Here is a 142676-nt window from a genome sequence, read left to right as displayed (position 1 = left end):
TAGCATGTATCGGCTAATACTCCGATACCACTCTATATTAAGATATCAAAACAAGCAAAATATATTAAACAAGAAGCCTAATATACCTTAATATGATAAGATCTTAATATAAAGGGCGGATCTAGCATATCAATCAAGCATACGAGATATAAAGTAGCTAAATCAAGTAAGATCGGCTAAAACTCCGATACTTTCTCTATTAATGATCATGAAACAGGATAGATATCACAATTATAGATAGAACTTAATAGATCGAACTCAACCGATACGTCATTAAGAATAACGATAACTGTAAGATCTAAGCAAGATAATGAAAACCTATGAGAGATGGTAGATACACGATATAATCTATATTAATAACGAGACATAACTCTATCGACTACTTTCTAACAGTAAAACCAGCCGATCACAAGTTATATAGCGCAACTAATACATATTATGAGGTATATATGATAACTCGACGAATTACATAAACAAGATTAGAGTGTCATAAAGATGGAAACACTAATCCCGAAAACGCAAGCCGTCATGACAAGTTTACCTCTAGTTGAAGATCGGAATCGATGCAGCTCAACCCGAAAGCAAGAAGTCGTCAAAATAGAACGAAAGTAAAAAAGGCTGGCGATGTGCCGAAAGTGTTATTGAACTATGGTTGTAAATTATATGGGTTCAGGTTATATTTATACCCGAGATACATGATATGTCCTTGCCGGACAAGACTTTTATCTCTAACAAACTCTAAGATACACATAAGTCTTTACGGTAGACTTTTGCCCAAACATATCTCTAAGGAAACTACTCAAAATATCCTAATTAATAGATACAATTGCTTCTCTGAGGCTTATCTCCATCGTGGCAATCCTTGTGTAGCACGTTGATCGATCCCAGAAGCAGTTTCACAACTGTCTTCAGCAAAATCGGCTGTATCGGTTGAATCAGTCGTATCGGCTATCCTCTGTCCGATTTGCTTCAGCCGATACAAAATCCAGCCGATGCCTTCACAGCCGATGCATACTCTGTTCTTCAAATCTAACTCTTTGCCAAATCCACTTTGATCCTAATACCGAACCTGGTTCATATCTTACCAAATTTGGTTGTTAACACATGCCCCCCAAGTCCGCTATATTGGTAATGTTGCGGATTTGCTCAATCTCCTTTTCAGAGTATAACTAGGCTCTCTTTTAAATAGTAACCACCGCTTTGCACTTTTCATGGCGTCAGCTTCCGTTTTAACCGCTCTAGCCAAAACTTTCCCCAATCTCTTCCTCGAGCTCTCCGGCGACATTTTTGAGCTTTCTGGCCATCTCGCAAGCGATTCCTTGCTGCACCAACCTCCGTCACCGACAATGTCGACCTCCACCGACCCCTCGAGCGCACCAACCGCCAACTACGTTGAGGTAAGTACCATCGGCTAAATCCCCTCTTTTTCGCACAAGATTGGTCATCCCTTCACTCAATCTTTGATTTTCTTCCTCTGTAGCATCTTTCTCATCAAATTGCAGTTCCCAGCATAACCGATGAGCATCAGTTTTTCCTTGGCCCAATCGGCAATCTAGACCCCCACTGAGTTCATCAATGGCGAAACCAATCGGATCCCCTTTAGATTTTCTAACCCCAACTTAAGCCTCTGGAAGAACACCTTCAAATCCTGGCCATCAGCCGAAAAAAGTTGGCCAACCTGGTATATGAGAGTATTGGCTAACAAACTAACCCACTGGGAAGAAATTGGCAGATATGGCTAAGGATGAACCTATGATGACAGCTGCAACTTACTTTTGGTCCACCGCTATGAATACTTTCCTTTTCTCCCAAGGACCAATGACCCCCGCCCTCCTGGATGTTACAATAATAACTGGTTTGGATATTACCTCATCGGCTAACCCAGTCAGCTTGAATACAGCACCCACCTTTGAGTTCAAGACCAGGAGCATATGTGGCTGGTCAGGCTTTGTTGCGGAGAACATGGGCACTAGGCTAGTAAGCCCAAGGGAACATGCAGCTTTCCTCCTGATGTGGCTAGAAAAATTTATGTTTTGTGGCCCAAGCTATGGTCCTACTGTCAACTGGCAACACATAGCCGAAAATCTGGTGGAGAAGAAACAATTCCCTCTTGGAAAGTATCTCTTAGGCTATTTGTATCAGACTCTGAGTACTGCAGTAACCAAAATAGCCTTTGGACTATCAATCGGCACAGGAGGTCCCTGGTGGCTGCTTCAGATCTGGCTGAACTTGCACACTAGGAAGGTTGTTTATCGGCCATCCCTACCGGATGCAAAATTCCCAAGGTTTGAGCCGACCATTGATGATGATGGAGAAGAAATCACCACACGCCGATGTATGTGTCCTTTGGAGAAGCAGCATCCACCAACACCGCATCCAAGCTGTCGGTTGAACCTTTCAGAGAATGGTTCAATAATTTCTATGATGGATTTCCAAAGAAGCATTTTTTACGAATGGGAGATCCTATAAAATGAAGAGCGGTTCGTAAACAAATCAGTGTCTTGTCTGAATCGAGAATAGCAATTCCACTTCTGGAACCACAGATATAGACATTGAAATGGTGAGCATCTACCCGACGCCCACCGAGATGTGCATTCGTACAAAGTAATTTAGTATAGACCATAGAAAGGATTGTCATTTCCGGTTTTGCATATGAAGGATTTGGCACCTTTGAACTGCTGAGTGATTTTCGGTTTGATGAGATCAATTCCGAAAAATATGATAAATCCAGAGAAGTGTTTTCAACAGCCATCAGCCCTTGCATACTTCCTGTCGGCATCTATCAAGGCAAGAATATCCATATATCTTATGAGTTCTACCATCCGACAAGTGCTGCCAGGCAACTAGGCATGGACCAACTACCGATCCGTTTGTTTTTTGCCGACAAGATCCAAAGCAGGGGAGAAATATCATCGGCACTTATGATGGATCGGCTACTGAACATTCTAGGACCACCCTTAGGCAGTATCAACAATATTAAGCTGAGGATGTTGAGGAGTGCAGCTTTTGACCGATGGTGGATAGAGTGGAAGAAACATTTGTTCCATCAATCGGCTTCAATGTATTTGCTAGATCTATTCCCTGAAGCTTTCCCTCAAGTAAGAGTTTTTTCTCTTTGTCAATTCTGTCAATTTTAAGCCGATTGATCAATCTTAATCTTTAAATTTTTCTTTTTGCAGACAATAGAATCGTCCCCTTCCCATCACAGCGAAAGTTGCGTAGAAATCCAATATGCTCCAGGACTCCTTCCCAACGGTGGTGGTCCAGCTCCCCCAGTCATCGGCTATCATGCCCCCAAGACCTCAACGCTGCTGCACGGTCTGCCTTGTGTGCCGATAGCCCCTAACGTTGGCAAGAAGAAAAGAACAAAATCGGCTGCTGCTCCATCGGCTGCAAGAAAGAAACCTAAGAAGCAAAAGACTGCTGCCGATGACCTACCAACCATAGATCCGGATGTAGAAGAATTCCTGGAGAATGAAGAAGTAGCAGAAGCTGCCGATGACATACCAACCATAGATCCGGATGTAGAAGAATTCCTGGCGAATGAAGAAGTAGCAGAAGCCATGGATGATGCTGCTAACATCATTAGTGAAACAAGGGAGCAAACACATCCAGCCGATCCTCCTGCTCCTCAAAGAACTCCATCACCTCCAGTACGTCCCACTTACAAACCAAGGGTATGTATTTGCTCTCTTCCATCTGTTGCTTTAATATTTAATGCCAATTCCTAATCTTGTTCTTTGCAGAAAATGAAGTTGGCTTCTAAAAAACCACAAGCACCGACTCCACCGGTTAAATCTCTAAGTCCCATCAAATTTTCTTATCAACTTTTAACTAACTGATGCTAACTTAAATTGGTTCTTCTCAGGCTCGTCATTCTCCAACTCCTGTTCTCGAATCAAGTGAGCACACTCAATCGGCTGCAGGAAAACATCACATAGAGGAAGAAGAAGAAATAGTAGCACCAGCCCCAGCTATCCTCGTGAGTTCCTGTTTTCAATTTGTAAATCATATCGGCTGCCATGTGACTCTAACTGATCAGATATGCTCATACCCTTTTTCAGGTCTTAGCCGATATGTTCTCCTTTGGCATCAGGCAGTTCATGGACGAAGAAGAAGAAACCACAAGCAAAGCCTTGGTACCTCTAGCCGATGATGTAAAAGCAACCCTGTTGGACATTTCAAAACGGCTGGAAGGCTCTTTGGAAACTCTGGTAACCAGCTGTGGATCCATTAGAGATAGATTTCATGAAGTCCATGATAAAACTCCAGACGAGTTAGCCGATGCCATTACCCCAGCGGCATACCTTGAGCAACATTGGCTCAAACTCGAGAAAGCCAAATAGAGGATTGCCGATCATCGTGAGAGAAGGGACCTTTAGGCGACCATCCAAGTTAGCAGGGATTCTATCAACAAATAGAAAGCCAAACTTGATGAATTAGAGGCCGGTCCGAGTTCTACTCAAACTAACATCAATCGGCTGAATGCCCGGAGGATAGAGCTCTTGGCTGAGTTAGAGCAATGTAGTGCATAGATTGCTCTTGAAGAACAAAAAGCTTGCCGACTTGTCAAAAGCCATTGAAGATCAAAAGTCAAAATTAAAAGCATCTGTCAAGCACTTGACCGACCTGTCCAAATCTCTGAAGGTGATCTCAAGCACTGATGCAACCGATGCCCAAATAATAGATGAAGTAGATCAGATTAGGCAAAAGGCAATATCGGCTATCAAAAATATGTGTCTGGACGAGCTAAATCTTGTAACTTCAATTTTAAATTTGCAAACTTTTGGGATGTAATGCATTCCAAGTTTAGAACTTTTGCCTTTTGTTTTTGTTTTTGAAATCCATGTTTCATATATATATGCCTCCCTAATTTTGCAATGTTGAAGACATTGATAAAATTATAATTTAGACTAAGGGCGATATATCAAATATCGGCCATCATACATCGGCAAAGCACAGCCGATTATGACAAGAAAAAACCACTAAGGGCGATATAATCTATATCGGCCATCTGAAGGCGATGTCACCACATCGGCTAACATGTATCGGCAAACATCATCCGATCATGATTTAATCCATACACTTGGGTAATATTTCTCCAAGTACTTGCCATTAAGCGCTCGTCCATAAACTTCGCTATCAAGTCCTTGCAACATATAAGCCCCTTTGGATACAACTTTGTAGATCTGAAACAGTCCTTCTCAATTCGGTGACCACTTGCCGAATTTATTGTCATGAGTCCCTATTGGCAAGATCAATTTCCAAACCAACTCCCCTTCTGAAAAAGACTTGGGCACCACTTTTTTATTATAATGGCGGGCAATTCGTTCCTTATCCTTGGTCACCTTTACAAGAGCTCTTAATCTGGACTGAACTAGATCTTCTGTTTCATCTACCATAAGATTATAATACTCATCGGCTGTCAACTCATCCTGTAAATCTATTCTTCCTGAGCTAATTGTAGTTTCCCATGGCATAACTGCTTCATGTCCATAAACAAGCTTATAAGGAGGAACTTGAATCGATCCATGGCAAGCCATCCGATAAGACCATAATGCTTCAGCTAATCTTGTATGCCATTGCCAAGGAAAATCAGAAATCTTTCTCTTAATCAGTTTGATCAAACTTTTATTAGATGCCTTGGCTTGCCCATTAGCTTGCGCATAATATGGCGAAGAATTCAACAACTTGATACCCATACTATCGGCAAACTGAACAAATTCATATGATACAAAAATCGATCCCTGGTCGGTTGTGATAGTCTGAGGAATACCAAATCGGTAGATAATATGTTCCTTGACAAACTGTATAGCATCCCATGAATCAACTTTATTCAACGGAATCGCCTCTACCCACTTGGTGAAATAATCGGTTGCCACCAATATGAACTTATGTCCTTTGCTTGAAAGTGGATTGATTTGACCGATCATATCCATACCCCATCCTCCGAATGGCCATGGCTTGATGATAGGATTCATAGCCGATGCTGGCGCTCTCTGAATTGCTCCAAACTTCTGACAATCTTCACACCCTTTGTAATATCGGAAGCAATCCTCTAACATTGTTGGCCAAAAATACCCTGCACGCCGAAGCAACCACTTCATCTTATGAGCCGATTGATAAGTACCACATATACCTTCATGCACTTCTCCCATCACAACTTTAGCTTGATCGACACTTAAACATTTAAGCAACACCCCATAAATCGTCCGACAATATAGCTCATCATCCAACAAGGTATATTTTAAAGCCTTATAGCGCAATTTTTGTGAAGCCTATTGAGACGGATTCTACAAATACTGATACACATCATACCTCCATTCATCGGCTGCAATCATAGCGACCTCTACGTCAATATCCTTCGCCATCGGCTTGTATCCTGATGCCCCCTGAGCCAAATCATTAGCTTCAACATTCTGCTCCCGAGAGACATGACTCAAGGTTACCAGCCGAAAACTGTCCATTAATTCTCGGCACTTCTCGTTGTAGACCATCAACACATTATTCTTGCATTCATATTCTCCTGCCAATTGACTGATCACCAACAAGGAATCCCCCATGATTTCAACAGCATCGGCTTCGACCTCCTTTAGCAACTGCAACCCCTTGAGAACTGGTTCATACTCAACATGATTGTTAGATGCATAGGGTTTGATAGTATAAGCAAACTCAAAACTTGCCCCCCAAGGAGAAATTATAACTAAACCGATACCACAACCATGAGTGCAAACCGATCCATCGAATAAAGTCCAAGGTACAATATCAACCGAGCCGATTCAATCATCACGATGCTCCATAATAAAATCGGCTATAGCCTGTCTCTTCACTGCCTTAGGTGATTCGTACTGAAGATCAAACTCCGTCAAAGCATATATCAACTTCACAACTCTTCCTTTCAAAACCAGAGCCGACAACTTGTATTTGATAGCATCGGCTTTGCATACTATAGTGCATTCGTTGGATAATAAATATTGCCTTAACTTTGTGCAAGAGAAGTATAAACACAAGCATAACTTCTCCACCGGAGAATACCTTGTTTCTGCATCCAAGAGCCTGCGACTTAAATAGAAAATAGCCCTTCCCTCGCCTTCAAGCTCCTGAATCAAAACTGAGCCGATTGACTTCTCATCGGCTGATAAATACAACCTGAAAGGCACTCCCTTCTGTGGAGGAATTAAAACTGGAGGGGAACTAAGATATTCCTTAATATTGTCTAAAGCCTTCTATTGCTTTGCCTCCCAAGTGAATTCTTGATCGGCTTTCAATCTTAGCAAAGGTGTAAAAGTTCCCAATCTCCCAGATAAATTAGAAATAAACATTCTAACAAAATTTACCTTGCCGATCAACGACTGTAGCTGCTTCTTGTCCTCTGGGGTTTAATCTTCTTGATTGCATTAATGCTCCTCTGAGTTACTTCAATTCCCCTCTCATGAACAAGAAAACCCAAAAATTGCCCAGCCGATACGCCAAAAGCACACTTCGTGGGATTCACGAGTGGACTTACCTCCCCTCATTGTGATTGCCTTGACATTTTCAATGGAGGAGTCGGGCTGCCCCGGAATCCTCCCAGATTCATTTGCAGGTACTAATGAAGCCAATTGAGCTAGCTGGGTTTCTATCATTTTATTGAAGCTCAGCTGGTTTTGAAAAGCAGAAGCAAAGCCATCTAGCTTAACATTAAAGTTCTCTAGGACCTTGTCATTCGCAGCTAGCTTTTTGCTTAAAGCATCAGTGGTTTTAGCTTGCGCAAAGGTGAGATCCTTCAAGGAGGGCTGGTTAGAAAAGTTACCGTTATTGTTACCTCCTTGATAGTATGGGCGTGGCTGGTTCCACCCCTGACCTCCTTGTGGACAATACCCGTTGTTGTTGTTGCCCATGTACATCGCCTCACGGGTTTCCGGGCAGTCATTCTCAGAATGACCCGTGCCGCCGCAGACCTCACACGAGACATGTGAGTCCAAGGACTTGACGGTGCCTTGTGGCCGTTTGTCGTGGTTGTCCAATCACTTCATGAGGATGATGAACCCTGAGGTCCTCTTAGCACTCAAGGCTGTTGTTGGCCCGATATTTTGGTGAGTTGATGTTAACTACGATTTGGGAGAAACGTTGACGACCCGACTACAACCGTACTAGACGTTGTTGTGTTGTGCCTTAGCGATCGTTACACATTTCCGTGGGTTGTTGATCTTATCAGTGCAGATCAACCTTATTCCTACAAGCAAATCGAAGGAATAAGCAAGAACAAGATAAAAGCAATCTGAATTGTAGATAGGAATTGAATACAAATGATAGGTTGGGGTTCCATAACGAGAAAACCGGCGATCTAACTGATCACGGGATTACCCGGCAAAGTAGCAAAGCTAAACTTTCATCTAAACAAAACCCAAGAAACCCTAAAGGGGTACCTAGCTACTTATAGGGGTGGGAGAATGACCAAGAGGGTCCTAGGGTCGTGCTCCACCTGGTTGGGGCGCAGCCCACATGGGCCCCACTTGGGCCAGGGTCCCAAACGAAGTTACAAGTCCAAAGGCCCATGACAGGTGACGTAGCACCTTGTTTCTTCATCTGCGGATGACTTGGATGGAATTTGGCGATGAGGCTGGATCCATTGGAAAAAGGACTCCGAGAGCTTTCCATCAAGTACTCATGGGCCGAAAATGAAGGTCGTATGCAGATTCGGCGGCCCTTTGAAATCAGCAGTATAGCAGGTGGCCGAATCAGATTCCAACACTTGGAGGACTTGATCTTGATAAGATATTGTTAATCCATGATGTGAGCTATGGTTGCATCGATAGTAGCCACGGTCACATCATCCTCCTCGTCTTCACGGAAAACCGTCCTTGGTTTTTCCATATGGTGCTCATCGCGTGGTCCATTTAAAACACCCTGTTTGATCCAATGAAAAGTAGACAAACTCGAGATAATATGATTAGCAATAGCATGTATCTCTAGCTTGCATATGTTATCCACATCGACAGGAGGTTCTAAATCTGAACAGATGTAAACTCTATGCACCAAATATATTCCTCTATCATCAGATTCGCCAAATATATGAAAAATAGCACTAGTTGGACATGGCAAATCAGACTTGGCAAATAATTTCTCCTTCAAATTATTGAGCTCACAAAAATCATCAAACTAAACATAGCCCAAAGTGTTTAAAGAAGATGTCAATTCTCGTTCCTCTATTTCATTAGCAATGTGAACAACATGCTTAAAATCAGCACACAAAGAAACACTAGAAACAACATGTTCATTCACTAGTTGTGGCATGGATATAAGTGAAGCATTATTACACAACTCTTCTTTATCACAATGAACAGCAAGTAAATCAACTTGTGATAAAGGCATCTCAGCAATTGGTTCCACTAATGGCTGCTCTACTGTAGCATGAACAGTGGACATGTGTAGCTCACCTTGAGTATACTCACCTTCATTTATTTCGGCACCATTTAATTTACCTTGAAAACTATCTTCATATATCGCGGGTGCTTCATGCTTCTCCTCTTTCTTCTCAGTGACATCATTCTCCTCCTTTTGTTGAATGTTCTGAACTCCCTGTAAAACGTTAGCAACAGGAGACACAAAAGATTGCTCCTTGCATGTTTGCATATCATCATTGCACAAGGATATAGGAGATTCAAAAACAGGAGATAAATCACATTGTTCATACTTCCTCGCATTTGATTTGATCTGACTCTCAATGCTACAAGCAAGCATGAATAGGTGTCCAATATGATTATATTTCACATTAGCAAGCAAAACCTGAATTTTAGAATTAAGCCCCTTGAAAAATCTGCGCATTGTGTTTTCATTGCACTCTTTTATATCATTGTAGATGATACAAACTTTAAATTCATGAATGTACTCCCTAACAGTTCTATTACTTTGTTTCAGATGTTCAAATTTCTCACGAAGAGTACATTTGTAATAAGAACTCACAAAGCGCTTTCTCATCATGTTTTTGCATTCATCCCAAGTTTCGGGTTTGTTACTAACATAAGTCCACCAAAATAATGTAGAAGAGGTAAACTTATTACTAGCAGCCTTGATCATATGAGCATCAGAAAAATCATATTTGTCAGATTTATTATCTACTGCTAGCTCCCAATCAATATATGCGACAGAATCATACTTACCATCATAGAATGGTAACTTAGATTCAACTCGCGCAAAATTATAGTCATGTACCTCATATGCATCACGTGGAGAAGTTGTCATATCTTTTCGACGGTGAAGAAGTCGATGTTCTCGTATTCCCTTGCGCAATCCTGCCATTGTTAGTAGCAAACAAGATACACACACAAGAATATGCACGCTCCTATCAACTACTAGGTAGTGGCAACTCAAATATCACACACTCAAGCTTTTAACCAAGCTCTTACAAGTTCTTACCAAAACAAACGGAATGGTGACGTACACCGACTCAACCAAGCACCCCAATGGAGGTTGGATGTATTGATGCCTTGGCAAACACTTCCTGTACGGCTGCAATCAAATCTGTGGAGCTCTGGGTAGGCTTAAGTATGTAGCAAAGGAATAGCAAATGCTCAAATCAGAGAATGCAAAGTTGAATAATCATTCAAAGTCAGTACCGTGCTGGTCCTAGGCTAGAACGTACTAGAGACGCGAGCCTAGACACAAATGATACCACAAGATAGCACAACTAAAGCACAACTCTGATATATCAAAGCAACCTCAATGATAACAACTGATTTTCTCACCTTTTATGTTCCTTCTTTCCTTCTCTTTCTTTTTTTTTCTTTCTTTCCTTTCTTTTTTTTCGGTGCGGCTTTTTTTTCACTTTTTGTATGCACCTTTCTGCCTTTTTTTCTGTTTTTTTAACAAAAACACGGACTCAAGGACCTCAATGTAAGATCACAAGGACTCAACTGTAAATATAAAAATTACAGGGACTCAACTGTAAAAGTACAAACCCAAAATTAGAACTATAAAAAATAAAATGCTCTCGTCCCATAGGTTCCGTTTTTGCAAACGGATCTCCAATATGATACTCCAAAAAATTTTCACCAAGCTCTCTAGCAACTCACGGTATAGATTGAACCGAGAGGAGAGGGAGGGAGTCGGACTCAGCGTGGTGGTGGACGGCAGCGGAAGGATACTGCGAGAGAAGAGGGAGGGAGTCGGACTCAGCGTGGTGGTGGGCGGCAGCGGAAGGACACTGGACGTGTCCGGATTTGCTGAGATAAAAAAAAAGGAAACTGATCCAATCTACTATTTTCTTTCCAAGCACAACAAATACCAATCTAATCTAATCTCCTCCTTTCATCTTTCTCAGGCATCTTCTTTATGCGCAACAGCACGGACATGACCTCGGCCTTCTTTATGCGCAACAGCACGGACATGACCACGGCACAGGGCATAACCACATGGCACATGACAGAAACCTAGGTGCAACTCCAAAATTGACCAACAAAAACTTCTGAAAACTAGAAAAACGAAACCCCGACAACACGACGATTCCGTTTTCCTAGGTCCCGACGACAACAAGGACACGGCGGCGGTGGCGGCGACAGTGGTACTAAACGTGACCAGAACTCGAAACTCTAAACGGACTAAACGCTAAGACCAGCAGACGATACAACGTCAACAAAGCAAAAACTAAAATGAACAATGCAATGGCACAAATATGGCTAGGTAAATGATGCGAATTTTTTTGTATAGCTATTTTCTGGTTATATGAAGATAAAAACTCAGGGAGCAACGAAACCTCTCCGTGGGTTGTTGATCTTGTCGGTGCAGATCAACCTTATTCCTGCAAGCAAATCGAAGGAACAAGCAATAACAAGATAAAAGCAATCTGAATTGCAGATAGGAATTGAATACAAATGATAGGTTGGGGTTCCGTAACGAGAAAACCAACAAACTAACCGATCACGGGATTACCCAGCAAGTAGCAAATCTAAACTTTCATCTAAACAAAACCCAAGAAACCCTGAAGGGGTACCTAGCTACTTCTAGGGTTGGGAGAACGACCAAGAGGGTCCTAGGGTCATGCTCCACCTGGTTGGGGCACACCCCACAAGGGCCCCACTTGGGCCGGGGTCCCAAACGAAGTTACAAGCCCAAAGGCCCATGACAGGTGACGCAGCACCATGTTTCTTCATCTGCGGATGACTTGGATGGAATTTGGCGATGAGGCTAGATCCGGTGGAAAGAGGACTCCAGAGCTTTCCATCAAGTACTCACGGAACGAACACGAAGGTCGTATGCAGATTCGGTGGCTCTTTGAAGTCAGCAGTGTAGTAGGTGGCCGAATCAGATTCCAGCACTTGGAGGACTTGATCTTGATAAGATATTGTTCATCCATGATGTGAGCTATGGTTGCATCCATAGTAGCCATGGTCACATCAAGGTCCAGCTTGGCAGCAAGCATTTCCGTCTCCTTGATGGTATGCATGCCTCGCTAACAGGTTTGGAGTCGTTCCTCGCTCCAACCCATATTGGAGACCATCTTCTCTATTAGATCAACGGCTCCCCGAACCGTCTTAGAGAAGAAAGCTCCTCCAGCTGCCGCGTCCAGGTGGTCACGGGATATGAGAGTGAGCCCATTATAAAAGTTCTGCAGGATCAGCCAGTTGTCCATCCCATGATGAGGACAGGCGACCACGTATTCCTGAAGTCGTTCCCATGCTTCAAGAATGGACTCATCCCTTGTCTGCTGGAAGCTAGAAATTCTCCCCCGAAGAGCGTTAGTTTTGCCCATCGGGAAGAACTTTGAGAGGAATGCCAAGGACCATTTGTCCCAGGTGTTGATCGTAGCACGGTTGGCATAAAACCACTGCTTCGCTTTCCCGAGGAGGGAAAACTTGAACAGCCGCAGCCTGACGGCGTCTGGACTGACACCCTTTATGGTGTACGTGCTGCAAATCTCCAGGAACTGCTGTAGATGAGCATTGGCATCCTCGTTAGGCTTGCCACAGAACGGGCTAGCCTGTGCCATCGTGATGAGGCTGGACCTCAGATCGAAATCCACGTCTCCCATGTTGATCTGCGGCCCAAGGCCACATTGTCAGTAGAGGGCGAATTCACGGAGAGTCTTGTCAGCCATAGTCTTGAAAGTCGGTGGCACTGGTATGGCTGGTTTCTTTCTCGGGAGAGTTTTCTACGGAGCGGCGACTCGTGGTTTGACGCTCCAGAAGAAAGCTTCTGGATTTTCCTTAAAGTTTTCCGGCAAGTTGAAACCAGTCATGCACTACCCTGTTTACACAACAAAAGTGAAAACAACCAAGGTTAGCCTACAAAGGGCAGTGATTATACAGAGGTAAATATAAAGTATTAGTTTTAGTAATCTCTATTATGAATCTTCCCCAGCAACGGCGCCAGAAATGCTTGTTGGTATTTTTTAACGATATTACTAGAAATATTATTCCCAGCAATGGTGCAGAAATACTCCTGGTATATTCTGGTTACAGAGTTCATCCGCAAGCGCATGGATATATCATTGTAGCATTTCACCCAAGAGTATTCCAAGGGTATCGTATTTATTTAATCCCGTGGAAAGATCATGGTACAGAGAACCTGACTAATAATTTATATGTTACTTGTAATAATAATAATCTAAGCAGGGGTTAAGATAATTCAAGGGTAGAGTGACACACAAGCAGGAAGCTACTCATTCTCATACTAAAATATCTAAGCTAAGTGGAAAGAAAAGAGAAAGAGAATCTATTCTTATACTTCTAGTATACATAGTACATACATCCCAGTTATCTGATATACTAGCTAATACCCTCTATCCGATGCCCTCCTGGTACTTCGAGAAGCCACCCCTGACTACCGAGTTCCTTACGACAGCCCGTATGACCATACAACCGGGGCTAAATACGGAGGAGTACCCTCCACAGGAAATTAACTTAGGACTATATACACGCGCGGAAGAATACCCGTACTGAGCTGTCACCATCAGCGGCCCACCTCTCATCTGCAGCAAATAACCCTAAATAATGATATCCCGTAATCTAGACACCACGCCTAAACTACCAAATACTACTCTAATATCATCGTTATGACATAGAGTAATTGCATGTGCAAACATTATACCCGCACCAAAGCATCCCCCAGATAAGCTAGCAGTATAATCAGTATAACATGAACATAATGTAAAGTTGTCATTCATATACTCGGAAAGTATTTCAATACCCTTAATGTATAAAGAAGAATATTCTAATAATAGTACAAAGCTTACAAAAGAGAAGAGAAGGGCTACTAGAGCCATACCCGAACTCTTCCGAAGGCTTCCGGACTCCGATTTCTACTCTATTCCTATTTCACTAGCTAGATAACACTAAACTAAACTTGAGAGAATATGAGAGAGCTTTGCTTAAGGTGTGTATTGAAATGGAGAGAGTGAGGGGTTTATATAGCCTCCCAATGACGGTTGTGATGGTTGGAATGGTCGGAAATACCCTCCAACCGTCATTGGGAGACAATCTAAACCGTCCAGAAGAAGCCCTGTATCAATGGCGACGAGGGGGGTTCGGCCGAACCAGGGGCCGGCCCAACCAGCCCATAATTTGGCTGGTGGCCTCCTGGACTTCTCTACTCCATAGACTTCTGAATTTTAGCCCAATTAGTCATGTCATTTCTGAGTTCTTGGCCTATTCATTGATAAGTCTGATTCTCGACATCGTCCGATTGATCAATCGTCTGATTGGATGTCGATTCTCCTTCATTTAATGATTATTCTCTGCAAAAGGTTAGTGAACCAAAGACTAGTAAAATATTATTATTCTAATATAAATAGCATTGCAAGCATAACTAGTTCTCCTCTATTTTGGTAATATTGACGGTCAAAACTGATCGCTAACGACCGTCAACAGTCTTGTCCCTTAAATAGGGGTTGGTCTTATCCTCTACAGGCCCTCCTCGACATCCAATTCAGGATAGAGAACAATAAAAACCCAAAACATGCCTTCCTAAGCAAACCCGAGACCCGACGAAACAGACTCGGACTCTACATGGCCGGTCTGACCGGCCCTCAGGCTACGGTCTGACCGGCCCATACACAGCGGTCAGACCAGCCCTCTAGAGGAAACCGGCAGATTTTCTAAATCTTGACGTTTTTTTCTATCTTAATCATAAGTGTCAAATTTAGGTGTAAACAACTACCTTGACCGATGGCGGACAAATTATCTATGGCCATTCTGTACATACGTGAAGGTAGATAACAGGATGCCTTTGCATGAATACTGTATGTCCATCGATGGAATCTGGGATTAATTATCTCATGAATTTCATGAGGTATGTTTGCATGTTCATCGATGGAATCTCAGCACACTTAATTATCTAGATTTTGTCTTAAAATGCCCTCTCTTTTTTCTTGTTCTGTGTAGAGGGCATTAGAGCACGGCTCGTGAACAAGGACATGGCTCCATGGGTAAATTACTTTGCTGGTTGTACATTTGTTTTTCTATTAACTAGCAAAACAACGTTCTCCCATGTTTACTAAAAATATTTTCTTGCAGTGGGATCCTCCTGCAGTCGAGTATACATATCAGCAGACACTGAAATGGTCGATTTTTACTTCGCTCACCTGGATAAATTTGAGCATGAATTGAAGCACTTGCAGGGCCCATTTGAATCGCATAATACAAAAATAAAGGAATAGGAAAACACAGGATTATAATAGAAATTTAAGTACAAAACAAAGAATGGCAAAATACAGAGAAAAAATATAGGGATGACCATTTGATTGGACCGCAAGAAAACACAGGAATCAGATGAGAATATAGTCATAGGAAAATTTTCAAGAGATTGAAGTTCTTGTTAAATTTTCTTCAAAATCTCTATAGGATTGTACATTCTATAGTAATTTCAAAGGATAATATATGATTCAATTTTTTGTTTCAAAGGCCTGTACATGAAATTTTTCTATAGGATTGAAATTCTCTAAAACTTTTTATGTTTTTCCTCCAAATCAAAGGGGTAGCATACCCAACAACTTACCAATAATTTATCCCTAAAATTTAATTTTTGGTTTCTTAAACTGAAATAGAAAGTGAAAAAACTCCCCCCTCCAAAAGAAGGCCTAAATTCAATTCCCAAAATCTAAAAGTGTGTGCTTCTGTTAAAATTTTTAATTCTGCTTGTACTCCAGTACAAGCAGCAACAGCAGCTATTTAAGCAGCAAAAGTACGACCACCCTCATTTATCAAGTTTGTAAAATACCCACTTCCATCCATTTTTCCTGTTCATGCCAAATAAATGATTGAATGAAAGACAGACTTGAAACCATTATATTTGCTTGCAGCACATAAACAACAAGCTTCTCTACACAACCGAGGCAGTGTACAGCAATGAAATTTAGTTCATATATGTCTCATTTCTTCAAAATGGATGCAATGTATCTAGATTAACACTGGACAAAGTAAATAACTGCTACATATATATATCGGAGGAATTACTCCCTCCGTTTCACAATCTAATAGTCTAGATTCATTAACATCAATATGAACGTAGAAAATGCTAGAATGACTTACATTGTAAAACGAAGGAAGTAGCACTAATAGGAGCGACCGCTCGGTGGCGCGCTCCGCCGCACCACACCGCGCCGACTCGGCGACGTTGAACAGCATCTCGGAGGCCTGGATGGGCGTGGCGGGGATCTTGGGCGTGGGGATGCGCTCCACACCGTGGGACCTGTTGGCGACGCACCAGTCCTGGATGACGTGGCGGATGGCATGGTTGGGGACAAGGTCCTCGAGCCAGAGCGGCGCGTGGGTGACGGGGCACACCGCGCGCCCCGTGTCCAGCCACGCCTCGATCCCCTCCCTGTCGTACGTGATCCCCATCGTTGCCATCACCAGGTCGCGCATCAGGTCCAGCGAGATCGGGCACCGGAAGTGTGCCGGGATCACCAGCTCCGCCATCGCGCCACCCCTCTTCTGCAGCAGCGACGCCTGCGCCTTCACCATCACCGCCTTCCGCGACCTTCACGCCAGCAGCAACATCCCAAACTCTCGATCGATCACCCGAGACCGAGTCGCCGGCGCCGCTGCGGAGGAAGAGGCCGCCGCAGCCACAGCCGCTGCCGCCGCCGTTGAGGAAGATGTCACTGCCATCGCTGCCGCCGCAGCCACCGTGGAAGAGCCCATCGCTGATGGCGCTGCCGCGGAGGAACGAGGTCGCGAGGAGGAAGAGGATGCGAACATTTTCGCCGTGCGCGCGCGAGAGGGAAAGATGACTGAGATTGGGAATAAAATTCGCTCCCCAGAAGTAAGGTACGATATATCCGGAGTTGGAAACCAGATCTATTGAAAGATAGGATAGAGAATCTGTTGGAGACGATTTTTAACCAAAATTTCTTAAATCTGAGGATAGGGAATCAAGAAAGGAAGCTGTTGGGCATGCTTTTAGTATGGCTATTTTTGCTTCTTGCTCTTTCATCATGACAGTAACCATGGGTAAATTTGAGCATCAATTGAAGCACCTGTTATTTTTGCTTCGTGCTTCGTCATGACAGTTACCATGTACAGTATATGTAATATGACTGCATGTATAAATTATGTATTGCAATGTCCATAAAAAATAAAAATAAATAGTTCACGCACATGTACAAAATGAGTGATCAGATCATGTCTAGTGGAAAATTCATAGCTTGTCCCAACTCCCAAGTTTTTAGTGGTTATGATCCCATATTTCAAAACCACGAAAGTTATAATGGCATGGATCCAATTAACCCTTCAAAAAAGTGAAATCTTTTCCCCAGCCAAGGAAAGAATACATCACACAACCAAGTAACCAACCAACCAACCATGGAGGAATCACAAGAACATTTACCCGAGTTCCTCCGAACAAACACAAAGATATAAAGGAGGTCCCACCATTTCAGGTACCCGGACCTTGTTTAGATCAAAAAAAAAATTTGGCCAAAAACATCGCATCAAATATTTAGACACATACATGAGGCATTAAATGTAGGAAAAAATAATTGCACAGTTTGCATGTAAATTGAGAAACGAATCTTTAAGCCTAATTACGCTATAGTAAACATTTGCTAATGACACATTAATTAGGCTTAATAAATTTGTCTCGCAATTTACAGGCGGAATCTGTAATTTGTTTTGTTATTAGTCTATGTTTAATACTTTAAATATGTGTCCGTATACTTCAAAATTTACACCCAAAAAACTAAACACACCTCTAGTGCAGATATCTCGGTAAAACATTGCACAAAAGAAAAAGGTAGAAACAACTCGCTCGAGTAGTACGGCATTAAACGACATTAGGATTAGTGCACCATTGCCTTATGATCAAAAAAAAGGATTAGCCACATAACCACCTGGATTAATTTTTTTCATGTTATTACTGCTTGCAAGAAGAACATTAGGAACACGACGAGCAGGGAAAAGCAGAGCACAAGAAAGCAGAGGAGGTGGATGGGAGTGAGAAATGAGTGCAACTTACCATTTTCGATTATTTGTAAAAAAAATACTATTAAAAAATTACTTTTAAGCTCTAAAAATTCCACAAAACTTTCAGAGAGTATTTTAGAATAAGGAGAATTTAATAACAATATGTCTGACCATAATTTATTTAGGACATTTTATTTCCCATTTTTACTTCACGTGTTGAATGATTTGCTTACTAATATAAATTCTAGAGATAAATTATTAAATAATTTATAAATCCATAAAAATAGTCATAGTCAGGTTGTGACACCTCCATCCACCCGTCACAAGTAAAGTGGTTGTGCCATTACATCCTACTTTACTAGGAATATTAATCAATGTCGCAACTAGCCGGCAGATTATTGACAGATCTGTACTTCTAATGGTTGTGCCATCACATCCTACTTACTCCCTCCGACCAAAAAAGCCCATTCCTAGCATCCCAACGAGAGATTCCTAGCATCCCAACAAGAGATTAGTAAAGAGTAAAAATAACCAAAATGCTCCTCATTATTAGAAAATGTAGTAATGTTGATAGGTAGGTAAAAGGTATTTAAGAGATAAAACTTCTCATTTTATGTGCTAAGGTTAGATAAGATGATAGAAGTTGGTTTTTCGTAGGACAAAATTTAAACTCACAGAAGTTGAGTTTTTTTTTAACGGAGGGAGTGCTGTTTGATTAAGCTGGCATGGCCACCTTTCAAATGCATGGCCCCGATCCAGATGAGATTTTGATTGAACTGAAGCTCATGTTAACGGATGCATATACTATGGTTACTCCCTGCCGTACGATCCAAACAATAACAAAAAGAAAATTACCATTTGGATTTGGTCTTGCTGGCATGGCCACCTTTCGAGCAGAACATTAATTTTGACAATTTGAACATTTGCAAAAACTATTTTTATAAATAAACCGCTGCTAAAACTTATTTCAAATCTGACCCTTTTGCTCAACGCCAAATCGTGTGGCGCTGAACTTAGACACCTCAGCGCCAAATAGCATGGCGCTGAATGTACGTTGGCACGCTGACTTAGTCTACCATCCGCCGTGGCACGGCATTCAGCGCCAGCTGACGTGACGCTGAGGTGTCTAAGTTCAGTGCCACATGATTTGGCGTTGAGTAAAAAGGTCATTTTTAAAATAAGTTTTGGCAGCGGTTCATTTGTAAAAATAGTTTTTGCACAGGGTTAAATTGTCAAAATTGGTGTGGTAGAAATGAGATAGCTCTAGGCTATAGCTACTTCATACACCATACTACTCCCTCCGTCCAAAAAATATCGATTCCTGGATTCCCTTGGTAAGTTTAGAACTGAAGTGAAACCAAAATAACCTCATTAACTACGTTCATCCGTCAATATTGTCGCTATCTATATCCATTAATTAATACTACTAGTACAGCACGTACAGGGAACATCTACGAGAGAAAAGAAAAAGGCAAGATAAATTAAATTTTTGCACTGCCGAAAGAAGAACATCTCAGCAATCTGAAAAAACACATACAGGAGACATCTATGACAAAAAAAAAAGAAAAAATAAATTGAATTTTTGCACTGCCGAAAGAAGAGACATCTCAGCAATCTGAAAAAAAAAAAAGAATTGCTCTGAATTCAGATGCAAGAACTAATTTTTACACTTGCCAAAGAAAAGATAGCATCCCTCCAATCAGGAAAAAAATTAATGATTTTAATTCACCTGCATGAACTTGCAAGTACCAAGAACATAGAAGAACCAAGAATAAAGAAAAAAAAGAAATCTGCATAAGATCTCCATGAAAACAGCATGCCACTGCCTTTGTCGCCGCTGCATCCATCCGACGCCACCGTCACCTTCATTGGATCTGCCTCCCTGCAAGCCTCTGCCTCAACCACCACATCCCAGCCGCCACATCAGACGCAGAAAATCGCGGCTAGAGGAGAGTGAGGGGTGGAGCAGGACTGCGGAAGGGAAGGGGAGAGGGGTGGAAGGGGTAGGAGGATCGGTGAGGTTCCGCATCTAGACGCCGCCATGAGAGAACGAGAGAGATGCGAGAGGCTTGGGAAGAGATGAGGTTGGCACGTGTGAACGCGAGAGATCGTTGCCCTCCGTATCCACTACTACTACACTCCGTATTCACTAGTATGGCCCACAAACGATTGGATGGAGTTAACATTTCTCGTTTTTTTGTGCTAGAATCGGTTTTTTGTGGGACAAACCCCTCCCTCCAGAATTCGATTTATTGTGGGACGGAGGGAGTATACATCTAGCATCATATCGTCCTAGCTAGCTCAGCACCCGGAGCTCAAGCAGTTGGCCCTTCAACTATGTCCCGCTTCCTGCCATACATGCATTTTGGTCCTAGTAATCAACTACAGGCCGCTAGCCATGGTATGTATTGTTCGTTCTGTACCTGTTTGGATCTGCATCATGCATGCCGGCAATTATATTCAAGTGTGAAATGTGAAATGATGATCTGCATTGCATTGGTCAGTGATGCAGCCGAGAGAAATCGCCCGGCTGCTGCTGGGCTTTTGGAGCGAATGGGCAACCCAGATCCTTGTAGTCCTCAGCCTCATCCAGCAGTTCTTCCCGCTCTTCTTCTCCGGCATCCGGCGGCGCCAAGGCAGAAACAAACGGAGGGCTGTCCTCTGGCTGGCGTACAAGTTCGCCAACATCACCGCGACGTACGCCCTCGGCAGGCTCTCCCTCAGCGCCGCGCAGCGCAGCCACCGGCTCGTCCCCTTCTGGGCTCCCTTCTTGCTGCTGCATCTCGCTGGTCCGGACAACATCACTGCCTACTCGCTCGAGGACAGCAAGATCGCAGGGCGCCATGCCCTGACTCTCTTTGTGCAGGGCCTAGGTGCTGTGTTTGTCCTCGTCAAGCATGTCGGTAGCAGCAGGACCTTGCTGTTGCCGGGTGCCATCATGGTCACCACCGTGGCCGTGTTCAAGATGTTTGAGAAGACTTGGGCTCTCTGGATCGCCAACTTTAAGGTCATCCTGTCGTCGGTGGAACGAGAAGACGGTGAGGAGGAACCGCGGCAATTGTACCGGGTTTACCTTGAGGAAGACGAACTACCTCGGGGGGGATTCAAGGGGAAGGAAGTCGACGAGGAGGAATTCCTCATGCGGCGTGCCCACGCCGTGTTCCTCGTCTGCAAGTCTGCCATGGTTGACTCTTCAATGTATGATCCAGATAGATACTTTCTCAGAATACTTGCGTACCTTAGGGAGAACAGGGTGGATTTGTGGACGCTGATGGAGATGGAGCTCTCCCTCATGTATGACATTCTCTACACCAAGGCAGCCGTCATCCACACCTGGACCGGCTACTGCATCCGCATCGTCTCATCGCTCACCGTGGCTGCCTCCTTCCTGCTGTTCCAATTATATGGTAAGGAGGGGCAAAGTAGCAGAGCTGACATTACCATCACCTATGTTTTACTGAGTTCTTCCTTGCTCATGGAGATGGCATCACTTTTGAGCGCGCTCTGGTCCACCTGGACGTTCTCCTTCCTATGTGCAACGCGGTGGACCAGCCTTCGACATGCAGCCTTGTGCTCTAAGAAGTGGCACTGCCTTCGCAATATGGTCCTCTCCTTTCGCCGGCTTGCCTGTAGCACAGGGATTTGGAGTTACTTGAGCTTGTCAAGGAGGTGGTCAGGTACCCTGGGGCAATACAACATGTTGGATGCCTGCACTGCCAGGCCTCCTCTACTTGGCAAACTGGTAGTGAGGCTAGTCTTCAGCAGACTGTCCAAGAAGCTAGGCTTCAGCAGATTGGCAGAGATGTTGGGCTTCGGAAGACTGGCAGAAGAATTGAGCTACAACGTGGTGACAGCTGACATTCCAAAGGGACTCAAGGACATGGTAATTGAGTATATAAAATTCATGATCAAGGACAGGACCGTGAATACACTAGGAATTTTTAGGGAGCAATGGGGAAAGGTGGCAATAAAGCGTTGGTTGGAGGATAAACAAGTTGATGACGAGTACAAGGAATACCTCGAGAAGAGGCTTGGTGCTGAGCTCCACGAGGGTATTATCGTCTGGCACATCGCCACTGACATCTTTATTGCTCAGCGCAAGGCCGACGATCAAGATGCTGTGAAGGAAGCTGTCAAAGCATTATCAAACTACATGATGTTCCTCCTTGTCAAACAACCAGACATGCTACCTGGCCTTGCTCAAAACAAGATGTACCAATGGACCAAAGAAAGTCTGGCCAAAGAGTGGGAGGAAGCTGGTGTACCCGCATATGTTTCTGGGCTCCATCCAAGTCAGAAACTTGCCAACATGCTACATGACAAGGAGGTCACACAAGATCTGATATCTAACCGTTTATTTTTCGCCACCCAGCTAGCAAAACGACTGCTTGAAAGAGATGACACGATGAAGCTGGTCTATGGGATCTGGGTAGATTTTCTTATATATGCGTCCAACCGATGCAGCAGGGAGTCCCATGCCAAGAGGCTCAACAACGATGGTGAGTTTACAACCATCGTATGGCTTACAGCAGAGCACCTTTACCAACTTCAAATCTATGATGCACAGGAAAAGCATCATTAATTCTATCACTCGTTTCATCTGCAGTGACAACATATGTGAATATTTACATCGATCATGTTTGTTATTTTTTATATTTTCCAATTCAACTAACCTACATGCTAGGTTAACTTCTATACTTTTCTGTGTTTTAATTGTACTTTTGATCAATTTCTTTACCATTTAACCATCTCTTTATCTGTAGAAGACAATAGTATTATCTATTATTGAAAATTGGCCCATATGTGGGGCCACCGGCTCACCACCTAGCCGTCCATATGATTCTTTGTTGTCCGCTGATTAATCACTTTCAAACGTCTAAGGTAAAGCAATTCATAACTCAAGCAGCCAAGCCAGCACAGTAGAATCTAAATGCACATGGTTATATGCTAATGAAATTCGTTATAAAAAAGATAGTGTCCAGAGAGTAGTTGAATTCTGCATTATGTATTCCTTGAGCTTTTCTATAGTACATGATACTTCATGGTACATAATATCGTCACATTAGACCACAAACAAAATAAGGAAGCACAATCACTAAACAGATCAAGGGCTAAAAATATAAGATACCATTTAAATAAGGGAATGTATCCTACACACACAAGCCTTCACGTATACACACCATGCACACCAACTAAAAAATATCACTAAAAATTCTTGGAAAATATGAATATGTACTTTTAATAGTATCACATCTACGTGTAAAGTCTGATCTTCAAATTCATCCTACATAAAGAGCAACAAAAAAGATAAAATTCTGACAGACTTATAGTCTTAAAACTGTCAAAAATAAGTTTTTTATTGTTACTGCTAAAATATAATGAATTTGAGGTTAAGATTTTACACGTAGGTGTAATACTATTGAAAGTATATGAACATTTTTTTCTAGATGTTTCGGTGAAATTTGTTCGTTGGTGTGTACGGAGTGTGCACACGAAGCTTGTGTGCACATAATATGTTCCCTTTAAATGAATGGTCAGATTTAATTTGGTAGCTCAAACAGATTAAAGTATGAACTGTTACCTTAGAATGACTCAATGATGAGAAGTCCTATACACTCAGCAAGCATCCTCTTGCTAAATAACACCTGGAGTACTAAGAATATGATCTACACAGGGTATTAGCACTAACACAATGGGGATTCAAAATCCGAACATAATTTGTTTAACTATCAATATAAAATAAAACAAATCAGACAGGCATGGCATAGAGCGCATTTGAGATCTAGAGCCTCATGATTCTTGTTACACACCTTGATGGAGTGAAATGATAAATGTTTGCAAGAGATGTTCTTGTTGCTTGCATCCTCTTCTCATTTCTAGCTCCCCTTGTTCTTCACCTTCAACCAAACCTGTAGCTAATCTGATTAGCTGCTGTCAGCTAGGAAGAAGAAACAAAAGCAGAAGAGAGGGTGGGTAGAGCAGAAATTCCTGCTGCTGCATGCCGATCGATAGTGCTGTGCTGCTACCTTCTATACTCTGTTAATCACTAAGTTCTCTGTTAATTCGATTATGATAACATCTTGGAGTAACTTGTATTCTGAACAATTTATTTAAACTCCCTTCTGGACTATGTACATTGAAAAAGTCTACAAGTCATAAAACTAGTTTAGTATTGAACATAAAACGTTTCTACCTTTCTCTATTTATTTTTCTGCAAGTCCATGAATGTACAGGAAACTGACTAACGAACTAGCATTGCTAGAAATTGGACCCAAGACAAATGAAATAGCAGTTCAGTAGTTGATGAGGATAGCAAGTTTACTCCACATATGAAGATCAAGTATGACGCAGAGTTTGCTAGTTGCCTGGAAAAACAAGGGTATATGTCATTTACTCATTTTTGTATCAGATAATTCACTATTGGTTTCTAAGACAACAGAATACTTGAACAGAATCAAGTATACCTGAAGGGTATTTGTCTGGGATAGCATTTATATACAAATTTTCATAATCTTGGTTCTGGGAGATCCATGTTGGTTTATCAATCTCATTGGCTTCAGGCTTTTCACAGCTAAGAGCACTTTTTAGAAGTTATACAAATATTTCAATTCATCCTGCTGTTTCTAACGCTGCACCCTATAAACATTGAAGGGCAAGTATGTCGATGAAGGACACAAGACTCTTTTTTCTTGAATAAGCAAGAGAATTGCGTTTCATTTCATTAAGAAGAGAAAAAAGGAGGAACTGGGAGGGGAGCCTCTCCCCTCACCAAGACTCCACAGGACTAGGCCTTTACAAACTCAAGAACCTGAAACTGATCTCATCCCGACGGAGCTAGCGACTTATCTTAGACCTTCAAAGCGAAGGACACAATACTTCAAACTCAAAGCGAGGTTTGATTTCCCAACAGTAAATGTGCATTTCAGTAACAAATCATACTGCTGTAAGGATCCGTAAGAAAATATTTAGATGTTAAAATAAAAAAAGAGAATCTTGTTCGCATCATAATTCATACCTGATCTACTGTATGAACTGCAAACTGCCATCCACTTTGACCATACTTCTTCTATATCACTCTCTTGATAGTGGAGCAGAAAATCATCGTCATGGATTGTGGTTGGTGTCCCACAAATACTAACTTCAAGTCAACCACATAATTACAACAAACAGTTGCATCTCGGATCGTGTCACTGTGTGACGGATATGAAACTGCTAGCTGCTGGAAGGACATATCTGACATCACAGTTTAATGGGCCTATTGCAATGGATAAGAAGAAGCAAACCTGCAATCAAGATATTAACTAATCACTTATGTGTCATGAATCGAGTAAATAATTTTCATGTGCAGAGTGACTCCTTTAAAAGATCAGATCGTTTGAGAATTGAAACAGCTGGGCACTAACCAACAAAAAACAGTTGCACTTTAAAAACAAACGAATTGATCACTAAATCATATAAATACCAAGTGATAATAATAAACTTATGAGAACTGGTAAGGAAGTGCATATGGGATCATACAAAAGAACACCTAAGGTAGCAGAACTGTGTAAAGTTCCATTTGCAATTAAAAGAAGATGGCATCTCCCCTATGGTTTCAAAAGGCAAACATTTTATAGTCAGACTGTCAGAGCCTTCAGTGCAAACAAATACTACCTACATTCTTTTTGCTTGTCATTTTGGATATCACCAGTCTCCAATGCACATGTTTCATCACTAATGTTGGCTCGGCTTCAAAACCGTACGTGGAGCTTCCGCCTCATACGGCTCCTCTAGGGATGGGGGTAGGCCCAGCCCAGGCTTGCCTCCTCCTTCCCGCCCACACCTTCATTCTTTTCCTCCTCTGATCTTAGAAAGCATACTAAACTTCACTCCAATCTTTCTCCATTAGCTCGAACTATATTTTTATAAAAGCAATTAAAAATATAACTATATGGAAGTGCTTTCTATAAGAAATCTAACTATATTAACTAATCATTTAAGGTTTTGATGTTTGACTACATGCATTCTAGGATAACATCTGAGAACGGAGGTGGTAACTATGTAAATCGTCTAGATGAGTACAAAAACTGAGGCCAGGGATTCAAAATGATCATTTGAAATTAAAAAAAAAAAAAACAACAGCGTTTAACTGAACAAAGGAAAAAAACATCATAAGAAACTATTACTATTTGATACTACCAAAGAACTAAGAGAGAACACAAATAGAGGAATAATATCTTTACGATAAGTTCGACATGAATTTTACCAGACTTTTTCATTGCAATGAACAGAGATGAAAAATCATGCATCACTGTGTAAAGATAAGGAAAATATCATCCATCCTGAATGCTTATCACCGACAATTCTTTCCTCAACTTCTCTGCCATCTCATAATCCTCAGCCTTCTCATAGGCACAGACAAAGGCACAGTACACCTCACTGCCAACCTTGAATCCCATACCAGCCATCTCCGCCTGGAGTCTCATTGCCACCTCCACCTCCCCTTGCTCACAAAGTTCCCTTATCAATACCTCGTAACATTCCCGACTTGGCACAAACTCTTCCTTCCTCATCTCTTCCTTCAAAACACCTAATGCCTCCTTCACTCTCTTCTTCTGACACAGTACATTCACCACCTCCTCTACAACCTCTGCCGCCATCTGGAACCCCCTCCTGCTCATGTCTGCACGCACAAGCATTGCCGCATCGATATCCCCCACCCTACAATGCCCTCTAACCAACCATTCAAATGTCGTAACGCTTGGGTCGATCCCACCCATCTCCATATCCTTAAACATCTCCTCTGCCATACCTACCTCCCCCACACCACAGTACCCACTGATCATCGTGTTGTACGCGGGAACATCCGGTTGGATTCCTCCCTCAACCATCTCATCCCACAGCCCTCGTGCCTTCTCCACCTCCTTGCTATCACAATACGCGGCCATCCGGATATTGTAGGTGCACACATTGTGTACGCAGGAATATCTGTCCATTTCCTGGAGCACAACCTTGAAAACATCGCACTTCCCTTCACGGTAGAAAGCGAGGAGGAGGGAGTTGAAGGTATGAACGGTCGGCAGTAGCTGGCTGTTGATCCTTGAACTCGGGCGCGTGTAGATTTCGCGGTACATGTCGAGGGCCGCGGCGGCGGAGGGGAGGGAGCGGAGGAGGGCGGCGGAGGTGGAGGGGAGGGGGTGGGCGCCGGCAGCGAGGATGCGGCGGGCGACGGAGGCCGCGGCGAGGGCGTCGCGGCGGGAGCGGAGGTAGGCGAGGAGGAGAAGGTCAAAGACGAAGGGCGCGGAGGCGAACCGGCGGTAGGTGGCGGCCAGGGCGGCGAAGATTTGAGAATGCGGGTAGTGGCGGGCGGCGGAGGAGAGGAGGGAGATGGCGGCGCGGCGGAGGCGGGAAGCGGCGGCGACATGGGCGGCGGAGACGGAGAGGAGGAGCGGGGGCGGAGAGCCAGAGGGGAGGAGGCGGCGGGTGGCGAAGAGGTGGAAGCTGAGGGCCACGTGGGGGCGGCGGCGGAGCAGGAGGGGGACCGCCGCGACGGCGGAGGCCGGGAGGGGATCGGGCACGGCGAGGGAGGAGAGGTGGGACCACTTGGACCTGGAGCGGTGGGAGGTGAGCGCGGAGGCGGCGGCGGCGGCGTACGGGTGGTCGGCGTCGATGAAGTATGCGGAGGAGGGGTCGGCGGTGGGATCTCCGCCCATGGTGGCGACGGCTCGGACGGGACGGAACGGGACTCCTTTCGAAATTATCGGCTCCGTTTGGTTCCAACTGAGAAAACGGGGACGATATGCCACTCTCCAATATAATACACTGGATAAAATGTCACTCAATATAATACCCTGGAGATAGGCCTCGCCAGGGGAACGGCGAAGGCGGCCGGTGGCGACGACGGGGAAGGAAGATAGGCCTCACCAGAGGGACGGGACGGTGGCGATGGTCGGCGGGGACGTCGGGGGGAGGAGGATAGGGCGAAAGAAGAGGCGACTGCAGTGGAGCTCAGACCGTCATCCCCGTCACCACCTAGGCGGTGATGCTCGCCGCGCCATCCTCCTCCCTTCACGTTGCCTCCTCCTCCTCCTCCTCTTCTTCCCCCGCGTCGCTTCCTCCCTCCCCCCGTTGTCACCACCGGTCACCTCCACCGCCGCCCCGTCCTCCCCTCCCCGTCGTCGCCGCCGGCCGCTGCCCGGCGAGGCCTCCGGCGCCGCCCGGCTAGCCCTCCCCTCTCCCTCTCTCTCCAGGGCATTTTGGGCACAAAAATCTCTAAAGTGGCATTTCATCCAATAGGTAATGTATTGAGTAGCATTTTATCTGGTGCATTGTATTGTGTTGCATTTTATCTGAACCCACTTTAGAGAGTGGCATATCGTCTGTTTTCTCGATTCCAACTAGTACTATCAGATTGGGGCACTTGAATTCCAAACAGAATTGAAACCAAATTTTTGTGTCTAGTTGATATAGGCCTTGTTTAGTTCCAAAAAAATTTACCCAAAAACATCACATCAAATCTTTGAACACATGCATAGAGCATTATGTCAGGGTTATGGATACCACATACCTAATAGTAGTTGACTAAATCTCGGGAGGACCCACCACATACCATGTCTTATACGGAAACAACCTTCGGATATGGAGAGAATTCCGGATAAGGAAAGACAACCAGAGTTCTACATGGAAACGACAAAGACTACTCGGATTGTATCCATATCGGTTTCCCTAGTTCTACTTGGACAAGGGGACACCTATAGGTATAAATACAAGGCCCCTTAGGAGGAGAGGGGACACACACCATAGACGAACAACAGAAGCCACAACATACAAACCAACATGCGCCAAGACAAGACGCCGGATATCGACATCAGAGATATGCCTGGAGGACCCTATCCAGTACCTATGGAGGCCGGCTGTAGCGATCTAGCGCTGTCTCTGATCTCATCGGGCATGGATTCGAGGAGGAAGACTACACTGTTGTCGACTAAGAGTCAGCACTTCAGACCGCCATGTCGATAACGGTTAGATAGACTACCCCAAATATTATACTAGTGTGATTATGGTGACTAATAACAACGACCGGCTTCGGCTAACAGGATGTAGGGCTATTACCTGTCAGATAAGGGGCCCGAACCTATATAAAAATCCTCGTCTCCATCTCTTTTACTACAATCTCGCGTATATCCTAGTAACAACGATCCCCATGCTATGCAAATACCGGAATCGCGACATCAAACATCGACACATTAAATATAGATTGACGGAGCGCGAGGCTCCTCACCGGGAGACCGCGCAGGCCCCCCTTTGCCGGTTCGGCCGGGGGCTCGGGGTGAAATCCCAAACTCTCTCTCTGTATGTGGAAAGATAGCGACCTATCGAACGAGCAAGAGACACAGGCGATGTATACAGGTTCGGGCCGCAGGGAAGCGTAATACCCTACTCCTGTGTTTTGGTGGATTTGTGTATGAGCCAGCTACAAAGTATGAAGCAGCCCCCCCAAAAGAAAGTCCCAAAGTCTCCAATCTCCAAAGTCCCCCTCCCTCCGTCTGGGATCAGGATCCAGTCCCCTCTCTAAGTGGGCAAGGTCCTCCTTTTATATCTCAAGGGGATACCACATGCACCCCTCTCTTTCCAAACTGGACTTTTCCTCTCTTCATAAATGGACGGAGATTGGTATGGTTGCTGTCCGTTGCTGACGCGACCAGTGTCAGACCGGTCACAGATCGGTCATTCTTGTCCTCCATGCGTCAGTTTAGCAATCTGCATGTTCGCCCTTCTTCATGTACATCTTGCCTGTAATGGTTAGGATGAAGCCTGGCATATATCTGACCGGGGCTATCGTGCCATCTCTAAGAGACAACACGCTAGCTCCGGCTAGAGACGAGTGCCTAGAGGCTCTCGTCTTGACGGGACGGGGCGAGGCGTGCGTCAGACCGCCAGTCGCCACCTAAACCGTGATCTGACCGTTCTGTGACTGGTCACAGACCGGATAAAGGAACGCGCTGCACTGCGCTGCATGCAGCGTGACACGCTTGACCAGACCGCAATAAATGCGGTTAGGTGAGCCCTGCCGCGTTCACCTAACCTATACATGTGACGCAAAAACCCACAAGGGGTCAGGGCGCCTCGGCCCTCGGGGCCGGGACAGGAGTCACCCGACCCCCCTCGGGGAAATCAGGAGGAGGGCGGACACCTCACCCTCGGGCCCGACGTCCCCGAGGGTGCCAGGCCACGTGGGCGATTGTGTCTGCCTCAAGCCTCTGGTCACGATACTCCCGGTCCCATATCACCGACATAGATAAAAAAAAATCTAATTGCATAGTTTGTATGGAAATCGCGAGATGAATCTTGTGAGCCTAATTAGTCCATGATTAGCCATAAGTGCTATAGTAACCCACAAGTGCTAATGATGAATTAATTAGGCTTAATAAATTTGTTTCGCGGTTTTCCAGGCGAGTAAGAAAATTAGTTTTTTCATTCATGTCCGAAAACCCCTTCCGACATCCGGTCAAACGTCCGACGTGACACCCAAAACTTTTCTTTTCACGAACTAAACACGCCCATAGAAAAATGAATCAAATCACTGGGAAATTCATGTTCGGTGAATAAAAATGATATTGATTTGATGCCACCTATTATCTTCGTCTCAAAATAATGCACTTACTCCATCTTTCCCAAATATAAGAGTTTATGGCTGCATTGACGCATAGATAGCGTTAATTTAGGAAAAAAAAATCTCGGTTTGTAACATGGGTAGGGAGTCAAATTCACAAAATATCATAAATCTTCTTTTAGCTTGTACCACAACTCAACGTTATTTTCTTTGATTTTTACCATAGCCTCAAGTTTGGCCTTCATGGAGTTAACGAGGTCAAAAATGTCCTCCCCATATGAGCAGTCGCTTGATTTCATTATCTTTATCTTTGTCACAACCATAGCTCGTCTCGGTGATTTCCCCTCTTCCCGTGAAATCCCAAATCTTGGAACTCTCCCCTGAAAGCGGTAATGAAATCACACTAGGGTTGTCTTTAGTTCAGCTCAAAGTTTGGATTTTGGTTGAAATTGGAGATGATGTGACTGAAAAGTTGTGTGTGTATGACAGGTTGATGTGATGGAAAAAGTTGAAAGTTTGGATCCAAACTTTGGATCTAAACATAGCCTAGCACGTGTATCGTCAATCGGTCGATAACCACATCATCTGGTGACCTAACCTCCTCTGTCGACGTCAACTCTCGCTCCACCACCGCTTCCAGGTCGACATTCAACCGTGAGGACTATCAAGAAACTAAGGCCCCGTTTGGTAGGGCTCCAAACTTCAACTCCTAGCTCCACACTCCTACTCCAGTAGGAGCTAGCTTCTGTTAGAGTTAGAGTTAGAGACTCATCAAAAGTGTTTGGCTACATTTTCAGCTCTAAATCTGAAAAAAAATGGAAAAAAAAATGAAAAAAAAAGTCCCAGCCGTCGGCCGCCTAGTCGCAGGCGCGCCGCCTGCCGGCGACAGCGCGCGCCACCCCCCGCCGGCCACACGTTGTCGCCGACGCCCTCCACCGGCCGCGCGCTGGCCACGCGCCACCCGTCGACCGCCGCGCGCCGTCATTGAGCTTCGCCCTCCGCCGGACGCCGCCACCGACGCCTCCGGCCGTGCGCCTCCCGACGGCCGCGCGTGCCATCCCCCGACGGCGGCCGTGCGCACCACCCCCGGCGGCCACGTGTCGTCGTCGATGCCGACGCCCTCCACCGCCACGCGCCGCCCATCGACCGTCACACGCTTCGCTCTCTGCCTGTCGTCGCCGCCGTCGACGCCGCTGCCGACACCCGTCGCTGCCGCCCACGCCGATGCCGACGCTGCCGCTGCTGTTATCGGGAGGCCGAAAGGGGAGGGGAGAGAATGGGAGGAGAGGAGGTGGGTAGGGGTAGTTCAGTGGCATTTCCCTGTAAATATATGAAAAAATTAAAGGGTAGTGGGTCTTTTGGGGTGGAGTGGAGCTGTGGAGCAGCAAAAACCCAACTCCATCCCTGTAGTACAAATTTGTGGAGCAGCTCTGCCAACTCTGCTCCCAAAAACAGAGGATCTGGACTGTTTGGCACAGCTCCTGCTCTAGGTAAGTTGGAGTTGGGAGCTAGAGCTGTGCCAAACGGGGCCTAATAGCCCACAAAGGCTCATCCCAATTACTTGGTCCATCACTAAATATGGAAGGCGTATGCGGCTATGCCTATAAATAGAGGGGAGGAGACTCACTATTATATACTTGAGCAAATGGATGGATGAAAGAGAGAGTGCCCTACCCCGACATCTCGTGTCTCTATTTACCATGTAGATGGTGCAATCCCTCTTAGGCTACTCTATATCAAGAGGAAATATGTTAATGACATGATGTTCTAATAGAGACTGAGGTAGAGGAACTCTTGAAACGCTTTGAATCTTGTTGAATTTAATCGCAAAAATGAATTCGCCTTCTGTTCTTGTTTTGTTTTAGTCGTTCCCAACGAACACCATCACCACCCAACTCAGAGTCGCCGCCAAAAGCCAACTGGGGTATTGCCAGCAACAACTGCTACTCAAGAATGATCATTGCGTCGGCTGCCTTAACAAGCGATCGCCGAATGAGTAATGCCTGCGACCGCATGCTCGCGGCGGTCATACCCTCGCCCACGGCGCAACCACATGCTGGCCATAAAGGACGGGATGTTTGCGTCCTTGGTTACGCCTCACCCTGCCCTTGCCCACACCTCGCCGGCGCCACGGCCATGAATGCCACATAGGCCATGCGTCGCTGCACATGCATGTCGCCTGCACCGACTCAACACCGGACCCTAAGCCATGCGTTGGTCCCTGCAAGCCATGCCGCTCGTTGAGGCTATGGTGGCCATGCTCTGCACTGTGCCATCTTTTGCGATGGCCCTTCCACGCCACATCGGCAACATCAATGGAAGGGTGAAAGTGCATCTAGGCCCCTAATGATTTTGATAATTGATTACAATGCGATTAGAGAGGACTAACATTTTAATTCAAGCAAATGTGAAGGTTGTTATGTCCTCGACGTGTTGTAATACAATGCATATCCCATGAATGCGACATAGCGATGCAATGCGGCAATGATCAAATGGTATATTGTATCTTTTACCTTGCATTGTGTCGTAGGAAAGCCGTACTATTAAGGGGGATGATGCATAGACATATAAGGAGTGATGTATGTGCTCAAAATCTATTTTTCTTAGAAGCATTTCTCTTATTGGAGTATTCTGGAAATTTTCGGAAGTTCCAAAAATATTTTCGAAAGTTTCGAAAATTCTCATAACCGAGTTTGAACCTTCTGGAAATTTTCGGAAGTTCCGAAAATACACAGAACCGTGTTTGAACCTTCTGGAAATTTTCGGAAGTTCCGAAAATGGGCGTTGACTTCGAGTCTTCTCAGATCTGGAATTTTCGGAAGTTCCAAAAATGATTTTCGGAAGTTCTGAAAATCACTTTTATTGCACTCCAACAGGCAGATTTGTGTTGTGGGTATAAATACCCACCTCCCCTCACTTGTGAGGGCTGCTGGTTCCATTTGCAATCATTTGTGCCCTTGGCTTGCTCTCTCTCTTGTTCATTTGAGCCTTGCTTTCTCGATTCATCTCCCCACCGGTGTTTGATTCGGATTTGGTGTGTGTGAGAGTATGGATTCGAGTTTGTGTGGGTGCTTCTTGTGGTCTTCGTGAAGATTTGTGAGCACTTGCATCATTTTCTGGAGTTATTTGCATCATCTTTTACTCTTGGAGGTTGAGGACTTCTAGACGGCTAGGTGTCGCTCCCGAGCCACCGATCTACTTATGGTTGGCCGGGAGAAGTTTGTGAAGGCCGGATCTCGCCTCCGCAAGGAAGGGATACCTCTTAGTGGAAGGAGGAGTGCTTAGTACAACCTCTTCAGGAAAGGGTTAGCTAAGACCCGGCTCTTAGTGAGCTCCTCAACGGAGAGTAGAATCCCCTCAAGGATTTGAACTCCGGGAACAAGTTTGCAAGCTTCATCTTAGTATATCTCTTCATCCCTCTCCTCTAGCTTCACTTGCTTGTGCCGCTATTGGTCTAGCTGCTGTTTGCGCTTTGGATTCCCTGTGGTAGACTTCTAGATCTAGAGTTTTCTTTGCATTTTTGGAAGTTCCGAAAATTCCCTGCCTAGTTTCGAAATTACTGCTTCTGCCTTACTTAAGTTTTTAAATTAGCCTATTCACCCCCCTCTAGGCCTAATTGACCCTTTCAAAGGGAAATATTGTCTTCAAGGGAAAAGGATAATTCCAAATAACACTTACCATTCTCAAATCTGAAACATGAAATCAAAGTTGTCATCACCATCAAAAAGTGACAATGTTCCCAATTATAGAAATTGCTTGCTCCTACAGAAGAATTAAATCTTCTCGGCCACCTCATAGAACTTGTTAAAAGTCAAATGCTATCAGATAGTCAATTCTTGGCCTATTGCTCTTCATTTTGTTCACTCCATGTCTAACATTTTTTTGTGCAATTTACATTATTTAGCAGTCCCTACGCCGACATGTAAACAGAAAGAGAAAATGAACTTTCAGCAGCACAAAATAGATCTTATTTTTGTCTTGCATATGAGAGTTTTATATAGGTATTGTTTAAGCTGCCGCACACATTGGATAGTGGCCAGGGAGTGGAAAATGTCCAAATCTAGAACATGCAAACCGAACCCCAAAATTTAAATGTATGCTAAAAATACCAACTGAGATCCCCTACAGTACTGCACACTGACACACAATGGCGGAGGACGGAAAAAAAACTAGGTATGGCTAAATGGACTGGCTCGAGAGTAGAAACTAGAAACCCAACAAAAATAAGGAAAAAACAATCTTAAATTGTCAATTACACGATATCGTACGACATAATATTATGTCAATGAGACTATATTAAGCATGGCAACAACCATTGATCGCAATACATTATCCATTTGCAAACAAGCATAAATAAAAGAGTATGCATTGAAGAATACTTCAAGTAATGAAGTGTTGAGTACTGAAATTTGCAATGTTTTGAAATTTTCAAAATTATGCACCTCTTTGTGATGCCAAGACCTTTCCCTTCCCCTTTCTATCTATTTTCCTCAAAGTTAGTTGCCCCCTGCTGAAGTGCTGATGAGTGCTGCTCTGCACACTTGCTCCCTGCTTGGTTGCTTGCTGCACGGCATGCCCAGTCGCAGACGGTCTGCCCACGCCGCCGCGGTGTCGGTGTCGTCCCCAGCGGCAGCCAACACCTGTGCGCCTCCTGTTGCCGTCAACCGTCGACCGCCCGCTGCTGCCTATCGTTGGCCCGTTGCTCGCCTGGCACATGCCTTCGTCAGCGCGGGCGCGGCTGCCACCGAATGCCTGCTTCCCCGCGCCAACGTCACGGGCACGATGCATGCCGACAACCGCTCGATCGATGCAGCGGCTGTGGATTTTTTTCTCAAATGCATTGGCTAGGGTTGCTACTCTCACATATTTACAAAAAAAAAAGCCCGATGGGCTTAATGCGTACGAAAGCACTGAGTGGCCCATCTGCCCAACAGCAACGACAAAGCCGCGCTATGCCTGCAGCTTGTGCTCGTGGAGTTGCGGTAAAAACGCGCGCAGGGTGTGGGGGTACCGGCAGCTGGAGCATGGTATGGCAAGCGCCAGACCTCGCCACATCGAGCGCTCCGCCACTGTGACATGTGGGCCTGAGGGGCTGTGGGCCCACACATCAATGAGCAGTACCGCACATGCAATAATGCAGATGACATGCATCCTAGATACAATGTGCATTTTAAGATCATTCCAACTGTACCTTCCTAAATATTATATTTTTTTTGACATGGAAAACATTTTCCAGTAACTTATAGACTCAGTGATATCACTGGTCACCAACTCCGCCACCTCCGAGGGAACATCATCCCAACTCAGAGTGTTTTGCAGATGATCATTACAACCCAGCGCTGCTAAGGCATGCGCCACTTTATTACAACCCCTTGGGCAGTACTTAACAGAGAAAGACCTAAAATTTGTGTTAACAAAATTCTTCATCTCGCATATTATGCCACCTAAAGCTGAAAGAGCATAGCTGTTGTCTTCCATCGCCATTTTCAGCATCAGTGAGTCTGTCTCTGCCTCCACTCTCTGCAGCCCGCATTCATTTGCTGCTTTGATCCCAGCTGCACAAGCGAGAACTTCCGCATGGAACGCATCTAGAAGAACGTGCGTTCTCCCTGCTCCTGCCTTGATTACCATTCCAAGATGATCTCTGATAATGAATCCCCATCCTCCCTTTCTGTTATTTGGATCAAAAGCACCATCCGAGTTTATCTTCATAACTCCCATATCTGGTTTACTCCATTTGCCAGGGGCTCCCAGTTTCTGCTTTTTTTCTTTTTGGTGTATCTTCAGAAACTCTTCTGTTTGCGTTGTCGCCATGAAGGCCAATTCAGCTGCTGTTCTTCTCTGCTCCCCTTCTCTAACTCTATTTCGCTCACCCCACCAGAGCCAGAGAAGGATAATCGCAATCGTTCCATTTCTAGTACATTGGGCCCAGATTCTCTCCATCACTTCTCTTCCTGACACCCGTTCTTCAAGCTCAGCTCTCAAAGATTCCATATTAATCTCCCGCAAAACATGCTTCACAAACTTACATTTGAAAAACAAATGGCATGCATCTTCATTCATACGATTGCACATAACACACCTTGTATCTATGTCCAAACCCCAATGGTTCAGATTTGTTCTCAGAGCCAAACTATTGTGGCAGAACCTCCAAAAGAAATGCTTCACTTTTCCTGGAATCTGCATCTTCCATACCTTCTTCCAGAAAAGATCAGGTTCTCTACCTCCGTTTGATGAGCCTGCATCTCCCCTTCATCGTCCTTGTCTCTCCCATTCCCGCTGCACTTTATATGCAGATTTCACAGAAAAAACACCTTTGTTATCATAATGCCATGCCAAGACATCATCCATCTTGATATGCACCGGAATTGATCGAATTATATCAATGTCCTCCTCCTAGAAAGTTTGCTTCAGCAGCTCAACATCCCATCTCCCAGTATATGGATCAATCAGTTCCTCCACCTTTGTGATGATATTACTCCCCTTCGGTATAATTGGCTTCCTTGTTTGGCCCCTTGGCAGCCATGGATCAGACCAAATATTGATGTGTGAGCCATTCCCAACTCTCCATATCATCCCATTCTTTAGAACACCCAACCCCCGACAAATACTCCTCCAAGTGTATGACATATTTGCTGTAGTTTATGACTGGGAAATGTCCCCCTGCGGGAAATATTTAGCTCTTAAGACCCGGGCGCACAAAGATTCAGGGTTTTGCAACAACCTCCAACCCTGTTTTGCTAGCATGGCCATATTGAAAACATGAATATCTCTTAAACCCAGCCCCCCACAACATTTTGGTGCCGTCAGTTTCTCCCAACTTAGCCAATGTATCTTATTTTCTCTGTCCTGGTTACTCCACCAGAACTTTGCTATCATTTTGCTTATCTGCTCACAAATTTCTTTTGTTAGGTCAAAACACCCCATGGCAAAACTAGGTATTGCTTGTACAATAGCCTTGATCAAAACTTCCTTTCCTGCTCTAGATAACATCTTCTCTTTCCAACCTTGAATCCTTTGCCAGATTTTCTCTTTAAGATAAGCAAACATCTTAGTTTTTGACATCCCAACATGGACAGGCAATCCAAGATACCTGTCATTTATTGTCTCCCTCTGTAGATTTAGCTCCCTCATAAAATCCCCCTTCTTCGCTGCAGACGTATTACGACTAAACATCACAGCTGATTTATCTTTATAAATCATCTGTCCAAAGCACTCCTCATACACCTGAAGTATACTTTGTAGCTGCTGTGCATCTCTTCAATCCACCCGACATAAGATTAGAGAATCATCGGCGAAAAGCAAATGAGACACACTCGGTGCACCCTGACAGACCCGTACTCCCTGTAAACTCCCTTCTTCTTCCGCCTTTCTTATTAGAGCTGAGAAACCTTCAGCACAGAGCAGGAAAAGATATGGGGACAGTGGATCCCGCTGCTGCAATCCCCTTTCCGGCTGGATAACTTCTATTAGCTCCCCATTCACTCGGATTCTATATGTGACAAATGTGATACACTTCATGATTAATTGTGTCCATTCCTGATTAAAACCCAATTTCAGCATCATATCCTTTAAGAAACCCCACTCCACTCTATCATAAGCCTTGCTCATGTCTAATTTCAGTGCCGCATAGCCGGTCTCCCCATTTCTTTTCTGCCTCATATAATGTGTCAATTCATATGCCACTAAGATGTTATCAGAAATTAGTCGGCCTGGGAAAAAAGCACTTTGTGACTGCGATATAACTTCAGGCAGAATCTTCTTCAATCTATTTGCTAGCACCTTAGAGACTATCTTATACAGCACATTACACACACTAATGGGCCGTAGGTCTTTAATTAATTCAAAGGTTTTAACCTTTGGGATTAAGACAATTGTTGTCTCGTTCCACTCTTGTGGTATTTGTCCTCCGTTTAGGATTTCCTGAACCTCTGAGGTGATTTTCTCCCCCATCAAGTCCCAAAAGTTCTTATAGAACACTGCCGGCATCCCATCCGGGCCTGGGGCCTTTAAATCCCCGATAGAATCTAAGGCCTCTTTTATTTCTTCACTTATGTATGCACTTGTTAGTAACTCATTCATGTCCTCTGTCACTTTCCTCTCCACCACATCCAGCAGTTGATCAGAGTTATTCCCCCTATTTGAACTAAACAAAGTCTTAAAGTACTGTGCTATCATCCCCCTCTTCTCCTCTTCATTTTCTACCCACACACCCTCATCATTCTTCAAACGCCCAATCTTGTTTCTTCTCCTTCTTTCTGAACACGCCGCATGAAAAAAGGAGGTGTTTTGATCCCCTTTTTGCAACCATTGGATATGCGCTCTCTGCCTCTAGTATAGATCAACTTGCTCTTCTAGCCTCTCCAATTTATATCTAAGCACCTCCTCCTGTACCACTCGTTCTTTGCATATATTTCCCCGTCGACATGTTTTTAACTCCTTTTTCAGCTTCTTTATTCACTTCTCTAGACCACCCAGTACATTAGTACTCCAACTAGATAGTCCTACAATAATATCTTTCATCAAATTTATCACATCTTTCCCCTGGAGGTGTGAGGCCATCTCCCAATTCTCCCCAACAACTTCTTTGCATTTCTCTTCTGATAGCCAGGCCGCTTCAAACCGGAAAACCCCCCACACCCCTTCGATTGTCCTCCTTTCTCCCCCCACAGGTTGTGATGATCACCAGCCTGTCATCTGAATGCCTCGGGTCCCCATTGACTACCCTGGTTGTTGGGAATCTCATTCGCCACTCCTGATTCGCCACAGCCCTGCCCAAACGTTCCCTGATGTATCCTTCTTCTGTATGGCTGTGATTCCGCCATGTAAACATGTCCCCTTCGAAACCAAGGTCCTGCAACCCACAATCTACCATGGTATCTTTAAATTTGTCCATGCAAGCTCGACTCTTTGGCTTCCCCCCTGTTTCTCCCTTTCAAAGAGGATTTCATTAAAATCACCTGCCAACAACCACGGCTGGACCGGGTTCACCACCAAGCTCCGAATTGTGTCCCAGGTTTTGTATCTTTGTTCAGTTTGGGCATCTCCATAGATCCTCGTGAACCTCCAGCTCGCACTCCCCCCTTCAGTTATGTCCACATCAATGTGATACTTCGACATGCTCCTAAGTGTCACATCGATCCCCCTCCTCCATAACACTGCAATTCCCCTCCCCCTTTTCCAACACAATCCTTTACCACCATGCCTGTCAGACCAAGCATCCACCTAAAACGCTGCATTCTTCTCGTATCAAGTTTTGTTTCTGACAAAAACAAGACGTCCATCCCTTCCGACTTCTGAAGATCCAGAAGTCCCCTCACTGCCGGGCGATTGCCCATCCCCCGGCAGTTCCAACCTACTAGCTTCATTGCTTCCCGCAGGACTGGTCCGCCAGTCCCGCTTCATTGAGGTTTTGGTCTCCACCGTTCTTTTCCTCCATTTCCTTCCTTCTTTTTCCCTCCCCTTCCACCTTTTCCTCCCCAGTCTCCAACTCCCTTCTCTTCCCAGTCACCACCGTTACTGATGATGATGCCTTCACTTTATTCTCCCTCGGCAATCTTTTAAAAGTTTTTTGATTGCTCCTCGCTCCTAGCTGGTCTGGCAGCACCAACCTTCCCCTGCTACCTCCTCCATCAACATTCATTGGCTGCATGGTACTATTAGCACACGTCATCTTGTCTGTCTCCTTCTCATTTGCCAGTGGTTTGTTACGAGCTGCCCTCTATCACCTAGCCCTTCCACACTACCCCTATCTTTCTCCTTTTTAGAGAGGACAAGACACTTCTTGCTCCGACAAGGGTTACAGGATCCCGACTGTTTTTTCACTGGGCTCGTTACTTCTTCCTCATCCACTCTCTTCGCATCTCCTCCGTCCTTACTCACAGATTTCTCCTTTCTCCAGGACGGGCCATCACTTCCCATGCTACTACCATCCTCCACTTTACACTGATAAAAACCTTTGCTTCCCCTCGACCCTACATTATGTCCATCCTCCCACTTCTTCTTCTCAGGTATGAACCGAAGTTTTTTACTGAACTGCTGCTCTTCCCCCTCCTTCAGCTTCACACCACACACTTTGTCAGTATGCCCAATGATCCCACAAGTATAGCAAAAATCCGGGAGAAACTCATACACCAGTGGACACCAAATTTCCTTCTTTCCCTCCCCTACACACAGAGTCACTCCTCTCATAAGAGGTTTTCGGATATCTAACCTGATTTTGATATGTAAGAACTGTCCCACCGCCGTACCATCTTCTTCAGCTTCCATTTGTATAAACTCTCCCACTTCATTTGTGATCGCCTTACCCGTGACTTTGTTCATCATACCAAAGGGCATTTTCGAGGCTGTCGGTGATATGGGACCGGGAGTATCGTGACCAGAGGCTTGAGGCAGACACAATCGCCCACGTGGCCTGGCACCCTCGGGGACGTCGGGCCCGAGGGTGAGGTGTCCGCCCTCCTCCTGATTTCCCCGAGGGGGGTCGGGTGACTCCTGTCCCGGCCCCGAGGGCCGAGGCGCCCCGACCCCTTGTGGGTTTTTGCGTCACATGTATAGGTTAGGTGAACGCGGCAGGGCTCACCTAACCGCATTTATTGCGGTCTGGTCAAGCGTGTCACGCTGCATGCAGCGCAGTGCAGCGCGTTCCTTTATCCGGTCTGTGACCAGTCACAGAACGGTCAGATCACGGTTTAGGTGGCGACTGGCGGTCTGACGCACGCCTCGCCCCGTCCCGTCAAGACGAGAGCCTCTAGGCACTCGTCTCTAGCCGGAGCTAGCGTGTTGTCTCTTAGAGATGGCACGATAGCCCCGGTCAGATATATGCCAGGCTTCATCCTAACCATTACAGGCAAGATGTACATGAAGAAGGGCGAACATGCAGATTGCTAAACTGACGCGTGGAGGACAAGAATGACCGATCTGTGACCGGTCTGACACTGGTCGCGTCAGCAACGGACAGCAACCATACCAATCTCCGTCCATTTATGAAGAGAGGAAAAGTCCAGTTTGGAAAGAGAGGGGTGCATGTGGTATCCCCTTGAGATATAAAAGGAGGACCTTGCCCACTTAGAGAGGGGACTGGATCCTGATCCCAGACGGAGGGAGGGGGACTTTTGGAGATTGGAGACTTTGGGACTTTCTTTTGGAGGGGCTGCTTCATACTTTGTAGCTGGCTCATACACAAATCCACCAAAACACAGGAGTAGGGTATTACGCTTCCGAGCGGCCCGAACCTGTATACATCGCCTGTGTCTCTTGCTCGTTCGATAGGTCGCGATCTTTCCACATACAGAGAGAGAGTTTGGGATTTCACCCCGAGCCCCCGGCCGAACCGGCAAAGGGGGGCCTGCGCGGTCTCCCGGTGAGGAGCCTCGCGCTCCGTCATCTGGCGCGCCAGGTAGGGGGCTCAGCGTGTGTTTTCTGAGCTCTCGCACTCTTCCGTGTGTGCCAAGCTTTTCCTGTTCAGCCTAATGGCCGAGCAAGCAAAGGCGCCCAACCTCTCTCCGAGTGTGAGCGGTGACGACGGGGAGCCAAACCCACGCCATCGAGCTCGTACTCCACCACCCCCTCCACACCAAAGTCCTAAGCAGGGGGAGGCGCTCGAGAGGGTCGAAAGACCCGCGGTATCACCAGTCGCGGGCGATGGAGGAGAACGGCGAGATGGCGAGCGTCGCCTCCTCGTCTACGGCGACGGCAGCACGCCCCAGGGCGCACTTCAGGCTGCTGGCGCGCTCCTACGTCACTCGCCTGTCGTCCCTGACCCGGAGTCTCCAGCTCAGCGATGGCTGGACGACGTGGCCAACTTGGTCATGACGGCACAACAGCGCCTGGGTGCTGGTGGGCGGTCCTCCACCACCAGGACCTCCGGCGCCGCTACCACCGGCTCCGTGTCGTCAAGACGGAGGGCGCGGCGAGCGGCGGCTGTTGCACGCCATTCGGCTGCCACTCCCTCGTCGGCGCCTCCGACCCGGGAGGATCAGCGTGGAGAGCCGGATGCCCGCCTCGACATCGAGCGCCGGCGTAATGATCGGCGTGCTCCCCACGCAACGGAAGGCGCCTCTTCGTCCAGAGTGTCGCCTCGACATGGACGCGAGGACCAGCCCTCCGTGCCCCCGGCTGGTGGTGTCGGCTGTAGAGCCTTTGTGGCGAGTCTTCGGAATGTCCGTTGGCCCCCAAGGTTCCGGCCCACCATCACCGAGAAGTATGATGGGAGCGTCAACCCCACCGAGTTTCTCCAGGTCTATACGACCGGGATTGAGGCCGCTGGGGGTGACGACAGGGTCATGGCGAATTTCTTTCCCATGGCCCTCAAGGGACAGGCGCGGGGTTGGCTAATGAACCTGCCACCCGCGTCGGTCCACTCCTGGGAGGATTTGTGCCAACAGTTCACCATGAACTTTCAAGGCACATATCCGCGCCCAGGCGAAGAAGCGGACTTGCACGCAGTACAGCGAGGGGATGATGAGTCACTTCGCTCGTACATTCAGCGGTTCTGCCAAGTCCGCAACACTATACCATGCATCCCTGCACACGCGGTGATCTACGCGTTCAGGGGGGGTGTGCGGCACAACCGCATGCTCGAAAAGATCGCCTCCAAAGAGCCCCAGACTACCGCGGAGCTTTTTCAGCTCGCGGACCGAGTGGCTCGTAAGGAGGAAGCGTGGACCTGGAACCCCTCCGGTTCCGGAGTGGCAGCTTCGGCCGCCCCCGGATCCGCTGCTCAGACAGGGCGGCGTGTCAGGAGGAGGAAGAAGAGGTCTGCCCATTCCGACGACGAGGGGCATGTCCTCGCCGTCGAGGGCGCTTCGCGGGCCACCCGAAAGGGGAGGCCTGCGAGCGACAAAAAGAAGGAGGCCGGCGCTCCCTGACCTCGACTACTTGGAAGAGCGAAGGCGGCGCGCGGCCCTCCGAGCCGCGCGCTACCAGCAGAGCCTGCGGCGCTACCATCAGCGCCACGTCCGGGCCCGATCACTCTGCGTCGACGACCTCGTCCTACGCCGCGTCCAAACGCGTGCTGGATTGAGCAGGCTCTCACCAATGTGGGAGGGTCCGTATCGAGTGATTGGCGTCCCCCGGCCGGGCTCCGTTCGGCTGGCCACGGGCGACGGCACAGAGCTGCCTAACCCGTGGAACATCGAACACCTTCGTCGCTTCTACCCCTAAGGGGGAACGGGTGTCAGGTTTCGGGCTCGGGCCAACCCCGCACCCCCCCCCCGGGCGTGCAGGGTTGGCCGGGGGCTTATCTTTTTTCTCTTCCGTATTTCAATAAAAGCATTTTCGATTTCCTAAAGGCTGTATCTGTGCTGTTGTTTCCTTTTGAAGAATCTTGATGACTTGAAATAGGTCACTCGTGCTCAATCCTGCCCTCGGGGGCTCGGGTCGGCTAAAATCGCCAAACGGGGCCCAGAACCGAGCCGTGCCCCGGGACGTGGTGAACTCCGGGGGGGAATCGGCAAAAACCCACAATCGGGTCACCCATAACCCTCGGTCACCACGCTCCCGGCCTGGCCAGTCTCGACATGTGGATCTCCCCAGGCACTAGCCCCGACCCGAGCCATTTGAGGACTGGGACCTGGGCACGAGCCCTTGTTCAAGCCAGGACACAGAAGGACCGCGGCACAGACCATCCTCGTCTCACACAACAAATAGAATTGACACAGAAATTCCCTCTTTATTTAATTGCAGATTAAATCAGTCTATACAAGAAGGGAGCCCGAAGGCCTCGGAAGGAGAAGGAAAAGCTATTAAGATTGGCGGGGGCCTGGGGGCTCACTCCGACGCCCCCGGGTAGCCGGCCTCGCCGTCGCTGTCGTCCGCACCGTCGTCACCGCACTCCTCGTCGGAGTTGAAGGCAAACGCGACCCGAGGGGCCGCTCATTATTGTCGGTCGGTTTTCCTTTGCTGATGCGCGCGATTTGCGACCGTTGGTTTTCTGCCCAACCATGGAGACCAATCCCACCTGCCACCAGGCCTAAGGAGTGGCGTCACGCCCGACCGCTTCCCTTGAGAAGGGCGATCGCCCTGGCATAACGCCGGGGGCTACTGTCGGTGATATGGGACCGGGAGTATCGTGACCAGAGGCTTGAGGCAGACACAATCGCCCACGTGGCCTGGCACCCTCGGGGACGTCGGGCCCGAGGGTGAGGTGTCCGCCCTCCTCCTGATTTCCCCGAGGGGGGTCGGGTGACTCCTGTCCCGGCCCCGAGGGCCGAGGCGCCCCGACCCCTTGTGGGTTTTTGCGTCACATGTATAGGTTAGGTGAACGCGGCAGGGCTCACCTAACCGCATTTATTGCGGTCTGGTCAAGCGTGTCACGCTGCATGCAGCGCAGTGCAGCGCGTTCCTTTATCCGGTCTGTGACCAGTCACAGAACGGTCAGATCACGGTTTAGGTGGCGACTGGCGGTCTGACGCACGCCTCGCCCCGTCCCGTCAAGACGAGAGCCTCTAGGCACTCGTCTCTAGCCGGAGCTAGCGTGTTGTCTCTTAGAGATGGCACGATAGCCCCGGTCAGATATATGCCAGGCTTCATCCTAACCATTACAGGCAAGATGTACATGAAGAAGGGCGAACATGCAGATTGCTAAACTGACGCGTGGAGGACAAGAATGACCGATCTGTGACCGGTCTGACACTGGTCGCGTCAGCAACGGACAGCAACCATACCAATCTCCGTCCATTTATGAAGAGAGGAAAAGTCCAGTTTGGAAAGAGAGGGGTGCATGTGGTATCCCCTTGAGATATAAAAGGAGGACCTTGCCCACTTAGAGAGGGGACTGGATCCTGATCCCAGACGGAGGGAGGGGGACTTTTGGAGATTGGAGACTTTGGGACTTTCTTTTGGAGGGGCTGCTTCATACTTTGTAGCTGGCTCATACACAAATCCACCAAAACACAGGAGTAGGGTATTACGCTTCCTAGCGGCCCGAACCTGTATACATCGCCTGTGTCTCTTGCTCGTTCGATAGGTCGCGATCTTTCCACATACAGAGAGAGAGTTTGGGATTTCACCCCGAGCCCCCGGCCGAACCGGCAAAGGGGGGCCTGCGCGGTCTCCCGGTGAGGAGCCTCGCGCTCCGTCAGAGGCTCTAATCCAGATAGGGATAAAGGCAAAAACCAGATCTTCCAACCCCTTTGTTTCATCAAAATCCACCAAAACAACCAAATCCTTCCCAAATATCCAGGGGCCCTCCTCGAGAGCACGTCTCTTACCCGATGCTTGGTGGAACGTGATCAAGAAGTGATTCTCTCCCAGATCCCTACACGAGACCCCTTTGATTGGACACCAGATCTTCCCCAACGCTTGCACTAGGCCCTCCGCATTCACCACCTTCTCAGCCAAGACTTTCCCAACCACTTATGGATCCTTTGATTTCGCCCTTCCAGATCCCGCCGTATCAACCCGGATGCCCTTCTTCTCTGCCTCCGACAGTTGCATGCGCTTCAGGGATTCCTGCACTGCCTCCATGATCAACGTGAAAAAACACCCTCCCCGGCTAGCAAGATTGGTTCGGCTCCGAAACGGAGAATATGAACATGGACACAAGCGCAGGATGGGATGTGGACTCGAGATCCAAACCGAGACGATCGATCAGATCAGGCACCCGAAGACAGAGAAAGGGAACTGATTCAACCCTACCCCCCAAACAGCCTCAGATCGCCTAGAAACCCTAGGCACCAATAAACCCCCTCGAGTCGCCTAGGAAACCCTATTGTTGATCATCTAATTGAGCTTCCTAAATATTATATTGGTGGCAAAGTTATGAACTACTTTTTGTCAAAAGCATGTCATAACATATATTTGTGAGTTGAATAAAAAGAGTATCATACATACTCCCTCTATATTTAATAATAGATGATGCCGTAAGTTTTGAACACAAGAAGCAATAATGCAGACGACATGCATCCTAGATACAATGTGCATTTTAAGATCATTCCAACTGTACCTTCCTAAATATTATATTAGTGGCAAAGTTATAAACTACTTTTTGTCAAAAGTATGTCATAACACATATTTGTGAGTTGAATAAAAAGAGTATCATACATACTCCCTCTATATTTAATAATAGATGATGCCGTTAACTTTTGAACGAAGTTTGACCATTCGTCTTATTCAAACACTTTATGTAAATGTATAAGATATAAATCATACTTAAAGTATTTTGAGTGATACAACATCTCACAACAAAATAAATTGTAACTATGCAAATTTTTAAAATAAGATGAATGATTAAATGTGTGACGAAAAGTGAATCGAACGTAAAAACAAAGTTAAGAACATAATTGCTTTTTTTAACTAAGAGTAAAAACTAATAATGCTTATGTTCCGAACTACGGTATGGTCAACCAAAATAGCCATCTCCTTTTGTAACGAACGGGAGTGGAGTAGTATAGAAAGGTGGAGTACTCGAGTATCTCCTCCCCAGGCCCCAACCCCAACACCCCCAACCCGCCCGAAAGAAAATCTCCCGTATCGTCTCCTCCGCTCCTTGCGCCATCTCGCGGCAGATCAGGGGAGGAGGCGCCGATCTCCATCTGGCGAGCAGAGCGGGGAGGGGGCGCCGTCGTCCTGCTGCATCCTGGTCAGCATCCACATCCTCTTTCCGATTCATCTCTCTCTCCCACCTACTTTTGCGTCGAATTTGCTTGCGTTAACCTTAGCTTCTCTTCTAGATCTGGGAAGAAGCTCTTCTCTTAATCTCAGAACCTTAACCTTAATACACGTAATAGTTTGTTTGTTCCCCCAAACCCCCCATGTCCCAAGTTGGATCCGCACCTGTAAGGTTCTTGTCCCATTCGTGCCTTGAGGCGTGGCCTCGACGCGGGGGCGGGTCAAGTTAGCTTTGTGGTGCTTGTGTTGTCTGGTTCTTGTAGATGTGGATGAAGCTGTTCTTGACTCACGCGTCGTTCTTGCACAGTACCTTCCTCTCTAGACTTAGTTCTTGTACCTCTTCTTGTTATATTAGCAAAACTTTGAACAGTATTTAGGTCTCCCTGTGGTAATGCGTCCCATTGGATTTGCTATAGATCCTCGATGACACAGGTAGCTGGTGATAATGATGATGTGATGAGGCCATAGTTATACCAATGTCTGGATGCTGTTGCTCTTAGAAGCATGACAGACTACTTTGCTTTTTTGTTTTAGTTATCAAATCAGCTGTTGCACACGTTAGTAAATAGTGTAGAAACCGAAGTGTGCACCCATATTCTCTGTAACCAGGAGTTATTGCAATTAGGTGCAAATTGATATTTTAATCGTCATTTGTCTGAATGATTGCCAGCCAAACTGCCTGTTTTATATCTGTATATAATGATTTTGCAGATGTTACTCGCGCTTCAAAACTCTGAGGTTTGTTAAATCTGTTGGCTAATCATGGAAGAACAGCAAGTAAAGCCCTCTGATTCACATCCACCACCTGCTACTCCGGTGGACAGCCAGGATTCAACTGCACCTCCTGTCAGAACTCCTGACCCTGTTTCTCAGGCTACTTCAAATGATTCTGCCACCCAGTTTGCCAGTACAGTCCATGTAGCCCCTTCACCTGCACCTGTTCCAAATGCTGTTCCAATACAAGATGCTGCAGGACGCGAGGCACAATCCTCCATATTTTCAACATCTGGCTTATCCTCCTGGGCAAAAAACCTGAAAATACCACAGCCTTCTTCAGGTCAAGAATCACCAACGGGGAAGAACACATTTTCTCGCCTCACGAGTGGCCTTGGGTTGCGCTTGTCTCCAAAAGGTCCTCAGCAAGATGAGAGTGCTGAAGGCAGCACAACCCCAACAACAGCACAATCTGGCGTTTTTGGCTCTTTTACTAAAGGCATCGTGGATTCCTCTAAGAATGCTGTTAAGGCAGTGCAAGTCAAGGCTCGCCACATGGTCTCACAGAATAAAAGACGATATCAGGTGCATTTTATATGCTTGTTATCTTAAGCTTGATTGAACTTTTATTTCTTCATAGTTTAGTCTCTAGCCGATTATTGTAGAATATTCATGATTAGTGCATTCATGTGTTGCGTTGTGTGGTTGATAACAAATTTTCCAGCATTCATCATGAAGATTGTTCAATTTATATTTACTAGAAAAAATGCCCGTGTGTTGTAACGGGTGAAGTCTATTTTAATCTTATTATTGTTATATGGTTTAGTTAAGATGAAATTCACTGTGGGAGTTTGCTTGGATATATATATTTTTATAAAATCATGAGCTGCAGTTAGGAGTCCGATCGTCTCAAGTTAGCATGCGAATTTTTAAACAGATTTCTTATATGATTCTTTCTGTATTACCAAAAGTGAACGATCTTAAAAACCAACTCAACTACAGGTATGTATTTCCAAAAGCAAACAAACTTAAAAACCGGCTCATACACGGATGACGTACCGAAATACCGGCAAAAACTTCTTCAATTTTTATGATAGTAGAGAAGAGATATAGATTAAAACCAAAACATAAAATTAAAACTGACTCAAACACGAATGACAAACCACAGAAACATCTTTAATTTTTATAACCAACTCAAACACGGATGACGGACTGCGGAAACATCTTCAATTTTTATAATAGTAGAGATTCCTCCTTAGGATGCTACATTGATGGCTTATTAGATCTTCTCAGAACATTGTCTTGGAAAGCCTTTATACATGTTATATGTATTCTGTCAGCATATATCCGTGTTAGCAGTTGTTACCTCGTCCTCTGCAGTATGTACATATTCAACATTCATCTTCTCATCAAAATGTGGATGGCAGTTTTGTATTTCCATAAAACTTGGTGATCGATTGATCATGTATTATTCCCAGGGTGATAGTAAAACAATGGGCCTGTGTTGCTTTGGTACAATGTCAAAGACAATAAGCATTTAGACTGCTAGAGAAGATTCAAACTTCTGTACCACAGCAATGGTCTCCAATTTGATTCCATGTATTAGCTTCCTTGAAAATTGATTATTGTTTCCATCACCTTGAGAAATTACATGACAAACAGTGAACAAGATGGTCTTATTATTTGTATACTTTTTTTGTAGACCTAATACCAGGGATAACAGTTGTTTTGATTCTCTCATTGCTGTGACAGGAAGGCGGCTTTGATTTAGATATGACATATATTACAGAGAACATCATTGCTATGGGTTTCCCTGCTGGAGATTTGAGCTCAGGGCTTTTTGGATATTTTGAGGTCAGTATAATGACAAGACACAAATTACTTATGGCACCTTTTCGTTTCTCTGTAGACAAAAACAGGGTAATACTTCTATTGCAGGGCTTCTACCGCAACCACATGGAGGAAGTCATCAGGTTCTTTGAAATGCACCACAAGGTAGCTTTGACTCACTCTTGAGTTTGTTGATGTATATGCCACCTGACAACTCATCTCAGGCCGTTGTTATAACTTTTTTTCACAGATATCTGGTTCCTTTTGCTTGTTGATGCATCTTTATGGTCTTGGATACCTTGATCATGCTGCCTTGACTTATTAGTATGTTTAAATTGACTTTTCATGGAATGAATCAGCTTCAACATCACATATAAAGGGTATTATTTTCTGTGTTAAAACCATGACTTAGTATAACTATTGAAGAAGTCTAATATTTTCTATCATTGATGATTATGCTGGTTAACTTTGTCATCGTCTATATAGATGTATTTTTTCATAAGATTATGAGCATGGGGCAATAATTTTTTGGTACTAGTACATGTTCTGCATTGGCATGAGGGTTTTATATGTGATGCACATACCGCACACATGTTATTTACATTGTTGATATGTGATTTTTTCTGTTACATTTGAAGAAATATCATTGTAGTAAAATCACTTGATTGGTGCATTATTTAGAGGTGTTATATAATCTATTTGTGTTTTTCAACCCCTTATCATATTGTGTTACAGGGAAAGTATAAGGTGTACAACCTTTGCTCGGAAAGGCTATATGATGCATCTCTTTTTGAGGGAAAGGTATGGGAAGCTTATAATTTTGTCTAGGTCCTCTGTTCTGTCATTTCCATACCATGTGATACACGTATGAACCACCAAAAATGGGAATACAACAAAGGGTACGCTTGGTTCTTTGCTAAGATGAGCTATAGCTTAGCTGAGCTATCTAGATTGTTTGCCATGTTTGACTTGGCTGCGTGTTCAGTTATTCACCTCGGCAGCAACCATTAGAGTTTGAAGAGGAGTGGGACACGATTAGGATGGAGTAATCGTTAATCTAGGTCACCTAGGCTAGGTGGCATCCAAAATCTTGTTTTATTTCTAAGTTCCAAGTGACTAGTCTAGCACTCAAGCTTATCAAGGCTAGAAAAAGACTTGCCGAAAATTTTAATGTCCGCAGTTCATCCGGTGGTATATTGAATATTCCTTCATTTGTATCAGTATTTTAAATGGTGTGTAATAATCGATTTAATTGCATATTGCACATAGTGGTCAAATTTAGTAGCCATGTTTCAGGTTGCATGCTTCCCTTTTGATGATCACAATTGCCCTCCGATACAACTTGTCATATCGTTCTGCCATAGTGCTTACTCTTGGTTGAAGGAAGATATAGAAAATGTAGTGGTTGTTCATTGCAAAGCTGGAAAGGCGAGGACAGGATTGATGATCTCCAGTCTGCTACTATACCTGAAGGTAAAATTGGTTTCACATTAAATTAAATGATAATTATGATACATTGCCCAAGAGAATCTTCATCAAATTTTCTTAATATTTGAAGCCTGTGTATTATACAATTGACAGTTCTTTCCAACTGCGGAAGAGTCCATTGAATACTACAATCAGAAAAGATGTGTAGATGGAAAAGGGCTTATTCTCCCAAGTCAGATTGTAAGTAACTCCAAAATTATTCAAATTTATTCATACAACTTAACAGTGGTTGTTCTGAATGTGTTCCAAAATTACAGAGATATGTGAAATATTTTGAGCGCATCTTAACTTACTTCAATGGTGAAAATCAGCCTCCACGCAGGTATTCATCTAGTTCTACCATGGTTTCAGTATGAGGATATGCGCTACATGTATATCTTATTAATATGCAATTTTATTTTGCAGGTGCATGCTCAGGGGATTTCGCCTTCATAGATGCCCTTATTGGATTAGACCATCAATCACTGTGTCTAATCACAATGGTATGTTTTGCTATTTGCTTGAAATTGATTTTGTTGTTAAAAAAAATCATGGTACCATAGTTTAGTTAAATGACTGTTGCTGTGGTTTGAAGTTTTTCTCATACACTGAGTAATAACTTTGTTGTTTAGGTGTTCTTTTCACAACTAAGAAGCACCCTAGAACAAAGGAGCTGATGGTATGCCTTCTGACCGTGTAACCTACCCATGTCTTTTTTTTTTTCAATAGCTTCTGCTCAGTTCTGCACGTTTTCCTTCATTTGGTTAAGTTTATGTAATACCTAATGATATCATCCAAATTTTGACAGAAGCTTTTAGGTATTAATGCTAAGTAAGGAATTATCTTTTAGAGTTGGCAGTATATCCTATTCGAGAAATAGCTTAGTTTCACTTGTCGCAGGGGTTACATTATTTATGCATCTCATGATGACAAATGAACATACTTTAGGAATCTAGTGAATGTATAACATGAAATGTGGTCTGTGGGTTTTGTGAATGTTACTGTTTGAGCATCCTATTTTGTTTTCTCTATACTTATTATTTTTGTTATTTCAATTTTTCCAGCTTTCTTTCATATATTATAGTAGTGTTCTTGCTGTTTCCTGTAAAACAAGGTTCCATAATCATATAAGACAGTCTAGCCCACTTGTTTCCTGCTACATGTGTGTTATATCCTGAATAAGCTTACATAGATCAAAGGAATAGGCAATGCATTAGCTTACACAAGGAAATTGGGGATCGAGTGAAGGGAGGAGACTGGAAACAGAGCCCAGATGGGGAGAACTAGCACTATCTCTGTTTCATTTCTACCCTCTTGTTACACAGTAGTTGGCTTTTGTACCCTCTCAACCTTACTAGAGTAAAGACCACTCCATTTACTTTCACCAGCCTGGCCCACATGACCGATTAACCCTTAGTTCTGCCACCTCACTTCATATTACCATAGCTGTAGCTATGGTATGATCTATCGAAGCTTTCTAACACTATGGATCTTTGACCATCAGTGGCCTGTTTGTTTGTTGGTTGTGATTAATCTGTGAAGGCTATTACTTTGTGAGCTCCATTGGGAACTAACTTTACTATTTATTTTCAGCCAGAAGATTTCTGGTTTAGTGCACCAAAGAAAGGGATCATGGTTTTTGCGTTGCCTGGAGAGCCTGGATTAACAGAGGTAGCTGGTGACTTCAAGATTCAGTTTCATGATCGACAGGGGGATTTCTACTGGTGAGCTCCAGTTCTTTATGATAGTATAATTTCCTTGAACGAAGTATATGTTTTTCTCGTGTTTAATGGTTTCATTTTCTTGTTACTGGAACAATGTTTTCGTTGCATATATGTATGTTTAGATCTAACTTAGATTGGATAGTATCAAAATTTTATATTGAAACTAAATAAATAATTGGCTTAATTCTAAGTTCCATTTGTTAACCTGTTTCCTTCAGCTGGTTAAATACAACAATGATGGAGAACAGGGTGACTTTGAATCCAACTGATCTTGATGATTTTGACAAGGTAATTGTCGCTTCATTTTTGAAGCTATTTTATGAATATGCTTGTCAAAACCTCTATCAAGCTATTTCCACTAGGCACGCTACAAAGCCCATCTATCTATAAAATAAGTTTGATTATAAAAAATGGACTAGGGATCCAATTGACCCCTTCAAACTTTGGTCATAAACCAAGTTATTGCCAAATCTTGATCAAATCTACCAAATTTTCATATGTTAACATTGCCAAGCATTTTAAGTTCAAATCAAACACCTGTGGCCTTGTTTTTCAAGCAATTGCAGGCAAGGCTAGTCAGAATAGTGCATACAAATAGATTTCAGTGTTGAACTGTTAGTCACATGAAAGCTGTTCTAACATCTACTGTAGAGATATGACAATTGCAACTTAAAGAGAGACGGAAAGCTGTAGGGAAGTCATGGGGCCCGAAAGGACCCTAAAATCCCTTTGGGCCAAATACATACATAAGTGCTCTTTCGCCAAAATTCTTTCTTGCAGTCTATATGATGTTTCACACATATAGAGCACATGAGGCCCTTATCAAGCCATGCGGCCTCAGCCTTGTTGAACAAATTGATATTCAATAAATATTAGTCTATTGTTGCCCATGGCAGATATGTTTCCTTGATGTACATCACAGTATGATGGTCAGTTGGTCACTATGTTTGTGTTGTCTGAGTACAATGATGCAAATATTTAACATGAATGATGAAATGTTTTGAGTTAAACAAGGATGGCAACCAGAAAGTATGCATTGAGTGCTAATGCGAATTTAAAGTTTGAGTCTATATGTTATAGAGGAAGGGTCGTATAATTTTCTCTATAATGATATTAATCCTTAGGTAGATTGTTTTTCCTGTTTGTTCGTCGATTGTAGGTTGCTATGGGATTGTGCAGTAGATCTTTCACAATTTTGACCATTAATATGTTAGGATGTTGATTGACTATATGGGATTGTGCAGTAGATATTTCAGAATTTTGATCATTAATATGGTAGGATGTTGATTGACTATATAACTATTCTGACAGATTGAACATATCATTTGTCAAGGTTCTCTTTTTGATATAACATAGATATTTGAATATGGAACTCTTTAAATCCACACGGTAATATTTGTAGTTTCGTAGCACCATGATGCATGATTGTACATCACTTTTCTGAGATGAGATCAGAATATCAGATACGTGTTCCCTGAATCCGTTCTTTATGATCGGGAGTGGCCTTATTTGGAATATGCTTCTGCTTCTACCCTTTCATTATTTGAACCATGTGTTGTCGTGCTAACAATTTTCGCTTCTAGTTGAGCTATGTCATATTAAAGTCATTTTTTTCTGTCTTTCTGAATTGCAACAATTTATTAGCAGTTGTTGAAGGGGAAAAAGAAATTCTACCAACAATGAGTTATTGTTACTGAGTTTTCGCTTTCATTCATAGTTCTTTTTTATTTATACATACTAACACTAACTGTATGTCATCCAGAGGAAATTACCATCACCTGGATTCCAGGTTGAGGTTGTCCTGGTAGACTATGATGGTTCACAACCACCAAAACCAAAACCAGCTGCCGCATCTACTGATCAGAAGTCTGAAGCTGATTCCTCGACTGGAACTGTTGCAAAAGGAAATAATGCTTCATCTGCAGAAGTGTCCAACAAGGAATCTGCAAGGAATGATAAGGATGACGTCTTCTCTGACAGTGAAGCAGAAGATGGATCATCCAAGGGCAGAAGGGAGAAGGTCTCTAGGAACGTTGAGGGTACTACTAATGCTGCAAAAGCGTCTGAAACAAGCTCTGTGCAAAAGGAGGCGTCTGCTGCTGCTTCCAGAATTGAAAAAGTATCAATAACCAGCGAACAAGGAAGTGCAAGGACACCTGATGCTGCACCTCTCAAAAGTGGAGTTAGCAGCAAGAGCAGCTCCACCACAGCACCACCACCACCCCCAGCGGCTGCTGACTCCAGCATGAGCGAGTTCAAGGCAATTGCTGCAGACGCTTCGGTCTTCTCGTTCGGAGATGAAGACGACTATGAAAGCGAATAATTCACACCCTTTTGTGGGCGCCTGGTTCGCCATTGTATAGTTTGGTGCTTTCCAGATCATGATAGGATACCACCTGGAAGCAACAGGTAGAAAAGATGAAAAGAATTGCTTTGTTCTACCGTTTTATGTTTCATTGTAGCCCTTTTTCAAGCTGTAATGTTGTACAATGGTGAACTTTGTAACTCCAAAAATGTCAGAACTTTGTTGATACTTCGCTTATTTGTTTACAGAGATTCTATACATGGATTCTTACGAAACGGATTGATTATTGCGAAAGGGTACTTGAGCTGTGTTTAGATTCTAACTTTTTTCTTCAAACTTACAACTTTTCTGTCACATCAAATGCTTGGACACATATATGGAGCATCAAATGTGGACAAAAAGAAAAACTAAATGCACAGTCCGACTGTAAATCGCGCGAGATGAATCTTTTGAGCCTAATTATGTCATGATTAGTCATAAGTGCTATAATAACACATGTGCTAATGACGAATTAATTAGACTTAAAAATTCGTAGTTTACAGTCGGAATCTGTAATTTGTTTTGTTATTGGTCTATGTTTAATATTTTAATATTTTAAATATGTGCCCGTGTACGTAAAAAAAAATTTGGCTAAATTTTTACAGCATCTAAACACGGCCTTGGTACAAGTGAGGCATTGTTTTTTTAGATGGTTTTAGATGGTAGAACTCAGGATACACGAACATGTGTGCGTCTGGAAAAAAAAAACCCCTGGCGAAACACGCGAATTGTGATCCTAGGGAATTTAAACTTATTTCTATGATTATTGTATATTTTTTTCTTAATCCTGTATATAACACTAAGATGACTTATATTTGAAATGAGGGCTATAGTAATAGTCTAAGAATAATAGCTGTCTCTACGACCCACCGGTGGATCCATCACTTGTCAATGATCCATGAGAGTGCAACTGGAAAAATGAAATTCTAATTTTGAATGATCCATGAGAGTGCAACTAGAAAAATGAAATTCTAATTTTGAGTAGATTGTATTGATGATGTACAAACTTGTTAGGTGAATGCTTTTTAGTACATGAATTTAAAATGTTTGCTTTGGTGTATGAAGTTGTCTAATGCATGCAAAACAAGACCAAAAGGGCATGTCATAGCCAATTTTACCAAATTAAACACTGATTAGGATGCGACGTAAAGACACGATGTGGGCATGAGACATGCTATCTTTGTATTGTAAACTTGATTTGTGATTGATTATTCTTTGTTTTCCCCTTTGATTCATTTCTCGGATTTTTATGTCTTCTCCGTGTAATCTTTAGGCCTTATTAAACATCTTCACTTAACAAATATATACATGTATGTAGCATTCTTTTGACAATTTTCATTTACTTAACAAAAAATTTCTCCACACCTATTCTTCTAACAATTTTCCCAGTTCCAATTGCGATTTAGTGAATTTTTTTTATTTTCTCCGCACATATTCTTCTAGCACACTTCCCCGTTTATCCCACCTCAATATTTAGGAAATGTGGGCAACCGAAGCCCCCAAAATTTCGATCTCCATTTTGTAGTGGGATATCATCGCATTGTTTTTCATTTTGGAGAAGCAGCACTTGCAAGAACCAGAGCACCCAAGAAACCAAGAAGCAGAGCCGCCGTCGCCCTCATCCGCGTCTCTTGATCGACGAGGACGATGCGTCCGCTCGGGAGGACTAGTAAGGGGAGGCAGCACATCGACAACAAGGAAAGGCGGCAGGTCACCTTCACCAAGCGGCGGGGCGGGCTGTTCAAGAAGGCGTCGGAGCTCGCCCTGCTCGCCGGCGCGAGCATCGCCGTCGTCGTCTTCTCCGAGACCAACCTTGCCTACGCCTTCGGTGACCCATCCGTCGACGCCGTCCTCCTCTCCTACGGCCCCGTCCCCGGGGAGGATGCTGAGCCCGCACCCGTCCACAGCGGCGGGTTAGGCAAGGACGTCGACCTCGAGATGCTGAGGTAGGCGGTGGGGGAGACCAGGGCGGAGGTCGCGGCGGAGAAGGCGCGGATGCGCGGCATCACGGCGAAGATCTTGCAGGCGAAGGCCGAGGGGCGGTTCTGGTGGGACGTCGACGTGGGCGAGGTCGGGGAGGCCGAGTTGCCAGAGTTCGCCAGGGCGCCAAGGAGCTCAGGGCCAAGCTCGACGGCCATGCCAACGGTCCGCCACCGCGCCAGCAGCAGTAGAGACGACGACAACGGCGGCGGCGGCAGTAGGAGACAACGGCTCGCACGGTTCTTCCAATTGCATCTCTAATCAGGTTTAGCGCTTGCATAATCATATAATTCGTGGTATTAATTTGGTGAAATGCTCCGATTTGTTTTCTCGTTTGCATCCTGTAAATTTGCAGGCATAACAATTGTGCTTCTTCTCTGCAATTTGTTCTCGTCTCGCTTTCTTTCATCATGTAAATTCAGTGCAAGATGAGTGGAAGTAACATGAATACATGATCTTGGGAGTATTTCAGAAATTTTGTCGATTCTTGTAATGTGTCTTGAAAGGAATTACTTGGGAGATTCTTGGGAGATGTTTTTCTTTGAACGAATGCACCAGAAAATGCGTTGTTTCATTGAATAGGGTAGGAAAAATTTAAAGGCTAGACAGCACCTACACACTACACAGATGATGTTGTTTTATTTCCATTCAATTTGGTACTCCTATGTAACTGTGGATCCGGAGAACGAATGCCTAGATGGTGGGATGGTTTTTGTGTGTTTGCAAACCTGCAAGCACTTTGAGTTGCCCAAATTCCTGCTCTGGTATGCATATGCAGTACATTTTGATTTGCACTTGCAATTCCTACCTGAACTTGAGGAGCAAGATTATGTGTTAATAAATCTTTGTGCAAGCATTCACTTATATTGCCAAAATTGGTACAAAATTGCACTTCTTTAAATAAGGACTACCAATTTTGTAGAACTACACTTTTCCCCCAATGGTTTGAGAGACCTTGCAAGTAGGGTCCGCCTCCAGCCAACCTCCATCGCCGATTCGCTGTGAGCTATGAGCTCGGTGATGGGAAGAGGACAGCCATGAGTAGATTGCAGATTCAAGTCAATGGATTTAAGTCATGGCAGATTGACAGTATCAATTTGCTTTTTTTTTTCTAAATCGGCTCGATTTGCTTTTTTTTTTCTAAATCGTGCTCGATTTGCTAGTGACACCAATTTGTAGTGTGTCATCTGCGGCCTAATTGCTTGATTCATCGATCTTACTGATTATTTAATTTGTTTTTTTGTTGTTCAAACTTTTGTTATGGTTAGTTAGGTCTATAACCGAGACCGAACCGAACTAACCGAAGACCGAATTGCTCGGTCTTAAGTTTTGTTGGAGACCGAGATCAGTTTTGAGATTCTAAAGATCGAATTTTTAAAAAGATCGAGAAACCGAACTGAATTTCTCGGTCTAACCAAATGCCCACCCGTACTACTACACTTAACCCGCCCACTCAAGCAGCTACGCTTAACTCACGTTACGTAGGAAAGGAAATTCAGAAATTGCTGCTGATATCCACCGTGGGGGAAAACAAAAATTCCCCGCTAAGCGCCCACCACCTGTTCGACGGAAACCCCAGCCGCGAGCCCGCGATGACGGCACGCGGGGCGCTCCGCCGCCTCATCCCTAGCCACCTCCAACCCGTCAGCCGCCGCGCCCCGCCGCCGCCGCCATCGGCGGCCGACGAGGGGCCCTTCCCGGACCCCTACGCTCTCCTTGTCCACGACCCCATCGATCTCCTTTCCTCTCTGTGGCGCCGCGCCTTCGCTCACCCGCTCCCGGCGCCCTTCCCCAACCTCTCCGGGTACGCCTCCCGCCTCGATCTCTGGCTCCTCTCTTACCAGCGAGCCTGCGCCCACGCCACGGGCTCCTTCCCGCCACGCCACGCCGTCCAGCTCCCCACCCTCCACTCCCTCCTCCGCCTCCGCGCCGCCGCCCTCCGCCGCCACCCCGCCTTCCCCTGGGGCGCCTCCACGCACCTCCTCATCCGCTCCCCGGCCGACCCCCCTTCCACCGTCACCATCTCCCGCCGCAAGCTCGAAGCCCGCCTCGCCAACGCGCCGCCCCCGTTCCAGGACCGCGTCGTCCAGGAGCTCCTCCTCCTGCTCCTCGAGCCCGTCTTCGAGCCCCGTTTCTCTCCGAAGTCCCACGCCTTCCGCCCCGGCCGCGGGCCCCACACCGCCATCCGCTCCGTCCGCTCCCACTTCGCCGCCTACCTCTGGTTCATCTCCGCGGACCTCACCGGGGTGGTCGACGCACTCTCGCCTTATACCATACTCTCCTGCGTCCAGAAGGCCGTCTCTGACCGCAAGGTCTTATCTTTGCTGAAGTCGGCGCTCAATGCCCCTGTCCGGCCTGGGTCTGTGCCACCACGGGAGAAGGAGCTTGATGGCCTAGCTAAGAAGAGGCTGAAGAGGAAGGTTCTCAGGAAAAGCAGGAAGAAGAAGGTGCTCAATGAGAACGAGCCCAAGCCTGATCCGTATTGGTTGAGGTTATTCTTCGGGTTTGCCCCAGAACAGGCGTGCCATGCACCGAATTATGGGCATTGTGGGATACTTAGCCCTTTGCTTGCCAATGTGTGCCTTAACGAACTGGATTGGTGGCTCGAGGAGAGAATTCATGAGTACTTCCGCCCGTCAAGCCATGATTCGATTTGGAAGGAGGCGGGTGATGAAGGATGCCATAATCCTGCCTGGCCTGAGTTTGTCCCATCAAGTGGGAAGGAGAAGACAAGGAAGATGGATTACCTTAGATTTGGCTCCCATGTTCTTATTGGGATCAGGGGACCAAGGGAGGACGCAGTTGAGATAAGGAGACAACTGATGGAGTTCTGCGAGAGCACGTTTGGTTTGAGGCCTGAGAATTCGATGGTAGAGATTGAGCACATCACAAGAGGGATTGAGTTCTTGGATCATGTGATCACCCGCCGGGTCATCTACCCAACCTTAAGATATACCGCTAGTGGAGGGAACATTGTGAGTGAGAAAGGTATTGGGACATTATTATCAGTAACAGCAAGCCTTCAGAGGTGCATAAGGCATTTCAGGAAGCTTGAACTTGTAAAGGGGGATCGGGATCCTGAGCCATTGCCATGTTCACCAATGCTGTACTCTGGGCAGGCGCACACTAACTCTCAGATGAACAAATTTCTTGAGACCATGGCTGATTGGTACAGATATGCAGACAACCGGAAGAAGATTGTAGGGTTCTGTGCATATGTCATTAGGAGTTCCTTGGCAAAGCTTTATGCGGCAAGGTATAGACTCAAGTCTCGAGCTAAAGTTTACAAGATTGCCTCACGTGACCTTAGCCGCCCATTGAGAGAGAGCACAAGGAATGATGCACCAGAATACTCTGATCTCTTGAGAATGGGACTAGTTGATATTATTGAGGGTGTACAATTTGCACGCATGTCATCAATTCCATCGTGTGACTACACACCTTTCCCTAGAAACTGGGTGCCTCACCACGAGCTTGTATTGCGTGAGTATATTAAACTGCAAGATCCAAAATTCTTCTGTGAACTTCATAAGACAATCAAAAGGAAGGAGATAAATTCACCGCAGGATGATGTATCAAGGATGGTGTGGTATTATAAAGTTTATGGTGTTTATGATGCTAAAAGGTCCCTACAAAAACTAAATGATTGGAAGAATACTGATGAAGCTGCCAATAAGGAGAATCAGATTCTGTTGGGCAGTGTATCAATGGTACATTAGGCTTATGTTTTGTGAAGAAAGTTTTATTGGATAAACCGTCTTAGACAGCCTTTTTTTCAATAGAGAATACTCATGGATGGTATATCAACAACACATAGCTAAAGATATCTATCGTCTAGGAGATATTCTATTGTGCAAGGGTATACTTTTAATTGTATACAATGAATAATGACCATATCTCACTGTAAATTCATCCTTTTCAATTTTGTTTTACTCTTAGAAGCATGACACACTAATTTGCTTTTTTTTTTTGTTTTAGTTGACAAATCAGGTGTTGCACGTTAGTAAATAGCGTAGAAACTGAAGTGTGCACTCATATTCTCTGTAACCAGGAGTTATTGCAATTAGGCACAAATTAATCTTTTTAATCATCATTTGTCTGAATGATTGCTGGTCAAACTGCATGTTTTATATCTGTATATAATGATTTTGCAAATTTTACTAGTGCTTCAAAGAGGTTTATTAAATCTGTTACCCGATCATGGTAGAACAGCAAGTAAAGCCCTCTGATTCACATCCACCACCTGCTACTCCGGTGGACAGCCAGGATTCAACCGCACCTCCTGTCAGAACTCCTGACCCTGTTTCTCAGGCTACTTCAAATGATTCTGCCACCCAGTTTGCCAGTACATTCCATGTAGCCCCTTCACCTGCACCTGTTCCAAATGCTGTTCCAATACAAGATGCTGCAGGGCGCGAGGCACAATCCTCCATATTTTCTACATCTGGCTTATCCTCCTGGGCAAAAAACCTGAAAATACCACAGCCTTCTTCAGGTCAAGAATCACCAACGGGGAAGAATACATTTTCTCGCCTCACGAGTGGCCTTGGGTTGCGCTTGTCTCCAAAAGCTCCTTAGCAAGATGAGAGTGCTGAAGGCAGCACAACCCCAACAACAGCACAATCTGGCGTTTTTGGCTCTTTTACTAAAGGCATCGTGGATTCCTCTAAGAATGCTGTTAAGGCAGTGCAAGTCAAGGCTCACCACATGGTCTCACAGAGTAAAAGATGATATCAGGTGCATTTTATATGGTTGTTATCTTAAGCTTGATTGAACTTTTATTTCTTCATAGTTCAGTCTCTAGCTGATTATTGCAGAATATTCATGATTAGCGCATTCATCTGTTGCGTTGTGTGGTTGATAACAAATTTTCCAGCATTCATCATGAAGATTGTTCAATTTATATTTATTTCTCCTTAGCATGCTGCACTGATGACTTATTAGATCTTCTCAGAACATTGTCTTGGAAAGCCTTTATACATGTTATATGTATTCTGTCTGCATATATCTGTGTTAGCAGTTGTTACCTCTTCCTCTGCAGTCTATACATATTCAACATTCATCTTCTCATCAAAATGTGGATGGCAGTTTTGTGTTTCCATACAACTTGGTGATTGATTGATCATGTATTATTCCTTAGGGTGATAGTAAAACAATGGGCGTGTATTGCTTTGGTACAATGTCAAAGACAATAAGCATTTAGATGCCCTTATTGGATTAGACCATCAATCATCCTGTGTAATCACAATGGTATGTTTTGCTATTTGCCTGTATGAGTAATAAAGTTATTACTCATGGTACAATAGTTTGGTTAAATGACTGTTCTGTGGTTTGAAGTTTTTCTCGTACACTGAGTAATAACTTTATTGTTTAGGCGTTCTTTTCACTACTAAGAAGCACCCTAGAACAAAGGAACTGATTGTATGCCTTCTGACTGTATAAACTATTCATGTCTTTTGTTCATTAGCTTCTTCTCTTTTCTGCACATTTTCTTTCATTTGGTTAACTTTATGTAATATCCAAAGTGTATCAATTGTCTATCAACAATGTTTGAGTAGACTATTCATACAGGTTTATGAATTGTCTACTTAAATGCCTGTTTTTGTACCTTTGGTAATATCGTCCAAATTTTGACAGAAGTTTATAAGTATTAATGCTAAGTACTGAATTATCTTTTAGAGTTGGCAGTATATCCTTCAAGAAATAGCTTAGTTTCACTTGTCACAGGTGTTATGTTATTTATGCATCTCATGACAAATGAACAAACTTTTTGAAACTAGTGAATATATATCATGAAATGTGCTCTGTGGGTTTTGTGAATGTTACTATTTCTGTATCCTGTTTTGTTTTCTCTATATTTATTATTTTTGTTATTTCAATTTTTCAAGCTTTCTTTCATATATTATGGATTTATGGTAGTGTTCTTGCTGTTTCCCGTAAAACAAGGTTCCATAATCATAAAAGACAGTCTAGCCCACTTGTGTCCTGCCACGTGTGTTATATCCTGAATAAGCTTACATAGGTCAAAGGAATAGGCATGCATTGGCTTACACGAGGAAATTGGGGATCGAGAGGAGGGAGGAGACTGTAAACAGAGCCCATTCTCTGTTTCATTTCTATCCTCTTGTTACACAATAGTTGGCTTTTGTACCCTCTCAACCTTACTAGAGTAAAGACCACTCCATTTACTTTCACCAGCCTGGCCCACATGACCGATTAACCCTTAGTTCTGCCACCTCACTTCATATTACCATAGCTGTAGCTATGGTATGATCTATCGAAGCTTTCTAACACTATGGATCTTTGACCATCAGTTGGCCTGTTTGTTTGTTGGTTGTGATTAATCTGTGAAGGCTATTACTTTGTGAGCTCCATTGGGAACTAACTTTACTATTTATTTTCAGCCAGAAGATTTCTGGTTTAGTGCACCAAAGAAAGGGATCATGGTTTTTGCGTTGCCTGGAGAGCCTGGATTAACAGAGGTAGCTGGTGACTTCAAGATTCAGTTTCATGATCGACAGGGGGATTTCTACTGGTGAGCTCCAGTTCTTTATGATAGTATTATTTCCTTGAACGAAGTATATGTTTTTCTCGTGTTTAATGGTTTCATTTTCTTGTTACTGGAACAATGTTTTCGTTGCATATATGTATGTTTAGATCTAACTTAGATTGGATAGTATCAAAATTTTATATTGAAACTAAATAAATAATTGGCTTAATTCTAAGTTCCATTTGTTAACCTGTTTCCTTCAGCTGGTTAAATACAACAATGATGGAGAACAGGGTGACTTTGAATCCAACTGATCTTGATGATTTTGACAAGGTAATTGTCGCTTCATTTTTGAAGCTATTTTATGAATATGCTTGTCAAAACCTCTATCAAGCTATTTCCACTAGGCACACTACAAAGCCCATCTATCTATAAAATAAGTTTGATTATAAAAAATGGACTAGGGATCCAATTGACCCCTTCAAACTTTGGTCATAAACCAAGTTATTGCCAAATCTTGATCAAATCTACCAAATTTTCATATGTTAACATTGCCAAGCATTTTAAGTTCAAATCAAACACCTGTGGCCTTGTTTTTCAAGCAATTGCAGGCAAGGCTAGTCAGAATAGTGCATACAAATAGATTTCAGTGTTGAACTGTTAGTCACATGAAAGCTGTTCTAACATCTACTGTAGAGATATGACAATTGCAACTTAAAGAGAGACGGAAAGCTGTAGGGAAGTCATGGGGCCCGAAAGGACCCTAAAATCCCTTTGGGCCAAATACATACATAAGTGCTCTTTCGCCAAAATTCTTTCTTGCAGTCTATATGATGTTTCACACATATAGAGCACATGAGGCCCTTATCAAGCCATGCGGCCTCAGCCTTGTTGAACAAATTGATATTCAATAAATATTAGTCTATTGTTGCCCATGGCAGATATGTTTCCTTGATGTACATCACAGTATGATGGTCAGTTGGTCACTATGTTTGTGTTGTCTGAGTACAATGATGCAAATATTTAACATGAATGATGAAATGTTTTGAGTTAAACAAGGATGGCAACCAGAAAGTATGCATTGAGTGCTAATGCGAATTTAAAGTTTGAGTCTATATGTTATAGAGGAAGGGTCGTATAATTTTCTCTATAATGATATTAATCCTTAGGTAGATTGTTTTTCCTGTTTGTTCGTCGATTGTAGGTTGCTATGGGATTGTGCAGTAGATCTTTCACAATTTTGACCATTAATATGTTAGGATGTTGATTGACTATATGGGATTGTGCAGTAGATATTTCAGAATTTTGATCATTAATATGGTAGGATGTTGATTGACTATATAACTATTCTGACAGATTGAACATATCATTTGTCAAGGTTCTCTTTTTGATATAACATAGATATTTGAATATGGAACTCTTTAAATCCACACGGTAATATTTGTAGTTTCGTAGCACCATGATGCATGATTGTACATCACTTTTCTGAGATGAGATCAGAATATCAGATACGTGTTCCCTGAATCCGTTCTTTATGATCGGGAGTGGCCTTATTTGGAATATGCTTCTGCTTCTACCCTTTCATTATTTGAACCATGTGTTGTCGTGCTAACAATTTTCGCTTCTAGTTGAGCTATGTCATATTAAAGTCATTTTTTTCTGTCTTTCTGAATTGCAACAATTTATTAGCAGTTGTTGAAGGGGAAAAAGAAATTCTACCAACAATTTTGTCACCTCTGGATGGTAAAAGTTAAGTGCCAAAAAAGGCAAGAAAATGTGCTTCATATAAGTCGCTACTGGATGTGAAAAGCTATAATGTGCTTTGAAGGAGATTGATCTATTAACCACCCTATCGCTAGATTAAACCAAAATACCCATCCAAACATGCAAAAAAGAAAAATCAAACTTTGTCTTTTCCTACGCTCAAAGAATCTAATCACTGATAACCTTGTGAAAAAAACTGTTTATTATGGAATAAACCAGCTGCAATGTGAGCGTTATACGTAGTTTAAAAAACATTAAACTCACAGGTGTAACTGTAATGGCATATAGTGACCAATCCTAGAGAAAAGACATGTGAACTTCACCCATGATCATCAACACGTAAGATTGCAATTGTTCATAGTTGGTTTTAGAGAGGTTTTCGCGAGCCCATCGTCTTCGTTGGCTTTGGCTCGGTTGGAAGGATGAAAACAAACCATGGGCTGGCATGAGCGTTCCCTGTGATGATACAGATAAAAGGTTATTTCAGGCAGCAACGACAATTGAGCTAGGTAATGGCGCAAAAATAAACTTTTGGCATGACAATTGGCTACAAAACAGCTGCCCAAAAGACATTGCACCACTGTGTTTCAAGTTGGCAAAAAGAAAGCAAAAAGGCGTCCATCAAGAGCTCCATAACAATAACTGGTTGATCTCTTTCAGGCAAATAACATCAATAGAAGAAATCCACGAACTTGTTCACCTTGGGAGCATGCTTCAGGGAGTCATGCTTACCCCGCGTCCTGATGACATCTCTTGGAACTGGAATGGATCCAAAGTTTACACAAGTAAGAGTGCTTATCTTTTCCAATATCAAGGATCTTTTGTTTCCTTAGATTTCTCTTCGCTCTGGAAGGCGCCGGCTAAGCCGAAACTTAAATTTTTTGGCTGACTAGTCCTCCACCAGAAAACTCTTACGGCTCAAAACTTGTTGAGAAGACACTGGCCGTGCAATTGGATTTGTAGTTTATGCACAAGCGCCTTTGAAGACACTAATCATCTGTTTAGTGAATGCCCCTTCTTCAAGGAAGTTTGGTCTCTAGTTACTTCCTGGCAACATTTATCTACAAACAATGTTGGCCTCTCTGTCGGAACCTCCGATTGGTGGGCCCAAATTGATTGTATGGGATCGAAGGAGCAAAAGAAGGCGATAAGAGGAGCTCTGCTTACCACTTGGTGGAATGTTTGGTTAGAAAGAAACAGGAGAATTTTCAACAACATTTCAATCTTAGAGAGAGCAGTGGCATATATAGTAAAACAAGATCTTGATCTCCGTTGCTCGGCTTTTAGGCCTCCATAGTTTCTTTTGTTTTGTGCCGTGTATTGTTGTACTATTTTCTTTTTATTTTCGGGACTGAACTGGTTTTGTACTGTTTTTTTCTTCCTTCTAATTAAATTCCGGCAGATCTCCTGCCGTCGTTCTCCTCAAAAAAAAATAGTTAGTTCATGCTGTAAACAAAAATCTATAGAAATTCTCATACGTTATCCGCGAGCCATCACACACAAGTTATCATATTACAAAATGACAGATATGCACAGTTAACATTTTACTATTGATGAATAGCCTAGCTGCTGCAATTTGTAAACCCGTTCCCCAAAAAAAAATGATTAGAACAAACAGCCGCGAACAACAAAAATAGCAAATAGACATGAATCTGACTATTTAACATAGACATACCGGAGCGAAGACTACACACGGCAATCTGGATACCAGTGGATGGCGCCCAGTGACGGAGGTCGAGGGCAAAGAAGTCGGAGATGGCAGCGATGAAGTCGTCGACGACGGGCAGCGAATCTTCGACGATGATTTGTGTGTGATGGCGGATCGTGGGCGGCGGCACAGAGGAGATCGGCGAGGTGGCGTCGATCTGAATGCTGGTGCGAGCATGGCGGGAGATCCACGACGGCGCCTGAGGGAGAGAACGGCCGACGGGATGGGGGTGCGGTGCTGTGCAGCGAGGTCGGCGTTTGACGGGATGGAGTCAAGCAGGGAGGGGAGGCGTGGAAAGCAGGAGAGGGCCATGCCCGTGCGGAGAGGAGGAATCACGGAGGGGCGGCGCGACGCGTTGGCGGCGTCTCGGTGCGAGAGAGAGAGGAGGGGACGATGGGGAGACAACGGAGAGAGATCGGAGTAGGGAGACAACGGAGAGAGGAGGGAGTGGCAACGGCAATTAGAGTTTGGCAGGGGAGGGAGATCGGCGCGACGACGAGTTGGCGGTGGGGGATCAGCCCCAACGGGAAGAGAGGAGGTGGCGCCGGCGATTAGGGTTTCACCAGGGTGGTAGGGGCGGTGCTTGTGGCGGTAGAGGAGAGAGGAGAAGGTGGCAGCGGCAGGGGAACGGGGGAGCAATCTAGGCGCCTATTGTGGGAGGTCGGGAGGGGGAGCGATTGGGGAGGAAAACGCGAGGCGGAGACGATTGTGAGTGTTGGATTTCACGCAGATATTCTGAACCGTTACACGAGGAATGAAAGAATGAGTGATGAGTGAAACTATTTGTTGAACTATAGGGTAGATATAGGGTAGAAAAATTGATTTGGTTGATAGAAAGAACCACCCAAGTACTCAATACAAATAGAAAATTGCATCAATTGTTCAGTATTTACAGCGAAACCTAAATCTACAGGAAATAGCAGCCTCGATCTGCCATGGAGAAACTTTTCCAATATATTTCCATTAAGTTAGGCAGTAGGCACTTAGGCTAGCAAAATGAATACAAGATTCCAACTAATCAATTTCTGAAATAACATGGTGTTTAGAAATGTTAATCCTAATTTTAGTGTCGTTCTACTTACCCTGAAGAGATCCTGGTCGATGTCAACGATCATCACGGCCATGTACAGGATGGGGACAAGGCTCTTGGAGGCGGTCTTCCTCCTCTCATTGGCAATGCGAACCCCAGTCCTACACCCTCCAACTCCTACACTGAGTGGGCATCACGCCGCCAGCAGCATTACATTAGTATATAATATGCATCACACCAGATTACTAAGTTTCAAATCAGAACAATTCTGTTACAGATTTTGTTAAAAAATTTAGCGCTGATTAGGAAGAGTTATTATTCATTGAATGGTGATAAATAAATATGGCCACAAAAACTCCTTGGTACTTCAATAGTGCTACAGAAATGCATCAAAAGGGATGTTTCACACCTTATCACGGATTTCCCAGTTACCCTCATATCAAGTAATCAACCATATACAGCCAGTGATCTGCAAATTTATATCAACCGTATACAGCCAATGATATACAAATTGCAAACTTGCACACATTCAGAGAACCAACCTGGAATAGCAATCTGCCTATCTTCATTGAGATTTGAGATATTGATCACGCAGGAACCGCTGTATCTGAATAGAAAGAGCCAGGTTCAGTTCCACCGACTGCAAGCAAAAGTAGCAAAAACTGATCACGACCTGCTGCATATATGGTACTAAATTCACCAAAACAGAAAGGAAAACTGCAGCACAGTAGTATTCATTAAGCATGATATCCATTCCTGTGCAGTATGAAAAAAAATTCTAGAGCTCATAACAGATGGTCAACATATAAAACCACTCACATTTGTTGTGGCTTGGATTAAGAGTGTAACCTGAAATTATAGTGTCAGGTTTCAAGAAAATTACCAGCACAACTGGTGCCCATTGCAATCTGTCAATTTCTTCACCTACAAATTTTCCTCGCTTCCCTTTCTCCTCGACACAAGCCTGATATAGAACAAATAAATTGACATACTTTTAGTAAAAGAATTGTAGCAGCCACATCGAACAGTAAACTGGGGGAGGTTAGGTTTGATTTCGCTAGACAACTCTAGATCTTACAACACATCATGAGCTTGCAAATAAGGAGAGTGGTTGCTAAAGCGACAAACCATAAGAAATATCAATGTTGCAGTGCTGATCAATTTATTTTCACTCCTTGCTGCAAATCATCTAAAAACCTAGACTACCATCATATTACCTGAAGATGAATTATTGCGAGCTGAAGAACATGGAAAATTCTGGTATGCAATCCAAAGATGTCAATCCTGACATGAAAAAGGAAAATGATCATATCACCAGAGGCTCGTCATATCACACCATCCTCAATTTTAAGTCGACCAATCTCATATTATTTGCAATTGACTGAAACCTCTGCATGAATTCATTATTTTTGTCTCTCTTTTCCTTATGGCTATCAAGCAACCATCAGAGACCCACTGCAGTCCCATTTTAAGTATTTAACATTTAAGAAAACATATGGAATAAGTTTAGTAGAGTAAAATGGAAGATTGAGACAACATCTTCTGAATAATTAATTGTGCCAAATATAAGCCCATCCTCCTACCATTCTACTAAAAAAAATTTGACTGCCAATAACCAAAATGCTAACTACTAAAAAAATCCATCCAGTATGTGAAGCTTCTAAATTTTTCCTTATGCTACCTTGCAAAACTATAGTATAGAGTTTCTGGCAAGAAAATTGGTTCCCAGGTCATCAACAAACAGGCCACTGAAGAAAGATTGTTCATAAATAAATTTCGCCCATTAATAACTGAAGCAGGACAATTATGCTATAATATTTTCCTGAAGTGTGCATTGCTGTAATTTTTGCCAATATTGCTCTAATTTCGGAGCAGTAGAATTTGTTATATGCAGTAACTGTGAATGATTCGGGAAGGAGAATATTTTATTGTCACACTGTTATACCCATGTACAAGAAGATGCTAGGTTGATTTGTATTTATTCCAAAAGGGAAGAATCACTTATTATCAACCAAACGAAGTCATAGAAAACTCCTAATCTAGTACAGTTCACTATCAACTCCATGGTGCATTCAATAGACTGAACTATCTTCTATTTTTTGAATGTGACAGAACCAAATTGGGAAAACACAATTCTACTGTGATCCGAGACAAGCTCAATGAGATACCTAGTCATGCCGTGGTTTGTCAAGGGCAAACAACCAAAGCTAAAAATTCAGCACACAAATTTCCTAAACCAAGAACCTATACCAACGTCAAGCACCAGCTTTAACTGTTGGAGCAACCAGTCCAGCTACTCTAATGACAGAAAGATTAGATAATTCTGAACAATGTGAACCCAAATGGCATGTAATTCTAAACATATATACATTAGCACAACTTGGAAAGAAAAAAATGAATCGATCATTGGCTATCTCAGGCTAGATCAAGTCCTAATAATTTGTAGTCATGGATATGAACGGGATGAAAACATTGATTTTATTTGCACAGTTTGTACTACACTTTAACCATGAGAAAAACAAACACCTTGGAGGAACTTGACAACACTTCAATTTCATCATCTTCTACCTGGCGACGGGAGGGCTTCCGGCGGGCGGGGATCGGTGGCGGCGCCGGTTGTTTGGGGGGGGTGGCGGCGCCGGAGACCTTCGGGGCGGGGAGACGATGGTTAGGGTTGGGAATCGCGAGGGTGAGGAGATGCGAGTGGCGGCGGGGCACGAGACTGACCTGCGGGGAGACGCTGGCGAGGGCGAGCCAGCGGCGCGACGGCGGCGATGGGGATCGGGCGAGCCGGCGGCGCGACGGCGGCGATGGGGATCGGGCGAGCCATCGGCGGGGATCGGTGGCAGCGAGGAATAGCTCGGCGCGGAAGGCGTCGGCGGCGACGTGAATCCTGGACGACGACGGCGATGGGGATCGGTTGAGGGCGACGGATGTGACGACGGTGATGGGGATCGGTTGAGGGCGAGCCGGCGGCGGGGATCGGTGGCGGGGAGACGACGGATGCGACAACGGCGGAGCGGCGGCAGCCGAGGGCGGCGGTGACGGCGGTGGCGCGGGGATCGGTGGCGGCGAGATGACGGATGCGACGACGGCGGAGCGGCGGCAGTCGAGGGCAGCGGCGATTGTGGTGGCGCCGCGTCCCGCGTGAGAGGGAGAGATTAGGGTGCGGCGGCGCGTGAGAGCGAGAAAGAGGGGGCGGAGAGGAGGGCGCAATCGAGGGAGGTGGGAGCGATCTGGACCGTTGAGATTTGACCAAGATGATCCTGACCGTTCTATGAGGAATGAAAGAATGAATGATGAGTGAAACCAATTGGTAGATTATAGGGTAGTTAGATATAGAGTAGATAACTAGCAGCGCCGGTGCTAATTAGGGTGAACTACTCGTGTGAGGGGTGTGGGGCACGCGCAAGAATGCTAATGGGCGATTAGTCGCGTGCACCCTCCCCGCGCGATTAGACACGTGTCGCGCGCAGAGAGGGGGGCGCAGGCGGCGGCGGGGCGCACGGTTTTTTTTTTCTGCATAGTTTCCTTTCTTTTAGTTTTTTCTGTTTTTTTCTTTTCGCGTTTTTTTTGTTATTTTGGCGCAAGGTTTTTTTTCTATCTTTTCTTTCCATATCTTTTTAGTTTTTTTCGGTTTTTTAAAACGTACGTATAAAACCTTTATATACACGTATACAAAGTTTGTATATGTGTTTTTCATATGTACATATACAAAATTTGTATATATATATTTTGAATTTTGTATATATGTACATATTTTTTTACATAAAAATATATATATACAATATATATACACACACATATATATATACTTTATATATATATATATATATATATATATATATATATATATATATATATATATATATATATATATATATATATATATATATATATATATATATATGATACCCATATGGGACTCCATGGTGCTCGGGCTCCAAGGTATAAAACACACAAATTCTCTCAAATTTTTAAAAATTTTTAAATTGTGAGTATATACCTAGGTATATTAGGTATATGAATTTGATTCATACAAATACCTAACAACAAAATAACTCAAACTCAACTTTATTTCACAATTCATTATTACATACCTAACGAATTATATGTTTAAATGTTATATACCTAGAACCAAAATCTAAAAAACTTGTTAGTAAAGAAGTTAATGTTCATATCTAAACATTTAAAAAACTTTCATACTCATTCAAATTAGGTATATTCTCAATTTGAATTTTGGAACCCATACTCTATGTAGCACCAGTTAATTTACCTATATATACACATATATACTTTATATACATACGTATGTATATAAAGTATATACATACATATATGCATGCATGCAGGAGAGACTAATCGGTCAAAACTGACCGCGCGCCATGTGGGGGGCGTGACCGATCACCAATCAGCGCCTTCCGGGCACGCGCGGCTACGTGAGTTAAGCAGTCGGCACGAAATTTTCGCCACAGTTTTCATTCCTTGTTATATATGTAGACGAAGATTTTATGCATATAAGGAATAGTCAAGCAGCAATGTACTACTAGACATAATCTTTTCGCATAAGGTAACTCGAAGATTTATTTGATGCATTTCTATTTTCCTTTTTTTTCTCAACACCAATTTTTCTCACTTTCCTTCTCCAAGGTTTAGGAAAGGAGAATAATCGGAGACCCCAAAGATTTCGGTCCTCGATTTGTAGGATATCTTACACCGTTTTCTCTTTCCTTTTTGTATTCTTCGATCCTATCAAGATTTCATATTCTCAAAATGTATATATATTCCATTGGAGAAGCAGCCCTTGCAAGAAACGAGCACGAAGCAGCAGCCATCGCCGCCGCCTCCCGCAGATTCGTGTTTCTTGGTCGACGACGGTGATGGTGCATCCGCTGGGGAGGACGAGTATGGGGCGGCAGCGCATCGAGATCCGCCGCATCGACAACAAGGAAAGGCGGCAGGTCACCTTCACCAAGCGGAGGGGCGGGCTGTTCAAGAAGGCGTCGGAGCTCGCCCTGCTCACCGGCGCGAGCGTCGCCGTCGTTGTCTTCTCCCCTGCCAAGCACGTCTACGCCTTCGGCCACCCGTCCGTCGACGCCGTTCTCCGCTCATACGCCTCCGTCCCCGGGGAGGCCGCCGCGGTCGCACCCGTCCCCGTCCACGGCGGCAGCGGCGGCGAGGACGTCGACCTCCTCGGGCTGAGGCTGGCGGCAGATGATACCGGGGCGCAGGTCGCGGCGGAGCATGCGCGGATGCGCGACGTCGCGGCGAGGATCGTGCAGGCGAAGGCCGGGAGGCGGTTCTGGTGGGAGGCCGACGTGGACGCGCTCGGGGAGGCCGAGTTGCTGGAGTTCTTCACGGCGCTCAAGAAGCTCAGGGACAACGTCGGCCGCCACGCCAACGCCCTGCTCGCCCCCCAGCCGCCGCCGCTTCCGCTGCAGCAGAAGCAGCGGCGCCGGCGGTAGGAGGGCCGCTCGCCGCCTCGCGGCGTCGCTAGCTTCTTTTAATTACATACCTTAGAGCAAATACAATAGCAGGCTATAAGCCAATTATAAACATATTTTAATAAGATAATAGAGAAGAGAGAGTAGCAGTGGGCTACAGATGTAGCCAGCTGCAGTAAGGACTTCAAGATGAGGTGTGTGTATGATAAGTGGACCAGGTATTAATAGTATAGAAAGCACCTATTGTATGAATTAACTATTAAATTGGCTATAAATAAATTTAAGCTAGTAGTGGGCTATACTATTGAACTTACTCTAATCAGGTTTAGCGCCTGCATAATCATGTACGTAATTAGTGCTACAATGGGTGAAATGCTCAACTTTTTTCTCGTTCGTCTTTCTTTCTCTCGACATTATAATTCAGTAGATAAGTGGAGGGAGACATGATGATATGCTGCTACCTCCTTGAGAGTACTAGAAATTTTGACGATTCTTGTGTGGAGTCTTGAATGGAATTACTAGTAACCAGTCTCCTTGATTTCCACATCCAATTTGATATGTAATTGTGTATCCTGAGAGCAAATTTCTAGATGTTAGGATGATTTTTTGCAGGCACTTTGATTTGCCCAAATTCCAGCTCTGGTATACACATAATTCATTTTGATATAGGTATTTTTTTTTTCGAGGACATTTTGATATAGGTATTTGAAATCCCTGACGTGAACTCGAGGAGCAAGATTTGTTCATAAGGATGTGTTATTTAGATGGTGTTGAGAGCTAGTCTATTCCCGCACGTAAAACGGAGCAACTCATCTACCCTATAGTTGAACAAAAGGTTTTATTACTCACTAGTAATGTGCCCGTACTACGCTACGGTGATATTAGTAATGACGATATAGGTATAACATGACATATGTGTGGGTGCACATGATAATCAAATTCTCACAAATTGGCACAAATTGGCATAGAAGGTTCTCCACTATAAGTTATTTTATGAGACAACCACAAATGATAAAAAAAAATACTGAACGTACATAAAAATGATATGATAATGAGGTTTATTTAATCACCGATATCTTCTTATATAGTCTTAATAATCTACTGAAATGCTCACATTTGCTGAAAAAGGGAATTACTAATCAAAAATAAATTAAAAATATATTAAAGAGCCTTTACAAACACATGGTCGGTGGGTTGTAAATATTCCATCCAGCTCAAGCATTTTAAGTGAAATATGGTTTGTGATTTTAAAAAAATGTAACATGCATCTATACTGCACAACAGACTCAAATCATAGTATACATTAAGTGTTATCTCCAAACAAGATGGTTAGCGGTCTCGGTGGCAGAGTAAGATGCAGAGCAAGGTTATAGCTCCTTCAAAAAGACTATCTATACAAAAAAGAATCACAAATTTCAGATATGCATATTCATATTGTCCACTAAATTTTTTGCTTACAACTATGATTCTTCCGTCACCATCGCAGTCACCATCGCATTGGAGCAGAAAAGAAAGTGCAGCATATGCCTAAAACCTTGTTGTACTACTTCATCAAAAGTTATTGTTGTTGACTTCGATAATCCAGAGTTCCCATCTTCTCCCCTTCTTGTATTGCATTGCATAATCTCGCATAGACCATAGTAGATATGTTCCGTCTTCTTCCATTCTTGTGCCAACTCCTAAATTTTCAACAAACCTTGCTGTAACACTTTGCTCTAGAAGTCCTTCTAAAGACTCATCTTTTTTGTCACTGGGAACCCACAACAGCTCTTTGATTGGCACACTTTTCTATTATCACTTTCTACCTGCATACTTACAACACCCAACTAATTACCACTTATCAGAACAGCTGGTAATAGCAGTGTACTGTTAGTTTATTAACCAATTATTTTTCTGCAAATGGTAGCACAGTGCTTAAAATACTGAAAATTTAGCATATTGTGTATATAGGATTAATTAGAAGCACATTAGATTTAATAGACAATACTGGAACCTGTGGCAAAAAGGAGTTAATTTGACAAACCCTTTTCTTTTCATGTGCATAAAAGATATCTGTGGAAGATAATTTGTTCTGGTTTGTCCTCTTACTTTATATCAGATTATTACTAATTTGTCTCTGCAATAATGTAGTAGCCAGATTTTAGAGATATACAGGCAGGGTGCTGAAATGGCACAAATCTCTAAATAGAGCAATCATATTGTATACACCTGATAAATTTGTCCTCAATATTCTTTACATAAATTTTATTCAGTTTCAGGGACATGTTCAAGTTCAGAGAATCATTAAGAGCTTGTTTTCAGCCGTAAATTCAGATTTCAGACACATCCAAAATGATCTGATTTTATTCTTTTACTTAAAAATTCACTTTGGAAGCATATTTTGTGCTATAAAAATCAATTAAAAGGTTGAAGGACAACGAGCGAGGACAGCTAGCAAACCTCAGCTCAGCTCAATTGACCCGACTTCATGCATCAACGGCCAAGCAATTACTCCTAAATTTGTACATGAACCTGCTTGTTCTGATGAGGAGTAGGCTCCATGAAAGCTGAACTTGATGCCCACCTATCTGAGACCTATCCAGCACATGGATGGTATCTTGATCTTCACCAGATGACCTGAAAATACAATAATACAACCAAAGCAACAAAAGATCAGGACAAATATGTATTAGGTAAAGATGGTTAGCAAAGAAACCATGAAGGATTTATTAACCAGCTGTTCAAGCACAACTTCATACAAAATTGTAATATAAAAAGCATGAACTTCCTAAATAATCTTCTTTGTACCAAGCAGTCCTGAAAGTTCCAAATTGACTGGTCTCTATCTAAGAGATGGAAGGGCAGAGCTTTTTTATGGTTTTCATCTTTTCATAAGATCAGCTAAAAAAGCTCAGTGTTGCATAGATATATAAAGATAACCTAAAGAGATACAAATAATTCTTGGTCATGAGGGCACGAGTCTACCATCATAGGCAGTAGTCCATAGAGATGATCATTTAGATAAATAATTCATTGGAATAAATAAAAATACAAAATCATAAATCAAGCCTGCTCTCCAGGGACAAATAATCTGGTAAATTTATAAGACGTAAAGAAGCATGTGCATTGCACAAACTTATTGAGCCATGCAAACCATATACTTCCTCCGTCCCAAAATGTAGCTACCTAGTACAGGATGTGACATTATCCAGTACTACGAATCTAAACAGCCTCCCAAAAATAGGAAATGCATTTCATACCAACCAAGAAAATAGTTCGCCTATAATAATGACTCAACTCATATATTCTATTTATATACAAATCAAAAAAAGAATTTAAAGAAAAAGTATATATACAACTCATATACTCTCTAAATTTCTACATCTCTTCTATGACAGGACCTGATAGGTTAGGGCAAAAATGCAACATGCTGGATAAACAAATACATGCTGGATTGAAACCATTTAAAATCAAGCAACTTGTTGATTTTTATCTTATTGCAGCAGCTACATTTTACAACTCGCGAATGGAAAACCTCAAAATCATTAGAAAAACTATTTTTATTGAGAAAATGATTACCTAAATAACCAACAGAAATCAGGAAATGGACCTAATAAAGTGGATACCCAGGCAGAATGTTTCCATTCAAATAAAAAAAGAAATATCTTGTACTTATAGAGCATAAAAAAACCCAACTATTACCGAGCAAGCACCTGAACAGCTCCCCTTCCATCAGTCCCAGCACCTCCTTTGCTCCCCTCCTAGCTTCTGTAAAAAACAATTTTGCCAATCAGAACTGATGTTAGAACAGCAAAAGAAAAAAAAAACTGAGAGAAGGTCATGGACCCATCCAAAAATAATAATAATATATGATTCGATGCTTCCAAATGGTTAGCCTTGGATCAATCATAAGGTTGAAACCGTAATGGTATGGTTGAAAGCACAACAATAGAATCAAATTATTTTACCGTAACCAAATTGTTGTGAGGCATATCCCTACGAAATCTGGAAGGGAACGCAAATTAGCTGGTGGACTAACAGAGGTAGATCAGGCTCGCTAACATCTAATAGTTTGCTCTTGCATCGTAGTCAAAATCAAATAGGCACAAGAAAAATAATGAACTGGGATGGAGAAGAATCAAACTTGCCGTAGAGCTCTAGAAACCGGACGTCAGGGCCCGGAGAGGACCGAGCGCGCTACAGAGACTGGCGGGGATAGTGGTCAGGCGGCGCGGCGGCGATTTGATGAAGTCCCGATGGAGAGCGGTCGGCGATGGGATCGGCGACCGCTTGATGCGGATGGCGACCGGCAGAGATGGCGCGAGGCGGCGAGACGGTGCTAGGGCGAGTTGGCGCGATGGGCAGAGGGGCCAGATGGGGTGGCGATGAATGCGCGAGGGCGAGCATCGGGTCGGCGGCGGTGCCGATCTGTGCGACGGCGAGGGCGAGCGTGGACTGGCGGCTGCTGGGGATAGGCGGCGACCTGGCGGAGGTGAATCGGCGATGGCGCGACGGCAGGGGAGAGATGAGGGCGTCCTGTGTCGGGGCGATGGAGAGCATGGCGAGCCGGCGCCCTTGACGATGGAGGATTGAAGGCCTCGGTGGCGGCGGCGGCGCACTTGACGACGGAGCGGGAGGGGAGAGAGAGGCGTGGATGCGGTACGGGATGCGGAGGAGGCGCGACGAATGCGGAAGAGAGGGAGATGCGGGAGAGGATGCGCGGTCGCGCCGATGCGGCGTCGATTGCGGCAGAGAGAGACGGGGGGTGCGGGAGAGGAGGAGGAGCGACACGCGCGCATCTGGGACGTACGATCTTAACTCATCAGATGATTTTACACCGTTAGATGTGTGATATGATCAATGATGAATGAGTAAAACCATTTGTTCAACTATAGGGTAGATTCATCATCATTATTCATCATTCATCATATCACACATCCAACGGCCTAAATCATATGCTGTAGAAACAACGATCTAGATCAGTCTCCCCTCCCCGCCTCCCCCTCTCTTTCTCCCATAACTCCCATCCCCCACCAACCTCGCGGCGAGATTCTCGCCCATGGCCCCTCAATCTCACAACCGCCGAAGCCCGCCGCCGGGTCATCCACCACGTCGAACTCCCGTCGCCAGGTCTCCGTCGGGTCCAGGTTGTCCGCCGCTCGCCGCCACGCCCCGCGCCGCCCCGAATTCCTGTCGCCAAGTCACCGCCACTTCCAGGTCGTCCGCTGTCCGCCGCTCATCGAAGACGTACATGATCCCCTCTGCCAGCACACCTGCACATAAGATCTGTGGATGCTGCCACAGCCCAGAGGTAAGCCACAGTCCTATGCACTGGAGGTTCTTGTCAAAATGCCTAGCCCAAGCATTAAGTCATAGATGGAATTCTGGTGCACCTATTTCTCCGTTGAATCATGTTGCATTAAACTTTCTACATTTGCATCAGTTCTCGATATATGTTTTGTTTTATTCAGAGAACATACAACGGTGGCATGCCTCATTTTCTAATTCATTTAACATTTTTTTCAGGAAGATCATGATCCTTTGAGTTTATTGGCCCTACTAGGCTCATGGTTGAGTTTATTAGTCCTACTAGGCTCATGGGCAGTACAAGTAAATCGTGTTATGTTCGTTCAGTTGTTCGGATCATTGGTAACTGTTCGGAAACTCATCAAGATTCAGCTTTGTACATTATGCTTATAATTCCAGTGGTTTGGTACGATTTAATTAACCTTCTGCTCATCATTGCAATTGGATAATTCATATATTAGCTAGCTCACATAATTGCATGTCTAAATTGTATGGTGTAAACTACCTTGAACTGCTCTGGGTTAGGGAATATTAATGTATGAATTTACATGCAGTGCAAGTAAGCATCTAATCCTATTACTATTGCCACTGATTATTTCGAGACAGCAACTTGCTCTCCAATTATCAAATAATCTGGTTCAGATGATACTCCTACTGTCCATGCAAGAAATCTAGGGTTAAGGACCAACTTGTCTTCCTAATGAACAAGGGCATCAGGAGATGATCACTGAGATACCTGTCCTATACAGGAGAGGCATAATAAGGTGTGACATTATCCAGTTGTCTTCTTTCAGGTATGTGCAACCTTCTATACTTTCATTTCCTTTGATCCACAAGGATTATCACCGTTTGTCCTTAGTAATGGTTTGTTAATTTCTGTAACATTTCAAATTAGCTGTTAAAAGAATACAGTTCTGAATTGATGAATCATGTTTTAAAGTGCCTTGTGAGTTATGACATTTTCAATGAATTCCTTTTTAGACATTCCCTGCGTGCTAATACAGGTTGAAGATTAATTTGTTGGAGTAGGTATGTGTAGAGCACAACGGCAATGAACTGCCATCCAAGGCAATGAACTTTGTAGTTTCTCTTTCACTCTCCAAATGCTATGATCTATATTACACTACAAGAATCTATTTAATCTATGATGAAAAAAATTCGTCATGTATCACTGAAAATTCGTCATAGGAATTTGTCCGTGACGATTATACTTATCGTCATCTATTGAGCGTCACAGATTAAATCTGCTGACGTTTTCTCCGAAATCGTCACAGATCAGCACAATCTATGACGTTTTTTAACCGTCATAAAACGCTTATGGGCTCGTGTAGTCTAGCCCAAGCCCAACCTCTGTGACGAAATTAAACGTCATGGATGGTTGCCATATGGAGGCCAACATGGCAGTTGACGTGGTTGTTTCGACACGTCTGCGATGATGTGTCACTGATGACGTGGCAGCTGACATGGTTTGTTTTGACACCTGTGCGATGACATGTCACTGATGACGTGGCTGCTGACATCAGCAATTTTTTTATACGGCCCATTATTTTTTTGACGGCCCATTAATTTTTAAACAACCCATTAAATTTTTAACTGGCCCATTTTAAAATAGGCCCATTTCAGAACTAGGCCCATTTCAAAACTAGCCTATTTTGTCAACCAACTATCAGATTAAAGCCCACTAAACATGCCCATTAAATTTGAGCCCACCAAATTCAATCCAATTTCTCATACCATCTCAGATTCAAACCAACACAACTCGACAAACATCCAATACAACACAAAATTTACAACACAGTTAACAGCCAAATCCAGTCACATTCCAAATACAATCACAGTAACCAAAATTTCACCAGATGTCGCATGACCAAGATCTTCCAAGTGAGCTTAGCAGCACTGCATATGCACAAGATAAAACATCAATAACTACCATATCATCCTAGTTTCTTCTACTGTTCAAGCAGTATAATAGATGAATAAAAAATATTCATGCAGTTACTGATGTCACGGACATGCTGCAATGTCAGGATCGGGAGGAGCTGTCTCCCTCTGCATGTTATCTCCACCTGCGCATCGCACATTTCTAAAATTTTCAGTTCATCTCAGTTTAGCATTTTGTAACAAAGAAACTAAGCATGCTCAGAGATCAGGCAAAACGATATATATATACTTTCTTTTGAAAGATGAATTGGATGGTTTCTGAATTCTGATGAGATTAACAAACAAACCTTCAATTTGATTACAAGTCAAGAATTATGTTACTGTGAGGTGAGGTGAGGTGAGGAATGCAAAAAATGCAAATTGCTTCTGGTGGAGAGTTAGACAGTGATAGATGTGAAGGACTTTCTCCTTTTCGGCAACAACAAACAACATATATTGCAGATCTTCAGAGCAGTACACTGCTGCTGTGGCTGTGTCTAAATGCCACCTATAAAGTTATACTAGAACTTTAGGTGCGCTTCGCGGCGCCCTACCGTTTGTTATTGGTAAATAGTATCACAAGTCAAAACATGTACTTATATTGGTAAGTGTTGAGTTCGTAAGAACCTTCATTCTAGCACAAGCTGTTACATAACTTGAATTCCGATGTAACATGATGATCTGAAATTGACCCTAAATACTGCAAGATAAAAAATCACCTAATAAGTTTAGAAACCACAACAATTTATCATACCCAAAAGAGCAATAAAAGTTATAATAATGTATTAAAAAATGGTTTAATCATTCATCCTCTTCTAAAAGAGGCTAATTCAGTTCCATTACAGGGCATGAATCACAAGTTGTAATGTGAAGTACTATGTTTGCAATCACTTAAGAAAATAAATATTCTTCAATCGCACAAGAGGGACTCTTAGAATTTGTATGCACCAGGTTTCTGATTTTCGTTGCTTGCAAAATTAAGTTGCTTGCAATCCTGGAAGCTGAGTAGACACTTACTGGTGTGTGTGCACGCGCGTTCAATGTGACATGGAGATTATTACAGACAGCACACTGTGGATATACACTGTGGATATGGTAAATCCCTTTTTACCCCTTTTCACTATGGAAATAATGGTTTTCACGCATGAGGGAGAGGCACCCTCAAATTTCCTTACTAAAGTAACATTTACAGGTGTAAAAAACAACCCTACTTCCTGTCCTGCTACCAAATAAATAGCCCAGTTCTTTCGTGAACTCTGAAAAGACACTGAAATGCTTTTGTACTTGCACGGTGGAAAAATTGGTAAACAAAAAGAACTGCCAGCCCTGGTTTCTTCCTGTTATCCCTTAATTTAAAACGAAAAGACTGACATCATGCTCACAAATTTCCAAAGATTGGGTATAAACTGAGACATCTTAAACTGCAATGCAACTGCCTAGCATAGTATAACATGAGAAAGCACAGCCACAAGTTTGCTAGATAGCCAAAAAAAACCACTTCACATGTTAGGAAGAAACATGCCCCTACAGTTTTGACATTCCTAAGCACCACATATGGTGGCAACCAATCCTTTTTACATGAATAAGATAAAAGGAGTCATCAGATATGACATTCATAATAGGATTTCACTTATTACTTTCTAAAAAAAGGTGACCATGGGACTCATAAGAACTCACCAAAAGTGACCATGGGAAGGATGAAAGTTGAAGCAAACTCAGCAATTCGCACACGAAAAACAGCCTCATTTCAATTTGGAGCACATCCAAAACCTCTACACAGCACACCAATACATCTCTAGTTGCATCTGTAGCCCATCTACCGCAGCAAGAACAGCAACAATCACGAGGTGGAAGGAAGATTAGGGAAGCGAGTAGGGTGGATATACCTTGATGTAGATGTTCTCGGCAGCCTTCTCCTCCTCGCCGAGCACCTTGCCGCTGGAGGAGAGGAGCCGCCGCGGTGCGAGCCACGCCGCTAGCCTCGCCTGAACCCCCTCGCATTGACTCCCTCCCGCCACCGTACCAGGTCGCCGCCACCTCCACCGACCCCATCCACGCCGGCCCGCCTCCGCAGCTCCGCCACCGTCTCGCTGCCGGCCTGGCCGATGGGTCCTCCGCCTCTGACGCGCCGCTGTCCTCCGCCTCTGCGACGGCGCCACCGGATCCGCCGCCGCAGGCCGTCGCCGTGCCCGCCGCCTGCCGCCGAGAGCCCCTAGGGCGGCGGATTCGGCCTTCCCGAGGACGCGTCGCCAGATCCGCCGGAGCAGGCTGTCGCCGTGCCCGCCGCCCGCCGCCGAGAGCCAAGCTCCTCCCTAGGGCGGCGGATCCGGCCTTCCCTAGGACGGCTCCTCCGGATCCGCCACTGCGCCTCCTTGCTGCTGTTGGAATTAATAGATGGGCTAAGGCCCATTTGAAGATTAATTCTTTGGAAAATCACAAAAGCCCACCTCATGAGATGGCATGCATGTGGAATTTAGTACCACCTTGCTTATTCTAGGAGAGGGGGACCTCCTTAAAAGGGAGGGTGCCCTCCTAGTCACTTGAAGCATGTGTGGTGGATTGAAGAGGGGAAACACAAGCGCGCTCGCCTCGCCTCGCCTCGCCTGGCCTGGCAGGGCAGGCGGCGCGTGCACGACGTACACGTCGAATGGTCCGCAAAATTGACTCCTCACCCTTGCGCAGATGCAGCTTTCTTTTGCAGTTTTGTTTTGCTGCGGGAAATTCGGATTTGTTTTGTTATGGAAACATTCCGAAAAATCCGGTGCGTGAAAACGGCATGAAGTCCGGATAAGTTACGCGCGACTTATTCGGTTCGGTTTACGCGGGCGCCCTGATCAGGCGATCTATCTCTATATAAACCAAGCCGCCGCCTTCACGCAACACACGCGAAATCAATCTAGGGTTTGCCTCCTACTCTGTACTGCGCCGTCGCTCGTAGACTACTCCATCCCGCTCGCCGGCGTGCACCGGCGATCGAGAGAGCAGGTCTCCGGAACTTCTGCCTTCGACGTCCTACACCGGGAGAAGGCGGCAATAAGGTTTTTGGGAAGCGCTTCGCGCGACTGCTCCCTGTTCGTCCGCGACGGCTCGCCTTCCTCTCCGCTCGCGTGCTTCGCGTCTTCGTCGACGCTCGCAACCGCGAGTAGTTCCTGCCGAGCAACCGGTCTTTCCACCACCTCGGTACGTGTTCGACATGTTGCGCATATTTGATCTGTTCATGTTTTACTGCTTAGTTTACATGTGTAGATCTAATGATGCGTTCAATCTAGTTTACATCTGCAATGTCATGATTCATTTATGGAATAAATTAAATCATTATGTGCTTATAATTTCAACAATCCAAAAACCTTATTGTAGGCGCTGTGATTTTACTATGGCTGGTTTTGCCGATGCACTGAGGCCGGATAAATTCACCGGTGTGCACTTTAAGTGATGGCAGATCAGGGTCACTCTGTGTCTGACGGCTATGAAATGCTTCTGGGTTAGTACTGGCAGCTGATCAGCAGAAGCAATTCGAGGAAGCCACTACTCTCTTTGTGGGATGCATTCTTAGCGTTCTTGGCGATCGTCTGATCAAGGTGTATATGCATATGACCGACGCTAAGGAGTTGTGGGATGCACTGAATACTAAATTCGGTGCTACTGATGCTAGCAATGATCTGTATATCATGGAGCAGTTTCATGACTACAAGATGGCTGACAACCATTCTGTAGTCGAACAGGCTCATGAGATACAAACCATGGCTAAGGAACTCGAACTCCTTAAGTGTGTCTTACCCGACAAATTTGTGGCCGGGTGCATTATTGTGAAACTACCTCCATCATGGAGAAGTTTCGGTACTGTACTCAAACACAAGAGACAGGTATACTCTGTTGAGGGGTTGATAGCGTCTCTTGATGTTGAGGAGAAAGCTCGGGAAAAAGACGCCGCGTCTAAGGGCGATGGTGGGCAGTCTAGTGCCAATGCTGTGCACAAGGCCCAGAACAAGAGCAAGGGGAAATACAAAGCTCAACAGACCACCAACTTCAAGAAGTAGAAGAAGAACAACAACAATCCTAACCAGGATGAGAGGACTTGCTTTGTGTGTGGGCAACCTGGTCATCTGGCTAGGAAGTGTCCACAACGCAAGGGGATGAAGGCACCTGTAGGGCAGACTTCTAAGTCTGCTAATGTGACCATTGGCAACACTGGAGATGGAAGCGGGTATGGTAATTTACCTACTGTTTTTTCAGTTAATCAGTCTACTAATTGGTGGGTTGATACTGGGGCCAATGTACATGTTTGTGCTGACATCTCATTGCTTTCTTCTTATCAGGTCGCACGGGGTTCCACCGTCCTAATGGGCTAGGTCACATGCTTCTGTTCATGGTGTTGGCACGGTAGATCTGAAGTTTACTTCGGGAAAGATCGTGCAGCTGAAGAACGTGCAGCATGTCCCTTCTATCGACAGGAATCTTGTTAGTGGCTCCCGTCTGACTAGAGACGGATTTAAGTTGGTTTTTGAGTCTAATAAAGTAGTTGTGTCTAGAGGCCTGTTCCGTTTTTCCCTTTCTGATTTCTGCAATAAGTCTGTGAACCATATTTGTGGTAGTGTGGATGATGAGGCTAATGTTTGGCACTCACGTTTATGTCATATTAATTTTGGCTTGATGTCTCGGCTTTCCAGCATGTATTTAATTCCTAAGTTTTCCATTGTCAAAGGTTCTAAGTGCCATAGTTGTGTGTAATCGAAGCAACCTCGCAAGCCTCACAAGGCTGCCGAGGAGAGAAACTTGGCACCACTAGAACTCCTACATTCAGATCTTTGTGAAATGAATGGGGTGATGACGAAGGGTGGAAAACGATATTTCATGACGTTGATTGATGATGCTACTAGATTTTGCTATGTGTACTTGTTGAAAACGAAAGACGAGACTCTAGACTATTTTAAAATTTATAAGGCAGAAGTTGAAAATCAACTTGACAGAAAGATAAAAAGGCTTAGGTCTGATCGTGGTGGAGAGTTTTTCTCGAACGAATTTGACTTATTCTGTGAGGAACATGGCATCATACATGAGAGGACGCCTCCCTATTCTCCCGAGTCAAATGGGATTGCTGAAAGGAAGAACCGCACACTGACTGACTTGGTGAATGCCATGTTGGACACCGCGGGACTATCTAAGGCATGGTGGGGGGAGGCATTGTTGACCTCGAATCATGTGTTAAACAGAGTTCCTAACAGAAATAAGGACAAAACACCATATGAGATATGGATTGGGAGAAAACCATTACTTTCTTATTTGCGCACATGGGGGTGCTTGGCGAAAGTCAATGTACCAATAACGAAGAAGCGCAAACTTGGACCTAAGACTGTGGACTGTGTCTTTCTGGGATATGCTCATCACAGCATTGCCTATAGATTTTTAATAGTTAAATCCGAGGTACCTGACATGCATGTTGGTACAATTATGGAGTCTCATGATGCTACCTTCTTTGAGAGCTTTTTCCCAATGAAGGATACACATAGTGGTTCGAGCCAACCCTTTGAAATAATTCCCAGTTTAATCACACCACCAGAACAAACTAAACATACACATGAACATGTCTCTGAGGAGGATGTCAGTGAAGCTTCTCGAAGGAGTAAGAGACAAAGGACGGCTAAGTCCTTTGGTGATGATTTCACTGTGTATCTCGTGGATGACACTCCTAAGTTAATTTCAGAAGCATATGCATCTCCTGATGTAGACTACTGGAAGGAGGCTGTCCGTAGTGAAATGGATTCCATTATCGCTAACGGGACTTGGGAGGTGACAGAGCGACCCTATGGGTGTAAACATGTGGGGTGCAAGTGGGTGTTCAAGAAGAAGCTTAGGCCTGACGGTACTATTGAAAAGTACAAGGCTCGGCTTGTTGCTAAGGGCTATACTTAGAAAGAAGGCGAAGATTTCTTTGACACTTACTCACCTGTTGCTAGATTGACCACAATTTGTGTGCTACTTTCCCTAGCAGCCTCACATGGTCTTCTCGTTCATCAAATGGACGTTAAGACAACTTTTCTTAATGGAGAATTGGATGAGGAAATTTATATGGATCAACCTGATGGGTTTGTAGTTGAAGGTCAAGAAGGCAAAGTGTGCAAATTGTTGAAATCTTTGTATGGTCTGAAACAAGCTCCTAAGCAATGGCATGAGAAATTTAACAAAACATTGACATCTGCAGGCTTTGCAGTCAATGAGGCAGATAAATGTGTGTACTATCACCATGGTAGGGGTGAGGGAGTTATTCTGTGCTTATATGTTGACGATATACTGATATTTGGGACAAATCTTGAGGTGATAAATGAGGCTAAATCATTCTTGTCTCAAAATTTTGATATGAAAGATTTGGGAGTAGCTGATGTTATCTTAAACATTAAACTAATTAAAGGTGAGAATGGGATTACACTCTTGCAGTCCCATTATGTGGAGAAGATCTTGAATCGCTTTGGCTACGTTGATAGTAAGCCTTCTCCAACACCTTATGATCCTAGCTTGTTGCTTCGCAAGAACAAAAGAATTGCTAGGAATCAACTGGAATACTCCCAAATCATTGGCTCGCTGATGTATCTGGCTAGTTGTCACACCCCGAAGTTTTCCTCCCAAGCCAAAATTTAATTTATAAATGACTCTAAGAAAATACCGGTGTAAATCAAGAGAAAACCCTAAGAAAGTAATGCAAATAATAATCGGAATTGGCATGTGGAATTTTTCTTGAGTTCTACATGTCGAAATTCACTAACAGGATTTTTAGTGGAATTTTCAGAGCTCTAGAAATAATTTTAACCAATTAAAATTGAGCAAGCAATATTTTAATTCCAGGGAAAACCTTTTTCCTTTTTCTTTTTCTTTTTCCTCCCTTTTTCCTCTTTTTTTCGAATGGGCCGCCGGCCCATTCTCTCCTTCCCCCCCTCCTCCTGCTGGGCCGGCCGCAGGCCGAGGGCCCAACCAGGCCGCCCCGCCGCCCTCCTCTCCCGGGGTCGCCGACAGGTGGGGCCCACCTGTCGGGTCCTTCCCCCACCTCCAGCCGACGCCGCACCCGCAACCGCCGCACCCGCAACCGCCGCCGCGTCCACGCCTCCGCCTCCTCCGGGCCACGTCGACCACGTCCGCGCGTGCGCCGCGTCTCGCGCGCCCACTCCCCTCTCTCTCCCGCTCGCGCCCGCGCCCGAGATGACCGGGATTCGATTTTCGAATCCCGCCTCTCTCTCCTCCCCCACTCCCCCACGTCGGCCGGCGATTCCCGCCTCTCCCGGCCACGTCCGGTCCTCTCTCTCCCTATTTAAGCTTCCCCGTCGCTCCCTCTCGCTTTTTCCCCATTTCGCCGACCTCTCCCGAGCTCCCCATCACTCCCGCGCCGTGCAACCACCCGCCGCCGCCGTTTTTGCTACTCCGGCCGCCGCTAGCCGCCGCTAGGGTCGCCGCCGCACCGCGCCGTCTTCGCCGTCGGGTTCGCAAGGCTAAGCTCCACCCCGGCCGCCCCTTCCCCGTCGAGTTTCGTCGCCGGAATTCGCATCCCCTTGCGCTCCGGTGAGTTCAACCGCTACCGCCACTTTCGGCCGTGAATACCGGTCGCTGTGGTTCTTCTCCCTTCCTCTAATCTCTCTCGTCTCCATCTTTAGGGCACCCCGAATCCCGTCCGCCAGTGGCCGTCGTCCTCCCGTGACTTGCCGTCGCCGTTCACCGTCGTCTTCCTCCGCGCCGGCCACCCTCGGTGACGCGCCCTCTCCCTTCTATTCCCCTCCCTCTCCCTCCTAGCCGCCGCTTTAGCGCCGCCGCCCGTTAGTCGTCGCTTTAGCACCACCGCCCTTCGGCGCCGCCTTTGCGCCGCCGTCTCCGCCGTCGGTTGCCGTCATCGGCAACGCGCGTGCGCGCGCCGTCGCCGTCGCCGTGGCCGCTTGGCCAGCCTTGAGCCGAGCCGGGTCGCCGCCGCCCGTCCGATCGACCCCGAGGGCGATCTGGGCCGTCGGTTCCGTGGACCGGCGGTGGACCACCCGCGTGGTCCCGGTCCACGGTGAACCGCCCTCCCCCTTGAGTCGCTGACCGGTGGGTCCCGCTTGCCGGCGCCCCTTCCTCCCTCTCCCGAGCCGCTGACCGGTGGGGCCCGCTTGCCGGCGCCGCGCCCCCTCCGTGCTGACGTCAGCCCTGGGATTTATTGCGCAATAAATGATTTAAGGTTTTTCTTGTATAGTAATAAACATAGTGAATCTTCTAAAATTCATAACTAATTCATCCGAGCTCCGTTTAAGCCCATTCAAGTCTCAGTAAATCAAGAAAAATGTGTAGAATCCATTAAAAATGGTTTTGTTCTCTGTTTCAGTAGTCTTATAGCCTGTTTGCAATGTTTGCCTTGTATGTCGCTAGATTCCGGTTCCTCCGACGCTCCGGTGTACTTCGAAATAGTTGCCGAGGTTCCTCCAGCAGCAGAGCAAGGCAAGTCATGCTTGTCACTTGAACATGTTGATCCTATATTGTAAATGCTCTATTGTTTTCTTTCAAGTATTGCATTGTTTTATAATGTTACTATAGGTTGTTTACCTATTGTCGTAGCCATGCTATTGTTGTACCTTGTTTCCTTGTCAACTTGGGGTTCTAACATGATTAGAGTTAGGACTAGGGATTGCTTAGCCATGCTTAGTTCAACTAGTTCACATTGGGGAAAATCCTATTAATGTTTAGACTGTTAGTTCTAATGGTTTTGTTGGATTAGTGACACCGCTTTGGTGTTGGTTAATTAAAATAAACCACATGGTGGGCTGTGGGTGCATGGTTTTGCTGGTCGCACCCATGGCAGTTAAGGACCGGTTCGCGGGATGCCCTGGAAGAACTTATCGTACTTACCACAAGCCAGCGTGGGCAACGGCTGGGCTTGTAGTGTAGCTTTCCTCTAGCCGACGCATCCAGGCAAGGGTGGGCGTGATGGAGCGGGGCGGGCCCTGCGACGGCCTCTGTCGCTTCCGGATTCACCTAGGCATGAGAGGGGACTGCCCGTTGCCCGCTGGGGACGGGGGTGAAACCTGAGGTGTGGTGTGCTTGACTAGTGGGGGTTATGCGAAGGGTCATGTCACGGCCTCTTTCCGATATGTCGTGGTGGCATGTCGGCGCACGGAAACGTGTTGTGGGGCTGTGTCTTGTGGGTACAATTGTACACCTCTGATCAGAGTAAAACTATTCGAATAGCCGTGCCCGCGGTTATAGGCGGTCAACCAGATTCACCGTGATTAGTCTCACCCTAGTGTAATCTTTTGAAATTGGATAGCTTAGGTGGATGGTTGGGCCTGTCGCAATGTGGGATAGCGTTGGACAGTGGATAGTTAACATTAATTAATTATTACAACTGTTTAATCTTTCAACTTCTGTTTATAAATGCTCGCTTTATGCAAATAAACCACTTTAGCTCTTCTTTGATGATTCCCTGCATCATGCCTCTATTCCGGTATGACTTGCTGAGTACAGCTTTTCTGTGAGCAAGTTGAGCCGGTTTACCTCTAATCCGGGAGATGATCACTGGCGTGCGCTTGAGCGAGTAATGCGCTATCTGAAAGGTACTATGGAATTGGGGCTTCACTATACTGGGTATCCTGCGGTACTGGAGGGTTATAGTGATTCTAACTGGATCTCTGATGTGGATGAGATCAAAGCCACTAGTGGATATGTCTTCACACTGGGTGGTGGTGCTTTTTCGTGGAGGTCTTGCAAACAGACCATTTTGACGAGGTCAACCATGGAAACAGAACTGACGGCACTGAATACTGCTACTGTTGAGGCAGAATGGCTGCGTGATCTATTAATGGATCTGCCTATTGTTGAAAAACCGGTGCCGGCTATCCTTATGAACTGTGACAATCAAACGGTAATTGTCAAAGTGAATAGTTCTAAGGATAATATGAAATCGTCTAGACATGTGAAAAGACGATTGAAGTCTGTTAGAAAATTGAGAAACTCCGGAGTTATAACGTTGGATTACATCCAAACAGCTAGAAACCTGGTAGATCCCTTCACGAAGGGACTATCACAAAATGTGATAGATAATGCATCGAAGGAGATGGGTTTGAGACCCATGTGAGTTATACTATGGTGGTAACCCAGTCTATGTGATCGGAGATCCCATGAATTAGAACCTGGGAAGAACAAACCATTAGTAAACTAGAGGAGAGTACCAATCTATACCCTCTCTAAGTGAAGATGCATGTACTCTCGTGAACTGCAAGGCAGGTTGGCTATGCCTTAATGAGTTCTGTTGGCTTTAATTAGCGAAGATGCTGTCCTGCAGAGCATTCTTGAAAGAACTCACCTTTGTAAGCTTGACTGTTGGTCGCAGTCTATGGAGATTTTGGGTGAATCTTGAAGCTTACTAAAGACCTAGGAGTATGACTTATACGCTCCACCCGAGGGGTAGTCTACAGACGATCTAGTACCAGATAAGACTCTGAGTGAAACTTGCTTGCATAGGACTTGCAATTCAAGGCGTAGTCCATTGTTCAAGTTGTGAGTAAGTGTAGCTTGGAGTTCTAGGTGGATGTTCAACCTTAATCGGTCTCCATCGAACCGCTGGTATATAAACAATATATTGGAAAAGGCAAATCTCAGTGGGATTTTAAGATTTGGTAGGGGATTGTTGGAATTAATAGATGGGCTAAGGCCCATTCGAATATTAATTCTTTGGAAAATCATAAAAGCCCACCTCATGGGATGGCATGCATGTGGAGTTTAGTACCACCTTGCTTATTCTAGGAGAGGGTGACCTCCTTAAAAGGGAGGATGCCCTCCTAGCCACTTGAAGCATGTGTGGTGGAGAGAAGAGGGGAAACACACGCACGCGCTCGATGGCCTGCCCTGGCAGGGCAGGGCAGGCGGCACGCGTGCACGACGTACGCGTTGAATGGTCCACAAAATTGGCTCCTCACCCTTGCGCAGATGCAGCTTCCTTTTGTAGTTTTGTTTTGCTGCGGGAAATTCGGATTTGTTTTGTTTTGGAAACATTCCGAAAAATCCGGTGCGTGAAAACGGCATGGAGTTCGGATAGGTTACGCACGACTTATCCGGTTCGGTTTACGCGGGCGCCCTGATCAGGCGATCTATCTCTATATAAACCGAGCCGCCGCCTTCACGCAACACACGCGAAACCAATCTAGGGTTTGCCTCCTACTCTGTACTGCGCCGTCGCTCGTAGACTACTCCATCCCGCTCACCGGCGTGCACCGGCGATCGGGAGAGCAGGTCTCCGAAACCTCTACCTTCGACGTCCTACACCGGGAGAAGGCGGCAATAAGGTTTTTGGGAAGCGCTTCGCGCGACTGCTCCCTGTTTGTCCGCGACGGCTCGCCTTCCTCTCCGCTCGCGTGCTTCGCGTTTTCGTCGACGCTCGCAACCGCGAGTAGTTCCTGCCGAGCAACCGATCTTTCCACCACCTTGGTACGTGTTCAACATGTTGCGCATATTTGATCTGTTCATATTTTACTGCTTAGTTTACATGTGTAGATCTAATGATGCATTCAATCTAGTTTACATCTGTAGTGTCATGATTTATTTATGGAATAAATTAAATCATTATGTGCTTATAATTTCAACAGCTGCCGCCGCCGTTCCCGCCGGAGTTGGGACGCCGGCGAGATTGTCGAAGGGGGGAGAACGGAGGAGTGGCGAGAGGAGCGGAGGGGGAGGCGGAAGGGGCGGTGAGATCCGAGGGGGCTGTGGATGGTGAGGGAAGGCAGGAGGACGACGACGACGGCGTGGTGGGCGGCGGCGTGAGGGTGGGGAAAGAGAAGGTGAAGGATGGTTGGCTAGGGTTTGGATATATGTATAAGAAGCTATTTTGATGCGATTTTACCAGAATAACCCTGGTATCTGGAAACCTACTATACAAGTTACTTGGACAAAATGGTCATTTAATCTGGAAATTTCAAAATTTTGAAACTTCGAATCAAATTTTATCATACTAAATGAACATATGTGAAAAAGTTGTCAAAAACAAAGTTGTATAACTTATTGAGATCTACCAATTTTATTTTGGTTATTTCTCTATCTAAGTTTGATTGGCCTATATAAAATTTGAATTTCAAATTATGACAAATTCAAACAACATTTTCAAAAACTAAATGATCTCAAATGAAAAGATCATCAACAACAAAGTTGTATAACTCATCAATACCTATAATTTTTATTTTGGTCATTTTGCTATATGACTTTGTGTCAACGGTTTGAATTTGAATTTCAAATTATGACAACTTCAAACAACATTTACAAGTACTAAATGATTTCAACTCAAAAAGTCATCAATAACAAAGTTGTATAACTCATCAATATCTATAACTTTAATTTTGATCATGTCTTCATCCGACGAAGTGGTTTGTAACATTGTTCACAAAATCTACATATCTCTCTTATTGTTTATAAACATATAAGAGATATGTACATTTTGTGAACAATGTTACGAATCACTAGTCGAATGAAGAAATGACCCAAATAAAAGTTATAGATCTCGATGAGTTATACAACATTGTTGTTGATGACTTTTTCCGTTGAAATCATCTAGTACTTGTAAATGTTGTTTGAAGTTGTCATAATTTGAAATTCAAATTCAAACTGTTTAAACAAAGTCGTATAGAAAAATGGCCAAAACAAAAGTTGTAGATATTGATGAGTTATACAACTTTATTGTTGATGACCTTTTCAGTTGAAATCATTTAGTATTTAAAAATATCTACCCTATAGTTCGACAAATACTTTCACTTATTCTTTCGTTCATCACTCAACTGCTCAGATCATCTCAATGAAATCCAACGGACGGAAATCATCCAACGCATCTCAATCAACAAAAGCACATGCGGGGTCACCCAGAAAAATCACGCACGCGATCTCCCCTTCGCGCATTCATCGCCCCCCCCTGAGGCCCAAATTGGTGCGTCTCACCCTCGCTGCTCATCGCTGCTTATCGCGCTATCGCCGACCCTGCTCTCGCCCTTGCCCAGATCGGTGCCGCCGCCAACCCGATCTCCCCATAGCGTCTTTTCCTTTTAATATTCAAATGCCAGTACCAATTTTTTTTCTTTTTTTCCTAGATAAATAGACTCGGTCACGTGTTTATCCTTTGTTTTCATAATTATCCTCTTGGCTCTTCCTCGATAAACACCCTATCTTACCAGGTCATTGTCGATCCCGTGCGATTCACCACCAACACCGAGATTCGCCACCGACCCTCTGCAGACGTCTTGGGATCTCGGCTGTTTGGAACCCGCCGCAGGTGGCTCAGTGTAAGACGCAGTTCTCCTCCCCCTTCGTTTTTTTTTTCTTAAGTGGTGTCAAATGGTAATATTGTTTGAGTGTATGTGGCATAGCATTTGTTTTCTGGACCATCGCCATCACCTAGCAGAAGTATTAGCGAACAACTGAAATTCCAGAGTTGGTCGACACCATGCTTCCTTCTTCAAATCCCAATTACCCTTTGGGTCCTCCCAAACAGTTCGGACAGGAACCAAAGGTAACCACAATTTCTCCTATTAGTTATACGGTTAACGTCCCTTTAGCAATTGGTTATATACTTTACTGGTGTACAATTTGTTGTACAGTTAATGTCTCCTACTTGATGTACAATTTCTCCTATTGGTTTTCTTGCCTGAAGTATCACTGAGTTATAACGAGTGCTGTATGTTATTGCCACCCTACAAAAATTGCTTCTTTTCAAAACGATAAGGGCACAGGGGTACAGAATTGCCTCTCTCCCACGATTGCCTCGCCTCAATTATTCAGGTGTTATATGCCTGTTTATACCATATATCAGTACCACAGAGGTCTTTTTTTAAAAAAATTTTAGAAGCGTGACTATATAGCATAATGCTGACCGGAAATAAGATACTTTCCTAACAATTGTTGTCCATTTAAAAATAACGAAATATTCTGAGACTATGCCTGGCAAAGAAAATGGAGAATTGATGGAGGCGGAAGAATTATTTTTTCCTTCACCCACCCTCTTTACTGTCTAATGTCTACATGCAGTTCATACTACCTCCTGATTTTCTTGTTTTGCAGCGTAGGGTTTATTCCTGGAAGATACGATCTTTGATCATGGTTTTGTACCTGACGTTTGGAGATTTCCTGCTCTTTTTGAAGAATCGTGCTGCAACAGTATTGGCGACTGCTTCTGTGACCAAGGTACTGTGCTAATTAGTCTTCGAATATATGCGAACCATATATAGCTTAATTAATTCAGCACATCTCAGGCTTTAAACAACAACGTGGATTCATTCTGGAATTTAGAATTTAGAATAAGAACCTTAGATACACGCTGCAATTTGGAATAAGATCCTGAGATCCAGGGTCGTGTCCAGGTACCTCCTTCAAATGTAATCTACAGGGTCGTGTCCAGGTACCTCCTTCAAATGTAATCTACGTTCCAGGGGCGACGCCACAGCAAAGCATCGGGGTCTACTGACCCCGACGATTTTTAACAAGCATGTTATACCCCCCCCCCCTATTTTACCGGCACTGACCCCGGTCAAAAAAAGTATTAGACCCCAGTAGAATTAATTAGTTGAAGCCCACTTGTGATTAGCAGTAATGACACAACAAACAAATTAATATCTAAGCTAGGTCAGCCCAGCCCACATAATGAGAAAACGCTTGGATTTGAGCCCACAAGGCTGGCAGCCCACTACTCCACTAGTCTCCACAAATTCCCTATTTTGATAACGTATTCTAGTATTCCTCCCTGGTAATTACAGAGTCTCGACTTCTCGTCTTCAGGTCTTCTCGAGTCACACTTCTAGGCAAGGGCGGTCGAGACGCCGGGATGGCCGGACGGTCGGCGAACGGGCGAATTGGTGAAGACGAAAGACGTCAAGAACTAGGATTAGGTTATCAGTGACGCCGCGACGGCCAGTGCGAGCAGCCGAGCTGCCGTTTGATCAGGTAAGTAGGTAACCCTATCCCATTTTTTTTTCTGTGGGGACTACCCCAAATTCTTGTTTTCTCATCTCTGAAACCTAATCTTAGTTAAGGGTTCTGAAATCTGAAATATGCACTTTTCAATTTATTCAGACTTCTGTTACATGGCCTGATGCCTGATGGGCGTGAACGAGGAGGAGGATTGAATCATATATTCATAATTTTTTTTCTTCCCAGCATAACGGATGGTAAGAAATTAGTGGTTTTGCTAAGAGTGGCTGCTTATGCATTTGTTGTCTATATTGTGTAATTGTGTTCCTGATCAATCTTGTTCTATAACTATTTAATAGGCATGCAAACTATGATGGATTGATTCTTGAAAACAAAAATACCCCCCATGGTGATAATGAGAATTGTGGTGGAGTAAATTCTACGGAATCGTATTGGTGATCAATTTATGAATGATTGTATCATTTGTTTCGTCGAGCCGGAAATGCTAGCTTCAATTCCAAATAATGATGTGGTTGTTGGCTTTCACAAGATGGAGAATAGGAGCCGTAGACAAAATTTGTAACATGTAAGAGGTAACCACTACAGCAACAGACTTTATTTTATCATAATATGTCACTGTTAATTTAGTTCTATCTTATGCATAGTCTTAGGCCATTGCAAGCTATAGATCTACTGTTAGTATCGTTAGTTAGTAGACCCCGGTGACCATTTTTCTTGGCTTCGCCCATGCTACGTTCTATATATTCCCGTTCGCAATATCCTTGCCCGTGACAAATCTATAATTTCTGTTTACTTTGGATAAACTATAAGAATTATTCATGTGAATCGTCATCGCCATATAGGGCAAATAATTTCAAATGTCCCAAAGACAGCATACTAGAATGTTTGTGTCAAAAAGCAGGTTTTCCATGCAGTATGGTACATTAACACTGGACCATGTAGAATACCGCTCTTCAAGGCTTGGTAGCAATGTATCCAATTATCCATACTGAATTATGACATAATATCTGTTAGATGTAAATGGATTGTGTGGCCTGATATCTGTTAATTGTAAATGGAGGAAGGTGGCATACTGCAATGATATATTTATTACATAGGTTTGATCCATGAATTATGATTCAGTTTCAGGAATAGTTGTCCAAAGTTTGGAGATATATTGAATGTATGCAGATTTGGAAATTATACATTCTCATTAGTTCCAGTACTCTATCAAATTAGACTCAACTGCATGTTGTATTTTTTTTATTTCTTCATTGAAGTTTTTCATGTGCAAAATGTTAGACCAAAGCAAGGTATATAGTAAGAAATGTGTATGATTACTACTATGATAGTGCAGTGGCAAGCGGTGTGTGGTTTCAACCCCGAGGTCCCGTGTTTAATCCCCAACGTGCTCACAATTTATTCTTAAAAATGTTTGGAGGGACGTCTCTCCCTCCAAATCTCCTTTTTTTTATGATTACTACTATGAAATTTAATAATTTACTAACAAATGTGGATTTTTCCCTATATACAGTAGATTTTTGGGACACAATTATTTTTCCACCAGCACGATGAGCATGTCTATATGCCCTATATTTTTATTATAAAGTGGGAAAAAAAAGGAATCCTCTGTGCAGAGCTCAAATGGATTTTTCATGTGCGAAACTCTGAATTACGATTCATGTCAGGCACGTTTTTTGGTGTGCTACTATGAAATTTAATAATTTACTAACAAATGTGGATTTTTTCCCTATATACAGTAGATTTTTGGGGTACAATTATTTTTCCACCAGCACGATGAGCATGTCTATATGCCCTATATTTTTATTATAAAGTGAGAAAAAAAGGAATCCTCTGTGCAGAGCTCAAATGGATTTTTCATGTGCGAAACTCTGAATTACTATTCATGTCAGGCACGTTTTTTGGTGTGCTTGTGGTAAAATAGTCTATTTTAGGATAATGTCATGCGTCTCTTTTATTTTTTGCCACATGTTTGATAAAATAGTTTGATTTTTATTACTCTACTTCTAACCATTTACCTGCTTGAACAATAATTGGGCCAAAACCGGTGGAAATTGTGTTGACTTTTCAGGGCGTAAATTAAAAGATGTGCTTGGATGGGCAGTAACACATTAAAATTGCGGGCGGTTTCAACCCATTCTGACGAAAAAAATATTGTGGCCTCAAGAGGCCACATTTCAAATGATACGGTTGGGCCGAGAACTCGAGCGAGTCGATTCTATCCGCCTCTCCTCAGTATTGACCATAGAAAAATAGTTTTTTTTTTTGCTAACATCAAATTTTAAAAGTTATTGAAGACAAATAGAATTGCACCGTAGCGTTTAGCACGGGCATATTACTAGTTAGTATATGATTAGTTAAGTATTAGCTACTTTTGAAAAAAAGAGTTAATATGATTTTTAAAAGCAACTAGTACGCGGGGGCATGCATATTAGATTGCGTTAGAAACTTATAAGAACATATAACACCAATTGGATTATTCGTGTTGTAGTTCAAAAATATGATTTCCAAAGAAATTCTTCATGGTATTGCTTAAATAACGTTTTTCCAATCTATTTTGTTATCATTGTATTGTACAAAAATTAATTTGCCCCTATAAGAAATTATCTATAATTCGCTTAATCATCTTTAATAGATGATAGGTTTAGCTTGTTTTAGGAACATATTTCACAAATTAAGTGTAAATTAAAAGTAAGGTGTTTTCCTTTTTATAATTTAAGGGCTCTATTTTTTTTAAAAAAAACTTCCAACACAATAAAGCTACTCTAATTGGTTCACATTGACGCTACTTGTTTCATACTTACGACATGTTTGTAATCTATTAAAACGCCATGTGGCGACTTAGGAGCGTTTACAGGATTGCCACATGGAGGTATGAGAGCGTTTGTAGGATGTTTAATGGATTTTTAATATATATAGATTTTTCTATAACTTTTTTTTAAAAAAACACACCATTTAGTAGTTTGAAAAATATGCATGCGGAAAAAGAGTAAACTGAGTTAGGAAAGTAGGGGTAGAACACAACTTTAAAGCTAATTTCGCAAAATCATTATGCAAACATCATAAACATCCACTTCTAGTAGTTTGGAAAGTATACATGCAGAAAAAGAGGAAGTGAGTTGGGAAAGTAGGGGAAGAACACAACCGTAGAACTAGTTCCGCATAATCATTGTGCAAACATCACAAACATCCACTTCTACTACTACAGAACTACACTTTTTAAGAGCTACCCCCTCCGTCCCAAAATATAAGCATTTTAGTTACGAATCTGAATAAATATGTGTCTAAATTCATAACTAAAAATTATTATATTTTGGAACGGATGTAGTAGTTACAAGGAACTAGTTGAAGCAACTTGTAACATGCACTAAGTTTCATCGAAATAGGAAATATAGAGACAATTATAACTTGATAATTTCGAGTGACTTATCAGAATCTAGCAGAGACATGATAACTTGTTGTATAAAGTCAGATCATCCAGGTCTCTTTTCTATGAGTGTTCTGAGGGTGATAACTTTGACTGAGAAGGCACCGAATCCGTTGAGAGGTTTACTGGTATATAATTAAAGCGCTCACACATTAGCTACCGAGGAAGATATTCCTATGCTCTATCTTATATCGATTGATTGGTTAAACTATTGCAATTGCCTCATTCATCCTATTATCATATTAACAAAGTACGGAGATTGAAAAAAGATTAGCCACCTAGTTTTTTTGGTCAGAACGAAATGCAGTCAACTCTGGTGAAACTCAGAAGTCGGTAACATAGCTATGTGTGGTTTTGTTCACTACTAGAAAAACCATTTTTCCAGGTGATGATATATTTTTGCCAAACGGATAGGCCTCTCGGAACCAAATGATCGCCTATGAAAATGTAAATGGGGGTTGAGACTGTCATCCGCCTACGAAAATAGATTTTTGCAGGCGGATGATATAAGCTGCCATCTGCGGTAATCATTTTCATAGGCGGACTAGATAAGGCATCCGCTAATCGCAGGGCGGATGCCTTATGTTGTCCGCCTCCGAAAATCGTGCCTGTAACTCACCCTAAAATAATATCTAAGTCATCTTATCCTTTCCTCCACCATCATCCTCTCCATCACCATCATCCTCTCCACCACTCATTTCTCTCCACCACCCTTCTCTCTCTCGCGCACGGCTCAGAGGGCAAAGGCGGCGTCGGCTTCGAGGAGGAGTGGCTGGGGGAGGGGCGCCGTTGACGGTGGCTCCGACGAACAGTGGCGACGGCAACAGCGACGGCACGGCCAGAGGAGGGAGGGTGGCAGCGGGTGAGTGGTGTTTTTTTTTGTTCGCCGATAACATTTTCATAGGCGGGTGGCTATAGCGCATGCGAAGATGGAGATGCCGCCTGCGAAAATCATTTTTGCAGGCGGGACAAATGTCCGCCTGCAAAAATCATGTATTTTCACAGGCCTTGAAGTGCGGGGGAAGTAGATGGCCACCTGGAAAATTCGTTTTGGCCTGTTTATGTTTTTTCTAGTAGTGGTTGTGGGCTAAATTTCTGAATTGGCTGAATCTTTTGGGAGACCTGAACTTACTAGGGACATCATGCTTAAATTTTGGCAGAAACCAGATGACCCTAACCTGAAGGTTAACGCACTGATGGTGATTTTGATGATAACACCCGCTCAAGGTGGCTGGGGTTTTGTTGTTAGGGATACTGATGGCCAGGTGGTTGAAGCAGATGCTGGAATGGAAGCTTATCGCACGGCTCTTTTTTATGCTTCCGAAGTTGGCAGGGGCGTGTTACCTTAAGGTAATGGCCTACAAAGCTCTATGCTTGGGGCGTTATTTAGAGAGGCTAAATATCTCGTATCAACATGATTTATAGAAGTATAAAGGCTTCACTCCTAAAGAACTGATCTTTGATCGGATGCCAAAAATCATATTTTTAGCCACGATTCAATAGCTGTTAGCTCATGTCAGGCTATATTTAGTCCAGGTTGGTGTTACCAACCCGGACTAAAGATGCCTCTAGGGTTAGTTTAAAAAGAAAACATCGCCATCTAAGTTAGATGTGTGTAGTAGGTAGGATGGTAACGCACGTAAGGGTTGAGATGAGAGATCTTTAGTTCGAATTCTACATCCCACACATTTTTTTGACTTAATATGCATCTTTAGTCCCGATTATTTCAACCGGGACTAAAGATGGGCGGATTATGCATCCAAAAAACGGTTGCGAACCAGGACTAAAGTCCCTTTCTCCAGCAGTGCTTACTGTAATGCTAGATTATGTTTCAAAAGCTAGATCAGAGCAATAGGTTGCATCATATTTCAGGTCTTAGACGCCGCGTTTGCAATAATCTTGGATTTTCAGCATTGAGCCAATAATCTGGCTCAATAGTGTTAATGAAATTCTTGAAGAAAAAAAGTGGGACTGCCGATAACATTTACGGGAAAATTCCTCCTCATCTCGGTAAACTTTTGGACGATCTAGATCGCTTAAAGATTCATCCTCCTACAATCACCTTCCTTTCCTCTTCCCTATCCTCCTCCCGAGTCCTGACGCATTGCTCCTCATGCTTAGTCACTTGATGCTACTGCTCCCCTCCTAATGCGTCCACCCTGAACTCGTTGGCACTTGAAGGCACCAATGGTGTCACCGAGGTCCTCACTTCCCGCACCCGCCTCTCTTGTTCTCTAAGCTAAGGGATGCGGTGAGGTGTTCTACCATTATGGTTTATTCTCATTTTTGACGGTTCACTGCCACTTTCATCTTCTAACCCCTTATGTCACACCTACGTTTCTTTGGCAAAAATCTAAATTAAGAGGCCTCTCATTTTAGTGCTATCAAGAGGCTTATTAGATGTTTGTCTGAATATCTTAGCTATAGTACTAGTCCATCAAGCAAGTAGAAAATATATTCATACTACTTATGCTTCAAATAAAATTTTCTCTTAAAATACTCATTCGATCTACGATCCAATTACATCATTGTGTTCGTAACAACTAAATCTTTATAACAAGATTTCACATTATTATGTTTTGATTAAAAATTACAAATTACTTTTATAGCCGGAGCAGCGGGAGAGGGGGGAAGGGGATGCGGACGATGATATGGAGGCGACGAGGCGAAGTGGAAGGACATGGAGGTGACGTGGCGAAGTGGAAGGGAGTGGTGGACGCTCCAATGCCCCCCACTGCCACTCCGGCCCTCGCCCGCACGCCGCCTCCCTATGGGAAGAGAAAGGGGGAGAGAAAGAGAGAAGGGAGAGAGAGAGGGGAGAGGAAGAAAGGAAGGAGAAAGGATGACATGTGGACCCCACATGTGCGGGTTCCACAATTTTTTTGGTGTGAATGACAAATGGGTTCCACATATCTATACTTTCTACATAGTTGGTACCCACTAAAATTATTAGAAGCTAAAGCTCAACATGCAAGCATGCAACATCATCACCTACTAGCAATTACTATTCTAGCCCATTTAAAATCCTATGCAAGTATGCCACTTCTTCACTCACTAGCAATTCCTATTCTAGCCTATTTAAAACCCATGTAAGCATGACACATCATCTACAATACTATATTATAGAGATCAACAAGTATGTGTCAAATTATCTTCCTCACATTATTTTCTCAACATTTCAACTTTCATCATTTCGACAATATTTAACATATACTCATCAATGAATCCTGCAGCAAAGCGCGGGGTATTACCTAGTATTTTTTTAATTCTAATACCACCTAAGCACCACATCAACGCCACATGTAACAAAGACCAGATGAACACCGTCACGTAGACGCCACGTTAGCGAAACCGCCCTCCAAAATCACCGAGGGTCAATTTGCACCAGTTTTAATAGTTGAGGAATCGAGATATCCGGTATCGTGGTTTAGGGACATGAACCATATTCGGCTACTAGTTAAGGGAGACAAAGTGAACTTATTCCTCGCAGCCGTTCATCCACTCTATTCAAGCGGCCCATCTCAGCCGCGGAATCGAGCCCCGCACGTATGAGTATATAAACCCACCCCTCGCCCTAGATAGGGTTCCACCCGCGCCGCGCCCCACCCAAGACGAGAGCGAGCGAGGCAGTGCCGCCGCCGCCGCCACTGACGCCGCCCGAGCACCACCGGAGCAGGAGCAGCGTCAGCCATGGCCGTCGGCAAGAACAAGCGGATCTCGAAGGGGAAGAAGGGATCCAAGAAGAAGACGTGAGTTTACCTCTCCCCCCCACCCTCCTCGTCCGTCCTTCTTCCTTTCGCTCTTGGTTGCCATGGCGCATGGGTGTTGATGTGGCTTCCTGCTCGTTCGTTTTTCTTGCAGCGTCGATCCTTTTGCGAAGAAGGATTGGTATGATATCAAGGCCCCGTCGGTGTTCAACGTGAGAAACGTCGGGAAGACGCTCGTGTCCAGGACACAGGGCACAAAGGTATCAGCCTGCTCTCTTGCTTGTGCTTGGGTGGTCTCTGTTCTGTACTGCACTAAGGATTTGTTGCTTAGTCGTTCCTGCGTGATGTTCCCTCGCACAGGCCATGTCATTGATTTGGCAAGTTTCTATCTTTGTTGTGCTTGAGCACGGCATATGTAGGATTGATTTGTGTTTGATGTACTTGTAGTATGGGCTGGGAGAACATACAGATATCTAGAAGATGCATGTTACTTTTCCTGTTCGATTGTTGTTTATGTGCTACTCCCTCTGTTCCAAATTATAGGGAAAATTGGTTCCACGCCACTGAAAGTTCTCGAGTTTTGCTTTATACCACTGAAAGTTGCTGGTGCACTTTAATACCACCCAAAGTTTACTCCGTTAGCTTTTATACCATTTCCTTCTGAGTTCGAGTTTCTTCCGTTAAGCATATCTAAAATGCCCTTGTTTCTGGTCAACAAGATCAAGCACAACCAATCCATCCGTGGCGTTGGCCTGTTCATCTGTTCGTCGCCGCGCACGATGCAACCAGGGCAAAGGGCAAGCTGCTGTATGTGCGTGCGCCGAACGGCCGAAGGCGTGCTGCTCCACGCCTCCCGTCGGAGCCGCTCGTCGTCCCCAGCCCAGGGACACCCCGGCCACCGCGTGCGCATAAGCTGTGCAGCTACGCCTCCTGCCCGAGCTGCTGGTCCTTCCTGGCCGCCGAAGCCGTGCAGCCGCTCGTCGTCCCCGGCCACCGCGTGCCAAAGCCGTGCAGCTCCGTGCCTCCTGCCGGTGCTGCTCGTCGTCCCTGGGTGAAGGTGTGCAGCAACGCGCCTCTCCTGCCACCTCCGCTCGCCCGTGCTTCTCAAGCGCAATGCCTGACTGTCCACGAATAAAAACTGGATGCAGAACATTGGATGTATAGAGCAGGGCAATATGGTCATATACCTCCATATTCTAGCAAAAAAATAAAAAGAAAAACCAATATCTAACAATAGGTACACAGATGTGGTATAAAAGCTAACGGAGCAAACTTTGGGTGGTATTTAAGTGCACCAGTAACTTTCAGTGGTACAGAGCAAAACTGGAGAACTTTCGATGGCGTGAAACCAATTTTGTCCAAATTATTATAAGGCCTATATTTTTTTACACGGTATTCAATAACATACTTTGACCAGTATTTTATTTCCTTCTATAATCCCAACAAATATGAAATTAGCATCACATGAAAGTACTTCAAAATATGAATCTAGTGATATAACATGCATAATACTTAGTACAGATATAGTTAGTATGATTATTAGTCAAATGCTACCGAGTTTAATTTTCCTTTAAAAAGGGGACGCCCTATAATTTGGGATGGGAGGGAGTATTTAAAAACAATACGGCTATGTTACGTCATCTATTCCATACTGGTGACACAAGAACAGTTTGATGTTATTAGCTGAGATTAACAGTTGGACTAACATGACCTTGCATTTCTTCTGTTCTGTGGCAAAACAATAGGATATGCATGTAGACTATCGAGTCCTATATGCACTAACAAAAGGAATTAAGAAAAAGAATACTCATGCATGAATCCTGTTGAAGCTACACAAAACCAATCTGACAAGCATTTGACCTTTGCATCTAAGTAAAAATTTGAATCTTGTATGCATGTTTCTGTCCTATATGCTTCTCACAGATGGTACATACATATTCCACAATAGGCTGGAAGATTTAACTGTAGATTCAGAGATAAATGATTTTTCTTTTTCAGATTAATGTGAAAATGTCTAGCTCTTTATACCTCATAGAATTAAGATGGAGGCTTCTACAGGGCGTCTAATTAGCATAAAGAAATAATTTTGGTTCAAGATGATGATGCTAGTTCAGATGAACTTGGTAATACAGTTGACAAACTATTATTGTTGAATTGCAGAAAACACTACTTTTTTTTATCTTGGGTCCAATGCTCTCTACTTCCACATATTTGAACTACAGTAATGTACAGTTTAGTGTTTCCTTATTTTTTTTTCTGTTTATGCTGATACGCTATTCTGTTTTAGTAATCCATAGTCCTACAAAAAGTAACACTAGTGTTGTTAGTGGTTAATGTGTTCTTTTAAGTCTTCTTTGTTCCTCCACTGCATTGGATGCACTCATGACTTAGGTTTGGTGCAGCATTATGTAGGAATACATGTCGTTCTTAGTGGATCTCTGAATGTTGTAGTTCAATAGCAGTTGTTCCTTTATTTGTCTGTTTATCTGTGTTTACATATTTGGTCATCAGCAACATAATCTTAGATATCGTTTGATGACATTTGATATTTCCTTCATTTTAGATTGCTTCAGAGGGCCTCAAGCACCGTGTGTTTGAGGTCTCCTTGGCTGATCTTCAGAACGATGAGGATCAGGCGTACCGTAAGATCAGACTACGTGCCGAGGATGTGCAGGGGAAAAATGTTCTTACAAACTTCTGGGTAATGCTTCTCTTACTGTGCAAAATTACTTCTCCAGGTTGTAATTTTTGTTGTTAACCAGTTGTATTGTAGGGCATGAGTTTCACGACCGACAAGCTCAGATCATTGGTCAAGAAATGGCAGACGCTAATAGAGGCTCATGTGGATGTAAAGACCACTGATAACTACATGCTGCGTCTCTTCTGCATTGGCTTCACCAAGAGGAGGCCAAATCAAGTCAAACGGACATGCTATGCTCAAGCAAGCCAGATTCGACAGGTAATTTCAATTGATGTATAGTTATTTTTTCTTTATCAAATTCAATTGATGTATAGTTGTTCTGCTATTGTTGAGCTGCTTGTTTATCGTGTTTGATTGTAATCTGTGCAGATCCGTCGCAAGATGGTGGAGATCATGGTGAACCAGGCATCATCCTGTGATCTCAAGGAGCTGGTGTCAAAATTCATTCCTGAGGTGATTGGGAAGGAAATCGAGAAGGCCACATCAAGCATCTTCCCGCTTCAGAATGTGTTTGTGCGCAAAGTCAAGATCCTCAAGGCCCCAAAATTTGACCTGGGCAAGCTTATGGAGGTGACTGTTACAATCTAATCCATTTTCATTTGACCTTGTATGACATGAATCAGCATTGTAATGTGGCTTGTGTCATGTTCCAGGTTCATGGAGATTACAAGGAGGACGTTGGGACGAAGCTCGAGAGGCCTGCAGAAGATGAGGTCGTGGTAGGACAGGAGGTCACTGCCGAGTAGATTTTCACTTATTTTACTGCTATTTTATTCAGACAATATATATATGTATCGCCTATCAAGGTTTTGATCACGAGCAGCAGGCTCGGTTTTTGTGGCTAATTTCCTGAATACTTTCTTGAGATTACTAGCCAGCATCGTTTTTGTTTTCTGGATGGAAGTTTATTTGTCTAAAGTTTGTGCTTTCTTTTTTTTGCAACCTGACAAGTCAAGACTGATAAAGAAGAAAGTTCTTTAACTGATCTCTAATGCTTTGGACCTTTATGCGGTTGTCAGTTTTGGTGGTGTGTAATTGTGCTACTATTTTTAGTTTTTTGTTTTGTGGTGGCCGCAAAAACTCTGGTTATGGCTATATGCATTCGCTTGCTTGCCATATTCTGTAGCCTGTATCAATCTCATTGGAAATTTTTTGATTCAGTGGAAGAAGTTACATACAGATTATGTGGGTTGTCTCGTGAGATTTCTGTATTTTCATTTAGAAGCATGCTTTGGGTCCTAAGGTTTGGCTGCTCAAAAGAGGAGATCGAATATGAGGCTTAATTTTTTTTCCACTAACACGAGAAAACAGCTTCATGTTGAAGGCATTACCATATCATACATACCAGATGCACTGTATGCAACTTCATCTTTCTAATCCGCCTGTGTTCCAGCCAACAACATTTCTAGATGGCTGGCCAAGAGCCCAAGACTAACATGATTTCTAGGTTGGTAAGTAACCTGGTATTGACAACGCACCCATCAGACGAAGGATTCGACTTTTCATTTCTTGATTTCTTGAAGGACTAGCTTTCTTGTAAGTATGAAGAACAAAATTTGCTTCGAGCCAATGTTGTCCAGGCGTTGCTTGATGCCTCGATGACTCTTACCCTCTCTGGCTCTCTACATATGTTACGAGTTGGCAATGAGTCCCCTTTTAGGAAAGAGACTGAAGCATCATTGGCATTTTAGTACCATCTGCTGATCTGCACCACCAACTTCGTGTGTTCGCCGAGGTAGGTAGATGTTAGGTTGATGTACCATGCTATTTTTTGATTCTTAAAATGTAGGAACATGAAAAATGCAGATATGAAATGCCCTAAACAGCTAAATCCCATAAATCTTATGACACACCTCAAATCCAATTCCTATGGATTGGAAAAACACATAAGAACTACGAGAATAGCCGTTTGGATAGAGTGACACAGGAATTAAAAGAGAGGTGAACACAAAGAATTTTTTCCAATAGGATGAATCTCATTTTAGAATTCCTCCTTGTTTTGAACCAATCCAAAGAAATTTCATAGGTTTTTTTTAGCTGTTCCCATCATCCAAATGACCCCATAGGAAAATTTTCTATTGGATTGAATTCCTGTAAATTCTTTAAAAATCCTTTGTTCTATAGGAGCCCTCAATAAAGTTTTGTGGCATTCTTTTTAAAAAATAAATGGTATAATTAATCTCAACTTGCTGCTGCAGCAGCAGCAGCAGCAGCAGCGAAGTATAATTAATCAAAGTTCTGTGGTTATATAGTATTTGCAGAGTTTGATTTTGGTAGTTTGTTAGAGATTCTCTTCGTGACAGGCTTAAATCCTGGGCAGTGTGGCCATGCAACAATGCGGTTATGAATTGGACACCCGTACATTTTATCAACCATGTTAACTATGGACAACACAACTATGTTTGAGACCTTTGCGCTGTATTTTTTTCGGTATGCTATGTTTGAGACCTTTGCACTCTATTTTTTTTCCGCATGAATTTAAAAGCGTATACCTACGTAATATCTTGATATGGATTTGGTTTTCCGCACGCTTTTTACTGTTTTCCATGAGTGATGTATTAATTATGATAACATAAAGTCACCCTTAAATATATAATTTTATTACAATACCGTATGATTTTTTATTTTCAAGATATGCCGGCTTAGTCCATTAAAGATGTATATCTTAGAAACATATACGGTATGCGTATATGTGTTTAAGGGGTGAGTATATGTGTTATGATTGTTCGTGTTTGTAGCATATTTCTAAAATAATACACCCATTTTTCAATAATCAAATAATATAAAAATAAGATCACACGACTAAAACATTTGACCATTTAAATTTTCTGGAGAAGATGGGACGTCTGATTTGAAGTTTCTTCCATTTTCGTCACTTCCCAAATCCCCCGAAAAAAAAATCTCCAGCTGCCAAAGTCCTCCGTCACTGGATCGCATGACTCGCGTCTCGTCGCCCCTTCCTTCCGCTTCAGAGTTGGGCTGTGTTTAGTTCTACACTAAAATTATAAGTTTGAAGAAATTGAAATGATATGATAGAAAAGTTGAAAGTTTGTGTGCAGGAAAATTTGATGTGACGAAAAAGTTAGAAGTTTGTGTAGGAAAGTTAGAATCTACACAGGGCAGGCACACACAACCCACATCAAACACGGCGGCCACCTGCTGCCGCACAAGACCACAAAGCCCCCAACCACGACACCGCACCACATCCCCGCCGCACACCGCCAGTACAGGTGTCCGGTGGTGTCCCCTCCCTCCTCCGGTCAGCCATCCCCCCACGCACGCACCCGCCAACTACTTGACGGCTTGACGCCCGACCTTTCCCCCACAACGACCAACTACTTTGCAGCCTTGCAGGCAGCGCGAGGGAGGGAGGAGAGGCGGGGGCCATTGCCAGCCGCTCCAGCAACGGCGGGCGCCACCACAATCTCCCTGTCCCTGCAGGGGGTAGGGGGGGTTTGGATCACAGCGAGGATAATCGGAGGGTGTCGGGGCCTGATCCGTTTGCTGCCGAGATCTCACAAGAGCAGCGAGAAACACCCCATGGTGAGCCTCCTCACCTGATTCTTTTTAAATTGGTTTGTTCGATGGGGGAAGGCTTTTCATTTGTCCTAGTGCTGGTTGGTAGGTACTTGCTTGATTAGATTGGGTTTGGTTTAGTTTAGTTTAGCCTTTAATTTTGCTTCCTTGCTACTCTGGATCAACCTGCCATGGTGAGCTTCTTCTTCCCTCTCTCTTTCTCTCTCTCTCTTTTTTTTTCTTCCTTTCTTTTTGGATTTGTTCTGTGAAGCAAGTGATTAGATTCTTGGGTAATTCTGTAGCCTTGGGACAAATCTACGGACGTGCTCCATGTTTTGCTGAATTATTGGTACTGGGTTGCTTCTGTTAGGTTTCTTGGTCCAAGTTTGCCTTTCTCACTGGGGAGCGGGTGGGCTGTCTGCATTGTTTAGCCCATGATATGATTCTTGATTTCACTTGCTTGTTTCTGAAAGATTTCTGTAATTGTCATGAGGCATTCAACATTTCTGAGTTGGCGCATCACTAATTTTGGGAATGAAATCTGGGGACAGTGAATACCGGACTAATGTGGAGAATTTCCCTTCTTAATTGCCCCAACTGTTTGTTTCCTGATTTGATATAGAGATAAGTTTGTGCATTGATTCATTCTTTGTGCCCTTGAACTGTTCCTTCAATTTATTGCAGCGATTATCAGTTGGAGCAGAAAGGTGCCAGCATGGGTTTGAGGAGCAAGCAGCCAAAAGCATTAGCTTTCCGCTGCTATGCGGCGAGCCACCGATCTCTAACTCTTGCAGTGTGGAGCCTTGCAGCACTGGTAGTAGTTGTGAATTTCCATCTTCTTATCATACATAAGGAGGATGAGAGCACCAGCATACATGAGATCAATCGGTCAATTGTAAGCGAGCTGGAGGAGGTTGAGGAGGAAAAGTTCCGGGTATCGCCTCCCCGGAGCCGGAGGAATCCCCGGGCTGTGCGGCGCAAGGGGGAGCAGAAGCCACCTTCTGTAGTGGATGAGTTCTTGGATGAGTCTTCTGCGGTGCACGACATGTTCTTTCCAGAACGCAACATGGCTATAGATCCAATCAATGGTGGGAATGACAGCATGTACTTCTACTACCCAGGGAGAGTTTGGCTTGACACTGATGGTAATCCAATCCAAGCTCATGGAGGAGGTGTACTGTACGATGAGAAAACCGAGACCTATTTCTGGTATGGGGAGAATAAGGATGGCAAAACATACAAAGCTCACAGCAAGGGAGCTGATCGGGTAGGTTGAAAATTTTCTTATGCTTTCCATATTTTGACATCATTTATGTGTGCAAGAGCTTTTGACATGAGTTAGATAGGAGTAGTCACTTGGGTAGCACTTCTCACAGAACCTAAATCTAATACATGTAGTATGCATGTTTCTTTGGAGTAGTGTGTGCTAATGGATGGACCAAGTTTTCCTGCCCTTTTACATTCTGTTGGTGACACCCCATTGATAGTGGACATGTTACAATTATGTTATGTTGGGGAGGTACGGAAAAGCCTGGCTTGTGTCAAGGCAGGCCACTAGGAATTTAGTCTAATATACATAGATTGCAGAGATGAAAAGAATAGATAAAGAGCTTCAAAGTGACTTCAATAGTGCCATGGCATCTGATATTGTTAACTAACCAGCATGATTGGAAATTATGTCTCTGGGTTTTAGAAATGAGCAAAAGGGCTGGTTCTGAAAAATGGGTTTTTATCTGTTCAGTAAGGATTCCCTATGTAGTGCTTTACTTGGTTGTCCTGATATGCGGAGCACTGTCTCTAGATAGATAGGGAACAATCATCATTTTCTGTCTCAGGGTGTGTTTAGTTCACGCCAAAATTGGAAGTTTGGTTGAAATTGGAACGATGTGACGGAAAAGTTGGAAGTTTGTGTGTGTAGAAAAGTTTTGATGTGATGGAAAAGTTCGAAGTTTGAAGAAAAAATTTGGAACTAAACTCGGCCTCAAGAGCAAAATGCACCATCCTGCAGAGACACGTAGTATTTCAGAGTCAAAGTGACATCTGTAGCGTGTCAGAGCTAGTGGTGTCAGAGTTAGTGACTGTCATTGTAATTAATTGTGATATTCTGTTATACTGTTCTGTATAGATTTCTGTGCGTCCCTATGTCATTCCTAACCATGATAACCTTTTCCAGGTTGACATTGTGGGAGTAAGTTGCTATTCATCAAAGGACCTGTGGACGTGGAGAAATGAAGGAGTTGTTCTCCGAGGTGAGAAAAAGAATGTGACACATGATCTCCATAAATCCAATGTCCTGGAGAGACCCAAAGTTATATATAATGATCGGACTGGCAAATATGTTATGTGGATGCACATAGACGATACAAATTACACCAAAGCATCAGTTGGTGTGGCCATCAGTGACTCTCCCACAGGCCCATTCAGTTACCTGTACAGCAAGCAGCCACATGACTGTGAAAGTAGAGACATGACCATCTTCAAGGATGACAATGGGAAGGCCTACCTGATATATTCTTCTGAGGACAACAGCGAGCTCCACATTGGTCAGTTAACTGATGACTACCTTGATGTAACTGATAATATGCGAAGGCTTCTCATTGCACAACATCGAGAAGCTCCTGCGCTTTTCAAGTATGAGGGCACCTACTACATGATAACCTCTGGTTGCACTGGCTGGGCACCAAACACTGCACTAGCTCATGCGGCGACAGCAATAATGGGACCTTGGGAGACGCTGGGAAATCCTTGTGTGGGAGGGAATGACATATTCAGATCAACAACATTCTTCTCCCAGAGTACATTTGTGTTGCCGATTCCAGGACTGTCAGGTTCATTCATCTTCATGGCTGATCGGTGGAGCCCATCCGAGCTGAGAGATTCGCGATATGTATGGCTGCCTTTGACAGTAGGTGGACTACCTGATGAGGCTGCAGATTACAGCTTCATGTTCCCTCTTTGGTCCCGGGTGTCGATTTACTGGCACAGACGGTGGCGGCTCCCTGAGGGGTGGAGGGACTCCTGAAATTTACTTGACTGAAATTGGTATACAATTTATACATGGTGGTCATACTAGAGATACCATACCAAATTATTGACACGACACATTGGAGTGCACTGTATAGATCAGGTTTAGATCAGGTAGAGTTGTAAATGTGCAGTTTTTTTGGTCTGTTCTTAAATCACATATATGGTTGTGGGCTTGTGGCCTGTTGGGCGAGGTGTGGTGTTGATTATTTTTTCCTTTTACTGAGAATAATAATGTAGATGCAGAAATATCAAATATGGGTTTGTCTTGTGGTCTATCTGCTGCACAGGAACAATCACATTCTGAAAGCTCAAACGTTAGGTACTCACTCGCAAAATTGCTGCTTGTTTGTGGTACGATGAAGGGAGTCTGCAGCGGTCAGTTATACTTTTACCTTAAGCAACCATGTTTATGACCACGCGTATGTTCTTTCGCAAGTTTGGTTATAAGACAACCATGTATGTTCATCTTATCGTGAGCGTACTATGGGTTACTTATTTTTATACTTCAATAGGATTAATCATTTTTATTATTTTAGTTGTATAAAAAACGCTGGGGGCATACTGACTGAATTACTTTTGCATTAAAATCTTATGATGAAAAATAAATCTTGTACTATCATGTGGGTCACTTGATCAAGAGTACGTTGTGCATCAAGGAAGAGATTGACAAGCAACTAACTAGAGACAGGATTCATACGAGAGACATTGCACCACAATTGGTTACCTAATCCTACAAGTATAGGGTGAAAAAGGCAAAAAATAGAGGGTATGAGTGAATTTTACTGACCTCGTGGAGGTCTGTCCCAAGGACCCTTTAGGCCTTGTAAGTACTTATGTATTATGTATTAAGTGTATACTAGACATTGTATCGTAATTCTCTTATGTATTTACTTACAAGGCATAATACATAATACACTCAATCATATTTATTCTAACCCATGTTTAGACTATGATGAGTTAATTATAAATTGATTAATGATGTATAAACTATATTTTTGCGTCGCCGCTTTCTCTTCGGAAATATAAATATATACCCTTGGAAATGCTCATGGATAGCATGCTATAGCGTATCCGTGCACTTGCGGATTTACCTGTGACCGTAGCAAATACCAACATCGTCTAGGAGGCGGCAACCTCCAAAAGTAATAACAACCCGGCTTAGAGATGATCAAGTATCACATTAGCTTAAACAATAATGCAATGCACTTGTCTTGAATCAAACTACTCTCAAACAATCACAACGAATTTGGTCAAAGAGTGAATGTATTGAGTATATGCAAGTGAATAGTGTGCCAAGAGAGGCCCCTCGTTGCTGGTGGGGGAGTATTTATACCCCACCCATCAAAACTAGTCGTTGGAGCCAATACCCTAACTCTCAGATGCCTGCCAGTGAGACTGCCAAGGGGTGATCGGTCAGATTGGCCTCTAGGGCAACGCCTAGAAAACTAGCCGTTGTTGTGCATTGAATGCACGTGGGAATACTTGCCGGTCAGACTGTTGGTGGCTCCAATCTGACTGGCCCCGGCTCGGTCAGACTGCCATCGGCTCTGGTGACTTTGGATCCCCAAGACGTGGCCATCCAACCAACTTGCCAGGTGCCCGGTTAGACCGAGCCCAGCCTGGTCAGAAAGACTAGGGCACGCCAGTCAGACTGCCCTGGAGCCCATGGTCAAACCGACCTTGGACAAAAAATAAGATGAATAAAATTATCGAACCAAGCCCTCATGCAAATGACCTACTGTGTTATTTTGATCACTTATTTACCAAAGTCACTACCCCTCTTGATAGTATGTCAAAGTTAGAAATAAACTTAGCAAAAATTCAATCGCCCAACGCCTCGATCGATTAAAATAATCAGGCTAGATTTACCACCTTATTCCATTAATTTCTTTGTGCCATAAATTTTAATCCATGGTAATCATCCTTGGCATATACATCATTGGCATATACATCATGTGGTTCTAACTCAATTATATCACTCAAATAGAATAGTTAGTCTATAATTAGCACTTATCATTAATTACCAAAATTAATAATAGGGACTAGATGCTTCGCCCCCTCGCCCTATTTTTTTTAAATGTTAATGATTGGATGTACTTTAATGAGGGTATTTTAAATTTGGAACAATTGCTTTAAATTTTTGCTGCTAGTATTTTAAATTTGCATTGGACTTATAAGGTTGGTTTTTTCTGGGATAGAGGGATACTCGTCGACTTGTGTTACACGATCACCATGATTGCTTATGTATTCATTTTCGATCCTCATCTATTTATACTACTAGAATATATTAAACCCAAATTAAAATGCTGTATTTTCCAACAAGTTCATGTGGTAAGCAAAATGATTATTCAAACTGAAGCAAAGCACCAACCTCTTGATTGCTGGCTGGATTCATAAAGAGCTTACTCTCTCCGTCTTAAAATAATATAGTAACCTAGGATCAGATAAGACATGTCTTTATAGTACTAGATTGAGTCTCATTCGATTTTAGTTGCTATATTCTATAACGATGGGAATATTTCTAACTAATTAATTATAATGCTAACAGACAAGCTCCCTGCCAGTCCCCCTCACTCTGGGACTCATAAAGAGCTTATTCTCTCCGTCTCCTCACTCTGGGACTCATAAAGAGCTTATTCTCTCCGTCTTAAAATATAGTAACCTAGGACCGAATAAGACATATCCAGATTTATAGTTATAGATTGAGTCTCGTTCGATTTTGGGTTGCTATATTTTATAACTGTGGGAATATTTCTGACTAATCTCTACTATCGAAATTTGAGCAAAATCTCGAGCTAATAGCCCCTCCACGTGGCATCATGCAATTGCAGCGTTTGTCCTCTTCCCCCAGCCGTCGGATCGCGGATCGACGGTTAAAAATTGCTGTGGTGGAGCTCGTTGTAATATACAAAGTTTAAGGGTCTATTTTGAAAAAAAAGCTAATCCATATCTGTCCATCTCTCCTCTCTCGCCTTGCACACGAGCCTCAGCCTGTGCGCTCCGAGTCCTCCGACGCCGCCGCCTCTTCACGCCCCTCGCCACCGCTGCTATCGCTCCTCTCCATCCACGCCACCTTGGCCCACCTCCCTCCATGTGCCCAGTGAGTGCCCTGCGAGTCCCTCTCCTTCCACGCGCCGACGAGCCGCTATCCCCTCCTCGTCGTCGCTGGATGGGGACGAGGAGCTCGGTGACGGCGCGCGGGATTGGGGAGCAGCTCTCCGGCAGCGATGAGCTCCAACGATGCCGCCACCTCTCCCTTCAATCTTGACGGCGGCATGGCGACGGGGCTCCTCGAGCGGCTGCGGCGCAGATCCAGCCCACACCGCTGCCCAGGGGAGGGGGTGCACCAGCAGCACCACTAGTACTCCCTCCGTTCTAAAATATAACAATTTTTAGCGTTTAGAATTTGTCCCAAAATATATAACAATTTATCCACCAATATTCTCTTCTCAACCAATCACTTTTCCCACCTACATTCACTACTCATCCAAACTTTCTTAATAATCGTGTCCAACTCTAAAACTTTTTATATTTTTAAACGGAGGGAGTAATTTATATATTTTTTAAAACAATATTATAGTAAATTATAATTTTTTTGCGTGTTGTTATCATCAGCAATAACAGTGGAATGCACTAACAAAGAAGCAGAGATAAAAAACTGCACTAACCATAACCATTCGATCTGGAAAAAAAGATAGCTATTATCGCGTAATTGAAAAGTGAAGGAGCTATTCAAATGAATCCATTGACTGGTAAAGAATTAGCAAATAGAACAGAAGATAGAGGAGGCAAGGAATTGCCTGTGCCCAGCCTCGGTGACATCCCATCATCTTGCTGAGGCGTCGATTAATTAGTCATCCAGGATTAATTATGGCATTGGCGGTAAGAGGCGAGGATTAATTGTGGCATTAGCGGCAAGAGGCGTCGGCACTGGTAGGGACAAAGAGGAAGAGCGAGTCGCCAGAAAGAAAAAAAAAGAGAAGAGGCGTGCGTGTGCGTACGTCCTCACGCTGATGAGGCAAGCAGGACTGAACTGGGCTCCTATCGTGGTTATGGTTGTAGGCTGTTCGTGCTTCAATGGCCTGATTTCTAGCGTGGGGGTACACCAAGCTTAGCTGAGGGGGTGCACATATGGTTACTAAGGGGTATTAAGCACTAATTTTTCTTTTGCAACCGGGTGCCTAGGAACCCCATAACACTACTTAGCTTCGTCCCTGCCGCTGGCCCCTCCTCCTCGTCGTTGGATGGGAGCGAGGAGGTCGGTGGTGGCGTTCAGGAGAAGGGCATTACAGCGAGCTAAAAAGGAGATGATGATATAGACGCAATATATTTTGGTCTATCCGTGTTCTTCAAACCAGGTATATGCATGTCACATTTTAATGCATGTGTAGTGGTTTATTTTTAATGCTAAGAGAGTAACAGATCAACACATAATGTGTATATGCCTTCTTTGCTGTATAATCTGTGGATAGTAGTTAAATGCCAACAGAATCGAGACCATATCCTAATTATATTCTGTTGTTTATCCATCTTCCTTGACAGTTCTTGCATTGTATGTGTCAGCTCATGTGTGAAGTGTTGTGGTTACAAATTAGTTTTTGACTTTTATCTCTACTTAAATTTGCCGTTTTACAATATCAGGTTTTTACTGAGAGGTGCTGCACAAGTGTTATGTTGTTATGTACTAGAATCTGTTGGAAATAGTCCCACATTGCTAATCTAGGGGAAGTTGAACCAAACTTAAAAGTGGAGGGAGCCCTCACCTCTTGAGGTAGCTTTTGAGGTGTAGCAAGGCTTTCTCCTGGTTGGGCCAACGTCTCCCGGTTTTGGGCCAACAAGTGGTATCAGAGGCAAACCCACAATTTCTAGTGCTTGTGCACACTCAGGGTGGTGTAAGCCCAAAGCCCAGTGGACTGCGGGTGTGAGACCTGTATGTGCCCGTGTGTGGGGCCGGTCAGTGGACCGCGGGTGTGAGTCCCATATGTGCGCGTGTGTGGGGCCGGTCAGGGCTAAGGGGCGCCAATGTGTGACGGGGGAGATAATGTGGGACTTATTCCCAACAGAATCTAATGTGTGTTCAGCTGGAATGGTACTTTACATTTTGCTTAGTGGAGTGCCGCCATTTCTGGAATATCAGGTGTTAAATTTGAAATCCAATATATTTCTGGAATTGCTAAAGGAATATTTGATGCAGTTCTGAAGGGTCACATTGATTTTCAATCAGTTCTAAAGATATCTGACAGTGCAAAGGATCTTATAGAAAAAAAAAAGCTCTCTCATTGTTCTTCAGAGCGTTTGAAGGACCATGAAGTGCTAAGTATATTTGACATATTTCTTCACCTAAATTTGTTGGCCCTTTGTTTCATTGCCTGTCTATATAGCTGAGTAGCTCTGCATTTTTGTCATAACATATATTGATGCATAATTTTTATTTTCACTAATTATTTAATATGCACAAACCTTTTGATTTTTTGACTGATATATATGTTAATATCAGGACATCCTTGGATCTGTGAAAAATGGAGTTGCCACTTATCAAGCTCTAGATAACAGTGTTATCTCTTGGCCCAAACAATTCTCTGCAATGAACAAGTTAAAAAAGTTGGCTTTGAGAGTGAGTGCTTCATCTACCCATATGTTGCTTCCATATTGCTGCTATGATATTTGTATCATATCATCTTAGTCAATATCGTCGATTGGCCTTCACTAGAATCCCTTTGTATGCCATGCCATATTGTCATTCTTCTTTGGATCCTTATGATAATAAAATAAGTTAATTTTGGTCAATGTCAACATTGAGAGCTGCTCAAGGCTGATCATATGATTTTATTGCAATATCAGTCATCACTATGCCGCCACCTATATTCTAAGTCTTTAGTTCCATTCCTAACTACCATATTGCAAACATCAAAGAATAAAGATTTAATAATCAGACTAGCATGCACCATCACTTGGTTTAACATTAATTTGCAAAATAGAAATGATCAATGGCTGCCGAAGTCCATTCTTTGTTTTCAGAGATGTGAAAGTTCTATCAAATGATAGCAAACGTGGGACTATTGTTTTTCTTTGGGTGACTCTTACTGGATCTTTTTATAGTGAGGATCATGCTGAGTTGAGGAGTCTTCCTTCACACCCTCATTCCCATCTTAAAATGATCTACATTACAGGATTTTATGGTCAGAAAGATCAACTGGAGCTGGCACTTTATATTCTCCGAAACTCTGTCAGGCTAAAGTCAATGAAGATAAATCCAAAGCCTATAATTGCTGAATATCTTGGAGAGGTGAGAGAAAGTGAAGGATTTTTCTTTCTGGGATGGCTACCAGGTTGCTCTTAAGTTTCTCTGCAAAGAGGATCGCTATAATGTTGTTGATGTTAAGGAAGTTGGGCTTAGTGTTATTGAGAGCACACCAGATCTCTAGCTAAACTGGTCCAATATGTATCAAGTTCCTAGCAGAAAACTCTTGCCAGCAAAGAAGGCAAGAAAGAAAATGCATAGACCCTTGAATTTTATTGAATAGTTAGTTTATATGAAACTTTCTTTACTGAATATATGCTACGCGTGCCTCCAAAAATTACGTATGTTTGGAATTTGAAATAAAAAGTACCAAACAAATTTGGAGTGTGTTGAATTTTTTTTCTTCTTTAGTGACAATAATGTTTATATATTTTTTGTCAAGTGCCTTGTTCAACTTCCCTAAACTATATATCTCTGTTTCCACCTGTTGGCCATGAGAAAATGTTCAAATAAATAGAACAATCACCGTAAGGCGCGGCTTTTGCCGCGCTGTGTTTTCTAGTTTATATATCTAAAGCTGGCTAATCTCCTTGCCAGCTTGGTCCATCTTTTACCTGTTTATTTACTGCCACGTGTCCCTCCACCATTTAGACAACCGGCCTAGTATAAACTCCGTGCGTGCAGCATGCATGCCTCCGTTGCCATTCAGGAATAATAGGGAGTAACGGTGTGTGCCTCTCGTGTGAAAATCATGCACTTTCTAGACGTCTCGCTTGCCTACGTTGGTTCATGGGCAATTGCAGTGCTTTTGCACTATGCCGACCGAGCCAACCGTGCAGTAAGCTCACATATTGTTACATGCATGTGCATAAACTAAACCGGTAACTTGTATGAAGAAAAGAAATAAACAAATTAATTATATATAAAAATTAAATTTCAATATAGACGGTTCAAATACAAGAGGTGAGGGTATAAATATTTTTTATTCTATCGCATCTGCAGATTTAACTTCATAGTAAGTAAATGAGAGATTTCCCGCAAAAAGAAAAGAGAGATTCCAACAAGTTAACCTGTATTTCTTAAAAAAAGTAAAATTTTTTTTAAAAAAAATAATAGAAAGCAAGTATATAATAAAAACTATTTTATTCTAATCATAACAACTTAGATGCTAAACTTTAAAAAGTACAAAAGCAATGTAGAATGTTCAGGAAATACACCTTTATATGTATTAAAATATCATCCTCACCGCTGATAAGTTAAAACTTAAAACAATATTATTCTATAGCATGATATATGTTATTCTTCGGTGTTCTACAAACTCATCTAGAAAACACTAAAGGATACTTCCAATGTAAGATATTTGCATATATTTGATATAAATCTTTACACTAATTGCTATAAATAAATCCCATATTCCAAATAATATCTAAATGAAACATTAGAGGCTAAATTAGCATGCGTGCCAACAGGCACGCTCATTTTCTAGTTAATTATAATGCTAACAGGCAAGCTCTCTGCCAGTCCCCCTCACTCTGTCACCTACTGTCGCAAAACCATTAGTCCTTCTGATTACACATAATGGGAGGATAATGTTACTTAGGCTGTGTTTAGATCCAAAGTTTGGATCCAAACTTTAGTCCTTTTCCATCACATGAACCTATCATAAACACACAACTTTTCAGTCATATCATCTCCAATTTCAACCAAAATTCTAACTTTGCGCTGAACTAAACACAGCTGTGGAGATTATGGATACCCCATATCTACACGGCATATATAGTCCGACTGGGTACGGGATACCAGATATAGATAGAATATCTTTAAGAGGACTCGGGTTAGGTTCTAAACTTGTATGTCAAGGAAATATCCGGGATCCTAGTCGGTTACGATTGTATTTTATCTGTAATCACATATTCCGTTAGGGATATGGATTGTATTTTGTAATACAGACCCATTCCCCTATATAAGGAGGGGTCTGGGTCCCTTTGGGGACACGATTTTCTCCCAGATCATACGATCAATAATACACTCGGCGGATTAATCCCCGGACAGGAGTAGGGTATTACTTCTTGATTAAGAAGGCCTGAACCTGTATAAAATTCCTTGTCTCTAAACACATTCACTTTTCCAGCTTGATACCCACCCCCTTTTAGTATTGCCGAAATCTTGTTTCGATAGTTGGCGCGCCAGGTAGGGGTAGCGTCAAGTTTTTCGCCGATTAGTGCGATGGGTTCCGTCTCCGGCATCGACGACTTCGTCTTCCCTCCCGGGCAGGCGTTTCGGTTCGGCAGCCTCGACTTCATCACCAACGACTTCGGCAAGATTTCTCTCCTTGACTCGGATTCAAACCAGTCAGGGAGAGACCGGGTCTCAGCCCCGTTCGGTATTCCGAACTCGGCCGAGATCTACCCCAAGCTTATCTCGATCGAGTCGGCTCCAAAACACTCGGACGAGATCCCATCTACTTCAACACCACCAGATCAAGACGATGGGGCTTACTCGCCAATCCTGATGAAACTCCCCGACGATCTGGCTGCCGTCTTCACTACAAGGACGTCTTCTCCCTGTAGGCCTAGGCGGGATCCGGCTTCAGCACCGATTCGGCCTAGCTCCAAGGAAGTCGGCGTCATACTCCAGCCACTCGGTACGGTTTCGACGGATCAATTGGAAGGCTACTTCAGCTCCCCCGGCGTCAACTCACGACTGACAGAGATCGTAGAGTATGATGAATTTGGCTACCGCTACGACAACCGCGACCTCGACGACTTCGACGAAAGCTTTGAAGATAACTACACCCCTCTCTACTTCGGCGTCTTCATGGCCGATAACGAGACGGAAGAACAACGCCAAGCCCGAGAAGCAGAAGCACGACGCGTACAACAGGAGGCCGAGCGACGCCGACTAGAAGAGGAGCGCTAAGCACAAGAGCAAGAACGGCTGCAGCGTGAGCAACAGGAACGCGAACGGGCTGCAAAGGAGGCTGAGGATCGACGACAACGAGCCTTGGACGCAGGGCGACGAGCGTGAGAACTCATCGGCAGCAAGACGTTGAGGGGACAGCGGTCTTTCGCACCCCTCAACAGAACGCGGTTGCGGCGATCACTCTCCTCGACACCCTCCTCAAGGAAGACGCACTCAACCAAGCTGATCACGTCGTCAACATCTTGAACCAGACCAAGACCATGATTGCTGCCTCGGTCCCGGTTAACTCCGCAAGCGTCCGCACCCCGACTGGCAACCGAGTCCCACATCTTCGATCTTAAGATTATCACCAGCCAAGCCTCAGCATCGCTGGCGCGGGATCCAATCGCAGGAGTAGGGGTCACGACGAGCGATCTGTCCACTCGCCTCCCGAACGACACAGGGAGCGCCGAGTCGAACGACCTTGCTCCCCACCTCATAGGCGCCCCGTTGATCTTCGTGATACGATCAACCAGCGCCGCCCAGCACGAGGCTACGCCCACCGCCATTCACCGGATCGCTATGATGACGACATGGATGGAGTCGCTGCCTTTACCAATGACCTGCGTCGAGTGGATTGGCCAGCCGGCTTCAAGCCGACTAGAATCGAGAAGTATGACGGCACCACTAATCCGGAGTCTTGGCTCACCGTCTACGGTCTCGCAATTCGCGCAACAGGAGGAGACAACAAAGCCATGGCAAACTACTTGCCTGTGGCTCTAGCGGATTCTGCCCAGTCCTAGCTTCATGGGTTACCCCGTGGCACGATCGGATCATGGGCGGAACTTCGCGACCACTTCATCGCCAACTACCAGGGCACCTTTGAACGCCCTGACACACAGTTTGATCTCTACAACGTCATTCAGAAGTCTGGAGAATCCCTTCGAGATTATATCCGGCGCTTTTCTGAACAACGCAACAAGATCTCCGACATTACCGACGACGTCATCATTGCCGCTTTCACCAAGGGGATTCGTCACGAAGATCTAGTCGACAAGTTCAGGTGCAAGCCTCCCAGGACGGTTAAGCAGATGTTCGACAAAGCCAACGAGTATACCAAAGCTGAAGATGCCATCATCGTGTCCAGGCAGTCGGGTACCACTTGGAAGCCAAAGAAAGATGCGCCGACTACGGGAGAGGGTGGAAGTAACAATCACAAGGACCATAAGCGTAAACCCGAGGAACCTTTTGCGACTACTACACAATCCTCCCGACAACGTTCGCGCGTCAACACCTTTGACAAGATTATGAACTCCCAATGTCCGCATCACCCCAACTCCAATCATGCAGCCAAAGATTGCTTCGTCTACAGACAGTTTGCAGAACAATACGCCAAGAATGCACGGAAGGCCTCTGCCGGAGATCAAAGCACGTCAAAAAAGAAGAACGACGACGATGATGCCCTGACAGGTTTTCAAGACCATCGCAAGGAGCTCAACCACATCTTTGGCGGACCTCTGGCTTATGAATCTAAAAGAAAACAAAAGCTGACCGAACGGGAGATTAATGCTGTTCAGCCTGATACGCCCCAATATCTTCGGTGGTCGGAGACAACAATCAAGTTTGACCGCTCGGATCATCTAGACCGAGTGGTCCACCCGAGGCGGTACCCCCTGGTACTGGACCCAGTGGTTCGCAACATCAAGCTTCGCAGATCCCTCATCGATGGCGGGAGTGCACTCAACATCCTCTTCGCCAAAACCCTGGACGACATGCAGATCCCTCGCACAGAATTGAAACCGAGTAATGCGCCCTTTCACGGAGTCATTCCAGGGTTATCCGCTACGCCACTCGGCCAGATCACTCTTCCGGTCACCTTCGGTACTCGGGAGAACTTCCGCACAGAAAACATCTGCTTCGAAGTCGCTGATTTCGAGACGGCGTATCATGCCATACTCGGGCGCCCGGCGTTAGCCAAATTTATGGCTGTCCCGCACTATACCTACATGATGATGAAGATGCCCGGTCCTCGAGGAATCATATCCCTACGGAGCGACATCAAACAAGCCGTCACATGCGACAAGGAAAGCTGTGAGATGGCCCAAACCCACGAGATCGCGATCGCCCGAGAAGACATCCGACTGGCTGCAACCACGGCAAGCGAAGGGGAAGTGCCTACAACCAAGATCTCAAAGAGTGGAGAAAGTGAAGCCAAGACCAAGAAAATTCCTCTAGATCCTTTTGATCCTACTAAAACTGCTGTAATAGGCGCTAAGTTAGATTGTAAATAGGAAAGCGCGCTCATCACCTTTCTTCAAAATAATAAAGATATCTTTGCGTGGAAACCATCCGATATGCCTGGTATTCCTAGAGAGGTGATTGAGCACTCTTTGCTTGTTAAGGAAGACGCTAAACCCATCAAACAACGACTCCGCCGCTTTGCACAAGACAGGAAGGACGCGATCAAGGAGGAATTGACCAAGCTGTTAGCAGCAGGCTTCATCAAAGAAGTCCTTCATCCCGACTGGCTGGCTAACCCAGTCCTGGTTCGGAAGAAGACCGGGCAATGGTGCATGTGTGTTGATTACACCGACCTCAACAAGTCTTGCCCCAAAGATCCTTTTGGGTTGCCTCGCATTGACCAGATAGTCGACTCGACCGCCGGCTGCGAGCTACTCAGTTTTTTGGATTGCTACTCAGGATATCATCAGATCCGATTGAAGGAATCCGACTGCTTGAAGACTTCATTCATCACGCCCTTTGGGGCCTACTGCTATATCACTATGCCTTTTGGATTGAAGAACGCAGGAGCAACTTACCAACGCATGATCCAGAGATGTTTTTCAACTCAGATCGGTCGCAACGTTGAAGCTTATGTGGATGATGTAGTCGTCAAGACCAAGCAGAAAGATCATTTGATCACGGACCTAGAAGAAACCTTTGCGAGCATCCGCGCTTTCAGGATAAAATTAAACCCTGAAAAATGCACCTTCGGAGTACCGTCAGGGAAGCTGCTTGGATTTATGGTGTCTCATAGAGGCATACAAGCCAACCTGGAGAAAATCAACGCCATCCTCAACATGAAACCGCCGAGCTCCCAGAAAGATGTCCAAAAGCTGACTGGTTGCATGGCGGCGCTCAGCCGGTTCGTTTCATGACTCGGCGAGCGGGGGATGCCCTTCTTCAAGCTGTTAAAGAAAACAGACAATTTCCAGTGGGGACCCGAAGCGCAGAAAGCCTTTGAAGACTTCAAGAAACTTCTCACCACTCCACCTGTTTTGGCCTTACCACATTCGCAAGAGCCGCTATTGTTGTATGTATCGGCAACTTCTCAGGTTGTGAGCACGGTCCTGGTTGTTGAACGTGAAGAAGAAGGCCATGTCCAGAAAGTCCAGCGACCAATCTACTTCGTTAGCGAGGTTTTGGCCGACTCCAAGACGAGATATCCTCAGGTCCAGAAGCTATTATATGGTGTTCTAATTACCGTCAGGAAATTATCTCACTACTTCCAAGGTCACTCGGTCACGGTGGTTACATCGTTTCCACTCGGGGATATACTTCACAATCGCGAAGCAAATGGGCGGATCGCAAAATGGGCCTTAGAACTGATGTCCTTGGATATATCGTTCAAGCCATGAACTTCAATCAAGTCCCAAGCTTTAGCCGACTTCGTCGCCGAGTGGACTGAGTGCCAAGAAGATATGCCCAAGGAGAAGATGGAGTATTGGACTATGCACTTTGGCGGGTCGAAGAGACTTTCGGGCACTGGGGCTGGGGTTGTTTTAATTTCCCCGACTGGAGAAAGATTGAGCTACGTGTTGTGAATACATTTTTCTGCATCTCACAACGTGGCAGAATATGAGGCGCTTCTTCACGGACTACGGATTGCAATCTCTTTGGGAATTAGGCGTTTGATAGTTCATGGATATTCACAGTTGGTTGTTAATCAAGTTATGAAAGAGTGGTCCTGCCTTGACGACAACATGACCACTTATCGACAAGAGGTACGCAAGTTGGAGGATAAGTTCGATGGACTCGAACTCACCCATGTTCTTCGGCACAATAACGAAACAGCCGACAGATTAGCTAATTTTGGATCAAAACACGAAGCAGCTCCTTCCGACGTGTTCGTCGAACATCTTTATGAACCGACCATACCAAGAAAAGAAACGGTTGAGGCCACGGACGCTCAAGACATAGCTATGATTGAAGCCGACTGGAGAGAGCCCCTTATACAATTTCTGACCAAACAAGAACTCCCCCAAGATAAGGATGAAGCTGAGCGGATCTCCAGGCGTAGCAGGCTCTATATTATTCATGAGGCCGAGCAGTACAAGAAAAGTCCATCAGGAATCCTGCAACGCTGTGTGTCTTTGGAGGAAGGGAGACAATTGTTGAAGGATATACATTCTGGTATCTGTGGCAATCACGCTTCTGCACGGACCATTGTCGGCAAGGCTTACCGGCAAGGTTTTTTCTGGCCTACAGCTGTGTCCGATGCTGACAAGATTGTGCGGACATGTGAAGGTTGTCAATTTTTCGCTAGACAAACTCATCTGCCAGCCCAAGAGTTGCAAACCATCCCATTGTCCTGGCCGTTTGCGGTTTGGGGGCGTGACATGGTCGGCCCGTTTAAAAAGGCAGTCGGCGGTTATACTCATCTCTTTGTGGCTGTCGACAAATTCTCCAAGTGGATTGAAGCTAAACCGGTCATCACAATCACGGCAGACAAGGCTAGAGATTTCTTCATCAACATTGTGCGTCGGTTTGGGGTACCTAATCGGATCATCACTGATAATGGCACTCAATTCACTGGCGGAGTATTTAAAGACTTCTGTGAAGACTTCGACATTAAAATCTGTTACGCCTCCGTAGCGCACCCTATGAGCAATGGACAAGTCGAACGAGCCAATGGCATGGTACTCCAAGGAATAAAGGCACGAGTTTTCGACCGACTGAATCCCTATGCCGGCAAGTGGGTAGAACAGCTGCCATCTATACTTTGGTCCTTGTGTACCACTCTCAGTCGGGCCACGGGCCAGTCGCCTTTCTTCCTAGTTTATGGAGCAGAAGCAATGTTGCCTAGTGAGGTGGAATTTGAATCTTTACGTTTTCGCAACTTTCGCGAGGAGCGCTACGGAGAAGACCGAGTAGATGATCTAAACCAACTGGAAGAGGCCCGCGAAGCAGCCTTAATTCAGTCTGCCCGATACTTGCAAGGGTTGCGTCGTTATCATAATCGTAACGTTCGATCACGAGCCTTCTTAGTCGGCGACCTGGTTCTGAGAAAAATTCAAACTACACGAGATCGGCACAAGTTATCCCTCTTATGGGAAGGGTCATTTATAATCTCCGAAGTCACTCGGCCAGGTTCCTACCGACTCAAGTGTGAAGACGGTACTCCTATCGACAACTCCTGGAATATCAAACATCTTCGTCGTTTTTATGCTTAAGTATTACTCTTGTATTTCCCTATTTTGACTACTAACATCAAGTTTTTCCTTGAAGTTATCAGTCGGGGGCTACTATAATAATAATGGAGTGTGATTTTTATCAATTCAATTTGCTTACTTGATTTATCATTGCCTTGCTTGATTTTTTGGCTTAGTCAATGAGGACTGAAAGTTTTTTAATAACTTTTGCGGGTTTTAGGTTCAATAAGGTTTGACAAAAACTTTTAAGAAATCAGAAGCTAAGTTCGGAATATTGAGCACAACATAAATTCATCAGTATTGTACAAATTGTGCCTCCATCATCATCATCATCATCATCAGAATCATTGTCCTCATATCATATCAATCAGTATCAGTCTTTTCATCATCGGAATTATCAGATCCAATCGGCCGAAGGTCGTTTTCCTGGAATCTCTCGACTACATCAGCGGCTTTCTGTGCATCGTTGATGAGGTCGAGAGCAGCTTCTTCGCTTGTGCCATCTACGAAGCCATCGATGGCGTCAATATCGATCTTCGGGGTATAGAGACTTGGTCATCGCTAATGCCAGGCTCGCTCTCATATTTCCAGCCTCCTTGATATTCTTAAAATATGTATCCGGAGCAACTCTCAGCTTGTCGAAGATTTCGGAAGCATCGAATGTACTTGGACCATTGTTATTGAAGAACATGGCTTGGACGAGTGGGGTAGCAGTGTTGGCGACTTTATCCCTGGCCCCTTCAAGCCTTTTGATTTTGCTGACTAAGACATCGAATTGAGCCTGCGACTTGATTTTGCGGTCTGCATTAACAGATTCACTTCAACGATTAGGCGTAAAGAAGATAATGGCTTTTGAAGTATTGATTGCTGGTAACTTCAACGTCTTTCAAAGCCGAGTCCCTCTGTCTTGCCAGTTCTGCTTTGTCATTTTCCAGAGTCTGAATCTGCTTTTCCAGTTGAGATATCTTGGCAGCTTGCACTATATTGCCTCTGGTTAATCGATATTACAAAGATGGCAGCACAAGTAAGTTGGACAGAGTTTGTGTGTACCTTTTGACGAGACACTCAGTTCAAAGTTGGATTCCTGGAGTTCGGCAATCCGATCCCTCAGATCATGCTCAGTTTTCCTGGAAAGTTCTTTGGCTTCGTGCAGCTGGTCTCTAGTGGCCTCAAGGGTTTCGAGATGAGGAACTAATTTTTCTAGGGTCGCGGTTTCGCTTCATTCCTAAGATGGATTCTCTGCAAAAAAGTTTTACTGGCATTTGAGCTAAACAGCAAACAGGTTGAGGCTGTGCATGAAGAAACTTACGTTTACAATGTGGGTAGCCTGGTTGAGTGCCTTTTTCAGCAGGCATACTTCCTCATCTTCTTTTTGCTTATTGATCACAATTCCTTGAGGTTGCATATCGTCGTCCCACCACTTGACTAAAATGGGTGGAAGGGAATCCTCAGCTGATTGTATCCGGAGGACTTCTTCTTCGTTGCTGACCATCGGGCCTTAGGCATTTATGAAAAGAGATGAAACAACTGGAGAAAGTTTGTCGGGTCAAAATGATTTCAGATAATGTGTTTACCTGTGATGATTTCCGGTCGGGGACGAGTAGGCTCTTGTGCTTTTACAGGAGATCTAGATCCTGGGTCATTGCTGGCATCCTTTCCAAGAGGGCTGTTCGCTTGAGCTTCAACTTCAGGAATCTCTTCCAGTCGGGGGCTCCTGGTTAACTCCGACTCCAGCTTCGGCCGACTGGTTTCCAGTCGGGGGTTCGTTGCTGGGTTCTACATTGTCGGTTGCTGATTGATTGTCACTCGGGTGATCTTTGGCAGTCGGCCCGGTTTCCTTTGAAGGATCCGTCTCCGTGTTAGTCGGATCAGAGTCTTTTCCAGAAGGATCTATGTCAGATGGCTTCCTACGAGTTTGAGTTGTGCTATCAGTATTATTTTAATAATGAGTGAGCGTCAATACAAGGAAGATCGCCAAACGATTTGTACCTGGAAGACTTCCTGATTTTTGGCATGGGACGACTAGATGTTTTCTTCTTCGGATTGGCTTGCTTCGGTTGTTTACTGGTCGCCTCTTTATTCCCAGATTTTCCAGCATCATCGCCTTCATCATCACTCAGAACCAATTTTCTCTTGCGGGAATCTGACTGGCCAGCTGGTTTAGAGGTGTTTGGTTGAGCATCAGACCAGATTTTTGGTTCTCCACTCCCCTGACCGGTTTGCTGGCGAGGTGAGCGATTGGGGGATCCGACTTCATCAACACGAACTCCTGAGCATAATATTTCGAATTCTCAAATGGCTTAACAAGAGACAAGAGCATGCTTTGGAGAAAGGTTGAGGTGTTTGAATACATACCAGTGGAGGAGGATTGAAGGCGTTGTAGGACACCACAAGCAGCAAGTGCGAATAGCTGACTACGATAGCATTTGAGAAGATCTTGTACATTCTCTCCTTCATGACCTTAAAATCAAGAGAATCTGGATCTTCACGGTTTGGATCATGCTTGCCGTCAAATTCGAAGGCTGTACGAGATCTCTCTTTAATTGGAGCTAGCCAGCTCTTGATAAAATGCCGGGTGATCTGTTCTCCTTGTAGACCTTGCTCCTTTAGCTTTATCATACGGTCCATCAGGTCTAGCGCCTGAGCGGCTTCATCTCCAATCGGCAGTGAGTTCCAAGTGTCCTGATAAACTGGAGGGAGACAGAAGTACTCGGGGAGTGCATGCTCAGGGTTTTGTACATAGAACCAATTTGCATGACAGCCTTTGTTCGAAGTTTTGAAGGGCATGGAAAAGTATTTTTGGCCCAAAGTTCCCGTAAGTTGGAAACCAGCCCCCCCAACAACACATGGTCTACTCTTGTTCGGTTGGGGCTTGAGGAAGAAGATGCGGCGGAACAAGGCAAAATGCGGCCTGATGCCCAAAAAAGCCTCGCAGGCGTGAATAAAGTTGGCAATGTGAACTATGGAGTTCGGGTTTAAGTGATGCAGGCTAATCCCATAGAAATTCAGAATTCCCCGGAAGAATCTTGAGGTTGGAAGGGAAAATCCGCCATAGAAGAAATGAGAGAATACCATGACTTCATGCGTGTCAGGGGTCGGGAACGCTTCGCCGAATGCTGGGCGCCACCCAATGATTTCCTTCGCTGGAAGAACGCCGTGCACCACCATTTCCTTCAAGTTTTCCTCTGTTACATCGAAGGGTGCCCATTGGCTCTCGAAGCTTTCTCTCTCCTCCGCCATGGATGCGAATTGGGTGATGCGATTTGCTTTGGAAATGGCTGAGAGTGGATGAGGGATCGGTGCAGTGGTTGCGCGGAAGGTTTTTGCGGACTTTTGGAGGATGGATTGGAGCAGATTGCTGAACCCTAGCTTCGCCGGCGCAGTTTTGCACTGTAGCGAGAAATGGGGAAAGTGGCGAGAGTCTCGGCGGGGAAGACAAAGAGGCGTTTTATTTCTTTTTGGCGTTATTAGGGTATCAGAAGTACTAATGGGCTTGGGCCTAAAACAGTACTTCAGCCCAATTCTATTATCAGCATGGCCCGTTGTGATCCCTAGGGACTTAGGCATTTTTGCTTTAGCAATTTGTGCTCACAATGGTGTGGCCCAATGCTGTTAAAATCCTTTTTAATACAGTTAGATGATTCTTTGGAATCACTACGATGCGAACAAAAAGTTACTCAACAGAAAAGTGTTATACTATTTTTGTAAGCTTTTTTAGGCTGCAAAAGCTGTTTGGGTTGATTCGAGATGACTAGTTTTCTAACGGTCATTCTCTTGGCATGTTGTATGCTTATTTTGATTATGGTGAGGGTCATAGCCTAGGCTATTTAGACTCATTATTCTTATCATATTTGGTGGATCATCTTAAGAGTTTTTACGCCGATTCTTGTCAAATATGTTTATTTATGGACCTTTTGGAGTGTTTTTCACTCGGGTTTTTCTTTATGTCCTTTTGGTGTGTTAAAGCTAAAGTAGTCGGTTGGATGTTTTATTAAACGCCGCGTATGCTTTGCTATATGATGTTCGGTTGTAGAACCACTCGGTTCTTGACTATATGTTTAGTTTTTTAACTAACCATATAGTCGGGGGCTATACCTAATTAGGTGCATCTACTCGATGCACCCGGTTTTATTTCTTTTTCGCCCTTCACAGTCTTTGATTTTAGTACTCGGGAAGCCAGAGCAGAAGGAATTGAAGCACTCGGATTATTGCTTTATGTTCCAAGAGAAGGCTATTTCGTCGACTGTAAAGGTCTCGTGGGCTACTGTGGAGATTATGGATACCCCATATCTACACGGCATGTATAGTCCGACTGGGTATGGGGTACCAGATATAGATAGAATATCTTTAAGAGAACTCGGGTTAGGTTCTAAACTTGTATGTCAAGGAAATATCCGGGATCCTAGTCGGTTACGATTGTATTTTATCTGTAATCACATATTCCGTTAGGGATATGGATTTTATTTTGTAATACGGACCCCTTCCCTATATAAGGAGGGGTCCAGGTCCCTTTAGGGACATGATTTTCTCCCAGATCATACGATCAATAATACACTCGGCGGATCAATCCCCGGACAGGAGTAGGGTATTACTTCTTGATTAAGAAGGCCTGAACCTGTATAAAATTCCTTGTCCGTAAACCCATCCACTTTTCCAACTTGATAGCCACCTCCTTTTAGTATTGCCGAAATCTTGTTTCGACTTAGCTGAAGGGAATCGTTTTGCTATTTATTTTGTCTCAATTAAGTAGTGTTGGTGCGCGCGCTAGTTAGTACTCCCTCTGTCCAAAAAAAAAAGACAAACCCTGGTTTCCGTGTCCAACGTGACCGTCCGTCTTATTTAAAAAAATTATGAAAAAAATTAAAAAGATAAGTCACGCATAAAGTATTAATCATGTTTTATCATCTAACAACAATAAAAATACTAATTATAAAAAAATTTCTTATAAGACAGACAGTCAAACGTTGGCATGAAAATCCATGGTTTGCCTTTTTTTTTTTTTGGACGGAGGGAGTGCTACAAGTGATCCGACAACATTCCATTTCGTACATATCTATTTTGTTTGAAGGCTTCACGCACGTCCGGCTCTACTACCTAGCTCGCAGCTCAAATGATTAGTTGTTAGCTGTTCGGTCTACTGAAGCGAGGTGCCCTTCAGATTCCTCCAGGGAGCTAGCTACCAAAGGTCACGGAGCACCATACACTCGTCCAGCAGTTTTGGCGAAGAATAGTGGAGAGGAGCTAGTAAATTTTGACCATGAATACATCTAGGATTTCGACCATGAGTGCATATCTAGTATGTTTGAAGAGTGCAAAATTAGATGGGGGAGGCAGGTATGTTTTGGATGGTGTATAAGTCATGGAATTTGTGGGCTTTATGGATTTATCACTACCATTGGTATTCTCTTTGCATGCGCATAAAATAAAATGCATATTCAGCCTTCCTACACCTTCCCCCCTCGTTGTCGCCTAACATCAACTGGGTCCGACAATCTTAAGCTCGAAGTAACCATATCTAGCTTCCCACGCTTCTCCTCTCTCACGATCGATCATCCATATATTTGTGCTTAGAGCCACTATTTAGAGTTCAAGAAAAACGTACAGTAAAAGAAACCTTTTTGGTTTTTTTAACAAAACACACTGTTTAGTACTCCCTCCATCCTAAAATAAAAAGACATAACCACAAAACACATACTCACTCCATCCTAAAATATAAGAAATAACCACTTATAACACAAAGAACAAGAAACATTTAATCATTTTCTTGATTGGATCACCTTGATGCATACAAGTAATGCAATTGGAAGGTTTAATGATATAAGATTTAAAACAAATCAATTTTATAGACCTTTTCTCATCCGGACGAACATGACTCAAGCTGGTCATAGAACGTGAAGTTGATGATTGGACACTAATATCAACATCAAGGAATTAAGATGAGCTAACGAAATCAAATTAACCACGCATATACATCTGCGACAATGAAGCCCGAACAATCCGAATTTAACCCGATCCATAAACATATTGCAGGGAGCTAGGTGCCTAGCCATACCGATGCCGGAGCCTGACGGCCGGCCGGGCTAGTGCTGGCATTGGTAGATGTTCTGGCAGCCGTGGGAGTACGGGCCACCGGGCGCCGGGCAGTTGGGGTTGCACGCGGCTTTGTTCCCGTTGAGCGGGTCGTAGGCGAAGGCATGGAAGAACGCCAGCTGCAGCAGCAGGAGGAGGAAGACGACGACGATGCGGTGAGCTGCCGCGGCGGCTCCGGCGCTGGTTGTGCCTTGCTTCAGTACCATTGGTGCTAGCTAAGTAGCTAGTATCGATGGTAGCTTCGTCGTCGCAGCCTGAAAATTTTCTTTCGATTGCTAGAAGATTTGTGTCGTGAGATGAGACTCTGAAATGATGCTATATCTGTATGATGATTGCCCATACTGTGGCCATTATATATACATGCATACGGAATTACATATAAGTACTGGATGGGACTTCTGGCCTAACCAATGAAGTTTGGTGTTTAACAAATTGGTCTTTGCATGTTGTGTGCATAATTGAATTTGGATCGATCCTTTTATTGTACTAGTTGGCACCCCACGCATTGTCGTGGGTTTTGTAATTCTATTGTTAAACAAAATCGAAGTTTTAAATGGTTAGATGCAACTATATGTATATATAAAATACATGTAAGTGTGGCTTTATATACACTCTATGTTATTACAATAATTTATTTATCAAAGTGTATTGTTATAATATATGAATATTATTTTCATGTGCAATATGGGTATCGTTGTAGTCAGATAGTTTGCACCTCTCTACTTCACTCAAGCTTGCTCTGAAAATGGGTTTAGGTAATGATACCTAATAATTATATGCTATCTAGTCATGCATAATAAAATAAACTCACATTCTAAACAATAATTTAAGTTGTATTCGAAAAAAAAATTAGCTTTATCTTCCAGTACTTGGAAGGGAAAAATACAATGTTATATACAACATATGTAATAACGCTATATGCGACTATGAGGTCAAGCAAAGGGAAGTGAATGGATAGCTAATAAATGATTGAATTAGATGGATAAGTAGCTTCTCGATGAAACGGTTATTATTTTTTACTAATGTGATTTGATAGTTTAAAATTATTGATGATGTGACTTCTTGTATGTTTTGGTTTATTGTAAATGTTTCTTCGTGGGTACCGATTATATAGAAAAATGGAGTAAGATATGATGTAGCACTGAGTTTCATGGAATAGTGTTCGACAATAATATACCAATGATGAAATGTGACTCTTGTGATCATCAGTTAGGTATACTAATTTAATATTTGCTGCATTTCAGTTACCTGAATTGTTTTCGAGTTTAAATTTCTTGTTACCTTAAATTGCTACTTATTAAGACCAAAATTACGAGTGGGTCAAACAAATCTTTGACATCCAGAATCCCTATTAATCCGTTAGTGGTACTGTCAAATCGGTCAAATCGGTACCTGTAACAGACGCTGCTGCATATACGAGCTTGGACTCCCATAACCCAGCTGCCGTCTCAGAGCCATTCAAGAAATGATCCTACCAAATTAAGCCTTTGTAACCCATTAATTTTTTGAAGAAGTGGTAGGAGTAGCATATAATATTTTGTCCATATAAAACCGCTGGATGTTGAATTAGACAGCACAACGACGCAAATGACATGTTATTCTCTTATAACTAAATAGGTTCAACTTGCCAGCACCGACATTTTTATATGCCGAAGTTTGGACAAGATTAACTTTACCGGGAACTTGAACCATCAATCTCAAAGCAACATCCCATTCCATCTCACGCATGAAAATTATCAAGCTAAATTCCATCTCACGCATGAAAATTATCAAGCTAAATTAAAGATTGATAGCTGGGAAGTTCTCAGATGTAAAATTAAAGATTGATAGCTGGGAAGTTCTCAGATGTTCCAGACATGGTTCACATCAAACTCACTTAAACAGAACCAGTACAGAAACATACTAGGAATCACATGATTGAAGCCTATTCCTTGTAAGGACCAAACACATCAGAAAGCCTTCATTCATTCATCACAGGCTTGTTCTCACTGGCCTTGGGCCTCTGCTCCTTTGGCTTTTGCTCTTCCATTTTCCTGTCACCCAAAACCAATAATAAGTTGGAGAAACAGCACAATAGAGCAGTAGTGCATGAAGGTTATAGCTCATGTGCACAGCTTGGATGCATAGGTTTGACACAACTGACTATAAATTCGAAACCTTGAGGCAGACAAGAAAGATACAAAGTTACTGGTTTCACAGCAAAATTATCTAACTTGGGTAAAGCTTCACACCTCCACCCAACTGCTTACTTAGTTTCAAACTCGAGTACTTGTCACTAAAAGCATTGAAGGGACATTATTTTCTTTCTAAATTCAGGTTGTTATAACCAAAAGTATTCAACAAAACTTATTTCTTTAAACTGTACCTTGCTCTTACCAAATTAAGCCTAGGACATTTCATTTCATGAAACTAAAACGACTCCACTTAAAAGGGCATGCAACACAAGGATATCCTACCAGCTTGCCATATATACATTAAAAGAGAGTAAGAGACACTTATACAGTTATCACCTACTACTATAAAAAATAAGCAGATCATACGATTTACTTGGCAATTAGTCACTGTGCCTCTAACAGTGGAAATATAACAGAGTATTTGGCCATAGCTGGAAAAGCAAAGAAGACTCTAAGGTGGGCAAAACTGAGAAGTGGCAAAAGATGGAAGTGAATCTTACTTAGTGCCAACAGACAAATTTTCCCATTGAAAAAGAAAAGTAATAAACTTTTTACCCTGATTTAGAATGCAGCTATGATCACATGGCCATTTGAGAGTATGAAATAAGCTTTCAATCTTAACTCAGAACACCATATAGGATTATACAGACATTTACGAATAGCAGGTGGCAATAAATTTAGCTGCTAAGGTGCTTTTGTTAACATTTGTCAAATGTAAACAGGTTTGATTAACTACTGTTAATCATGACATAATGCAAGAATAAGTTGCTGCAAAGATAGAAGTCCATTTGTTCAATTTTCATTTCCACGCGCAGCGCTTGCTGAGGACTACTCCTTGGCACAGGACAAGCTTCAAGGAACAAAAACACTCTAATTTTCTGCTCTCATCTTACTTCGATAAGGCATTTTTTTCCTTAAATAAACACCGCACACAAGCAATTGCACTAAAAATGGCTCTGTCAGACCAAATGGCCGCCACATATATATTCCATCCGATTATACAGAACACAATAAGTGCTACTTCCTCCGTTTCACAATGTAAGTCATTCTAGTATTTCCCACATTCATATTGATGCTAATGAATCTAGATTGATTTATATGTCTAGATTCATTAGCATCAATATGAATGTGGGAAATGCTAGAATGACTTATATTGTGAAACGGAGGAAGTACTTATCGATATTTAGAACTTCTCACCAACCCTACTCTAAGGTCTAAAGCAGATACTGTTAGCCCAATGAATACTCCTTATCAATTTTTAGAACCTTGCTCACCAACCCTTACTCTATCAATCTAAACCAGATTAATCCAGACAGAAAAACTATCTGAAACAACAAGCTCTGTCTGTCCTTAGAAACTTTTAGGCAAGAACAAGGATTTGATCACAAACTGGTAACGCTACAGTGAATCCCCTCGACGAGAATACCACCGCAAATCGCGACGGCGGTAACCGATCCGGAGGGCTTTAACCGCGCCGGTTATCTCCAAACAAACGCGTCCCGACGAGTCGGAACCGAGCCATTCGGGAGGGGGAACAGATCGAGAAGGCGTGGGAGGAGGGAGGAGACTCGTTACCTCTTGTCGGAGGAGGCGCCGCCCTTCTGGCTGAGGAAGGAGCGGAAGAGAGGGGAGTTCACGTCGTAGATCATCTTCGCCTTTGCTGCCGCCGCCGCCGCCGCCGGGGCAAGAGTCGCTAGGGTTTCACGGGGTGTCCGGATACTGGGGTAGAAGGGTGGAGATTATAAGCACGGGATGCTGCTTTCTGTATAAGAGCGGCCCTGGGTGGGCCCATGTAGACCCGTACTCTGGCCCATCATGGCCTTAATGAGACTGACCAGAAATTACTACGGAGTTCGCTTTACAATACAAAAGTCAAACTTTTGAAATCTCTATCGCTGTGCCTGATTGAATGAGGTTAAAATTTTGAGAAGCTAGCTGGTGAGACTGATTTCTAGTTTATTTTTTAAATTTTACAACTATAGATTCTCAGAATCTGAGTAAAAAGCTTGACTGTTTGGGAAGCTTCTGGCAACTGCTAAAAGCTCCCCCAAACAGACCCTCTATCTCTCCTCTATCTCTATCTTTATTATATCTCTATCTCTATCTCTACTATTATAAAAATTAAAAATATTTTTACCGGTATTTTGGTACGTCATCTGTGTATGAGTCGATTTTTAAGTTCGTTTTTCGCCGGTATTTTGGTACGTCATCTGCGTATGAGTTGGTTTTTAAGTTCGTTTGCTTTTGAAAATACATATGCGTATTTTAGTCGATTTTTAAGATTGTTCACTTTTTGGTATTACAGAAGGAAGACGATTGGACTCCTAACAGCAGTTCATGATTATATATATATATATATATATATATATATATATATATATATATATATATATATATATATATATAGCAATAATAAGATTAAAATAGACTTCACCCGTTCCAAACTCAATTTCATTTAAGAGGAAAATTGTCACGCCCGGAATTTCTAAACGCTTACATATGCGTTAAACCCTCGTCCAGGAATCAGCCGAGGCACACAATAACAAATTAATAATAGAGTACTATCAAACAGATATTTAATATTCGCAAAATAAATAATTATTACAAAGGTGGATAGTTTCTCTCAAAAGAAAAATAAAATTCTATGCAGCGGAAATAAACAATAGACTAAACAGCTATGGGGACTCCACTCCACAAGCAACTCGACCCGAACAAAGCCTAATCCTCCTGATCATCACCTTCACTGAAGTACTCCTCCTCTGATGAATGAATATTGTAAGAATGAGCATATGACATACTCAATAAGCCACACAGCAAATATGCAAGTGCACAGGATAACAAAGGATGGCATAATAAAGCTCATTTGCATAAACGGCATTTAATAAACATTTGAGAGAATAGTAAAACAGTGGAGTAATTTAAGCAATATTAAATAAACACCATACAACACACCCGTGTTGCATAGGCCCAACCACATTTGAACAACCAACCCCGGTTGTACAAACCAAACCTCCATACCAGGAATATACCATTCCAAACCAGGAGTCAATTTAATAATCACAGTATTATCATTATTAATGAGTAATGTGAGACTAATCACGAAAAATATTGTTAGACCCACCCTTAACCACGGGCACGGCTATTCGAATAGTTCTACTTTGGCCAGAGATGTACCACTGTACCCACAAGACACAACTCCACAACATGTCACCATGCGCCTCAGGAATTCTTCTATGGCGGCGACCCACAATATTCTCGACATAGGATTCGGATACACAATGAAACCTCACAAACTAGATGAACAACACATTGCCCGTGCAACGCACCTTTTCACTACGGATTCACAAAACCACATGCTTTGATAGGTTGATCCACTTGACTACGCAAAAGTGGATCTATTGCCCCCTCAATTCCCTGCAAGGAAAAGCAAGAACAATCTATGGCAGAACTCCCAATTCATCTCTCTAGTTTGGCGGCAGCAACACAAAACCTAGGAGAAGAACAAGAGCAATCATGCTGCAATTTTCATTAGAATAAACATGGTCTGACCTTGGCGGGTCATGTACAAAGGCATATATAACCATTTCATGGATTAGAAACTAACTAGGAATCAAATACAACATAGTATGGAAACTTTTCTGCAACACCGTCAGTTTGTTTCGGCTCTTGCGGTGGAACCAAAAGGTTTTTGTTTCCGTGGGCCTCTCCATCACATGGGACATGACGTTAGCTTTCTAACAAGTGCTCGCACATCCAAAACGGACTCCAAACGAGAGAGAAACAAGCATTTTAGTCCAGGTATATCCAGGCGGCCCAAACCAAGTCCAAACTGAATCTTTTCTTCCTTATCTTCAAACTCCTCATTTCAGAAGGCTTCAATTCATGGGGAACTTGTAGATGGATTCCATCCCAACCCAAGATGGGCATTAGGATAGTAGAACTCCATCCAAGCATTTCGTGCAAGGCCCATGTTCAACATCAATAGAGCTGCTCGTGCATCAATCAGTCTGCTTGTGCAACATGCCTTCAACTTGCAATTGTTGGTGATAGAGAACTCTGAATGATGTGCCTCTACCTCCTTCTGAACCCACATGCACGCCAATGGTTCATATATCTCATGTCTGATAAAGTGACAAATATTATGTAGCATCAAGTTCTCATATATTTCTCGGATAGACTTATGGAGAAACGAGTTCACCTTATTTTCTAATCCGCATGCACAAGTAATCCCCGCCATTTATCTTTCACATATTGTATACTCTCCGTATATATCCGCAGCAACCCACAGGAAATCTAGTTCCTTATATGATTAGACGCAAAGAAAAAAACTATAACCTATAATTATCTGCTTTGGGTATTGCATCCAAGATTAGAATGGCCAGGAACAGCCATCACACCTACAATTCCAATCATTTCAAACTAGTACCTACACATTCCAGAACAAACTTTGTATGTGCAAGCTATAAGACTAAACTGACAATAAATCCAAATTGACTCCAAAGTGTCCATCCTCAAATTTATTTTTGATAATGATCTCCATGACAAACTTGATATGCGCTCCAAGATTCATAGAACCCTAAAAAGGCAGTCAATCTCAGACAAACAACCTTGAAATTTCTAACTTTCACTGGTGGAAAAACCATCTTTGGTCGGTGTAACGCCCCGATTTTCGTTCGGAATAAAAATCAATTAATAATGCATTTTCTAGAAATTAAATAAAAGTTAAATCAACTTAATCAAGTGAATTATTGGGAGAATTAAAATTTTCCCTTTAAAAATCATTGGCCGGGAATATTTTGTAATATTCTTTGTGCCCTAATGTACTCTCCGGAATTTTCCGTGAATTTTCGGAGCTCGAGAAATAGTTTTAATAGCACAAAGATCATTGCATCAATTAAAATAAAAAGAAAACAAATAAAATCCTCCTTCCTCTCTTTGGGCCATTTTCGGCCCAAATACCTCCCCCTCCTTCCTCTCCCGCGGCCCGCGCGCCTCCTCCCTCTCTCGGGCCGGCTCCCTTCTCCCCTGGCCCGCTCGCAAAAGTCTATTTTGCGTCCCTCCTTCTCTCCCTTCGCCGACAGGTGGGACCGGCGGTCCCACCCGTCAGCTCCTCCTCCTACCTCTCGCCGGCCAACCCCAACCGCCATTGCCGTCCACGTCGCCACAAAATCCAGTGCCCTCCCGCACCCGAGCTCGCATCCAACGACGTGGGCACGATCGCCTCCACGTCCTCCACCATTTTCCCCGCTCGTCCCACAAAAACCGGCGCCGGCCGAGCCGCCATCACCCCACGTCGGCATCCCACTTCCCCGGCGGTTGCCGCCCCGACTCCGCCTCTCCCGGGCTCGATTCGGCCTCCCCTCCCCTATAAAAACATTCCCCGCACCTCCCTCTCCCTTTTCCCCTCTCTCCCGAGCCCTCCCGTGCACGAAAACCACCCCGCCACCGTCGCACCTCCTGCCGCCGCTCGTCGGCGATCTCCAGCCGCGCGTCGCCGCTGCTCCCGCCGTCGCCGCGCCTCACCACGTGTGCCATCAGCTTCGCCATCCCGCGCCGCATGCCGGCCTCCACTCGGTTTCCTTCAACCGCCATCGGAACCACCTCCCCACCGTGTAACCTCTCTCCGCCGCTTGCCGCCGAACTCCGGCCGCCTCTCCTCGCCACGCTAGCCACCGCCAAGCCGCGCCACCGCCACAGTCGGCTTCGCCGCTCCAAGCCGAGCACCAGCCACCGCCTCGTTCCTCTAATCCACCACCGAGCCGCCCTCCCCACTACCAACCAGAGCCACCGTCGCCATTTCCGCCTCCGGCCGCGCCGCACCGCCTCTTCAGTCCGCCCCGTGTTGTGCCGTCGCCCTCTGCGGTACCGCAGCCATCATTCGTGGCTCAGCAATCCCTCCGTGTTCGCCGGTCGTCGCCGGACTCATCTCCCCGTGCCTCCCGGTGAGCTCCGTCGTCATTTCGGTCGGCGTTTCCCGCCACACTGCAACTCCCTACCCTCTCCTAACCTCTTCATTTCCTTCCCTAGGTCCCTCCAACCATCGGCCGCCGGTTCCTGCTCACGGAACGCCGCCGAACCGCCGTCGCCGTTGCCTCCCCGAGGAGCGCCGCCGCCTCTTCCCGCCGCCGGCGACCTCCCGCTCTGCCTCGTTGGCCCGCATGCTCAGTGAGCCCCTCCTCCCGCTCCCCTTCCCTTTCGCGTGCATCGCCACTGCCCGTGAGCGCCGCCGTCTTCCGGCTGCTCGCCGCCGTTCGGCGCCGCCGGCTGCTGCCTCCAGAGGCCGCACGCTGCCCAGCACCATGGCTCGGCCGTGTCCATGCCCCAGCCGTGCCGCCTCGTGGCCGTCCGATCGGCTTTGGGCCGATCCGGGCCGTCGGTTCCCGTGGACCGGCGGTGGACCGCCTCGGTGGTCCCTGTCCACGGTGGACCGGCGCTCTTATGCCGCTGACCGGTGGGCCCCGCATGTCGGCGCCGGCCGCCCCTTTGCTGACGTCAGCGAGGACCATTTCCTTTGTAAAAATAAATAATAATTGCGCAATAAATCGAGTTTAATTCTAGAAATTCATTTAAACGGCTCAAAACTTCTAAAATTCATATCTAATTCATTCGAACTCCGAATTGAGCCATTCAACTTGAAAAATTCATCTAAAATTGAGCTCTACATGTTTGTTTAGTTTTTATGTACTGTTTCCTTGGTTTTTATTAGAGTTTTTCCTCGTTTTGCGTGCCAGCGTGTAGAATCCGTCGTTTCGGAAGTCCGCGGTTGCGAGGAAAAGAGTTCGGAAGATCAAAGTGAAGAAGCAAGGCAAGTCACACATTCCCCTTGAGCATGTTGATCCCAATTTATAAATATTTTACCGTTTACAAATAAATATGCATGTTTTGCTAATTACATTGGATCCGGGTATTACCTATCTGCTCGCTTGTGCCATGTTTACTTGATATCTGTTCCTTGTCAACCTTGGGTAATGAATCGACTAGCTCATGTTACTTATGTGACCTAGCTAGAACTGTATGCTTAGCCATGCTTAATCACCACTAGCTCAGTTGATGGGGTAATTACAGTATTAGACCTTTTTAGTATCAGAGTGAGCTGCGTGCTCGAGACATCTGGCCATGCTTCATGGTCGTAATTATCCAACTAAAATATGACTGAATGGTGGGCTGTGGGTGCATGATTTTGCTAGTCGCACCCATGGCAATTAAGGACCGGTTCGCGGGATGCCCTGGAAGAACTTATCGTACTTACCACAAGCCAGCGTGGGC

General features: G+C 44.1%; 9 protein-coding genes, 4 long non-coding RNA genes and 1 other non-coding gene across 28 annotated transcripts; 9 read left to right on the top strand and 5 right to left on the bottom strand.

Moving 5' to 3' along the window:
- Positions 1-12608: 12608 nt before the first annotated feature.
- LOC112937502 (small nucleolar RNA R71) lies at positions 12609-12715 on the top strand. Its single transcript, XR_003240166.1, has one exon. It is a non-coding gene; the product is annotated as a small nucleolar RNA R71 (small nucleolar RNA).
- Positions 12716-20583: 7868 nt separating this feature from the next.
- Positions 20584-25300, top strand: LOC4352055 (uncharacterized). Of its 2 annotated transcripts, XM_026022042.2 has the most exons (3): positions 20584-20781; positions 20885-22879; positions 25032-25300. In XM_026022042.2, exons 1-3 carry the CDS (start codon positions 20718-20720, stop codon positions 25046-25048), a joined length of 2076 nt encoding a protein of 691 aa, XP_025877827.1. In that variant the 5' UTR covers positions 20584-20717; the 3' UTR covers positions 25049-25300. The 2 variants fall into 2 exon arrangements, with proteins under 2 accessions (XP_025877827.1, XP_015620457.1); XM_015764971.3 differs by lacking the exon at positions 25032-25300 and having other exon boundaries at positions 20885-23215.
- Positions 23367-28141, bottom strand: LOC9267586 (pentatricopeptide repeat-containing protein At2g15980). Of its 7 annotated transcripts, XM_066306498.1 has the most exons (5): positions 26626-28141; positions 26038-26274; positions 25396-25663; positions 24191-24289; positions 23367-24046 (listed from the first exon to the last, which is right to left on the bottom strand). In XM_066306498.1, exon 1 carries the CDS (start codon positions 28070-28072, stop codon positions 26693-26695), a length of 1380 nt encoding a protein of 459 aa, XP_066162595.1. In that variant the 5' UTR covers positions 28073-28141; the 3' UTR covers positions 23367-24046; positions 24191-24289; positions 25396-25663; positions 26038-26274; positions 26626-26692. The 7 variants fall into 7 exon arrangements, with proteins under 7 accessions (XP_066162595.1, XP_025877829.1, XP_066162593.1 ...); XM_066306495.1 differs by lacking the exon at positions 26038-26274 and adding an exon at positions 24845-25321 and having other exon boundaries at positions 24043-24745; XM_015764982.3 differs by lacking the exon at positions 26038-26274 and adding an exon at positions 24845-25016 and having other exon boundaries at positions 24043-24745.
- Positions 28142-47396: 19255 nt separating this feature from the next.
- LOC4352052 (phosphatidylinositol 3,4,5-trisphosphate 3-phosphatase and protein-tyrosine-phosphatase PTEN2A) lies at positions 47397-55898 on the top strand. The gene is made up of 13 exons (XM_015764324.3): positions 47397-47554; positions 48295-48882; positions 50050-50151; positions 50236-50292; positions 50863-50928; positions 51424-51600; positions 51709-51795; positions 51873-51937; positions 52021-52097; positions 52227-52273; positions 53188-53318; positions 53537-53606; positions 55081-55898. Exons 2-13 carry the CDS (start codon positions 48346-48348, stop codon positions 55639-55641), a joined length of 1977 nt encoding a protein of 658 aa, XP_015619810.1. The 5' UTR covers positions 47397-47554; positions 48295-48345; the 3' UTR covers positions 55642-55898.
- Positions 55899-57112: 1214 nt separating this feature from the next.
- On the top strand, positions 57113-58108 carry LOC9268759 (agamous-like MADS-box protein AGL62). The gene is given in 1 exon segment (XM_066306152.1): positions 57113-58108. A coding segment is annotated over 1 exon segment (594 nt). The 5' UTR covers positions 57113-57309; the 3' UTR covers positions 57904-58108.
- A 1031-nt stretch (positions 58109-59139) lies between these two features.
- LOC4352050 (nuclear intron maturase 1, mitochondrial) lies at positions 59140-61741 on the top strand. The gene has a single exon (XM_026022103.2). The coding sequence runs from the start codon at positions 59235-59237 to the stop codon at positions 61359-61361; it is 2127 nt and encodes a 708-aa protein (XP_025877888.1). The 5' UTR covers positions 59140-59234; the 3' UTR covers positions 61362-61741.
- Positions 61742-66080: 4339 nt separating this feature from the next.
- On the bottom strand, positions 66081-71797 carry LOC136354706 (uncharacterized). Of its 7 annotated transcripts, none has more exons than XR_010738296.1 (8): positions 71362-71797; positions 71161-71280; positions 69852-69918; positions 69518-69598; positions 69177-69274; positions 69044-69103; positions 68687-68816; positions 66081-66352 (listed from the first exon to the last, which is right to left on the bottom strand). It is a non-coding gene; the product is annotated as an uncharacterized lncRNA (long non-coding RNA). The 7 variants fall into 7 exon arrangements; XR_010738293.1 differs by having other exon boundaries at positions 71203-71280; XR_010738298.1 differs by having other exon boundaries at positions 68687-68811; positions 71203-71280.
- Positions 71798-73184: 1387 nt separating this feature from the next.
- LOC107277330 (agamous-like MADS-box protein AGL61) lies at positions 73185-74266 on the top strand. The gene has a single exon (XM_015764096.3). It carries the CDS (start codon positions 73515-73517, stop codon positions 74097-74099), a length of 585 nt encoding a protein of 194 aa, XP_015619582.1. The 5' UTR covers positions 73185-73514; the 3' UTR covers positions 74100-74266.
- A 1303-nt stretch (positions 74267-75569) lies between these two features.
- LOC107279715 (uncharacterized) lies at positions 75570-77841 on the bottom strand. Its single transcript, XR_001542005.3, has 3 exons — positions 77760-77841; positions 76590-76694; positions 75570-75883 (listed from the first exon to the last, which is right to left on the bottom strand). It is a non-coding gene; the product is annotated as an uncharacterized lncRNA (long non-coding RNA).
- Positions 77842-81033: 3192 nt separating this feature from the next.
- Positions 81034-83453, bottom strand: LOC136354798 (uncharacterized). Its single transcript, XR_010738592.1, has 3 exons — positions 83171-83453; positions 81377-81430; positions 81034-81260 (listed from the first exon to the last, which is right to left on the bottom strand). It is a non-coding gene; the product is annotated as an uncharacterized lncRNA (long non-coding RNA).
- Positions 83454-103209: 19756 nt separating this feature from the next.
- LOC4352048 (small ribosomal subunit protein eS1-like) lies at positions 103210-107014 on the top strand. The gene is made up of 6 exons (XM_015765177.3): positions 103210-103370; positions 103483-103588; positions 105892-106029; positions 106102-106287; positions 106399-106599; positions 106683-107014. The coding sequence occupies exons 1-6, from the start codon at positions 103312-103314 to the stop codon at positions 106773-106775; spliced, it is 783 nt and encodes a 260-aa protein (XP_015620663.1). The 5' UTR covers positions 103210-103311; the 3' UTR covers positions 106776-107014.
- Positions 107015-109355: 2341 nt separating this feature from the next.
- On the top strand, positions 109356-112847 carry LOC4352047 (uncharacterized). 2 transcript variants are annotated; one of them, XM_015762693.3, is made up of 3 exons: positions 109356-109572; positions 110230-110812; positions 111719-112847. In XM_015762693.3, the coding sequence occupies exons 2-3, from the start codon at positions 110261-110263 to the stop codon at positions 112565-112567; spliced, it is 1401 nt and encodes a 466-aa protein (XP_015618179.1). In that variant the 5' UTR covers positions 109356-109572; positions 110230-110260; the 3' UTR covers positions 112568-112847. The 2 variants fall into 2 exon arrangements, with proteins under 2 accessions (XP_015618179.1, XP_025877772.1); XM_026021987.2 differs by having other exon boundaries at positions 109572-109739.
- A 2702-nt stretch (positions 112848-115549) lies between these two features.
- On the top strand, positions 115550-119127 carry LOC4352046 (uncharacterized). The gene is made up of 3 exons (XR_010738658.1): positions 115550-116930; positions 118070-118186; positions 118743-119127. It is a non-coding gene; the product is annotated as an uncharacterized lncRNA (long non-coding RNA).
- Positions 119128-135026: 15899 nt separating this feature from the next.
- On the bottom strand, positions 135027-137124 carry LOC4352045 (wound-induced basic protein). Its single transcript, XM_015762780.2, has 2 exons — positions 136986-137124; positions 135027-135269 (listed from the first exon to the last, which is right to left on the bottom strand). Exons 1-2 carry the CDS (start codon positions 137057-137059, stop codon positions 135197-135199), a joined length of 147 nt encoding a protein of 48 aa, XP_015618266.1. The 5' UTR covers positions 137060-137124; the 3' UTR covers positions 135027-135196.
- Positions 137125-142676: the final 5552 nt, after the last annotated feature.

Source organism: Oryza sativa, chromosome 12 (assembly GCF_034140825.1).
Source record: "Oryza sativa Japonica Group chromosome 12, ASM3414082v1".
Classification (NCBI taxonomy): domain Eukaryota; kingdom Viridiplantae; phylum Streptophyta; class Magnoliopsida; order Poales; family Poaceae; genus Oryza; species Oryza sativa.
This window is presented reverse-complemented; position numbering and strand designations above follow the sequence as displayed.

What these genes read in the sequence shown, in the direction of transcription:
- LOC4352047 (XM_015762693.3), top strand. Translation starts at nt 110,261, where the DNA reads ATGGGTTTGAGGAGCAAGCAGCCAAAAGCATTAGCTTTCCGCTGCTAT. An exon ending in ACAGCAAGGGAGCTGATCGG is followed by an intron (nt 110,813 to 111,718) that starts GTAGGTTGAAAA and finishes AACCTTTTCCAG; the next exon opens with GTTGACATTGTGGGAGTAAG.
- LOC4352048 (XM_015765177.3), top strand. Translation starts at nt 103,312, where the DNA reads ATGGCCGTCGGCAAGAACAAGCGGATCTCGAAGGGGAAGAAGGGATCC. An exon ending in CCAGGACACAGGGCACAAAG is followed by an intron (nt 103,589 to 105,891) that starts GTATCAGCCTGC and finishes CCTTCATTTTAG; the next exon opens with ATTGCTTCAGAGGGCCTCAA. An exon ending in AAGCAAGCCAGATTCGACAG is followed by an intron (nt 106,288 to 106,398) that starts GTAATTTCAATT and finishes TAATCTGTGCAG; the next exon opens with ATCCGTCGCAAGATGGTGGA.
- LOC107277330 (XM_015764096.3), top strand. Translation starts at nt 73,515, where the DNA reads ATGGTGCATCCGCTGGGGAGGACGAGTATGGGGCGGCAGCGCATCGAG.
- LOC4352055 (XM_015764971.3), top strand. Translation starts at nt 20,718, where the DNA reads ATGTCCCGCTTCCTGCCATACATGCATTTTGGTCCTAGTAATCAACTA. An exon ending in ACTACAGGCCGCTAGCCATG is followed by an intron (nt 20,782 to 20,884) that starts GTATGTATTGTT and finishes TGCATTGGTCAG; the next exon opens with TGATGCAGCCGAGAGAAATC.
- LOC4352052 (XM_015764324.3), top strand. Translation starts at nt 48,346, where the DNA reads ATGGAAGAACAGCAAGTAAAGCCCTCTGATTCACATCCACCACCTGCT. An exon ending in AGAATAAAAGACGATATCAG is followed by an intron (nt 48,883 to 50,049) that starts GTGCATTTTATA and finishes TTGCTGTGACAG; the next exon opens with GAAGGCGGCTTTGATTTAGA. An exon ending in GAAAATCAGCCTCCACGCAG is followed by an intron (nt 51,938 to 52,020) that starts GTATTCATCTAG and finishes TTTATTTTGCAG; the next exon opens with GTGCATGCTCAGGGGATTTC.
- LOC4352050 (XM_026022103.2), top strand. Translation starts at nt 59,235, where the DNA reads ATGACGGCACGCGGGGCGCTCCGCCGCCTCATCCCTAGCCACCTCCAA.
- LOC9267586 (XM_066306498.1), bottom strand. Translation starts at nt 28,072, where the DNA reads ATGGGCGGAGATCCCACCGCCGACCCCTCCTCCGCATACTTCATCGAC.
- LOC4352045 (XM_015762780.2), bottom strand. Translation starts at nt 137,059, where the DNA reads ATGATCTACGACGTGAACTCCCCTCTCTTCCGCTCCTTCCTCAGCCAG. An exon ending in GGCGCCTCCTCCGACAAGAG is followed by an intron (nt 135,270 to 136,985) that starts GTAACGAGTCTC and finishes TTTGGGTGACAG; the next exon opens with GAAAATGGAAGAGCAAAAGC.